The 144,179-nt window shown below is 43.8% G+C and overlaps 4 protein-coding genes and 4 non-coding genes across 8 annotated transcripts in view; 1 reads left to right on the top strand and 7 right to left on the bottom strand.

Annotated features, from left to right (window-relative positions):
* Positions 1-8,928, bottom strand: part of LOC110524403 (glypican-1) — a 54,550-nt gene extending 45,622 nt beyond the window's left edge. Inside the window, exon 1 of the mRNA XM_021604003.3 lies at positions 8,155-8,928. Coding sequence (XP_021459678.1) covers positions 8,155-8,311 — 157 coding nt within the window. The 5' untranslated portion in view covers positions 8,312-8,928. The remainder of the gene's footprint in view (positions 1-8,154) is intronic.
* Positions 8,929-25,023: 16,095 nt separating this feature from the next.
* On the bottom strand, positions 25,024-120,902 carry gpc5b (glypican 5b). The gene is made up of 9 exons (XM_036978156.2): positions 120,363-120,902; positions 113,167-113,328; positions 101,847-102,550; positions 94,495-94,652; positions 94,140-94,199; positions 93,812-93,934; positions 73,666-73,786; positions 42,269-42,404; positions 25,024-26,905 (listed from the first exon to the last, which is right to left on the bottom strand). The coding sequence occupies exons 1-9, from the start codon at positions 120,526-120,528 to the stop codon at positions 26,706-26,708; spliced, it is 1,830 nt and encodes a 609-aa protein (XP_036834051.1). The 5' UTR covers positions 120,529-120,902; the 3' UTR covers positions 25,024-26,705.
* A 4,242-nt stretch (positions 120,903-125,144) lies between these two features.
* trnam-cau (transfer RNA methionine (anticodon CAU)) lies at positions 125,145-125,217 on the bottom strand. Its single transcript has one exon. It is a non-coding gene; the product is annotated as a tRNA-Met (tRNA).
* A 1,074-nt stretch (positions 125,218-126,291) lies between these two features.
* On the top strand, positions 126,292-128,135 carry aqp12 (aquaporin 12). The gene is made up of 3 exons (XM_021603999.3): positions 126,292-127,308; positions 127,493-127,609; positions 127,723-128,135. The coding sequence occupies exons 1-3, from the start codon at positions 126,714-126,716 to the stop codon at positions 127,842-127,844; spliced, it is 834 nt and encodes a 277-aa protein (XP_021459674.3). The 5' UTR covers positions 126,292-126,713; the 3' UTR covers positions 127,845-128,135.
* On the bottom strand, positions 127,373-130,096 carry rpp21 (ribonuclease P subunit p21). The gene is made up of 5 exons (XM_021604000.3): positions 129,719-130,096; positions 129,533-129,633; positions 129,264-129,346; positions 128,906-129,040; positions 127,373-128,554 (listed from the first exon to the last, which is right to left on the bottom strand). Exons 1-5 carry the CDS (start codon positions 129,773-129,775, stop codon positions 128,439-128,441), a joined length of 492 nt encoding a protein of 163 aa, XP_021459675.2. The 5' UTR covers positions 129,776-130,096; the 3' UTR covers positions 127,373-128,438.
* Positions 130,097-138,065: 7,969 nt separating this feature from the next.
* Positions 138,066-138,138, bottom strand: trnav-aac (transfer RNA valine (anticodon AAC)). The gene has a single exon. It is a non-coding gene; the product is annotated as a tRNA-Val (tRNA).
* A 4,237-nt stretch (positions 138,139-142,375) lies between these two features.
* On the bottom strand, positions 142,376-142,448 carry trnav-aac (transfer RNA valine (anticodon AAC)). Its single transcript has one exon. It is a non-coding gene; the product is annotated as a tRNA-Val (tRNA).
* Positions 142,449-143,158: 710 nt separating this feature from the next.
* Positions 143,159-143,230, bottom strand: trnad-guc (transfer RNA aspartic acid (anticodon GUC)). Its single transcript has one exon. It is a non-coding gene; the product is annotated as a tRNA-Asp (tRNA).
* Positions 143,231-144,179: the final 949 nt, after the last annotated feature.

Here is a 144,179-nt window from a genome sequence, read left to right as displayed (position 1 = left end):
ACAACATACAATATGCCCCGACGCAGGTGAAGCATGGGAAAAAAATCAGGTCATGGAGTCATTAACCTGCTTCTGTCATATGAGTGCATCCACAGTAAATGAGACAGGGAACCCATGTTCATGAATAAAATGTCCTCCCTGGAAGAGGTGTTACCATTCAGTATGTGTTAAAGAGCGACTGAAAGCACAAATTCCGCATGTGTTTCTCTGTTGCTTATTAATAAAAATTGGATTTCAGTCTTGGGAGTGTGGTTCGATGTGACAGTTACTGATATTTGTCCCCCATGAGACGCCATAGGAACAGGTCAGTATTACTTCCTCAAAAGTCAGTATTACTTCCTCAAAATAGTCAGAATTATTCTATTATATACATACATTGCATTTGGATTACTGATAAAGTGTTATTTGGATTTTTAACTGGATTCGTTCTGACATTTGTGATTTTTTGTTTCTAGTTTTTGATTATTATTTGTGTACTTGTTTGACATTTTTGCTGCACTGTTAGGAGCTAATAACACAGGCACTTCGCTGCACCAGCTATAACATATGCTAAACTGTGTAAGTGCCTAATATACTTTGATTTGAGATAACTCAAGAAATCTGTAATTCATTTTTTTGTTTTTGCAGATGAGGTTTCAGTCACACAATTGTACATCTAGCTAAGGTGTTTGGTCCAGTATTTCTCAAGTTTAAAAATGCGCAACGTGTTGTCTTATGTAAACAAAGTCTGATCTGCTCAGCTACTGGACCGCAATCTCTGTTTATACCCTGTTGGTGGGCAAGTGGGCACTGTCTAAATCAAAACCCAAACCTCAAGTAAGTCATGATGGACTCTTGTACACAAATCTCACAAACCTCTGTTTTTTTTGCATTATGATCCAAATTAACCTACTTGCATTTCTTAGTCAATTCTGGCACTGGAATAAATGTTTCTGATTAATACTGATGTCACATATGTCGTTTTCAACGAGAGAAGTTAGTTCTCAAGTTCAAGTTCAGTTCTGCTTTAAACTCACACAAGCACATAGGGCTGTGATGGTCATAGAATTTTGGATGACGGTAATTTGCCAGCCAAGTGACCGTAATGACCGTTCAAATAGCAAAAAAATATAAAGTAGTCTATATATATATATATATATATATATATATATATATATATATATATATATATATATATATATATATATATATATATATATATAAATATATGTTGTTTTTTTACTCACATTTCCTCCTCTCCTGCATGTGCTGGAATTGAAATAATGAATAAGACGGGCATCCCCATTCAAGTCAACGATGGCATAATGGGTGATCTGGTGGCCATTGCGAGTGTACCCATAGGAGCCAATCAGCAAGTAAAATATGTGCTAAAATATGGGTCAGTACCCTAAACCCTAACCTTTCCCTAACAATAACCCTTACCGATTTAAAATGACAACTTAAATGGGGTACGGATGTCCCAAGGATCCCTGATAGCATGGACATTAAAATACTGTATGTGCTGGGATTTATTGAATCAACTCAACTGACATTACAAAAAAAGATATGCCATTGCATGAGCCACATCAGTTAACATCATTTGAATGAACATTCTACATTAATATGGAAATTATTATATCACAATACCAGGCAGCCATTGTGAGTGTACCCATAAGTATACCAGTGAAATTGCCTGAGTTAGAGGCTCCATACCCGTTCTAATAATTATATTTCTATGTGTGCTGCTTCTCCATGGTGGGGGGTGTTGCCTAGGCAACCAAAGACTGGTTTGCTCGTTTCAGCAATGAGCAACAAAAGCCCTGTTTCGACTGCCACTTAACATTAGGACCAAATTCGAGCTAGGTTGAGGGAAACCTAGGCCAGCGCAGCCCAGCCACATGCTGACCAGACCGGACACGTCGGGTGCGCGAGCGTCGCAAAATAAATTTAGAAATCCATGTTATTCAATTATTGCACCCACACTGCTCGCTCGCACGCGCCAACGAGCGTCTGCGACGCCTAGGGCTAAAATAGAACTCATTCCTATTTCTGACGCAGATCGCGCTGAAAGTCCTGCCTCTCCCATCTCCTCATTGGTTTATAGAAGCTGGTACCCACGTGCCATCTCCTCATTGGTTATACCCACGTGGGTGACTGAAAGACGAACTGTTTTGCCAGTAGTCGTGGTAATACAATGAAAGTTTAGATGCGATCACCATATGAGTTAAACGATTAAAAAGCCTGGAAGGAGGAGAGATGACTAGAAATGATTCGGTTGGCCGTTTTAAATAGGACAAATTAACGTTAGCTAGCAAGTGCAAGCTAGCAAGTGCAAGCTAACTAGCTAAATTGCCATACATGTTTAATGCTTTTTGACCTGTTCCCAAATTAATGTCACTGGTTCAGAGTTTGTTTTGATATTTTAACCTGCGTGTCGTGATCGCATTTGGTGGGGGGGACAAAATAAATGTATGCACGATCGCGCACACGCGCAGCCGGTTTGGGTTCCGTGTTAAACAGCAGGTGCCAGCTTGATTACAATTCGAGCTGGTGACGCCATTACTATATCACTGCAGACAACGATTAGCTCATTTTTAAATAATATTTGTTATAAATAAAACGTTTATCTGGGCTTGTTGCTGTTAGCGTGCATAGTCCGACATGACACGAATTACCACTATAGCTGAATCCTTCATAAATATTTGCACTACATAATCAACTTTTATGAAAACAGTCAGCCCTCAAATGATAACTACCTAGTTTAGCTAGCAAATCGGAGATGAAACAAGCTAGCTAGCGGGAATTTTAGCTGGCCAGGTAGTATTTAAAGCTAGCTAGCTACATAATATTCAACCTGTCGTCTGGTTTGCTTGGTTAGCTAGCTAGCTACTGTAGCAAGCAAGGTAGGGATTCAGCTAGCTAGTCTGTTATGCTAACCCTTTAGCTGGCTAGCCAACGTCAGCAAGCTACATATATGGCTCTGAGTCTGGCTGGAACTTACAGGAGTATGGGTAACGTTAGTTACAGTGTGGTGAGGATGAAATACATTATTCAATATCTTGCTAGTTAGCAACATTAGCGAAGCCAGTTTCAGTCACATATTGGCCACCTAGCAACATGATATCGTGTCTAATTTCTGGAGGCAGTGGAAACTCAATTTGAGCCAGCCTAACCTGTGTTGACTTAGTAAGACTAAATACATAGATAAGGCAAAAGTACACACAGCAAACTTAATTTACATTTTTCAAAACATAGATCAGTATCTACAGAACATATTTGCTTTTTGTCTAGCCCACTGTCACATACAGGGAAGGTGTAAAACGATTTCATGTTTCAATCTGGGCCTCAACTGAATGATATTGAAGCCCCAGGGCATGATGCTGATGTGGTGTTAAAGGGAGAATGGGAGCATTTAATGGCAGATATAACGAATCACATCTCCTGGACGTCATGAAAAACGACAATCTATATCCATTCCTGAGCTGCGGTCGCTACTTTGTTTTGCAGATAAATAAAAGATGACAGACCCTGAATGATTCACACTGGGCATATTCAATGTTTTCCCCTTGCTTTCAAAATGTCATTGAGACTGAATGAAGTGACCTTCAAATTCCCTGCAGAGCCCATTGGCAATTTCCCCTCTACTACCCTCTTAGCTCTGTGTACATAATACACAGCCAACAGGAGACTCAGAAACCTATTGCAACTCTGCAATAATTGCAAAGGTGCGTGTGTGTGTACGTGCGCGAGTGTGTGCTACATGTATGTGTACGTGCGTGGTTATGCATGTGCGTGTATGAGTTATTAGTTATGGAGGATGGCACAACAAAGCGTCTAATATAAAGGGTGACTGCTTCAGAGGCTGACATTGCCTACTAATTACTGTGATAAAACATGTTGCTTTGCGTGATGCTGGATGTGAAGACTGGCAGCCCACCTCCTACACTGTTCTGTTAATGCCTCTTCATCTGCATGGCTGTTTTGATCATTCATCCTGGAATATTAACTGTCTACTCACAGTAATTTTTAATATTGCTGTGTGTGTATGCGTGTGTGTCTGTATTTCTCAGTTATCCATATAAATCACTATATATTTTAAAGGAAAGTTTGGTTATGCTCATCAAGCCATGACATCACACCAGAACACAGTCAATATGATTATGTGATGACACCATTTTTGCTGATGGACTATCGTTCAGATAAGGCAGTTTAGAGGGAGGCCTTGTCTAATGGAGAGTAGCATTAGGGAGAGAAGTCCAAAGGTTAAACATGAAACACATTGAATCTCAGCCGATAGACTGCCGAAAGGTACTTATCACAGTGGGAGGCCGTTCTTTCTTTTGTTAGAACAAAAGCTGTACCTGCTGCATGCCGACCCGGTAGCGACGAGCCTATCGTTTCTACTAGTAGAATCACAATGCTTGTAGCTGACAACTTGACTTTGAGCCAATCAGAGAGCACGAAACCTCACGTGAGGAGCCAACCAAAATAAGGAAAAAAAATGGGGTATTTTCTACATACATCCACAGATGAGCCAGTCCCGATTCATATTTTATTTAACTAGGCAAGTCAGTTAAGAACTAATTCTTATTTACAATGACGGCCTACCGGGGAACAGTGGGTTAACTGCCTTGTTCAGGGGCAGAACGACAGATTTTGACCTTGACAGCTCGGGGATTCCATCCAGCAACCTTTTGGTTATTGACCCAACGCTCTAACCACTAGGCTACCTGACACCCCTCATATGGAATGTGGTTTATTGGATGGTAGTTAGCTAGTGCACAGACGCAATGCACACAACACTAAATACTTCCTCCAAACTAGCTAACCACTGTAGCTAGTATTGACATAATTACATCATAATGGATTAGTTAGGGCGCGTTCGTAAATTCACTCTGGCTATCTACTCCGATTTCAGAGCACTCTCGTCTGAGTGTGGCAGAGCTCAGAATAACTGACGAATTTACGAACACTCAACACCCGTTGAATATGGCCGGTGTCAGTAAATGTCTGCAAATTAATTTTTATCTAAATTTAATTGTTGCCAACAGCAAGTCACCAATGCTCTGGATAACAAAAAAACAGCCTAACCAGCTCTGCTAGAGCGAGTAAAATGGTCAGAGTGAGGTGTTCTCACATTTGTGTCTGGAAGTAGCTAGTAAGCTAGCCAACGTTCGCTAGTTAGCATGGGTGCTTGACTGCCGTTGTGAAGCCAGAACACTCGGATCAACCCTTATTCTGGCCAGAGTGTCCAGTGTGCGCTCTGAGCGCTTCGAGAGAGAAACGCTCTGAATTTACGAATGGACAATTTGACAACGCTCTGAATTTAAGAACACCCAGAGGGCACACTGAGCGCACTCTGGCACTCCAGATTGAATTTACGAACGCACCCCTAGTTCCAATTAAACATCTGCCTATGGGCGGCAGGGTAGCCTAGTAGTTAGAGCGTTGGACTAGTAACCGAAAGGTTGCAAGTTTGAATCCCCGAGCTGACAAGGTACAAATCTGTCGTTCTGCCCCTGAACAGGCAGTTAACCCACTGTTCCTAGGCCGTCATTGAAAATAAGAATTTGTTCTTAACTGACTTGCCTAGTTAAATAAAGGTAAAATAAAAAAATAAAATATGTTAGCTGCTGAGTTAGTGCAGTGCTTAGCTAGCTATGTTGTGCTAGCTAGTGAATATGCTAACGTTAGCTAGCTAAACATTTGGCTATGGGCTGGCACTGGCAGTGTGGGTTTATGGAGAGTGAATTAAATTGTTTATTTGTAATCTTGCTAGGTAGTTATCTAGCTGGGGTCATCTGGCTAGTATCATCGAGGACTTTCTTCACTCTTAGAGAACAAAACAAGGATTCTACTTCATATATGGCACCCCTTAAGGCCCCCTTAAGGTACAGTCAAAAGTTTGGACAAACCTACTGATTCAAGAAGGGGTTTTCTTTATTTTGTTACTATTTTCTACATTGTATAATAATAGTGAAGACATCAAAACTATGAAATAACACATATGGAATCATGTAATAACCAAAAAAGTGTTAAACAAATCAAATTATGAGTCCAACTTTGAGATTTTTGGATCCAACCGCCGTGTCTTTGCGAGACGCTGAGTAGGTGAACGGATGATCTCTGCATGTGTGGTTCCCACCATGAAGCATGGAGGAGGAGTTGTGATGGTGTGGAGATGCTTTGCTGGTGACACTGTCAGTGATTTATTTAGAATTCAAGGCACACTTAACCAGCATGGCTACCACAGCATTCTGCAAGCGATACACCACCCCATCTGGTTTGCGCTTAGTGGGACTATCATTTGTTTTCCAACAGGACAATGACCCAAAACACACCTCCAGGCAGTGTAAAGGCTATTTGAGCAAGAAGGAGAGTGATGGAGTGCTGCATCAGATGACCTGGCCTCATCAATCACCCAACCCAATTGAGATGGTTTGGGATGAGTTGGACACGCCAGAGTCTCCCGCCCGTCCGGCGCCGCCAGAGTCTCCTGCCTGTCTAGAGTCTCCCGCCTGTCCAGAGTCTCCCGCCTGTCCAAAGTCTCCCGCCTGTCAAGCGCCTGTCCAGAGTCTCCCGCCTGTCCGGCGCCTGTCCAGAGTCTCCCGCCTGTCCGGCGCCGCCAGAGTCTCCCGCCTGTCCAGAGTCTCCCGCCTGTCCGGCGCCTGTCCAGAGTCTCCCGCCTGTCCGGCGCCTGTCCAGAGTCTCTCGCCTGTCCGGCGCCGCCAGAGTCTCCCGCTTGTCCGGCGCCGCCAGAGTCTCCCGCCTGTCCAGAGGCACCACTCACTCCAGACTTGACCATCAGTCCAGTGGCATCCTCTAGTCCGGGGTAGGTGGTGAGGGTTCCCGCTCCAGAGACATTACGTAAGTGGGCCGAGTCAGAACTGGTCCATGTCCCTCACCAGAACCACCACCTCGGAGTTATGCCCACCCAGACCCTCCCATATAGGCTTAGGTGTGCGGCCGGGAGTCCACACCTTTGGGGGGGTGGTACTGTCACGCCCTGACCTTAGTATTCTTTGTTTTCTTCATTATTTTGGTTAGGTCAGGGTGTGACAAGGGGGTGGTTTGTTGTGTTTTGTCCTGTCTAGAGTTTTTGTATGTTAATGGGGTTGTCTACTAGTCTAGGTGTTTTGTTTGTATATGGTTGCCTAGATTGGTTCTCAATTAGAGGCAGCTGTTTATCGTTGTCTCTGATTGGGAACCATATTTAGGCAGCCATATTCCTTGGGTAATTCATGGGTGATTGTCTATGTGTTAGTTGCCTATGTCTGCACTTTTCATATATAGCTTCACGTTCGTTTTGTTGTTTTGTAAGTTTGTTTGAGTGTTCTTCGTTTCATTAAATAAGAAGATTTATTCATCTCAGGCTGCGCCTTGGTCTCTTCCATACAACGAACGTGACAGCTAGCTTGGAATCTAGACCTTCAGCAACACACATGGACATGCGCTGTCAAACAACGCTACTGCCACCTTCTGGTTTGGAGTATTTTAAGTGTGCCAAGACTGTCATGGTCTTTGCTGTGTGAACATAAAAAATATTGACTGCTGACACTGTTCAGAGTTACTAAGTAGGACCTACTGTCAGCAGACAAATGTTTGACAATCCTACTGGTGTGTCTGAGCTATTAAACTGAACAGGCAGGACATTTGAGTGGCAGTTAAATCTAATTACCATACAAAAGGTTATTGTTCAAAAATACTGTACTGAATGTTGAGCCTGAAATAGAATGTAAGTTCTACCACACTTTGCCTCTTGGTTATACCATGCTTTATTTTATCCACGTGACTTAAAACAAGTGATGCACTCTCAGGTAGGCCTACAAAATTATAATGGATGATGATAATGATGTTTTTTTTGGTTGAATTATTTTTGTGTACCACATCTAAAAGTATTATATTGATGCCAGGCCCAATCCTATGTGAAGACAGCAGAGCACTTTGAGAAGCTCTGTTCAGCTGAAGTGTGCAACTTCGGGGCTATAGCTGCACATGGAGAGTGTACTTGTAGAGGTAGATACAGTAGCCTATATTAGCTGACCGCTCACTACCTTATTGCCCTCAATCGTGCCTTGTGCTCCTTATTTAACGTATACAATTGTATACAATTATTTAATGAACTAGTTGCGTGAAAAAGGTAACAGTATGGCTACAAAATGCACCGTTACTTACCAGATATCTCTGTCTGTGGCACCCCGTTGAGGGTGAAGCCTTTCCCGCTGTAGAACTGTCGGACATCCAAACAGCTCCGGGCTTTACTGTTCGCATTGTCCGCCGACAACGGGACAGCGGATAGAAAAAAGAATAGAAGAGCCTGTAGGAAATCCATACTGACAACCAAACAGCAAGGTGTAGATCCAAGAGAACGAGTCGAGGCAATTAAAAGAAGACCTACAAAGCCTCGTATGGCATCCAACCGGTAGATAAAGCCTTCCTTGGCAGTGTATCTCGCTTTGGCGCCGAGGATACAGCTGCAAACACCAGCTGAGCAATCTGTCAGCTCTCCCCGGAGTCCTGTGACGACGTGCGATTCTGGTGCACGCTGTGACTGTCAAGATCAGCCTGTCCTCGCAGTGGTGAGTCTACTAGACAGAACCGCTCACAAATAAATATCAAATTAATTACTGTAACACGTGTAATCCAAATCCACCAATAAAACGTAGAAAATAAAGGCTCTGCTTTTGTCTGTGAATATTCACAATAATCTTGGATTAAAGTGAATTACATGGATCAGGTGAAATCCTTTACAAATAACGGAGATGTGTTAGAGAGAAAAGCCGAGTGTTGTGAGCTGAGCACGTAGCACACAGCCTGTAGGATTGGAGCGGATTGGAGACGCGCTGGGATACCCGGGCTGGTTTTACTGCGGAGCAGCTGTTTAGGTCCTGCCCCGCAGAGAACAGAGGATGACACAACCTGCAGGCCAGTGCGCCTCTACCTGCAAGTGCAGCCTTTTTATATTAGACATCGCAATCTTTATACAATAGCCAATACCATCCTACTTATTTTTGGTGAAAGACGTGTATCATTCTAGAAAAAAATCTGGAGATTTCGCGTTATGGAGATAAGCTCAAATGCCTTTACTATTGGCTCTTGAAATCCACATTAGGACAATACTCTGTGTTCACCTGTATGAGTGCTGTTCGTAATCAATATTTTATGCACAGATGCCTACAAGACACAATGACAAGACCATAGGATCTCTATGGAAAAGACCACAGGAGAATGATGGCACCTTAATTGGGGAGGACAGGCTCGTGGTAATGGCTGGAGTGGTAATAAGTGATAAATCAAACACATTGTTTCCATGTGTTTGATGCCATTCCATTTGCTGTCTTATTTTGAGCCTTCCTCCCCTAAGTTGCCTCCACTGGACAAGACTCATAAGCCTTGAACAAAGCATCTTCATTCATTCTCTACACATATTCCTACTGACATAGGCCTACTGTACTGTATACACTAATTTCCAATCTGATTCTTTGCAGGGCACAAATGTAGCCTACAGAAGCCTGAGAGAGGGGAGTTTTACCCATCACAGTGGATGGGAGGTCTGACCAGCCACTAAGCTGTAGAAAGGCCACTGGCATGTGTGAGGTGACAGTGTAATTACATGTACAGGGGACAAATGTAGTCTCTCACTAACCACACTGTAATCCCTGTTAATAGCAGTAACAGTGTAGCCTCCCAGGATCTGTACTGGATTAACATGGTGTTGTGGGTTGACAAAGGCCTACAAAGCGAGACAGTTAGAAGATAGAAAGGTCAAGGCACTGATTTCTGTCTGTTTAGGCTCTTGGAATAGTTCTCTCTCTCTCACTTCATTTTTTTCAATTCAATGGGCTTTATTGGCATGGGAAACATGTGTTAACATTGCCAAAGCAAGTGAGGTAGATAATATACAAAAGTTAAATAAACAATCAAAATTAACAGTAAACATTACACATACAGAAGTTTCAAAACAATAGACATTACAAATGTGATATTATATATATATACAGTGTTGCAACAATGTACAAATGGTTAAGGGTACACAAGGGAAAATAAATAAGCATAAATATGGGTTGTATTTACAATGGTGTTTGTTCTTCACTGGTTGCCCTTTTCTTGTGGCAACAGGTCACACATCTTGCTGCTGTGATGGCACACTGTGGAATTTCACCCAGTAGATATGGGAGTTTATCAAAATTGGATTTGTTTTCGAATTCTTTGTGGATCTGTGTAATCTGAGGGAAATATGTCTCTCTAATATGGTCATACATTGGGCAGGAGGTTAGGAAGTGCAGCTCAGTTTCCACCTCATTTTTGTGGGCAGTGAGCACATAGCCTGTCTTCTCTTGAGAACCATGTCTGCCTACGGCGGCCTTTCTCAATAGCAAGGCTATGCTCACTGAGTCTGTACATAGTCAAAGCTTTCCTTAAGTTTGGGTCAGTCACAGTGGTCAGGTATTCTGCCACTGTGTACTCTCTGTTTAGGGCCAAATAGAATTCTAGTTTTCTCTGTTTTTTTTGTTAATTCTTTCCAATGTGTCAAGTAATTATCTTTATGTTTTTTCATGATTTGGTTGGGTCTAATTGTTCTGCTGTCCTGGGGCTCTGTGGGGTTTGTTTGTCTCTCTCTCTCTCTCTCTCTCTCTGACTGAGACGCATCAGTGGCTGATCAGCCCTATAGTCAAATTTTCTTGCTTAATGGAGCAGAAGAGTCCATTCACAGAGCATATTTCACATGCATGGAAGTATTATTTTATGCTAAATAACACCTAAAGTTGCCTTTAAAGGGACTTGCTGCTGTGGTTTTGATGTGCGTAGGAGTGTTTTTCTCTTTTCTCAGCTTTTATTTAAAAAAATGTCTCATGAGAAAACAGATCCTTCGCCACAAGATGATAGTACTACTCATACTGAAAGTCGTAGTGGTTAAGTGCATTGCCACATTTAACAAGCACCTTTTGAGCCAAAAGCAAACTAAGACTCATTTCCCACATTCTGCTGTACATGGTGTTCTATTCCATCAAGCTGGTTCTGTGGTTGACCAATATTCTAATCTAACTCATGCACATCTCATGTTCAATAAACAGTTTGTTGCCAAGGACTGTTTGCATGTCAATGCAGAAACAAAACAATTATAGACTATTCACAATATATTACAGATGATAATCCAGAGCTATCCATAATAAATAGTCTGCTACCCCATTTGATTGCATTTATTTGTCAAGACAAGATCATGACGTGCTAGGGAGGACTGTTGAGGTAGGCTAATGACAGGAGTCATGACTGATTGGTTTGAAGCTGAATGGTGAGAATGTAAGAATCTACTACTCTAACCTGAAAGCAATACAGTCCCAACACCTTACCACTGCTACACCTGGTTATCACCGGAGCCTTGTCTGTCAGCGAAACAGTTCATTCAGCCTCATTTACTGACTTTATAAACAAATGTGGTTTCTAATGACAATTGAGATGCATAAACTATGGCATAAGGGAACGACAAGTGGATAAAAGACAATCTGTCATTTTGATTAAGACATTAATGAGCGAGCTAGGACAGACGTAGTCAATATAACTATTTGTTTAGCACTTTTGAAATGTACAGCGACACAATTCAGAACATGAGTCATTCTTACACTGTTCTCCCTGTACACCAAGTCAGAACCGTAGGATAAATAAAGGGGGAATATGAGCAGACAATGAAAGCTCTTACAATATTTTATGATTACATTTCTCTAAAACAGGTTATAGGCTATATGTGCACCACCAAGTCAGAACAGGAGGCAAAATTAAGAGGGGTAAATAGACCAAATTATTAGGGTGAGGCACATGGGCTTACTACACAACATACTTAGTATTACTTTCTTAGCTACAGTATACATATCTCCCTGGCATATTACATAATTTATGCAGCAGCATACAATACATTTTTTGGACTCACTTTGTTGTGCTGTGCTCATTTGAACAGGAAGGTGGCACGGCGGTCCTTTGTGGGAAAATGTTGTCATTAAAGTCTGGCATTCTTTGGATCTATGGTGCTTTCAAAACAACTGGGAACACTGAAAAGGTTGAATCATGATGACGTCATTGATCTTCAGCTTGTAGCTCTAGAAAGAGGCTGGATTTACAATTGGATGACCGTTCAAAACGTATTTTCCCAGTCGGAGCTCGTTTATTTCCGACTTCCCAGTTGTCTTGAACTCACTGAATCAAGTTTTCACAGTTCCGAGTTAACAGTTATTTTGAGTGTGGCACAAATCATGCTTCATTGACAGCATTGCCAATGTTGAATGTTTATCATTTTAAACTTGGAAAAGAGTGTGGTCAGGGCCTCCCGGGTGGCGCAGTGGTTAAGGGCGCTGTACTGCAGCGCCAGCTGTGCCATCAGAATCCCTGGGTTCGCGCCCAGGCTCTGTCGTAACCGGCCACGACCGGGAGGTCCGTGGGGCGACGCACAATTGGCTTAGCGTCGTCCGGGTTAGGGAGGGCTTGGTCGGTAGGGATGTCCTTGTCTCATCGCGCACCAGCGACTCCTGTGTAACCAAGGTTGCCAGGTGCACGACTCCTGTGTAACCAAGGTTGCCAGGTGCACGGTGTAGCCTCCGACACATTGGTGCGGCTGGCTTCCGGGTTGGATGCACGCTGTGTTAAGAAGCAGTGCGGCTGGTTGGGTTGTGTATCGGAGGACGCATGACTTTCAACCTTCATCTCTCCCGAGCCCGTACGGGAGTTGTAGCGATGAGACAAGATAGTAGCTACTACAACAATTGGATACCACGAAATTGGGGAGAAAAAGGGGTAAAAAAAAAAAGAGTGTGGTCAGATTTGGAACCACATAGCCACTCCACTGAATTGCAGGCTAGTGATTTGTTTGCCATGCTTGCAGTTATTCACTGTCACTGATTCCTTCCAAACCACTCATTGTTGAAATTGCGATTTCCTACTTATTGTGTAGTGTTTATGTCCAATGGCCGATGAGCACCGATTGTAATGGCCAGGGTGTAGCAGGTGCAGAGGAGTCAGGCGCAGGACAGCAGAGATGAGTAATAAAAGTAACTTTACTCAAAATTACCAAATGTATTACATGTAGTAATACCAAGCCCACACAAATAGGACTGAAATATATAAAACAAACACACACAAAAACCATGGGGAAAACAAAGGGTTAAATAATGAACATGTAATTGGGGAATTGAAACCAGGTGCGTAAAACAAATGGAAAATGAAAAGTGGATCGGCGATGCCTAGAAGGCCGGTCACGTCAACCGCCGAATGCCGCCCGAACAAGGAGAGGGACCGACTTCGGCGGAAGTCGTGACAGTACCAGCGCGTTGACATCGACCTCTGGAACAACCCGGAGGATGAGGCTCAGGGCGATCCGGATGGAGACAGTGGAACTCCCGCAGCAACGAAGGGTCCAAAACGTCCTCCACCGGCACCCAGCATCTCTCCTCCGGACCGTACCCCTCCCACTCCACGAGGTACTGAAGGCCCCACGCCCGACGCCTCGAGTCCAGTATGGCTCGAAGAGCATACACCGGGGCCCCCTCGATGACCAGAGGGGGCGGAGGAACCTCCCGCACCTCAGACTCCTGGAGTGGACCAGTCACCACTGGCCTGAGGAGAGACACATGGAACGAGGGGTTAATACAGTAATCTGGGGGAAGCTGTAACCTGTAGCAAACCTCGTTCAGTCTCCTCAGGACTTTGAATGGCCCCACAAACCGCGGGCCCAGCTTCCGGCAGGGCAGGCAGAGGGGCAGGCAGAGGGTCGAGAGCCAGACCTGGTCTGAACACCGGGGCCTCACTGCGGTAGCGATCGGTGCTCGCCTTCTGATGCCTCACGGCCGTTGCAGGTGCACATGAGCGGCATCCCAGGTCTCCTCCGAGTGCTTAAACCATTCGTCCACCGCAGGAGCCTCGATCTGGCTCTGATGCCTAGGTGCCAGAACCGGCTGATACCCCAGTACGCACTGGAAGGGAGAAAGGTTAATGGAGAAGTGACAGAGCGAGTTTTGGGCCATGTCTTCCCAGGGGATGAACACCGCCCACTCCCCCGGCCGGTCCTGGCAATAAGACCGCAGAAACCTACCCACATCCTGGTTTACTCTCTCCACCTGCCCGTTACTCTCGGGGTGAAAACCCGAGGTAAGGCTGACCGAGACCCCCAGACATTCCATGAATGCCCTCCAGAGCCTTGACGTGAACTGAGGACCTCCATCAGACACTATATCCTCAGGCACCCTGTAGTGCCGGAAGATGTGCGTAAACATGGCCTTCGAAGTCTGTAGGGCCGTAGGGAGACCGGGCAAAGGAAGGCGGCAGGACTTAGAGAACCGATCCACAACAACCAGGATCGTGGTGTTACCCAGTGATGGATGAAGATCCGTGAGGAAATCCACCGATAGGTGCAACCACGGCCGTTGTGGAACGGGTAAGGGTTGTAACTTCCCTCTGGGCAGGTGTCTAGGGGCCTTGCACTGGGCGCACACCGAGCAGGAGGAAACATAAACCCTCACGTCCTTGGCCAAGGTGGACCACCAGTACTACCCACTAAGACAACGCCCAATAGATCAAATGGTTGCGGACAGCAGACAGAACGTACAGACGCCCAGCTGGACACTGGGGAGGAGTGGGCTCTGTACTTAATGCCCGCTCGATGTCCGCGTCCAGCTCCCACACCACCGGTGCCACCAGGCAAGAGGCCAGAAGTATGTGAGTTTGATCCATGGACCGCTCCGCTGTGTCGTACATCCGGGACAGTGCATCTGCCTTAGTGTTCTGGGAACCTGGTCTGTAGGACAGGGTGAAAACAAAACGGGTAAAGAACACGGCCCACCTTGCCTGGCGAGGGTTCAGTCTCCTCGCCGCCCGGATGTACTCCAGATTGCGGTGGTCAGTCCAGATGAGAAAAGGGTGTTTATCCCCCTCAAGCCAATGTCTCCACGCCTTCAGAGCCTTGACGACAGCCAATAGCTCCCGGTCCCCCACATCGGGCTGAGCTTCTTTGAAAAGAAAGCACAGGGGCGGAGCATTGGTGGCATACCCGAGCGCTGAGAGAGAGCACTCGGACGTGTCCACCTCCACTATGAACGCCAAAGATGAGATGAGCCAGCACGGAAGCCAAGGTAAACAGAGCCTTCAGGTGACCAAAAGCCCTGTCCACCTCAGCCGACCACTGCAGTCGCACTGGTCCCCCCTTCAGCAGTGAGGTATGGGAGCCGCTACCTGGCAAAAGCCCTGGATAAACCTCCGGTAGTAGTTTGCAAACCCTAGAAACCGCTGCACTTCCTTTACCGTGGTGGGAGTCGGCCAATTACGCACGGCTGAAATGCGGTCACTCTCCATCTCCACCCCTGAAGTGGAAATGTGGTACCCTAGGAAGGAGACGGACTGTTGGAAGAACAGACATTTTTCAGCCTTGATGTACAGGTCATGCTCCAAAAGTCGATCAAGCACCCTGCGCACCAGGGACACATGCTTGGCGCGTGTAGCGGAGTATATCAGAATGTCGTTGATATACACCACTACACCCTGCCCGTGCAGGTCCCGGAAAATCTCTTCTACAAATGCCTGGAAGACTGATGGAGCATTCATCAACCCGTACGGCATGACGAGCTACTCATAGTGCCCACAGGTGGTACTAAATGCCGCCTTCCACTCGTCCCTGTCCCGGATACGCACCAGGTTGAAAGCACTCCTGAGATCCAATTTTGTGAAGAAGCGCGCCCCGTGCATTGACTATCGCACTGGCTATGAGAGGCAGCGGGTAGCTGTACCTCAGTGATTTGGTTGATACCTCGATAGTCAATGCACGGGCGCAGACCTCCATCCTTCTTCTTCACAAAAAATTAACTCGACGAGGCAGGTGAAGTGGCGGGCCGAATGTACCCCTGCCCCAGGGATTCGACGAGCACTTTCGTGACCATCCCTTGAGAGCCCTCTGTTGCCACAAAATAGTGGGGTCATGACAGGCCAACCAGGGTATGCCCAGCACCACGGGAAACGCAGGAGAATCAATAAGGAAAAGACATTCTCTCCTCATGACTCTCCTGCGTAACCATGCCCAGTGGAGCGGTGGCCTCCCTAATTAGCCCTGACCCTAATGGTCGACTCTCTAGAGCGTGCACAGGGAAAGAGCACATCCACAGGAACAATGGGGATCCCTAAACTATGAGCAAATTCTCAGTCAATAACATTCCCAGCTGCACCTGAATCTATGAGCGCCTTATGCTGGGAATGCAGGGAAAACTCAGGAAAATGTATCAAGATAAACATGTGAGCAACAGGGGGCTCTGCGTGAGCCTGGTGCCAACTCACCTGGGGTGACACGAGATTTCCGTGCCTGCTGCCTCGACTTCCAGAGGAACCTCCCCAGCACCGACCAGCAGTGTGCCCTCTGCGGCCACAGATGGTACAGGGAACGGCCCCTCCTCCGGTTGCCCTAAGCGCAGCACCTCCCAGCTCCATGGGCGTCGGAGTGGTGGTGCTGGGGGATGGAACTGACAGGCCCCAATCCAGACGTCCACGGGTGATCAGCAGGTTATCCAGCCGGATGGACAGGTCCACCAGCTGGTCAAACGTCAGAGTGGTATCCCTGCAGGCCAAATCCCGACGGACGTCCTCGCGCAGACTGCACCGGTAGTGCTCGATCAGAGCCCTGTCGTTCCATCCCGTGCTGGCGGCCAGGGTCCAGAAGTCCAAGGTGAACTCCTGTGCGCTCCTCGTCCCCTACCTCAAGTGGAACAGACGTTCACCCGCCGCACTACCTCAGGCGGTGGTCTCAGAGCATTTTGTATTATTCTGTACGTAAATCCAATACACTCCATTTACTGTGTGAGAACCGGGACGAAAGTAATACTTTTAGTTTTTTTCCTAATTACTCAGATATTTTTTATTTTACCTTTATTTATACAGGTTTTTCTCATTGAGATAACATCTCTTTTCCAAGAGAGACTTGGTCCAATAGCAGCAGAGGGACAACATTTCAGACAAAACAACTTACATACACTAACACAACATTAAGCAAACTCTAAACACACATACAGAACAACACAAACATTTTACATAAAAAACACTAAAGTCTTGACTAAAAACAGCTGTCCTAAAGACAATTACACTCTTCTATGATATATACAGTGCCTTGCGAAAGTATTCGGCCCCCTTGAACTTTGCGACCTTTTGCCACATTTCAGGCTTCTAACATAAAGATATAAAACTGTATTTTTTTGTGAAGAAACAACAACAAGTGGGACACAATCATGAAGTGGAACGACATTTATTGGATATTTCAAACTTTTTTAACAAATCAAAAACTGAAAAATTGGGCGTGCAAAATTATTCAGCCCCTTTACTTTCAGTGCAGCAAACTCTCTCCAGAAGTTCAGTGAGGATCTCTGAATGATCCAATGTTGACCTAAATGACTAATGATGATAAATACAATCCACCTGTTTGTAATCAAGTCTCCGTATGAATGCACCTGCACTGTGATAGTCTCAGAGGTCCATTAAAAGCGCAGAGAGCACCATGAAGAACAAGGAACACACCAGGCAGGTCCGAGATACTGTTGTGAAGAAGTTTAAAGCCGGATTTGGATACAAAAAGATTTCCCAAGCTTTAAACATCCCAAGGAGCACTGTGCAAGCGATAATATTGAAATGGAAGGAGTATCAGACCACTGCAAATCTACCAAGACCTGGCCGTCCCTCTAAACTTTCAGCTCATACAAGGAGAAGACTGATCAGAGATGCAGCCAAGAGGCCCATGATCACTCTGGATGAACTGCAGAGATCTACAGCTGAGGTGGGAGACTCTGTCCATAGGACAATAATCAGTCGTATATTGCACAAATCTGGCCTTTATGGAAGAGTGGCAAGAAGAAAACCATTTCTTAAAGATATCCATAAAAAGTGTTGTTTAAAGTTTGCCACAAGCCACCTGGGAGACACACCAAACATGTGGAAGAAGGTGCTCTGGTCAGATGAAACCAAAATTGAACTTTTTGGCAACAATGCAAAACGTTATGTTTGGCGTAAAAGCAACACAGCTGAACACACCATCCCCACTGTCAAACATGGTGGTGGCAGCATCATGGTTTGGGCCTGCTTTTCTTCAGCAGGGACAGGGAAGATGGTTAAAATTGATGGGAAGATGGATGGAGCCAAATACAGGACCATTCTAGAAGAAAACCTGATGGAATCTGCAAAAGACCTGAGACTGGGACGGAGATTTGTCTTCCAACAAGACAATGATCCAAAACATAAAGCAAAATCTACAATGGAATGGTTCAAAAATAAACATATCCAGGTGTTAGAATGGCCAAGTCAAAGTCCAGACCTGAATCCAATCGAGAATCTGTGGAAAGAACTGAAAACTGCTGTTCACAAATGCTCTCCATCCAACCTCACTGAGCTCGAGCTGTTTTGCAAGGAGGAATGGGAAAAAATGTCAGTCTCTCGATGTGCAAAACTGATAGAGACATACCCCAAGCGACTTACAGCTGTAATCGCAGCAAAAGGTGGCGCTACAAAGTATTAACTTAAGGGGGCTGAATAATTTTGCACGCCCAATTTTTCAGTTTTTGATTTGTTAAAAAAGTTTGAAATATCCAATAAATGTCGTTCCACTTCATGATTGTGTCCCACTTGTTGTTGATTCTTCACAAAAAAAATACAGTTTTATATCTTTATGTTTGAAGCCTGAAATGTGGCAAAAGGTCGCAAAGTTAAAGGGGGCCGAATACTTTTGCAAGGCACTGTACATCGATCAAGTGTTTAAACTCCACCAATGAAACTAGATCATCAAATTTGTAAATGTTTTCAGGAGAGAATTCCAGGACCACGGAGCTAAGTAACAAACTATTTCTACCATGACCTGTTCTAATTTTTGGTACTTTTAGAAGCAAATGAGAATGGGACCGTAATTGATATTTATTTACCGACCTGACTAAAAAATAACAGAGATAAAATTGCATTTTACCCAATATTGTCACGACTGTCGTAAGAACGGGACAGAGCGGATGTTGAGTTCCACATATTTAATTCAAAGAGAAACTTAAACAAAACAAAATCTATCAATAAACGAACGACTAAACGTGACTACACAAAACAATATTCCACAAATGCAGGTGGGGAAAAAGCCTACCTAAATATGATCCCCAATTAGAGGCAACAATTACCAGCTGCCTCTCATTGGGAACCACACAAACCACCAACCTAGAAATCTATAAACTAGATATCCCCCCCAGTCATGCTCTGACCTAAACACCATAGAGAACCGAGGGCTCTCTATGGTCAGGGCGTGACAAATATGGCCTTAGAAATCAGTGTATACCAGTGTTTAAGCCTACGCAAGGTCAATGACGACCAGCCAACGGCGCTGTAGAGACCACAATGATGTGTTAGACGTTTTTGATTTGTAACTAACCTGAGGGCTGCATGATACACTGAATCAAGTGCTCTCAAGGTAGTGGTTAAGGGCTGCATATGTATAACATCACTAAAATCTAAAACCACCAGTAATGTACATCGTACCAGCTCCTTCCTGGCCTCAAAAGAAAAACAAGCCTTATGCCGGTAATAAAAACCTATTCTCAGCTTGAGCTTCCTTATCAAGTTTTCTACATGCACAGTGAAGCTCAGCTTTTCTACAACCCACACACCCAAATATTTGTACACTTTAACTTGCTCTATAGTATGTCCAGCCAATGTAGCAATGACATGATTAGTAACATGCCTGGCATTTGAAAATACCATGCATTTAGTTTTACCGAATTTAGAACCAGCTTTAAATCATACAGATTATGTTGTATGATGTTAAATGCTCTTTGGGCATTTTCAAAAGCTAAAGATAAACTACTACCACTTGATTAAAGAACAGTATCATCTGCAAAAAATGAACATCCGCTGTTTCAATAAGATCCCTAATGTTGTTGATATACAAAATGAACAACAGTGGGCCCCAAATAGAACCTTGCAGAACACCTGAGCACACCTCTAAGGACTCAGATGTACAACCATCCGCCATTACACGATTTGATAGGTAATTTATAAACCAATCTAGAGCATGACCAGTAATTCCACAACATTTTAACCTTTGCACTAACACAGCATGGTCCACGGTGGCAAAAGCCTTCGACAAATCAATAAAGACAGACACACAATGTAACTTCTTATCAAGAGCACAGTGGATGTCATTTAAAACCTTAAATGTTGCTGAAACAGAGCTAGAGACACCATATTTTATGACAAAGAACTTACAGTTTATATGTCCTCCATCATTAGCAACTGTAATTCAATTTCATTAGGGTAAATTTGTTTAAATTAAATAGGCTTGAGAACAGAATTATGGCAGGGCGGGAGTAACAGCTGGCGAGAAGTGCACAACATCGCTCTTATCTCCATGTTTCTGGTTTCTAATGCTTTGCTTGTACTATCAGCCATAATTTCATGTTTGTGTTGATTTGAATAATTAATGCTATAGGTTCAACATTTATGAAAATAAACCATGTGTCAACATCACAATGGTGTGCAACCACAATATTTTGTCTTACGACAGTTTACATTGTGTTGCTCTCATCCCACCCGTCTCTTCTGTAATTTCTCCCAGGCTAACACTCAAGACTAGCTAGCATGATAGTTGAAACCTACATCGCTACACCACATTAGGAACTTCACTGCCTCATTCTAGCTTCTGAATTATCTGAGAAAAGGGCTTGTTACTTTCGCCCCAGCTCTCCCCTATTATATGTTATGTTTCATATGGTTTGTATTCATTTGTGGATGTCCATCATCCATTTTGCATGATATGTTACGAATTACATTTCGTATGATATTTACAAAGCGTACAATATGTTACGAATTTGCAAAACGTATATGTTACAAATTTGCAAAACATAAAAAATTCTAGCTAGACGAGTCTTGTGGGGCCTGTGGGAGTCGTAGAGCAACACATGTACGTGTTCCTGAGTCTCACCTTTCCACATAGGTGTTATATTATTGTGTAGCCCAAACTGTTTGGATGCTGGACAGAAGTTGGCAGATCGGCTGTACTAACTTCAGACGAGTCCCAAGACGCATGTGGGGGGTCGTAGAGCAAATGAAAACACTATAGGGTTCGCAGGAGTCTCATCTTTCGGATGCAAACCATTCGGACGCTACAGACGATTTTGTGAGAAGGCTGATTTTCAGGATGTGTCATGGTCTGACAAACACAACTCTAGGTCGGTCACATCGGTGGATTCAGTGATTTGAGATGCATCCAATGCACACAAAAAAAACTGATATCTCCAGCTTAGTGGTTAGAGCGTTGGGCCAGTAACCGAAAGGTTGCTGGATCGACTTTCTGAGCTGACAAGGTAAAAATCTGTCATTCTGCCCCTGAGCAAGGCAGTTAACCCACTGTTCCCCGGGCGCTGTGGATGTTGGGCAGCCCCCCGCACCTCTCTGATTCAGAGGGTTGGGTTGAATACAGAAGACACATTTCAGTTGAATGCATTCAGTTGTACAACTGACTAGGTTTCCCCCTTTCCTTAAACCGCCAGATTTTTTATTTTATTCTAATTCGATTTCAGCAAGGGCACGGACATCAACTCTAGTTGGGTATCCCTTTGGAGCCCAACATTACGTTGCTGAAAAATATGCCTACATTGGGCATGCCTATACATTTGGCAATTGAAGGCATCTAGGGCTTATGCTAACTTTGATTGTGTTCGATGAAAACGATAGGCCTTTGTATACGTTGTATGCAACATTATCGGCAAGTGACTTGATTGATACCTACTGTGCCAAAGCGATTTAGAGTTGATAATCTGAATATACATTGAAATCACCTGATGTAGGTAATTAAATAATGGAAAGAAAAACATGTTTATTTATTAGCCTAGTGGTTATAAGTATTTAGCCATGTCATGTGAAATAAGCCTCGTGAAATGTTTGTAAAAAGTGCAAGAGATAAAGCCTACTGTTGCATGTAGGTTTAGATTATTTATGGATTGATCCTATCAAACAGAAATATCAAAACATTATTTTAACAACTCCAAAGCAATTGCATGTGGCGCAGGAACAACTGACTCGCTGCATTTTAAAAAATTAGCAACACCTGTTGGTGGCAGGTGGCAGGCAGGTAGCCAACGGATAAGAGAATTGGGCCAGAAACTGAAAGATCGCTAGTTCGAATTCCCGAGCAGACTACGTAAAATAAAATATATATAATTCTGTTGATGTGCCCTTGACCAAGGTGCTTAACCCTAATTGCTCCAGTAAGTCACTCTGGATAAGAGTGTCTGCTAAATGAAAAAAAATACTGGTAACTCTCAACTGGTTAGGACAGCTGATGAGGTGTCCATTTTGTGTGATTCTGTGTGTAAATCCGAGACACTCCATTTAGTAGGAAGTGTTAGTTTTGAATGAATTAATTTGTGGATGTCCATCACCCATTTTGTTTGATATGCTAGGAATTAAAATTCGTATTAGATTTATGTTACAAATTGGCAAAACGTTGTCACGCCCTGGTCGAGGTATTTTGTGTTTATCTTCATTTATTTGGTCAGGCCAGAGTGTGGCATGGGTTTTTGTATGTGGTGTGTTTTGTCCTGGGGTTTTGTTAGGTATTGGTTTTGTGGCTTAGTAGGGTTATCTAGTTAAGTCTATGGCTGTCTGAAGTGGTTCTCAATCAGAGGCAGGTGTTTATCGTTGTCTCTGATTGGGAACCATATTTAGGCAGCCATATTCTTTGGGTGTTTTGTGGGTGATTGTCCTTAGTGTCCGTGTTTATGAGCACGAGAATGAGGCTGTTTCGGTTTTCGTTACGTTAATTGTTTTGTAGTTTTTGTATTGATTCGTGTTTACGTTGTGTTATTAAACATGGATCGAAATCTACACGCTGCATTTTGGTCCGACTCTCCTTCACATACAGAAAACCGTGACAAACGTATGATATGTTAAACATTTTCTAAACGTGTGATACAGTATGTTACAAATTTTAGCTAGGTGGCTAACGTTAGCTAGCTCGCTAATTTTAGCTAGGCTAAGGGTTAAGGTCAAGGTTAGGGGAAGGGTTAGCTAACATGCTAAGTAGTTGCAAAGTATCAAAAAAAATAGTAAGTAGTTGAAATGTTGCTAATTAGCTCAAATAGTCTGTGGTAATATTCGAACTCTCAGCCTTTAGGTTGCTAGCCGTTCACGTTATACGTCAACCCATACACCCCGATCAAGCACTCTACTTTCGTTTTTGCCTTAAGTAACCATCTGTCTTACGTAACATATCACACAAAATGCTCCGAGACCAGATTGGAATCCCAGAAGTCTAGGAGATCTCCACCAAAGCCCTATGCCCTCCTTACCATTTCTCTGTGACAGATGACCTCTCATGCTCTACTGTCCCCCAGGGCAGGCTGCTAATCTCAGTCCATCCCCCTCAGCCCGTCATTGCTAAAACACGGAATTAACAACACATTTGATGGATGAACACCAATTGAACTGAATGAACAGGTTAACTGTGAGGCTTAACCCACTATGTACACATGCACAACCCACACACTTATCCCAGGTTTAAGACTCCACAGGGATGAAAGAGTGGGAAATAGAACGATGGTCAAAAATAGACATGGGTTCAACACATCTACATGTGCTGTATTGGCTATGTGTTTATGTGTGTGTCTGTGGCTCTGTGTGTGTGGTGCATTCCTGCAGCGCGGTGATGACAGTCTTGGGGCTGGAGGACAGGGCTTAGGTCAGAGGGGGCTGGGCTCAGCTGAGGAGTAGAGGGGACTGGGTGGTAGAGGGGGCTGCAGCTCTCTGGGTCTGGCTCCTTGGATGGTGCTCTGCTCTGCCTCTGTCTGGATTGTGAGAGGTCCTGGAATAGCTCTGTGCTCTGCTGTGTGCTGCTGGCCTGGCAGAGAGAAGCAGCTGGTCCTCTAGCTCCGCTGACCCCTGCCTCTCCCTGACTGGAGGAATCCCTGCTATTAATGGAACATTATTACAAAGCACTATGTGACTATAGCAGCATTACAAAGGGTAACCCCGTCATCGGCCAAGCTAAATCCTATTCAATATTTGTGATAGAAAACTGAATTCAATAGACTAATGGAGTTGAGCCAAAATTATGTGGCCTGGCCTGGCCAAGCTCCACCCACAGTGTCACAGACGCTCTGGCACTTTGTTCATCTACTGTATGTAGAAATCTGATGTTAGGTTAACCTCTTGAGATGAAGCGTTGGAATAAATCAATTCACTATTTTTCTGCTTTTGTGTGTTTTTTATTAAACCGTTTGTACGTCTGATTGGATTCCACCTTTAACCTTTGTAGCGTTTGGTGAATTTGATCAACTCGGGTACCTTGTAGACTTGTCAGAACACGTTCAGTTGCACTTAGACATAGTGGAAGTTTGTGAAACCAGCATTCTGTCTCTCTCTCCTTGTGGTTGTGGGCTCTGCCTCACAGGTTACTTGATATTCAGTTAGAGATGTATTTATTATCCAGCAGGGCCTGTAGGGCACTGGTAGTGATTGGCACCAGTTAGTGGGGTTTGGCCGCAGCCCTTGCCAATCCAATCACTGTAATCCAGTGAAGGGCCAGAGGGCAATGAGCAGCGGCAGCCAGCACAGTCTAGCCCTGCGTAGCCTAGCCTGGCTTAGCTCAAGAGGCACAGAGTGGCAGAAACAACATGGGCATGCACTGTTTGGCAAAGCCATGCAGAATCCCCAGCACAGATCTGGAAATATACTGTAGAAAATCCTTGTTTGAGAAGCAAATCTAACCCAATACAATATTCAACTTCCTTTATTAGTATTCATATCAACACTGCAAGCACACTGTCTCATAGCAGATGAGAAAAGAATGTTCACAGCTTGACGGTTTGGCTATGCATGACTGGACCTGAAATAAAACATGTCCTTACCACACTAACAGTTTTCTCAGGAACAGCTTGGCTAAGTGCCTCGACAAACACTTTGAACAGTTGAGGAAAACAAATCAGACTTTCATGCAAACTCACACAATCTCAGTCAGAGAATGCAAAGAGACAAATGAGGAAAGACAGTGTGGCAGGCACATCATGGTCAGGTTGACTGTTATATGTTTATTAAAATGCCAATGTCTACAAAGTCTCCATCCGTTTCAGATAAAGGGCCAGTCTAATATGTCAGTCCTGTCATCACTCACCTGGCTCTGAACATTTCTGGCCTTTTAAAGGGGTTGCAAAGAAAGATTAGCCTCACAAGCCGCCTGGCTTGCGAGTTTACATGAATGGTTCACTACCACGGAATCAGCGCATAGGTAATCAGTCTGGTACTGTAATTACGAGGCTAAAGCAAGATCTCATTTCAAAAGGTCTGATTGGCCAATTAACATTGACATTCAAAAGAGTGGAGCGGCAATGATGAGGTACATTACTGGACCTGGCATTCAGAACTAACAGGTGAGGCATAGGGTGCATTGCTATCCAGTATAGCAGAATATTGGACCTGTCACTCACTCTGTCTCCTGACAACAGCTCAAAGCCACCTGGATAGACATGGAGTTCATGGGGGGGGGGGGGGGGGGGGGGGTACTAATCCAGTACTATTCTGCTGCATTGATGTCTGAGGGAAAAAACTGTGTTGGTTGTTTGCGATATTACAACAACAAAGAAGTTACTGCAAACAGACGTGCCAGTGTCACTATTCAGGATTCCAGCTTTAAAAAGTTAGCCATTTCTGTACTAAGAAAATGTAAAACATTTAAAACCAAAGATGAACATAGTGTGTGACTTCAAATATATACATTTATACACTTGCCATTATAATAGGAGGTGATCTTTGTGCAATGGATGCATGTTAACTAGGATGTCAGTGTGTGGGAACATATGTTGAGGGTCGGGCTTGGTGCCCATCAAAACATACGGGCAAAATAATTTGGTGAAGTTTATATAAAAGGCATCCAAAAACCTATTATTCCTCTATTTCCACAGCAACAACTCCAATCAAGCCCTTGTTATCCTATCCTTATACAGTACAAACTGTATATTTACATAAATGTGTATTTACATTTGTCCAATAGATCAGTTCTAGTACTGTACAAGCCATTATATGTTGTTACAGTCAATGATATGGTAAAGAAACCCCCATGTAGACATAAGTATAGGTAAATAAAGGCACACAAACAAACAAATACACAATCAAAGTCCCACATGGGACCATATAAAACATGTACAATGTGCTCGATGACTATTGACAGAAGGCATAATCAAACGCAAACTAAGTAACAAATAGAGAGAGCCCAGAGAACATGGCAGTTGGCTTTGGGTGTGAACAGGTGAGGAGAGATGTCTGTGTTGGGCCTGATTACATTCTTAAGTTCAGCACTGTTTCTGAACTTTACTGTTCATGACCTAAACCTAGGGACCACAGGAGAACCAAGCGAGTAGTGGGACATATAGCTGACCACATCTGACGGTCAACTGACCAGGCAGTTCAGTGAACCAGAGAGGAGGAGGCAGTGAGGACAAAGCAGAGGTAAAGGCAGCAAGGGAGAGAGAGAGAAATGCAGACATCCTACATCGCACAAACACAGCCATGCAGTCCAGCTCCCGCCAACTAACAGAGAGCAGCTGGGGAAAAGCCGCAGGTTGGCTGGCGAGCACCTCTTCTTGTCCTCCTTCTCATCCTCCTCTTCTGGCTTTTCCCTCTTGTGAATGCTCACCACCTCTCTCCAGTGCTCAGTGGCATCATCAGTGGAGGGGAAGGGGGTCTCAGAGTTGGTGTCATGGTAACCCCAAGGCAAACAGAAGGGTGATGAGGGTGATGGTGATAGCTGGGTGGTGTGTTGGGGTGTGGCCCACAGCTTTCACAGCTACCTGTGGAGGGGGTTGAATGGTAGGGACCTGGTGTGGGGGCTCCCTGGCTCCTGGGCTCTTCCCCAGTGGAACCCCAGCAGTGGCCACGTCCACTCTCTCATTCTCATCTGGGGAGGGAAACAGAGAGAGATACCAGATAGAGCTATTACTGTCACATCAAAGAGGTAGAAGGGGAAAGACAGAGAGGACAGAACGATTAAGACAGAGGGAGTGAGGTATCCTAACACAGACACACACAAACCTGTTACAGGAGATCTACAAAACCTTAGATCAGTTGAAACTCGCTACTGACAGATAATACACTCACAAAACAAGGAGACAAAAATGAATGTTTACAGTAAATTTGTGAGAACAACTGTCAAAGATGAACCCTACTTGGTTTCATGAGTTTCGCAGGGTTTTCACCCTCCGCAGCTTTAAATCAAGGGTGAGCTGTGGTGAGTAAATCACTGAGACAGTAACGGGACTGATAGTGGTATATAGTGAATGTAATGACAGTTAACATGAACCTGACAGCAGTTACAGCTAAAGCCAGTTAATGATCCACAGACATACAAGCTCCTGTGTGTATGTATAGTATGCAAGAACACACACAAAGTATTTAGATATTCATTTGCATAGGCCTATTGCTTTTAGTCAGATGGCCGTCCACAAATACACATAATGTACCAGTCAAAGGTTTGGACATGCCAACTCATGCAAGTGTTTTTCTTTATTTGTATTATTTTCTACATTGTGTAATAATAGTGAAGACACAAACTATGAATTGACACATATGGAATCATGTAGTAACCAAAGTGTTAAATCAAAATATATTTTATATTTGAGATTCTTCAAAGTAGTCACCCGTTTCCTTGAAGACAGCTTTGCACACTCACCAGCAAAGCACCCCCACACCATCACACCTCCTCCATGCTTCACGGGGGGAACCACAACATATGCATATCATGTGTACACCTACTCTGCGTCTCTCAAAGACACGGCGGTTGGAAACAAAAATCTCAAAGTTGGACTCATCAGACCAAGAGACAGATTTCCACCTAAATGTCCATTGCTTGTGTTTCTTGGCCCAAGCAAGTCTCTTCTTATTGTTGTCCTTTAGTAGTGGTTTCTTTGCAGCAATCCGACCATGAAGGCCTGATTCATGCAGTCTCCTCTGAACAGTTGATGTTGAGATGTGTCTGTTACTTGAACTCTGTGAAACATTTACTTGGGCTGCAATTTCTGAGGCTGGTAACTAATGAACTTATCCTCTGCAGCAGAAGTAACTCCGGGTCTTTCTTTCCTGTGGCGGTCCTCATGAGAGCCAGTTTCATCATAGCGCTTGATGTTTTTTTGCGACTGCACTTGAAAATTCCGCATTGACTCACCTTCCTGTCTTAAAGTAATGGTGGACTGTCATTTCTCTTTGCTTACTTGAGCTGTTCTTGTCATAATATGGACTTGGTATTTTACCGAATAGCCCTATCTTCTGTATACCACCCCTACCTTGTCACAAAACAACTGATTGGCTCAAACGCATCAAGGAGGAAATAAATTCCACAAATTAACAAGGCACACCTGTTAATTGAAATGCATTCCAGGTGACTACCTCATGAAGCTGGTTGAGAGAATGCCAAGAGTGTGCAAAGCTGTCATCAAGGCAAAGAGTGGCTATTTGAAGAATCCCAAATATAAAATATATTTTGATTTATTTTGCACTTTTTTGGTTACTATATGATTCCATGTGTTATTTCATAGTTTTGATGTCTTCACTATTATTTTACAATGTAGAAAATAGTAAAAATAAAGAAAAACCCTTGAATAAGTAGGCGTGTCCAAACTTTTGACTGGTACTGTACATATACACAGGTGTGCGCGAGTGTGAGGTAAGTTTTAATCAATCAGTGTGTCTCCCTGCCCAGGCAGGCTGGAGGCTTGGTTTGTCCTCAGAGAGTCGTTGTTCCAGCAGATACACAACACATGTCTCCAGGTGCCCCTCTTCTGCTCAACGGCACTATGTGTGTGTGTGTATACAGTGCCTTGCGAAAGTATTCGGCCCCCTTGAACTTTGCAACCTTTTGCCACATTTCAGGCTTCAAACATAAAGATATAAAACTGTATTTTTTTGTGAAGAATCAACAACAAGTGGGACACAATCATGAAGTGGAACGACATTTATTGGATATTTCAAACTTTTTTAACAAATCAAAAACTGAAAAATTGGGCTTGCAAAATTATTCAGCCCCCTTAAGTTAATACTTTGTAGCGCAACCTTTTGCTGCGATTACAGCTGGAAGTCGCTTGGGGTATGTCTCTATCAGTTTTGCACATCGAGAGACTGACATTTTTTCCCATTCCTCCTTGCAAAACAGCTCGAGCTCAGTGAGGTTGGATGGAGAGCATTTGTGAACAGCAGTTTTCAGTTCTTTCCACAGATTCTCGATTGGATTCAGGTCTGGACTTTGACTTGGCCATTCTAACACCTGGATATGTTAATTTTTGAACCATTCCATTGTAGATTTTGCTTTATGTTTTGGATCATTGTCTTGTTGGAAGACAAATCTCCGTCCCAGTCTCAGGTCTTTTGCAGACTCCATCAGGTTTTCTTCCAGAATGGTCCTGTATTTGGCTCCATCCATCTTCCCATCAATTTTAACCATCTTCCCTGTCCCTGCTGAAGAAAAGCAGGCCCAAACCATGATGCTGCCACCACCATGTTTGACAGTGGGGATGGTGTGTTCAGCTGTGTTGCCTTTACGCCAAACATAACGTTTTGCATTGTTGCCAAAAAGTTCAATTTTTGTTTCATCTGACCAGAGCACCTTCTTCCACATGTTTGGTGTGTCTCCCAGGTGGCTTGTGGCAAACTTTAAACAACACTTTTTATGGATATCTTTAAGAAATGGCTTTCTTCTTGCCACTCTTCCATAAAGGCCAGATTTGTGCAATATACGACTGATTGTTGTGCTATGGACAGAGTCTCCCACCTCAGCTGTAGATCTCTGCAGTTCATCCAGAGTGATCATGGGCCTCTTGGCTGCATCTCTGATCAGTCTTCTCCTTGTATGAGCTGAAAGTTTAGAGGGACGGCCAGGTCTTGGTAGATTTGCAGTGGTCTGATACTCCTTCCATTTCAATTTTATTGCTTGCACAGTGCTCCTTGGGATGTTTAAAGCTTGGGAAATCTTTTTGTATCCAAATCCGGCTTTAAACTTCTTCACAGCAGTATCTCGGACCTGCCTGGTGTGTTCCTTGTTCTTCATGATGCTCTCTGCGCTTTTGACAGACCTCTGAGACTATCACAGTGTAGGTGCATTTATACGGAGACTTGATTACACACAGGTGGATTGTATTTATCATCATTAGTCATTTAGGTCAACATTGGATCATTCAGAGATCCTCACTGAACTTCTGGAGAGAGTTTGCTGCACTGAAAGTAAAGGGGCTGAATAATTTTGCACGCCCAATTTTTCAGTTTTTGATTTGTTAAAAAAGTTTGAAATATCCAATAAATGTCGTTCCACTTCATGATTGTGTCCCACTTGTTGTTGATTCTTCACAAAAAAATACAATATATCTTTATGTTTGAAGCCTGAAATGTGGCAAAAGGTCGCAAAGTTCAAGGGGGCCGAATACTTTCGCAAGGCACTGTACGTGTGGTGACGTACTGGTGTTGGCTGGCATGCATTTCACTCCCTGACAAAACCTCTTCCTGCTCCCAGGAGTGTTGGCTGAGCTAAATGAGTGGATTAAGACAGTAAAGGCATCACGGACAGCCGAGGGGAGAAACAGAGCACAACAGACACGTCCTATCACAATGGCCATTGTACTCTTGCTACAATAGACAAAGGAGCTCTTTATCTCCCATTGCAATGAGGTGAGCTGTATATGATCATTACAAAATCATTATCGGAGATGAACAAACAGCCCCCATAGGCCTATTGACTTTAGCAATTGTATTGGCAGGATGTGCACATCCCAATGTGTTTGCCTGAATGTTTACAGACGTCTTGGTGAATGTAAATCTGTGCATGAGAAAATCAGTGTGGGTCCTCAACAGATGATTTAATAGCGCCAGAATGTTTAGTCACTCTGCTTCCTGGATTTCATGCCATCTCAGTCACTGGCTGTGAGGAAACTTATATTCTCTGGAGAGTCAGGCTCATTCTCATTCAATCTGCACTGGGACAAGCAGCACAAACATACAACTCTGTATGTGTGTTTGTGTGTCCACATGCATATGTAGAGGTGTGAGGGTGTATGCTTGCATGTGTGTGTGTGTGTTTAGAGGTCAGGGGTAATTGAGACAGTTTAGGGAGGAGGACATGACAGTGGATAGTGGTAGAGCAGTAGAGCTGGTGGTAATGGGGCACTAAGGCTCGTGTCTACCCGTCTACATGCCCTACAGCACTGCTGTCTCCTAGCAACGCAGGTTGACGTTTATTGTCATGAGTCTTGCCCTGGAGGCAGAACTGAGTGGTTTCCGCTAGATGGGCCAGCTACAAAGTACAAAATTGTCTGTATCGTAAAATTTTATGAAAACAAAAATTAGCTTTAGGTTTAAGGTTAGCGTTAGGCATTACAGTTAGCAGTGTGGTTAAGGTTAGGGTTAAATCGGATTGTATGACTTTGTGGCTGTGCCAGCTAGTGACCACTCTGCAGAGCCGCCTCCAGCACATGAGTCATCTTAATAAATGCCAAACTGCCCTAGCAGCCCCAGAACATGTCACTGGGGATAGAGTGGAGACACACAGCCAGTTGGTGAGTGATGAGCAATGCCCAGAGTCCCCATGCTAATAAGCCCATTTAACCTTTCCAAAGAAGAGGTTAATGTGTGCGTGTGTGTGTTTGTGTGTGTGTGTATGACGTTGACATTTCCAGAAATCTTCAGTGACGAGGTCCATAGGGATAATATCAGGAATTGCTCTAAAAAAAAGTCTGCATACAGTATGTGCCCACGCCTGTGTCTATGTCCATGTATACAGTGAATATGAGATGTGAACGTAACGGAGTTGACGATTTCATCTTAAATCTTCCCATAAATCCCATTGTGACAGGGGAAATGGAAGCTTTTAGTGTGCAACAGGGAGTGGCAATTGAATGCAAGCTTCACAAATGTTGCATTATTGTTAAAACATTCCAGACTGTTTATCTATGGGTAACAGGGTTGACGCGTTATATACTCGACCCGCTCAGTTGTCCACCGCAAAACCAGAAAATGATGTCAAAATGCTGAATCTTGGCACTTTAGCAAGTCTTTATTAATGTAAAAAAAAATCTGGATTTATTGAATTCTCAATGTGATCTATATTAAAAGGGCACTTCATTGAATATAACATTCAATATTGGCCCACAATTTCTACTTAAAATATTAAAGGAAAACAAAAAGCTATGAATATGAATTTTTTATGGTAATGTGTGTAATTTGAGGGTGTACTGTATAGGAATGAATATGTCCCAGTTACTATGAAAAGGCTGTTACACAGTGTGATGGGTTAGTAGTGAGACACTGCCAGGTTTGATGTATGCATCCTGAATTGTGGCCAGACTACGTGTCTGATAGAGACGTCAGGTCCTACAGATCTGGGCTGGGGAAAGAGTCCCTCAGCTCTGCCTGCTTTCAGCTTGGGCGTCGTGGGGGTTGGCATATGCAAGGGGTTTGCAATGGGCAACAGCAGGGGCTCTCGAGCATGATGAGGGGAAATAAATCACCCAGCCGGGAGACATCGCCGTGACAACCCAGAGGAATTCGCCCAGCGAGCGGAGCCAGACAGGGTGAAATATGGAGGAGATCTCAGACCCAGCTGCAGATGCTTGCCTCCCTGCCTCTGCCTGGCTTCCTCTCTCACACTGACATGTTCATGAGAGGAGGAACACCATGCTCCATCAGGATTTCTGTTTGTCACAATCTTCTCATGACTGATGAGCTCATTTTATCCCTACAGGCCATTGCTCGTGGTCTTTGGCTGAATGGAAATATGTACTCTAATCAGCCAGTTTCACCTGGACTGCCCTTGTTTTGGATACAGTAACAGTTGTGTAACACTCAGCTTTTTGACAAAGCAGGAATCATAAATATGTCAAATGGCCAAAAAACAAGAGATTTGGCAGGGCAGGAATGTCATTAAAACAAAGTACGGACGTGTGGTGTGTGTGCCACTCCTAACCATCTGAGCGAGAGCGTGGCGCTTCAGTGTCACACTATTACAAGGCAACAGTCACCATGGCGGTTGGAACATGTGACAACGTCCCGTCGGTAGGTGGGTCGGGACGTTGTGAGATCAGACATGGGGAATTGAGACACACACACACTCCCCCAAGGCCAGAGGCATCAGGCCAGTCAGTCATTAGCCTGCTCCAACCCAGGGGAGGAGCAGCAGTCAAGCCCCACTGTCAACACCCACACAGGAGGAGAGGGGTGGACGCCCCATTTTCTCACCTTCAGTGACAGCTAGTGGGGGAATTCACCCAGTACTGTGCTGTGTGACTGTATGCTGGACAGGTGTGTCTTGGAGATGGCCCGTGACAACAAACAGGAGATGCAGCATGTCAGGGCTAGAACACAGGCAGGATTCAGATTGGCTGAGGTGAGGTCACCTTAATTATAGTTTACCATGCTGATGCAGTCTGGCGGCCCTTTATGTGGAAACCACCAGTCTTATAATTATCCATACGCACATACACATACCAGGACATAAGATACGGGCTGGGGTTTCACTGTGTGACACATGCAAACAGTGGTATGAGCTCCTGCCAGAGACATATGTGGTACCGGTAAGGGAGCATCCTTTGTGCCATGTCTGTGACAGCTGATGGATATGAGGGAGGATTGAGGTGTGGACTGTGAAGGGATGAAAGACAGTGTGAGAGAAGCAAGGCGTTTTCCATAGACTTGTTAGACATAGACAGACATAACTCAACCACTCAACACATGGAATATTCAGATATGGCATTCCTGAGATTCTTAGAAGCGGTACTAACACTCAGATTGCACATAGTGTACAGTCCTAGAGATTCTCTCATTACATCAAATATTACCATCTACATAGTTGAGGCTGTACCAGATATACAGACAATAGAAGAGAACAGACACACACACATTTACCCATTGATGTGATGTGACCTTGAGTGGGGTTGGAGGGGGGCAGGGGGGTAAAGGTATCCCTGTATTTCCAGCTGAATCAGTAATGAGCCTTTCATTACCTTGGCCAATATCCCTTAGAGAGGACTGGCTGCACACAAAAAGACCTGAGGCAGAGACTATACTGATTGTACACAATTGGACTAGACTGGCAGACACTACAGAACTGCTTCTCTCTCAGCCTTTCAGTACAGTATCTTTCTCTCTCTATCTGAAACAGTATATCTCTCTAGTGATCACACGACTGTCTCACCAGGAAAACTACCTTGGAGGAGTTTGGGAGGCTATTTAAGATGGAAAAAGATTATGCTAAAGCGTACATTTGTATGATAGCACATTAACTTGTTTGAGTGCTCATGTATACTGTAGATGACATAGGCTAAGTATGGGTTGCTGCTGGGAAAGTAGTCTGTGGCTGAGAGGCATCTCCACTGGCCAATCTTAAAACCTACAGTACTACAGCAGTGCTTTTCCTGGTAATGATGATGATGATGATCCACAGACAGAGACAGAGAAACTCAGGGAACAGGAAATCCATATTAGCCCACGGCACTGGATAAACCTAGCAATTTAACTGTAACTAACACACATTCCTCTTCACAGTCCAGGTGTAAACACACACACAATGCTGATGTAAAAACGATGTGGCAGAATTAAATAATGTTTAACATTTTGTAGAGGTACATGCAAATACAAAAAAAGAGTGGGCATGTTCATCACTGTCACTGTGTTAAACGTAGAGGCAGACAGTACATTACCCATCTTCCCTGACTGTCCTGTCAGTAGGGTTATAAATATTGTCAGCAACAATGTGATGGAGCTTTGGCACAGAGTCCGACCTCTAGTACATCAATCAATATCAATTACAATCTCTATCACACCTTTACTTCAACACCGATAACCAGACAAACGTATATCAAAACAAGGCTGCCAGGTGAGGTGAGGTGTGTATATCCTCCCTCCCCACTAGGTGAACACAGGTGTTTGACCTTAAAATGAGCCAATTTCCCTTCCCATGTCTGCCTGTGCTTAGGTTTAATTGGCTGTAAAACAATATACATTCATTCACACAGCCCAGCAATGAAATAGAGCCACACAAACAGACAAAGGAAAATTGAAGCCACGTAGCCTACAACCACACTCATCCATACATACATACTGTATGGACCCAAACGTACATTGCATGGTCAGGATCAACCTGTTTCGCTCTCCATCTTTCTCTCACACCACATCTGACACATGCACAGACACGCACACACACACACACTGGCAGTGTAGGGAAGGGTTGTGTTACACCGAGCTGCAGATTTCACCCTCAGCAACTATTTATCAGGCTCCAGAGCTGAACAATCGCATAGAGTTACAGATTGAGTATGGAGTCAGAGAAAGGAGCCAGTCTCATTATAGGCCTTATTATTCTAGCCTCTAACCACAGCATATCTTTATCAAACAAATTATATTAATTTCTCTCCTGATGATTCACCTTCATCAAGGTGAAACACTGGCCACTGGCTTAATTTATATAATCCTCACTAGCTGTTGTATAAACACATTCAGTGCTCTATTCACCATACCATAATGGGAAAACTGAACTACAACAGTATACAATTATCAGAAGAGGCTGGTGGGAGGAGCTTTAGGAGGACGGTCTCATTGTAATGACTGGAATGGAATTAATGGAACGGAGTGAAACATGCTGTTTCCGCCTCCCGAGAGGCGCAGCGGTCTAGGCACTGCATCGCAGCACTTGAGACGTCACTACAGACCCGGGTTCGATCCCAGGCTGTCGCAGCTGGCCATGACTGGGAGACCCATGAGGCGGCGCACAATTGGCCCAGCGTCATTCGGGTTAGGGGAGGATTTGGCCGGGTGGGATTTCCTTGTCCCATCGCACCCTAGCAACTCCTTGTGGCATGCCGGGTGCCTGCAAGCTGACGTCGGTAGCCACATTGGTGCGGCTGGCCTCCGGGTTAAGCAATCAGTGTGTCAAAAAGCAGTGCGGCTTGGCGGGGTCGTATTTCGGAGACTGCATGGCTCTCGACCTTCACCTCTCCCGAGTCCGTATGGGAGTTGCAGCGATGGGACAAGACTAACTACCAATTGGATATCATGAAATTGGGGAGAAAAAGGTAAGTATGTTGTTTCCATATACTGTATGTTTGATACCGTTCCATGGTTTACAATGAGCATCATTCCCAATTAAGAAAGGCCATATTGACCCACTCTTGCATCACTAAAAACTTCAACATGAATCTCAGCTAAAATCCTCACCACCAACCCATCTTCCACTCATATGTTGCACAAACAAATTTGTACAATTGATAGAAATCCTTTTGAAATGTCTGTGTCAGTATATCTTAAATATGGTTTGGATCATATGCATCTATCCAGTGTGTGGGCAGAAGGATCCATTCTAGATGAGTAGTAACAGTGAGAGAGCACAGTGAATCTCTCATTCTTTAATGAGGGTTATTTCCCACCCCTGGGGTGCCATAGACAATGCATTACTGACTCTGCACTCAATTAGACACTACACCCGGCACATTCAACCCAGCGACAAGCTGTTTACCACCACACACACACACACCATTACTTTTAATTACAAACGTATTACTATCCAAAGACTTGTGAAAAAGCATCATATTGTCAGTCATCCATCAGAAAGAGATACTGTATATGGTATATTGCCATACTGTAGCATAATTACTTCGGTACAAGTCATATTGTAATCTGTCACTTGTACATGACATGTGGAACATTTTCATGATCAACTTCAAATAACTGCAAACCGGGTTGTTTTGTTGGAACAAGGTTTGAGGTTTAGGCCGCATTTCGCTCCAGGCATGAATGTCAAAGCCTCACCCAGGGATGAAGAAAAGCTCCTAGCTCATCTACTGTAGCCTACGTCCTATGCATGTCAGGAGCCCAATGCCATAGTTACTGAGAGATAAACGTATACCAGGCGGTGCCAAAAGAAGACCCTCAAAATTATCAAAGACCCCATTGCCACCCAAGTCATAGATTGTTCTCTCTACTACCGCATGGCAAGTGGTACAAATACACCAAGTTTGGAACAAACAGGACCCTGAACATCTTCTACCCCCCCCCCCCCCCCCCCCCCCCCCAAGCTATAAGACTGTTAAATAGGTAGTTAAATAGTTCACCAATAGCTACCCGGAATATCTGCATTGACCCTTCTTGCGCTAACAGTTCACTGCTGTTACTATTAATCCTGTTGCCTAGTCACTTTATCCCTACCTATATGTACACATCTACCTCAATTACCTCGTACCCCTGCACATCGACTCAGTACTGGTACACCTGTATATAGACAAGTTATCATTACTCATTGTGGATTTATTTTTCTATTTATTCCTTGTGTTATTTTTAAAATATACAATGTTTTCCACTATTTCCCTTTTTTTTCTCTGCATTGTTGGGAAGGACCCCGTAAGTAAACATTTCACTGTTAGTCTACACCTGTTGTTTACGAATCATGTGACAAATAAACATTTGATTTGATTTGTAATGAGATCGTGTAGTCATGGCATAGGGAGCAATCTAATACAAGGAAATGCCCTGTTCTGTCACCGTGCCACATAAACAATGATCAGCCCATAGGGAATAGAGGGAGAGAGTAACTGGTTTAAGGAAGGACTGATTGAATTATACAACAAGCTTGTTCACAATACATACATATCATTAAATCCAATCACAGCGAAGTTTTAGGGGCGCTTAGATCACAGTAACAATCATATTATAAGTACTCTCATAAAAACTGAAATCCAATGCAGATTTCACTGGAAGGCAACAGAACCAGAGCTGCAGCCACTGTCCAGCCAGTACATTTACACTGTGTTAAAACAGGACTAAAAGAGCCAGAGGAACACTGGTGTTGGCAGTGACAAACAGACCCAGCCCCACTGACCCTGAATGTGAACAGTGTGCACACAGCACTGGGCCAGGGGTCTGCTATGTTCTACTCTGCCTAGCTCAGCTGCTCTCCATCTCTCCCCTGGGGCCAACGCCGCCACGGATATTATCAGCTAAGCACTTTAATTTCCCCTGGCCTTCCCCTTTATCCATGGGATCTGCCTGGAAGACCAGAGGGAGCACAAAATGGCTGCTGCTGCACTCCGTAGCAGATGTATGCATGGCAACACACAGAGAAAGAGAAACTGTCTTTCTAAACTACGATTGATCTGCTTTGCCAAATGTGCAGACAGTGCGCTGCTCACCAGAAAATTGATTGTGCACAAGGGGCGTTGTTACTGGGAACCTCAGCTCTATGTACTGTATTTATGAGGAAGGGGTTCAAATATGTCAACGACCATGCTTTGCGAACAAGGTGAGGCTTATGTCTGACTGCTCTGATGTGTTTAGTCAAGCAGAGTTCCTATGTTCCTCCTCCCATTGTAATAACCAGGGTTACAGTATGTGTATTTTATTCCATGCATAGTAAATCCTCAAACTTTCTGTGAATGGTGGCAAATAACGGCCAATCAAAACGGGGATACACATCAGCATCTTTTGCGTGGCGAAGAATCTCATTTGTCAGGAATTGTACATTTGCCTGGGCGTGTTATTTTAATTTTACGGCCGCCACAACGCAACGGACCAGCCTCAGCCTCACGTCACCGTGGAAGACTAATAGGCCATGCAATGCGTTCATTTCCTCAGCTGCCTTCATAAGCAGACATTTCCATCTCAATTTAAACTTTGAGAGAGGGAGTTGCATGAAAGGGATCCGAGACAACAACATTAGAAACACACTCACATTAAATATGAAAGACCAGACCGAAAGCGCTCGTCTAGAGTGTGGTATCCTAACCTTGCATTATTCTATCAAGGAGAGAGAGTGACAGTAGAGGATAGACTAAGGTAATGTAAAATATATCGACATATTTTTTAGACTAAAATAAACATTTTGCCTGCTAATCAATAGGACATCAATCATTTCTCAATCAATCAAAACTCTAATTAAATGAAATGTACACATCAATATTTTACCATTAAGTTTAAAATAACTGTTCAATTGCTAGATGAAAAACAAAAAAAGTATATGTTCCCACAACTCCCCCATAGTGAGGTCTTGTTCCTCACAGTGTCACTGAGGTAAGCCATGTAAGTGAAAGATGTTTTCTGAAACAAGGCTAGTGAAGACATTGGGTCAGATATTGTAGGTTATGAGAGTTGTGACTGTTTAAGAATGGTTGACTATTTGCTTCCGTTTGTGTTCTCTTTGTTGTGTTGTCCTTGAACGAGACCCTGGAGACCACGGACCACCTTGTATCCATAGCAACAGAGATTGTCCCAGGAAAATCCCAGATCATTCCTCTCCCGGAGCAGTGCATTTTGGGAATTCTGGAGGGGAGGATATGTTCCATTTCTCTGGGATGGTCAAAATCATAGAAGGTGGATAAATTAACACGTCCTACTCAGCCTGTTTACCATTGAAAAAAAATAGTAAGTTCCGGTCTGCTTAACAGAGGCACCAAAGCATTAGCAGCTGGGTCTGGTCTGTTTAGTTCATTGACTGTATATGAACCCCAAAAAATTAGGGAGTGGGAAGTTTCGCTTTCTCTTCCGTCTCTGGTCCTAATTACATTACCATTATTGACATTGCAAAAGGGCGGACCTGTCTCAGCAAAGGAACTCTTGTTTATTTGAGATGAGAAAATCAATTTAGAATCCTAAAAGATTCCAGAAGAAAAAGAGAAAGATTTGATCCCAGCCTCGGAGTGAAAACCTCATCCAAACAGACCAGGGGCTGGCTATCCGTCTTGACTCCAATCATTTTCTAAGTAAAGAAAATATTCCTTTGATATTGAGAAACACATTATTAAAGCAGAGTGGAATCCAACAGCAGAGTGGAACCACATTGTCATCAAACAACAGCCAAACACCACTGCAGATTCACCACGACCAAGCAATAACTCATCATAGCACAACTACCATGACATCATGGGAGGACCAGGCCAATCTGACCAGGGTATCATTGTAGGATTAGGAGAAAACTTAATCTAGCTCAGAAAACAAAGATAGATACACTGTAGTGAGAGGAGAGAGAGAGAGATAAATAAAGAGAAAGATCTGTGATTCAATATTATCTAACATCCTGACACAGTAGAGCGTAGCTTTTCTGAATATCTCTCTTTGGGGATCATAGAAAGTAACTCCGTGACATAGGCATAGTGCACTATGGAAGCTTTACTGTGGAATAATCAACATATCCCCTTTTCCATTCTGTTACTGAGTTATGATGTAGCTTCACGTATACATACATACATACATACAATCATACATACAATCATACATACAGTACATACCTATGCTGGGGTAGAATTAGCTCAAAACAGGATGGATGCAAACCTCAGTCGAAACCTCTCCTCTCATTCTACCCTTTGTATCCCCCACACCACCATATTGGACTACTATTCTAGTCATACCTGTACATCTGCTCTACTACCATGTTCTCTCTGTCCAACTATTAGTCTCTACTCTAGCTGACCTGTATAGCCTCCCATCCTCAGCCACCCCCAGTGTTATCTCACAGTGCCTCTCCCCTGTTCAGCTTCCATGTGATCCCACCGCACAATCTGCTTCCCTCAGCAGACGGAGAGATGGAGAGAGAGAGAGAGAGAGAGAGAGAGGAGAGGCAAATGGGTAAATCCTCCTCAGCTCTCTCAGGATGCCCCTTCTGGCTCCATTTTGTGTGTGTGTATGTGTGTGTGTGAAATGAGAGCACAGAGAGGATGGCCTGCATTACGCTTCTGTATGTGAACTTTAGGAGTGCTGACAGTATGGGGAAGAATGGACCCATTCTATCAATGTAAGTCCCAGTCCCAGTCTCACACAAGTACAGAAATACACACACCTTTACATGCTCACACACACATTCAGTGTGACAACAATTTATGAGAATCTGTCAACAGACCGTACCAGCTGTATCCAAATCTAACCTTTGGCTTTGACGGAGTGCAGAAGAGTAAAGTAGTGAAACAAGGCTCTTGCTTTCCAGCAGTCACACTTCACTGAGCTACAACTCATTCTGAAATTCAGCTTCTAGGGACTTCGCTATGGGAAATGAGCGGGATCAGTGCTCGCTGTGTGTTGTACGAGTTACATTAAGCCACAAACCATACTCATGAATACTCACGAATACTCATTTAATTGTCATCGTCACAGCTAATCTCATTTAAAGGTGCAACCTTTACCCTGCTTGTTCACTGCTTTCCCTATTGAAGGGATTTGTAACCACTTGCAAAGATAACCATGTCCAGTCATCATTACTCCCACTAGGTGTGTAGCATGCTGCAAACTCCCTTGTCCTTCAAATGACTTTGAACAGATGTCTTCACCAGAAGGTAACAGTCACTATAATAGAAGATTATACTTCATATAGAAATATTCAAGCTTCTCTCTCCCATCTTTCCTGCGCTGTCGCTCTTCTTGCACTTTAAATGCACCCTGGTTGAGCTGTGTTGTGGAGGACTTGAGAAAAAGCTTTTACCATCCTCTTCTGAAGAGCTCAGGCAGACTGCTGGAGCACAGCAATTACTAGCAGACAGACAAGTGTCATTTACCTGCTCCACAGATCTTAGAGCCACTGACTGAACCAGGGATCAGTGCTTATCTCTCCTCTCTCACCTCTCGCTCTCCCCTTGTTCTCTCGCGCACTGTTTCTAATGATCTGAGTAGAAGAGACTGGATGAACGAACAATCTGCAATCAGCTTCAAACCTTTTCACCTTTTGACACCTCTATTTTGGTGAAGTTGCTTTCACAAAGCCAGCTCTTACAAAGAGAAAGTGAGTGTTTATGAGTCTGTGTACACAATAATTCATCCTTTGTATTGCAGTAGTGCTGGTATACAGCCATGAGCCAGTTCTACCACAAAGAATAGAATAACAATTCAACTTGAAGTAATTAAAAAAAATGCTGTCCACAAATCAATCAGTATCCTACACTGAGGATAAACCCACACAAGACACTGGTACTTGTTTTATTGATGTGTTATTTCACTGACAGCTGTTGTCAGCCTGTTCTGCTGACCATTTGCATATAGCAGAAGATAACATCATAAGGGGAAAGTATAGATATGGATTAGTCAGAGAGGAAAAGGCAGCTAACGCAACCGCAACATACTGTATTGTAGTAGACTTGAGACACAGACAGGTTTCAATATTAGTCTCTGACATCTGACACAAGCAGCAGTCTCATCTACAGGGAGTCTAGTTGGCTGAGGTAGGAGAGAGTATGGGGAGGGAGAGGAGGATCAATAGGCAGATGAGGAAAAGGAGGGGTGAGGGAATAAAAATGAATTAAAGAGGGGGGTTCTGACTCACCAGTAAAGTCTTCCTCTCCAGATCCCTGACATCCGTCCTCATCGTCACACTCTCCGCTGGCCTCTCCTCTCGTCCCACTGCCCGTCTCCACCCACGCCCCCCATTCTGTCGCCCAGCCCATCTGACCCTGCATCTCCTGTAACACACACACAAACATATATCAGAGGTCAATTGGGGTAATCCTGTCTGAAAATAAGCCACATCAAATTCTGTACTGTTCCACTGTTCAAAACAAAACATGATTTAAATGGACAGACGAATGCTAGAGCACACAATACATACTGATCTGCTTACAAATCAAATGTTATTTGTCACATGTGCCGAATACAACAGTGACAGTTAATATGGACATAACCCATGTGCATATACATCAGTAATAAAACTGCCCCTCCCCCAAAAAATGTGAAATCAAAAACGGCAATTATAAAATTTCAGCAAACTGGTAGACAGAGCTATGAGTTCAGCTTAGATGTTCTTCCCTTTCCAGCATTATTACATCTGACTGCAGGCAATGTTGATGAGCCAGTCTTCTGCAACAGAACATTGTGCTCGTCTGCATAATGTGATCTTGCGAACAATGCATGTGACACAAATTAATAAAGTATGAAAAATAATCTTGCCATTCAGAGGACAAGTGTAACTTTTGCAGACAGCACAGATCAACGTTACGAAAACAAAATTAGGGGTTTCGTGTTGAACAAAATGTGATGATATCCAACTAGAGCCTAGTATGCTCTGTTCCAAATGTTGGTTCATCTGACAGGTGGGTAACATTTTACTTGACACCCAGTGTCATAACATGTCATGACACAGTCATAACCCTGTCATAACCAATATATTTATACCTGTTGTGACATATTGCATTTTTTTATGGCTGGTTATGACGCCTAGATTAGTGTCAAAACCCACATTTATTCAAATGAGTTTTCCCTGTCAAGAACTCTCCTTTCATTTAAAAGTTTGTTTCTTAAATCCTTTACAGTCATTTTTTATATCATATTTTAAATAACTTGTAGAAAACACACTTTATGACACTGCCAAGAAGCATTCTGACCATTCTGTGTCACTTTACTTGGACTAAGGAAATATACTTTGACACTGTCAAGAAGCATGATCATCGTAATCATATCAGTCAGATAGGCCTATCACAGCAATGTTTTGGGTTAGGGTGTGTCAAGTGTCAGCTGTGCAGAGGTGAGGACAGAGTCAGGCGCAGGACACAGAACTGAGTAAAATAACATACTTTACTCTGAAAAATAATCAGCCAATAAATCAATAAATAACACAAAACCAATTATGGATGAATTTTGGATGAAAAGCGCGCCCAAATTAAACTTCCTGCTACTCAGGCCCAGAAGATAGGATATGCATATATTTGGTAGATTTGGATAGAAAACACTAAGGTTTCCAAAACTGTTAAAATAGTGTCTGTGAGTATAACAGAACTGATTTGGCAGTCGAAAACCTGAGAAAAATCCATCCAGGAAGTAGGATTTTTTTTTTTTTGTAGTTTTCTATTCAATGCTATGGCGGTATCCATTGACTTAGGACTCAAATTGCAGTTTCTACGCCTTCCACTAGATGTCAACAGTCTTTAGAAATTGTTTCAGGCTTGTATTCTGAAAAATGAGGGAGTAAGAGCAGTCTGAATGAGTGGACCCTTTTCATGTGCGCGTCCAAGAGAGTGCCTTTCTTGTTTACCTTTAATATTGACAACGTTATTGTCCGGATTAAATATTATTGATTATTTAGGCTAAAAACAAGGATTTAATATAAACATCGTTTGACATGTTTCTATGAACTTTACGGATACAATTAGGATTTTTTGTCTGCTTGTTGTGACTGCGTTTGAGCCTGTGGATTACTGAAGAAAACTGAGGTTTTTGGATATAAAGAGAGACTTTATCGAACAAAACAAACATTTATTGAGTAAATGAATGTCTTTTGAGTGAAACCAAAGGTAAGTGATTCATTTTATCTCTATTTCTGACTTGTGTAACTCTTCTACTTGGCTGGTTACTGTTTGTAATGATTTGTCTGCTGGGCGATGTTCTCAAATAATCGTAAGGTATGCTTTCGCCATAACGAATTTTTGAAATCTGACACAGTGGTTGGATTCACAAGAAGTTCATCTTTAAACCTATGTAAAATACTTATGTTTTCTGAATTTTTATAATTAATATTTCTGTATTTGAATTTGGCGCTCTGCAATTTCACTGGATGGTGGCCAGGTGGGACGCTAGCGTCGCCCAAACAAGGAGAGGGACGCTAGCGCTGCCCGAACAAGGAGAGGGACGCTAGCGCTGCCCGAACAAGGAGAGGGACGCTAGCACCGCCCGAACAAGGAGAGGCACCAACTTCGGCGGAAGTCGTGACAGTACCCCCCCACCCCCGGACCAGCCACCACCGGACTGAGGAGAGACACATGGAACGAGGGGTTAATACGATAATCAGGAGGAAGCTGTAACCTATAACATAACTTGTTCAGTCTCTTCAGGACTTTAAGTGGCCCCACAGACCGCGGACCCAGCTTCCGGCAGGGCAGGCGAAGGGCCAGGTTTCGGGTCGAGAGCCCGACCCGGTCTCCCGGTGCATACACCGGGGCCTCACTGCGTTGGCGGACGGCGCTCGCCTTCTGTCGCCTGATGGCCAGTTGCAGGCGTACAAGGGCAGCGTCCCAGGTTTCCTCCGAGCGCCAAAACCATTCATCCACCGCAGGTGCCTCAATCTGGCTCTGATGCCACGGTGCCAGAACCGGCTGATAACCTACTACACACTGAAACGGAGACAGGTTAGTGGAGGAGTGGCGGAGGGAGTTTTGGGCCATCTCTGCCCAGGGGATGAAAGACGACCACTCCCCCAGCCGGTCCTGGCAATAAGACCGCAGAAACCTACCCACATCCTGGTTCTCTCTCTCCACCTGCCCATTACTTTCTGGGTGAAACCCTGAGGTCAGGCTGACCGAGACCCCCAGACGTTCCATGAATGCCCTCCAGACCCTTGATGTGAACTGGGAACCCCGATCAGACACTATATCCTCAGGTACCCCGTAGTGCCGGAAGACGTGTGTAAACAGGGTCTCCGCAGTCTGTAGGGCCGTAGGGAGATCGGGCAAAGGAATGAGATGGCAGGTCTTAGAAAACCGATCCACATCAACCAGAATCGTGGTGTATCCTTGTGACGGAGGGAGATCCGTCACGAAATCCACTGATAGGTGTGACCACGGCCGTTGTGGAACGGGTAGGGTTTGTAATTTTCCTCTGGTGTCTAGGTGACTTGCACTGGGCGCACACCGAGCAGGAGGAAACATACACCCTCACTTCCTTAGCTAAAGTGGGCCACCAGCACTTCCCACTAAGACAGCGCACTGTCCAACCGATGCCAGGATAACCAGAGGAAGGTGATGTATGAGCCCAACAGATCAATTGATCACGAACATCAAACGGGACGTACTTACGTCCAACTGGACACTGGGTGGGAGTGAACTCCGCACGTAACGCCCGCTCGATGTCCGCGTCAACCTCCCATACCACCGGTGCCACCAGGCAAGAAGCCGGAAGTATGGGAGTGGGATCCATGGGCCGCTCCTCTGTGTCATACATCCGAGACAGTGTGTCTGCCTTAGTGTTCTGGGAACCTGGTCTGTAGGATAGAGTGAACACAAAATGGGTGAAAAACATGGCCGACCTTGCCTGGCAAGGATTCATTCTCCTCCCCGCCCGGATGTACTCCAGATTGCGGTCGTCAGTCCAAAAGCTTCTTTTCAGAAGGCGAGAGCCAAATCGGCATATTCAGGGGGGATGTGCATGGTGGAGACCTGGTTTGGACTCTCCGTAGTTGCACCTATGGAAACACCTATACACCTCCCTGAACACTGACGTGACCATCCCTTGAGAGCCCTCTATTGCCACAAAATAGTGGGGTCATGATGGGCCAACCAGGGAAACCCCAACACCACAGGAAATGCAGGAGAATCGATCAGGAAGAGACTAATTCTCTCCTCATGACCCTCCTGCGTTATCATACATAGTGGAGCTGTGACCTACCTAATCAGACCCGACCCTAAAGGACAACTATCTAAGGAATGTACAGGGAAGGGTACATCAACAGGAACCATCTACGAGCAAACGAACGGTCAATAAAGTTCCCAGCTGCGCCTGAATCTACTAGCGCCTTATGCTGAGAATGCGGGGAAATTCTATAGATATATACATGTGCGCAACAGGAAGCTCTGGGTGAGTTGGATGCATACTCACCTGTGATGATCCACCAGTGCTCTGCCTGCTGCCTCGACTTCCCGGGGAACCTCTCCAGCACCGACCAGCAGTGTGTCCTCTGCGGCCACAGGTAGTGCAGGAAACAGCCCCCCCCTCCGGTCACCCACCCTCCGGTGGCCAACAGGTTATCCAGCCGGATGGATAAATCCACCAGCTGGTCGAGGGTAAGGGCGGTGTCCCTGCAGGCCAGCTCCCGACGAACGTCCTCACGTAGACTACATCGGTAATGGTTGATCAGGGCACTCTCATTGCATCCCAAGCTGGCAGCCAGGGTCCTGATGTCCAGTGTGAATTCCTATGCGCTCCTCATCCCCTGTCTGATATGGAACAAGCGGACCGACGCTGCGTCTATACTTCCCCTTTCAGCGTTGGCCCACTCAAGCTCCTTCCCAAACAGACAGGAGATGAGGGCGGACATGCTCTCGTATCTCGAGGGAGCCGGGTGGACGGTCGCCAGGTAGAGCTCCAACTGGAGCAGGAACCCCTGGCACCCGGAAGCCGTCCCATCATATGCGCTCGGGAGCGAGAGCCAAATCCCACTAGGTCCAGGTGACAGAAGGGTGGACAGTGGTGTAGGTTGTGGTGTTGGTGGTGGTGTTGGTTGGAGTGAAGTTGATGGGGTTGTGGGAAAACCCCCTCTTTCCCATCGCTCCATGGTGAGCAGCACGCGATCCATGGCTGTGCCAAGATGTTGGAGCATCATGGCTGTGCCAAGATGTTGGAGCATCATGGCTGTGCCAAGATGTTGGAGCATCGCGTCCATCGTGCTGCTGGACGTGTTCCTCCACTGGTACCGGAGAACTGGGTGCACCTGCTGACTCCATTAACCTCTAGTGACTCCCCATCCCGCATGAGGGAGCGTAATCATTGACTGACACTAATTAGCATAACGCAACGGACATAAATATTCCTAGAAAATATTCCTATTCATGAAAATCACAAGTGAAATATATTGAGACACAGCTTAGCCTTTTGTTAATCACCCTGTCATCTCAGATTTTCAAAATATGCTTTACAGCCAAAGCTAGACAAGCATTTGTGTAAGTTTATCGATAGCCTAGCATAGCATTTTGTCCAGCTAGCAGCAGGTAACTTGGTCAGGGAAATCAGAAAAGCAATCAAATTAAATTGTTTACCTTTGATGAGCTTCGGATGTTTTCACTCACGAGACTCCCAGTTAGATAGCCAATGTCCTTTTTTCCAAAAATATTATTTTTGTAGGCGAAATAGCTCCGTTTGTTCTTCACGTTTGCCTGAGAAATCGACGACCACCGCCGAACACCGCCCGAACAAGGAGAGGCACCAACTTCGGCGAAAGTCGTGACAGGGTGAAAACACAATGATTATTGGATCTTCCATACCAACATGCAATAATGTATTGATTGAAGAAGCATCAATAGTACTATACTGAACAAAAATATAAAATGAAACATGTAAAGTTTTGGTCCCATGTTTCATCTCATAAATGTTCCATATGCACAAAAAGCTTATTTCTCTCAAATTTTGGGCACAAATTTATTTACATCCCTGTTAGTGAGCCTTTCTCCTTTGCCAAGATAATCCATCCGCCTGACAGGTGTGGCATAGCAAGAAACAGCATGATCATTACACAGGTTCACCTTGTGCTGGGGACAATAAAAGGCCACTTTAAAATGTGCTTTGTTGTCACACAACACAACGCCACAGATGTCTCATGTTTTGAGCGAGCGTGCAATTGGCATGCTGACTGCAGGAATGTTCACCAGAGCTGTTGCCAGGGAATGTAATGTGTATGCCTCTACCATAAGCTGCCTTATGGTAGATAAATTGTTTTAGAGAATTTAGCAGTATGTCCAACCAGCCTCACATGTAACCAAGCCAGCCCAGGACCTCCACAACAGGCTTCTTCACCTGCAGGATCGTCTGAGGGGGGTGGGGGTACTGAGGAGTATTTCTGTCTTTGGGTAAAACCTCATTCTAAATTGTTGAGCCTGGCTCCCCAGTGGGTGCACCCCTATCAAGTCATGTGAAATCCATAGACTTAATTTATATAGACCATAGACTTAATTTATTTTAAATTACTGATTTCCTTTTATGAACTGTAACTCAGTTAAAATCTTTGAAAATGTTGCATGTTGCATTTATATTTTTGTTCACTATATATCCTATAGTAAAAAGGGCTCACTATTGATGTGGCTGCCCTTGGGGCTGTTACTATAGCAGAAGAGCAGATGATATTGTTGCCCTTGGGGCTGTTACTATAGCAGAAGAGCAGATGATTTTCTTGCCCTTGGGGCTGTTACTATAGCAGAAGAGCAGATGATTTTCTTGCCCTTGGGGCTGTTACTATAGCAGAAGAGCAGATTATATTGTTGCCCTTGGGGCTGTTACTATAGCAGAAGAGCAGATGATATTGCTGCCCTTGGGGCTGTTACTATAGCAGAAGAGCAGATGATTTTCTTGCCCTTGGGGCTGTTACTATAGCAGAAGAGCAGATTATATTGTTGCCCTTGGGGCTGTTACTATCGCAGAAGAGCAGATGATATTGTTGCCCTTGGGGATGTTACTATAGCAGAAGAGCAGATGATTTTGATGCCCTTGGGGCTGTTACTATAGCAGAAGAGCAGATGATATTGTTGCTCTTGGGGCTGTTACTATAGCAGAAGAGCAGATGATATTGTTGCTCTTGGGGCTGTTACTATAGCAGAAGAGCAGATGATATTGTTGCCCTTGGGGCTGTTACAATAGCAGAAGAGCAGATGATTTTGCTGCCCTTGGGGCTGTTACTATAGCAGAAGAGCAGATGATTTTGTTGCCCTTGGGGATGTTACTATAGCAGAAGAGCAGATGATTTTGTTGCCCTTGGGGCTGTTACTATAGCAGAAGAGCAGATGATTTTGCTGCCCTTAGGGCTGTTACTATAGCAGAAGAGCAGATGATTTTGCTGCCCTTGGGGCTGTTACTATAGCAGAAGAGCAGATGATATTGCTGCCCTTGGGGCTGTTACTATAGCAGAAGAGCAGATGATATTGCTGCCCTTGGGGATGTTACTATAGCAGAAGAGCAGATGATTTTGCTGCCCTTGGGGCTGTTACTATAGCAGAAGAGCAGATGATTTTGTTGCCTGCCCTTGGGGCTGTTACTATAGCAGAAGAGCAGATGATATTGTTGCCCTTGGGGCTGTTACTATAGCAGAAGAGCAGATGATATTGTTGCCTGCCCTTGGGGCTGTTACTATAGCAGAAGAGCAGATGATATTGTTGCCCTTGGGGCTGTTACTATAGCAGAAGAGCAGATGATTTTGCTGCCCTTGGGGCTGTTACTATAGCAGAAGAGCAGATGATTTTGCTGCCCTTGGGGCTGTTACTATAGCAGAAGAGCAGATGATTTTGTTGCCTGCCCTTGGGGCTGTTACTATAGCAGAAGAGCAGATGATATTGTTGCCTGCCCTTGGGGCTGTTACTATAGCAGAAGAGCAGATGATATTGTTGCTCTTGGGGATGTTACTATAGCAGAAGAGCAGATGATTTTGCTGCCCTTGGGGCTGTTACTATAGCAGAAGAGCAGATGATATTGTTGCTCTTGGGGCTGTTACTATAGCAGAAGAGCAGATGATATTGCTGCCCTTGGAGCTGTTACTATAGCAGAAGAGCAGATGATTTTCTTGCCCTTGGGGCTGTTACTATAGCAGAGGAGCAGATGATATTGTTGCCCTTGGGGCTGTTACTATAGCAGAAGAGCAGATGATATTGTTGCCTGCCCTTGGAGCTGTTACTATAGCAGAAGAGCAGATGATATTGTTGCTCTTGGGGCTGTTACTATAGCAGAAGAGCAGATGATATTGTTGCCTGCCCTTGGGGCTGTTACTATAGCAGAAGAGCAGATGATATTGTTGCCCTTGGGGCTGTTACTATAGCAGAAGAGCAGATGATATTGTTGCTCTTGGGGCTGTTACTATAGCAGAAGAGCAGATGATATTGTTGCCCTTGGGGCTGTTACTATAGCAGAAGAGCAGATGATATTGTTGCTCTTGGGGCTGTTACTATAGCAGAAGAGCAGATGATATTGTTGCCCTTGGGGCTGTTACTATAGCAGAAGAGCAGATGATATTGTTGCTCTTGGGGCTGTTACTATAGCAGAAGAGCAGATGATATTGTTGCCTGCCCTTGGGGCTGTTACTATAGCAGAAGAGCAGATGATATTGTTGCCTGCCCTTGGGGCTGTTACTATAGCAGAAGAGCAGATTATATTGTTGCCCTTGGGGCTGTTACTATAGCAGAAGAGCAGATGATATTGTTGCTCTTGGGGCTGTTACTATAGCAGAAGAGCAGATGATTTTGTTGCTCTTGGGGCTGTTACTATAGCAGAAGAGCAGATGATTTTGTTGCCCTTGGAGCTGTTACTATAGCAGAAGAGCAGATGATTTTGCTGCCCTTGGGGCTGTTACTATAGCAGAAGAGCAGATGATATTGTTGCCTGCCCTTGGGGCTGTTACTATAGCAGAAGAGCAGATTATATTGTTGCCCTTGGGGCTGTTACTATAGCAGAAGAGCAGATAATTTTGTTGCCCTTGGGGCTGTTACTATAGCAGAAGAGCAGATGATTTTGCTGCCCTTGGGGCTGTTACTATAGCAGAAGAGCAGATGATTTTGCTGCCCTTGGGGCTGTTACTATAGCAGAAGAGCAGATGATTTTGCTGCCCTTGGGGCTGTTACTATAGCAGAAGAGCAGATGATTTTGTTGCCCTTGGGGCTGTTACTATAGCAGAAGAGCAGATGATTTTGCTGCCCTTAGGGCTGTTACTATAGCAGAAGAGCAGATGATTTTGCTGCCCTTGGGGCTGTTACTATAGCAGAAGAGCAGATGATATTGCTGCCCTTGGGGCTGTTACTATAGCAGAAGAGCAGATGATATTGCTGCCCTTGGGGATGTTACTATAGCAGAAGAGCAGATGATTTTGCTGCCCTTGGGGCTGTTACTATAGCAGAAGAGCAGATGATTTTGTTGCCTGCCCTTGGGGCTGTTACTATAGCAGAAGAGCAGATGATATTGTTGCCCTTGGGGCTGTTACTATAGCAGAAGAGCAGATGATATTGTTGCCTGCCCTTGGAGCTGTTACTATAGCAGAAGAGCAGATGATATTGTTGCCCTTGGGGCTGTTACTATAGCAGAAGAGCAGATGATATTGTTGCTCTTGGGGCTGTTACTATAGCAGAAGAGCAGATGATATTGTTGCCCTTGGGGCTGTTACTATAGCAGAAGAGCAGATGATATTGTTGCTCTTGGGGCTGTTACTATAGCAGAAGAGCAGATGATATTGTTGCCCTTGGGGCTGTTACTATAGCAGAAGAGCAGATGATATTGTTGCTCTTGGGGCTGTTACTATAGCAGAAGAGCAGATGATATTGTTGCCTGCCCTTGGGGCTGTTACTATAGCAGAAGAGCAGATTATATTGCTGCCCTTGGGGCTGTTACTATAGCAGAAGAGCAGATGATATTGCTGCCCTTGGGGATGTTACTATAGCAGAAGAGCAGATGATTTTGCTGCCCTTGGGGCTGTTACTATAGCAGAAGAGCAGATGATTTTGTTGCCTGCCCTTGGGGCTGTTACTATAGCAGAAGAGCAGATGATATTGTTGCCCTTGGGGCTGTTACTATAGCAGAAGAGCAGATGATATTGTTGCCTGCCCTTGGGGCTGTTACTATAGCAGAAGAGCAGATGATATTGTTGCCCTTGGGGCTGTTACTATAGCAGAAGAGCAGATGATTTTGCTGCCCTTGGGGCTGTTACTATAGCAGAAGAGCAGATGATTTTGCTGCCCTTGGGGCTGTTACTATAGCAGAAGAGCAGATGATTTTGTTGCCTGCCCTTGGGGCTGTTACTATAGCAGAAGAGCAGATGATATTGTTGCCTGCCCTTGGGGCTGTTACTATAGCAGAAGAGCAGATGATATTGTTGCTCTTGGGGATGTTACTATAGCAGAAGAGCAGATGATTTTGCTGCCCTTGGGGCTGTTACTATAGCAGAAGAGCAGATGATATTGTTGCTCTTGGGGCTGTTACTATAGCAGAAGAGCAGATGATATTGCTGCCCTTGGAGCTGTTACTATAGCAGAAGAGCAGATGATTTTCTTGCCCTTGGGGCTGTTACTATAGCAGAGGAGCAGATGATATTGTTGCCCTTGGGGCTGTTACTATAGCAGAAGAGCAGATGATATTGTTGCCTGCCCTTGGAGCTGTTACTATAGCAGAAGAGCAGATGATATTGTTGCTCTTGGGGCTGTTACTATAGCAGAAGAGCAGATGATATTGTTGCCTGCCCTTGGGGCTGTTACTATAGCAGAAGAGCAGATGATATTGTTGCCCTTGGGGCTGTTACTATAGCAGAAGAGCAGATGATATTGTTGCTCTTGGGGCTGTTACTATAGCAGAAGAGCAGATGATATTGTTGCCCTTGGGGCTGTTACTATAGCAGAAGAGCAGATGATATTGTTGCTCTTGGGGCTGTTACTATAGCAGAAGAGCAGATGATATTGTTGCCCTTGGGGCTGTTACTATAGCAGAAGAGCAGATGATATTGTTGCTCTTGGGGCTGTTACTATAGCAGAAGAGCAGATGATATTGTTGCCTGCCCTTGGGGCTGTTACTATAGCAGAAGAGCAGATGATATTGTTGCCTGCCCTTGGGGCTGTTACTATAGCAGAAGAGCAGATTATATTGTTGCCCTTGGGGCTGTTACTATAGCAGAAGAGCAGATGATATTGTTGCTCTTGGGGCTGTTACTATAGCAGAAGAGCAGATGATTTTGTTGCTCTTGGGGCTGTTACTATAGCAGAAGAGCAGATGATTTTGTTGCCCTTGGAGCTGTTACTATAGCAGAAGAGCAGATGATTTTGCTGCCCTTGGGGCTGTTACTATAGCAGAAGAGCAGATGATATTGTTGCCTGCCCTTGGGGCTGTTACTATAGCAGAAGAGCAGATTATATTGTTGCCCTTGGGGCTGTTACTATAGCAGAAGAGCAGATAATTTTGTTGCCCTTGGGGCTGTTACTATAGCAGAAGAGCAGATGATTTTGCTGCCCTTGGGGCTGTTACTATAGCAGAAGAGCAGATGATTTTGCTGCCCTTGGGGCTGTTACTATAGCAGAAGAGCAGATGATTTTGCTGCCCTTGGGGCTGTTACTATAGCAGAAGAGCAGATGATTTTGTTGCCCTTGGGGCTGTTACTATAGCAGAAGAGCAGATGATTTTGCTGCCCTTAGGGCTGTTACTATAGCAGAAGAGCAGATGATTTTGCTGCCCTTGGGGCTGTTACTATAGCAGAAGAGCAGATGATATTGCTGCCCTTGGGGCTGTTACTATAGCAGAAGAGCAGATGATATTGCTGCCCTTGGGGATGTTACTATAGCAGAAGAGCAGATGATTTTGCTGCCCTTGGGGCTGTTACTATAGCAGAAGAGCAGATGATTTTGTTGCCTGCCCTTGGGGCTGTTACTATAGCAGAAGAGCAGATGATATTGTTGCCCTTGGGGCTGTTACTATAGCAGAAGAGCAGATGATATTGTTGCCTGCCCTTGGAGCTGTTACTATAGCAGAAGAGCAGATGATATTGTTGCCCTTGGGGCTGTTACTATAGCAGAAGAGCAGATGATATTGTTGCTCTTGGGGCTGTTACTATAGCAGAAGAGCAGATGATATTGTTGCCCTTGGGGCTGTTACTATAGCAGAAGAGCAGATGATATTGTTGCTCTTGGGGCTGTTACTATAGCAGAAGAGCAGATGATATTGTTGCCCTTGGGGCTGTTACTATAGCAGAAGAGCAGATGATATTGTTGCTCTTGGGGCTGTTACTATAGCAGAAGAGCAGATGATATTGTTGCCTGCCCTTGGGGCTGTTACTATAGCAGAAGAGCAGATTATATTGTTGCCCTTGGGGCTGTTACTATAGCAGAAGAGCAGATGATATTGTTGCTCTTGGGGCTGTTACTATAGCAGAAGAGCAGATGATTTTGTTGCTCTTGGGGCTGTTACTATAGCAGAAGAGCAGATGATTTTGTTGCCCTTGGAGCTGTTACTATAGCAGAAGAGCAGATGATTTTGCTGCCCTTGGGGCTGTTACTATAGCAGAAGAGCAGATGATATTGTTGCCTGCCCTTGGGGCTGTTACTATAGCAGAAGAGCAGATTATATTGTTGCCCTTGGGGCTGTTACTATAGCAGAAGAGCAGATAATTTTGTTGCCCTTGGGGCTGTTACTATAGCAGAAGAGCAGATGATTTTGTTGCCTGCCCTTGGGGCTGTTACTATAGCAGAAGAGCAGATGATATTGTTGCCTGCCCTTGGGGCTGTTACTATAGCAGAAGAGCAGATGATATTGTTGCTCTTGGGGCTGTTACTATAGCAGAAGAGCAGATGATATTGTTGCCCTTGGGGCTGTTACTATAGCAGAGGAGCAGATGATATTGTTGCTCTTGGGGCTGTTACTATAGCAGAAGAGCAGATGATATTGTTGCCCTTGGGGCTGTTACTATAGCAGAAGAGCAGATGATATTGTTGCTCTTGGGGCTGTTACTATAGCAGAAGAGCAGATGATATTGTTGCCTGCCCTTGGGGCTGTTACTATAGCAGAAGAGCAGATGATATTGTTGCCTGCCCTTGGGGCTGTTACTATAGCAGAAGAGCAGATTATATTGTTGCCCTTGGGGCTGTTACTATAGCAGAAGAGCAGATGATATTGTTGCTCTTGGGGCTGTTACTATAGCAGAAGAGCAGATGATTTTGTTGCTCTTGGGGCTGTTACTATAGCAGAAGAGCAGATGATTTTGTTGCCCTTGGAGCTGTTACTATAGCAGAAGAGCAGATGATTTTGCTGCCCTTGGGGCTGTTACTATAGCAGAAGAGCAGATGATATTGTTGCCTGCCCTTGGGGCTGTTACTATAGCAGAAGAGCAGATTATATTGTTGCCCTTGGGGCTGTTACTATAGCAGAAGAGCAGATAATTTTGTTGCCTGCCCTTGGGGCTGTTACTATAGCAGAAGAGCAGATGATATTGTTGCCCTTGGGGCTGTTACTATAGCAGAAGAGCAGATGATATTGTTGCCTGCCCTTGGAGCTGTTACTATAGCAGAAGAGCAGATGATATTGTTGCTCTTGGGGCTGTTACTATAGCAGAAGAGCAGATGATATTGTTGCCTGCCCTTGGGGCTGTTACTATAGCAGAAGAGCAGATGATATTGTTGCCCTTGGGGCTGTTACTATAGCAGAAGAGCAGATGATATTGTTGCTCTTGGGGCTGTTACTATAGCAGAAGAGCAGATGATATTGTTGCCCTTGGGGCTGTTACTATAGCAGAAGAGCAGATGATATTGTTGCCTGCCCTTGGAGCTGTTACTATAGCAGAAGAGCAGATGATATTGTTGCTCTTGGGGCTGTTACTATAGCAGAAGAGAAGATGATATTGTTGCCTGCCCTTGGGGCTGTTACTATAGCAGAAGAGCAGATGATATTGTTGCCCTTGGGGCTGTTACTATAGCAGAAGAGCAGATGATATTGTTGCTCTTGGGGCTGTTACTATAGCAGAAGAGCAGATGATATTGTTGCCCTTGGGGCTGTTACTATAGCAGAAGAGCAGATGATATTGTTGCTCTTGGGGCTGTTACTATAGCAGAAGAGCAGATGATATTGTTGCCCTTGGGGCTGTTACTATAGCAGAAGAGCAGATGATATTGTTGCTCTTGGGGCTGTTACTATAGCAGAAGAGCAGATGATATTGTTGCCTGCCCTTGGGGCTGTTACTATAGCAGAAGAGCAGATGATATTGTTGCCTGCCCTTGGGGCTGTTACTATAGCAGAAGAGCAGATTATATTGTTGCCCTTGGGGCTGTTACTATAGCAGAAGAGCAGATGATATTGTTGCTCTTGGGGCTGTTACTATAGCAGAAGAGCAGATGATTTTGTTGCTCTTGGGGCTGTTACTATAGCAGAAGAGCAGATGATTTTGTTGCCCTTGGAGCTGTTACTATAGCAGAAGAGCAGATGATTTTGCTGCCCTTGGGGCTGTTACTATAGCAGAAGAGCAGATGATATTGTTGCCTGCCCTTGGGGCTGTTACTATAGCAGAAGAGCAGATTATATTGTTGCCCTTGGGGCTGTTACTATAGCAGAAGAGCAGATAATTTTGTTGTCCTTGGGGCTGTTACTATAGCAGAAGAGCAGATGATTTTGCTGCCCTTGGGGCTGTTACTATAGCAGAAGAGCAGATGATTTTGCTGCCCTTGGGGCTGTTACTATAGCAGAAGAGCAGATGATTTTGCTGCCCTTGGGGCTGTTACTATAGCAGAAGAGCAGATGATTTTGTTGCCCTTGGGGCTGTTACTATAGCAGAAGAGCAGATGATTTTGCTGCCCTTAGGGCTGTTACTATAGCAGAAGAGCAGATGATTTTGCTGCCCTTGGGGCTGTTACTATAGCAGAAGAGCAGATGATATTGCTGCCCTTGGGGCTGTTACTATAGCAGAAGAGCAGATGATATTGCTGCCCTTGGGGATGTTACTATAGCAGAAGAGCAGATGATTTTGCTGCCCTTGGGGCTGTTACTATAGCAGAAGAGCAGATGATTTTGTTGCCTGCCCTTGGGGCTGTTACTATAGCAGAAGAGCAGATGATATTGTTGCCCTTGGGGCTGTTACTATAGCAGAAGAGCAGATGATATTGTTGCCTGCCCTTGGAGCTGTTACTATAGCAGAAGAGCAGATGATATTGTTGCCCTTGGGGCTGTTACTATAGCAGAAGAGCAGATGATATTGTTGCTCTTGGGGCTGTTACTATAGCAGAAGAGCAGATGATATTGTTGCCCTTGGGGCTGTTACTATAGCAGAAGAGCAGATGATATTGTTGCTCTTGGGGCTGTTACTATAGCAGAAGAGCAGATGATATTGTTGCCCTTGGGGCTGTTACTATAGCAGAAGAGCAGATGATATTGTTGCTCTTGGGGCTGTTACTATAGCAGAAGAGCAGATGATATTGTTGCCTGCCCTTGGGGCTGTTACTATAGCAGAAGAGCAGATGATATTGTTGCCTGCCCTTGGGGCTGTTACTATAGCAGAAGAGCAGATTATATTGTTGCCCTTGGGGCTGTTACTATAGCAGAAGAGCAGATGATATTGTTGCTCTTGGGGCTGTTACTATAGCAGAAGAGCAGATGATTTTGTTGCTCTTGGGGCTGTTACTATAGCAGAAGAGCAGATGATTTTGTTGCCCTTGGAGCTGTTACTATAGCAGAAGAGCAGATGATTTTGCTGCCCTTGGGGCTGTTACTATAGCAGAAGAGCAGATGATATTGTTGCCTGCCCTTGGGGCTGTTACTATAGCAGAAGAGCAGATTATATTGTTGCCCTTGGGGCTGTTACTATAGCAGAAGAGCAGATAATTTTGTTGCCCTTGGGGCTGTTACTATAGCAGAAGAGCAGATGATTTTGCTGCCCTTGGGGCTGTTACTATAGCAGAAGAGCAGATGATTTTGCTGCCCTTGGGGCTGTTACTATAGCAGAAGAGCAGATGATTTTGCTGCCCTTGGGGCTGTTACTATAGCAGAAGAGCAGATGATTTTGTTGCCCTTGGGGCTGTTACTATAGCAGAAGAGCAGATGATTTTGCTGCCCTTAGGGCTGTTACTATAGCAGAAGAGCAGATGATTTTGCTGCCCTTGGGGCTGTTACTATAGCAGAAGAGCAGATGATATTGCTGCCCTTGGGGCTGTTACTATAGCAGAAGAGCAGATGATATTGCTGCCCTTGGGGATGTTACTATAGCAGAAGAGCAGATGATTTTGCTGCCCTTGGGGCTGTTACTATAGCAGAAGAGCAGATGATTTTGTTGCCTGCCCTTGGGGCTGTTACTATAGCAGAAGAGCAGATGATATTGTTGCCCTTGGGGCTGTTACTATAGCAGAAGAGCAGATGATATTGTTGCCTGCCCTTGGAGCTGTTACTATAGCAGAAGAGCAGATGATATTGTTGCTCTTGGGGCTGTTACTATAGCAGAAGAGCAGATGATATTGTTGCCTGCCCTTGGGGCTGTTACTATAGCAGAAGAGCAGATGATATTGTTGCCCTTGGGGCTGTTACTATAGCAGAAGAGCAGATGATATTGTTGCTCTTGGGGCTGTTACTATAGCAGAAGAGCAGATGATATTGTTGCCCTTGGGGCTGTTACTATAGCAGAAGAGCAGATTATATTGTTGCTCTTGGGGCTGTTACTATAGCAGAAGAGCAGATGATATTGTTGCCCTTGGGGCTGTTACTATAGCAGAAGAGCAGATGATATTGTTGCTCTTGGGGCTGTTACTATAGCAGAAGAGCAGATGATATTGTTGCCTGCCCTTGGGGCTGTTACTATAGCAGAAGAGCAGATGATATTGTTGCCTGCCCTTGGGGCTGTTACTATAGCAGAAGAGCAGATGATTTTGTTGCTCTTGGGGCTGTTACTATAGCAGAAGAGCAGATGATTTTGTTGCCCTTGGAGCTGTTACTATAGCAGAAGAGCAGATGATTTTGCTGCCCTTGGGGCTGTTACTATAGCAGAAGAGCAGATGATATTGTTGCCTGCCCTTGGGGCTGTTACTATAGCAGAAGAGCAGATTATATTGTTGCCCTTGGGGCTGTTACTATAGCAGAAGAGCAGATAATTTTGTTGCCCTTGGGGCTGTTACTATAGCAGAAGAGCAGATGATTTTGCTGCCCTTGGGGCTGTTACTATAGCAGAAGAGCAGATGATTTTGCTGCCCTTGGGGCTGTTACTATAGCAGAAGAGCAGATGATTTTGCTGCCCTTGGGGCTGTTACTATAGCAGAAGAGCAGATGATTTTGTTGCCCTTGGGGCTGTTACTATAGCAGAAGAGCAGATGATTTTGCTGCCCTTAGGGCTGTTACTATAGCAGAAGAGCAGATGATTTTGCTGCCCTTGGGGCTGTTACTATAGCAGAAGAGCAGATGATATTGCTGCCCTTGGGGCTGTTACTATAGCAGAAGAGCAGATGATATTGCTGCCCTTGGGGATGTTACTATAGCAGAAGAGCAGATGATTTTGCTGCCCTTGGGGCTGTTACTATAGCAGAAGAGCAGATGATTTTGTTGCCTGCCCTTGGGGCTGTTACTATAGCAGAAGAGCAGATGATATTGTTGCCCTTGGGGCTGTTACTATAGCAGAAGAGCAGATGATATTGTTGCCTGCCCTTGGAGCTGTTACTATAGCAGAAGAGCAGATGATATTGTTGCTCTTGGGGCTGTTACTATAGCAGAAGAGCAGATGATATTGTTGCCTGCCCTTGGGGCTGTTACTATAGCAGAAGAGCAGATGATATTGTTGCCCTTGGGGCTGTTACTATAGCAGAAGAGCAGATGATATTGTTGCTCTTGGGGCTGTTACTATAGCAGAAGAGCAGATGATATTGTTGCCCTTGGGGCTGTTACTATAGCAGAAGAGCAGATTATATTGTTGCTCTTGGGGCTGTTACTATAGCAGAAGAGCAGATGATATTGTTGCCCTTGGGGCTGTTACTATAGCAGAAGAGCAGATGATATTGTTGCTCTTGGGGCTGTTACTATAGCAGAAGAGCAGATGATATTGTTGCCTGCCCTTGGGGCTGTTACTATAGCAGAAGAGCAGATGATATTGTTGCCTGCCCTTGGGGCTGTTACTATAGCAGAAGAGCAGATTATATTGTTGCCCTTGGGGCTGTTACTATAGCAGAAGAGCAGATGATATTGTTGCTCTTGGGGCTGTTACTATAGCAGAAGAGCAGATGATTTTGTTGCTCTTGGGGCTGTTACTATAGCAGAAGAGCAAATGATTTTGTTGCCCTTGGAGCTGTTACTATAGCAGAAGAGCAGATGATTTTGCTGCCCTTGGGGCTGTTACTATAGCAGAAGAGCAGATGATATTGTTGCCTGCCCTTGGGGCTGTTACTATAGCAGAAGAGCAGATTATATTGTTGCCCTTGGGGCTGTTACTATAGCAGAAGAGCAGATAATTTTGTTGCCCTTGGGGCTGTTACTATAGCAGAAGAGCAGATGATTTTGCTGCCCTTGGGGCTGTTACTATAGCAGAAGAGCAGATGATTTTGCTGCCCTTGGGGCTGTTACTATAGCAGAAGAGCAGATGATTTTGCTGCCCTTGGGGCTGTTACTATAGCAGAAGAGCAGATGATTTTGTTGCCCTTGGGGCTGTTACTATAGCAGAAGAGCAGATGATTTTGCAGCCCTTAGGGCTGTTACTATAGCAGAAGAGCAGATGATTTTGCTGCCCTTGGGGCTGTTACTATAGCAGAAGAGCAGATGATATTGCTGCCCTTGGGGCTGTTACTATAGCAGAAGAGCAGATGATATTGCTGCCCTTGGGGATGTTACTATAGCAGAAGAGCAGATGATTTTGCTGCCCTTGGGGCTGTTAATATAGCAGAAGAGCAGATGATTTTGTTGCCTGCCCTTGGGGCTGTTACTATAGCAGAAGAGCAGATGATATTGTTGCCCTTGGGGCTGTTACTATAGCAGAAGAGCAGATGATATTGCTGCCCTTGGGGATGTTACTATAGCAGAAGAGCAGATGATTTTGCTGCCCTTGGGGCTGTTACTATAGCAGAAGAGCAGATGATATTGTTGCCTGCCCTTGGGGCTGTTACTATAGCAGAAGAGCAGATGATATTGTTGCCCTTGGGGCTGTTACTATAGCAGAAGAGCAGATGATATTGCTGCCCTTGGGGCTGTTACTATAGCAGAAGAGCAGATGATATTGTTGCCCTTGGGGCTGTTACTATAGCAGAGGAGCAGATGATTTTGCTGCCCTTGGGGATGTTACTATAGCAGAAGAGCAGATGATATTGTTGCTCTTGGGGCTGTTACTATAGCAGAAGAGCAGATGATTTTGCTGCCATTGGGGCTGTTACTATAGCAGAAGAGCAGATGAAATTGTTGCCTGCCCTTGGGGCTGTTACTATAGCAGAAGAGCAGATGATATTGTTGCCTGCCCTTGGGGCTGTTACTATAGCAGAAGAGCAGATGATTTTGTTGCCCTTGGAGCTGTTACTATAGCAGAAGAGCAGATGATTGTGCTGCCCTTGGGGCTGTTACTATAGCAGAAGAGCAGATGATTTTGCTGCCCTTGGGGCCGTTACTATAGCAGAAGAGCAGATGATATTGCTGCCCTTGGGGCTGTTACTATAGCAGAAGAGCAGATGATTTTCTTGCCCTTGGGGCTGTTACTATAGCAGAAGAGCAGATGATTTTACTGCCCTTGGAGCTGTTACTATAGCAGAAGAGCAGATGATTTTGCTGCCCTTGGGGCTGTTACTATAGCAGAAGAGCAGATGATTTTGCTGCCCTTGGGGCTGTTACTATAGCAGAAGAGCAGATGATTTTCTTGCCCTTGGGGCTGTTACTATAGCAGAAGAGCAGATTATATTGTTGCCCTTGTGGCTGTTACTATAGCAGAGGAGCAGATGATTTTGCTGCCCTTGGGGATGTTACTATAGCAGAAGAGCAGATGATATTGTTGCTCTTGGGGCTGTTACTATAGCAGAAGAGCAGATGATATTGCTGCCCTTGGGGCTGTTACTATAGCAGAAGAGCAGATGATATTGTTGCCTGCCCTTGGGGCTGTTACTATAGCAGAAGAGCAGATGATATTGTTGCTCTTGGGGCTGTTACTATAGCAGAAGAGCAGATGATATTGTTGCCCTTGGGGCTGTTACTATAGCAGAAGAGCAGATGATATTGTTGCTCTTGGGGCTGTTACTATAGCAGAAGAGCAGATGATATTGTTGCCCTTGGGGCTGTTACTATAGCAGAAGAGCAGATGATATTGTTGCTCTTGGGGCTGTTACTATAGCAGAAGAGCAGATGATTTTGCTGCCCTTGGGGATGTTACTATAGCAGAAGAGCAGATGATTTTGTTGCCCTTGGAGCTGTTACTATAGCAGAAGAGCAGATGATATTGTTGCCCTTGGGGCTGTTACTATAGCAGAAGAGCAGATGATTTTGCTGCCCTTGGGGATGTTACTATAGCAGAAGAGCAGATGATTTTGCTGCCCTTGGGGCTGTTACTATAGCAGAAGAGCAGATGATTTTGTTGCCCTTGGGGCTGTTACTATAGCAGAAGAGCAGATGATATTGTTGCCTGCCCTTGGGGCTGTTACTATAGCAGAAGAGCAGATGATATTGTTGCTCTTGGGGCTGTTACTATAGCAGAAGAGCAGATGATATTGTTGCCCTTGGGGCTGTTACTATAGCAGAAGAGCAGATGATATTGTTGCCTGCCCTTGGGGCTGTTACTATAGCAGAAGAGCAGATGATATTGTTGCTCTTGGGGCTGTTACTATAGCAGAAGAGCAGATGATATTGTTGCCCTTGGGGCTGTTACAATAGCCGAAGAGCAGATGATTTTGCTGCCCTTGGGGCTGTTACTATAGCAGAAGAGCAGATGATATTGTTGCCTGCCCTTGGAGCTGTTACTATAGCAGAAGAGCAGATGATTTTGCTGCCCTTGGGGCTGTTACTATAGCAGAGGAGCAGATGATTTTGCTGCCCTTGGGGATGTTACTATAGCAGAAGAGCAGATGATATTGTTGCTCTTGGAGCTGTTACTATAGCAGAAGAGCAGATGATTTTGCTGCCCTTGGGGCTGTTACTATAGCAGAAGAGCAGATGATTTTGCTGCCCTTGGAGCTGTTACTATAGCAGAAGAGCAGATGATTTTGCTGCCCTTGGGGCTGTTACTATAGCAGAAGAGCAGATGATTTTGCTGCCCTTGGGGCTGTTACTATAGCAGTAGAGCATATGATTTTCTTGCCCTTGGGGCTGTTACTATAGCAGAAGAGCAGATGATTTTGCTGCCCTTGGGGCTGTTACTATAGCAGAAGAGCAGATGATTTTCTTGCCCTTGGGGCTGTTACTATAGCAGAAGAGCAGATGATATTGTTGCCCTTGGGGCTGTTACTATAGCAGAGGAGCAGATGATTTTGCTGCCCTTGGGGATGTTACTATAGCAGAAGAGCGGATGATATTGTTGCTCTTGGGGCTGTTACTATAGCAGAAGAGCAGATGATATTGTTGCTCTTGGGGCTGTTACTATAGCAGAAGAGCAGATGATATTGTTGCCCTTGGGGCTGTTACTATAGCAGAAGAGCAGATGATTTTGCTGCCCTTTGGGCTGTTACTATAGCAGAAGAGCAGATGATATTGCTGCCCTTGGGGCTGTTACTATAGCAGAAGAGCAGATGATATTGTTGCCCTTGGGGCTGTTACTATAGCAGAAGAGCAGATGATATTGCTGCCCTTGGGGCTGTTACTATAGCAGAAGAGCAGATGATATTGTTGCCTGCCCTTGGGGCTGTTACTATAGCAGAAGAGCAGATGATATTGTTGCTCTTGGGGCTGTTACTATAGCAGAAGAGCAGATGATTTTGCTCTTGGGGCTGTTACTATAGCAGAAGAGCAGATGATTTTCTTGCCCTTGGGGCTGTTACTATAGCAGAAGAGCAGATGATTTTCTTGCCCTTGGGGCTGTTACTATAGCAGAAGAGCAGATGATTTTGCTGCCCTTGGGGCTGTTACTATAGCAGAAGAGCAGATGATATTGTTGCCTGCCCTTGGGGATGTTACTATAGCAGAAGAGCAGATGATATTGCTGCCCTTGGGGCTGTTACTATAGCAGAAGAGCAGATGATTTTGCTGCCCTTGGGGCTGTTACTATAGCGGAAGAGCAGATGATATTGCTGCCCTTGGGGCTGTTACTATAGCAGAAGAGCAGATGATATTGCTGCCCTTGGGGCTGTTACTATAGCAGAAGAGCAGATGATATTGCTGCCCTTGGGGCTGTTACTATAGCAGAAGAGCAGATTATATTGCTGCCCTTGGGGATGTTACTATAGCAGAAGAGCAGATGATATTGTTGCTCTTGGGGCTGTTACTATAGCAGAAGAGCAGATGATATTGTTGCCTGCCCTTGGGGCTGTTACTATAGCAGAAGAGCAGATGATATTGTTGCCCTTGGAGCTGTTACTATAGCAGAAGAGCAGATGATATTGCTGCCCTTGGGGCTGTTACTATAGCAGAAGAGCAGATGATTTTGTTGCTCTTGGGGCTGTTACTATAGCAGAAGAGCAGATGATTTTCTTGCCCTTGGGGCTGTTACTATAGCAGAAGAGCAGATGATTTTGTTGCTCTTGGGGCTGTTACTATAGCAGAAGAGCAGATGATTTTCTTGCCCTTGGGGATGTTACTATAGCAGAAGAGCAGATGATTTTCTTGCCCTTGGGGCTGTTACTATAGCAGAAGAGCAGATGATTTTGCTGCCCTTGGGGCTGTTACTATAGCAGAAGAGCAGATGATATTGTTGCCTGCCCTTGGAGCTGTTACTATAGCAGAAGAGCAGATGATTTTGCTGCCCTTGGGGCTGTTACTATAGCAGAGGAGCAGATGATTTTGCTGCCCTTGGGGATGTTACTATAGCAGAAGAGCAGATGATATTGTTGCTCTTGGGGCTGTTACTATAGCAGAAGAGCAGATGATTTTGCTGCCCTTGGGGATGTTACTATAGCAGAAGAGCAGATGATATTGTTGCTCTTGGGGCTGTTACTATAGCAGAAGAGCAGATGATTTTGCTGCCCTTGGGGCTGTTACTATAGCAGAAGAGCAGATGATTTTGCTGCCCTTGGAGCTGTTACTATAGCAGAAGAGCAGATGATTTTGCTGCCCTTGGGGCTGTTACTATAGCAGAAGAGCAGATGATTTTGCTGCCCTTGGGGCTGTTACTATAGCAGTAGAGCATATGATTTTCTTGCCCTTGGGGCTGTTACTATAGCAGAAGAGCAGATGATTTTGCTGCCCTTGGGGCTGTTACTATAGCAGAAGAGCAGATGATTTTCTTGCCTTGGGGCTGTTACTATAGCAGAAGAGCAGATGATATTGTTGCCCTTGGGGCTGTTACTATAGCAGAGGAGCAGATGATTTTGCTGCCCTTGGGGATGTTACTATAGCAGAAGAGCAGATGATATTGTTGCTCTTGGGGCTGTTACTATAGCAGAAGAGCAGATGATATTGTTGCTCTTGGGGCTGTTACTATAGCAGAAGAGCAGATGATATTGTTGCCCTTGGGGCTGTTACTATAGCAGAAGAGCAGATGATTTTGCTGCCCTTGGGGCTGTTACTATAGCAGAAGAGCAGATGATATTGCTGCCCTTGGGGCTGTTACTATAGCAGAAGAGCAGATGATATTGTTGCCCTTGGGGCTGTTACTATAGCAGAAGAGCAGATGATATTGCTGCCCTTGGGGCTGTTACTATAGCAGAAGAGCAGATGATATTGCTGCCCTTGGGGCTGTTACTATAGCAGAAGAGCAGATGATATTGTTGCTCTTGGGGCTGTTACTATAGCAGAAGAGCAGATGATATTGTTGCCCTTGGGGCTGTTACTATAGCAGAAGAGCAGATGATTTTGCTGCCCTTGGGGCTGTTACTATAGCAGAAGAGCAGATGATATTGCTGCCCTTGGGGCTGTTACTATAGCAGAAGAGCAGATGATATTGTTGCCCTTGGGGCTGTTACTATAGCAGAAGAGCAGATGATATTGCTGCCCTTGGGGCTGTTACTATAGCAGAAGAGCAGATGATATTGTTGCCTGCCCTTGGGGCTGTTACTATAGCAGAAGAGCAGATGATTTTCTTGCCCTTGGGGCTGTTACTATAGCAGAAGAGCAGATGATTTTCTTGCCCTTGGGGCTGTTACTATAGCAGAAGAGCAGATGATTTTGCTGCCCTTGGGGCTGTTACTATAGCAGAAGAGCAGATGATATTGTTGCCTGCCCTTGGGGATGTTACTATAGCAGAAGAGCAGATGATATTGCTGCCCTTGGGGCTGTTACTATAGCAGAAGAGCATATGATTTTGCTGCCCTTGGGGCTGTTACTATAGCGGAAGAGCAGATGATATTGCTGCCCTTGGGGCTGTTACTATAGCAGAAGAGCAGATGATATTGCTGCCCTTGGGGCTGTTACTATAGCAGAAGAGCAGATGATATTGCTGCCCTTGGGGCTGTTACTATAGCAGAAGAGCAGATGATATTGCTGCCCTTGGGGATGTTACTATAGCAGAAGAGCAGATTATATTGTTGCTCTTGGGGCTGTTACTATAGCAGAAGAGCAGATGATATTGTTGCCTGCCCTTGGGGCTGTTACTATAGCAGAAGAGCAGATGATATTGTTGCCCTTGGAGCTGTTACTATAGCAGAAGAGCAGATGATATTGCTGCCCTTGGGGCTGTTACTATAGCAGAAGAGCAGATGATTTTGTTGCTCTTGGGGCTGTTACTATAGCAGAAGAGCAGATGATTTTCTTGCCCTTGGGGCTGTTACTATAGCAGAAGAGCAGATGATTTTGTTGCTCTTGGGGCTGTTACTATAGCAGAAGAGCAGATGATTTTCTTGCCCTTGGGGATGTTACTATAGCAGAAGAGCAGATGATTTTCTTGCCCTTGGGGCTGTTACTATAGCAGAAGAGCAGATGATTTTGCTGCCCTTGGGGCTGTTACTATAGCAGAAGAGCAGATGATATTGTTGCCTGCCCTTGGAGCTGTTACTATAGCAGAAGAGCAGATGATTTTGCTGCCCTTGGGGCTGTTACTATAGCAGAGGAGCAGATGATTTTGCTGCCCTTGGGGATGTTACTATAGCAGAAGAGCAGATGATATTGTTGCTCTTGGGGCTGTTACTATAGCAGAAGAGCAGATGATTTTGCTGCCCTTGGGGCTGTTACTATAGCAGAAGAGCAGATGATTTTGCTGCCCTTGGGGCTGTTACTATAGCAGAAGAGCAGATGATATTGCTGCCCTTGGGGCTGTTACTATAGCAGAAGAGCAGATGATATTGTTGCCCTTGGGGCTGTTACTATAGCAGAAGAGCAGATGATATTGCTGCCCTTGGGGATGTTACTATAGCAGAAGAGCAGATGATATTGTTGCTCTTGGGGCTGTTACTATAGCAGAAGAGCAGATGATATTGTTGCCTGCCCTTGGGGCTGTTACTATAGCAGAAGAGCAGATGATATTGTTGCCCTTGGGGCTGTTACTATAGCAGAAGAGCAGATGATATTGTTGCTCTTGGGGCTGTTACTATAGCAGAAGAGCAGATGATATTGTTGCCTGCCCTTGGGGCTGTTACTATAGCAGAAGAGCAGATGATATTGTTGCCCTTGGGGCTGTTACAATAGCAGAAGAGCAGATGATATTGTTGCTCTTGGGGCTGTTACTATAGCAGAAGAGCAGATGATATTGCTGCCCTTGGGGCTGTTACTATAGCAGAAGAGCAGATGATATTGTTGCCCTTGGGGCTGTTACTATAGCAGAAGAGCAGATGATATTGCTGCCCTTGGGGCTGTTACTATAGCAGAAGAGCAGATGATATTGTTGCCCTTGGGGCTGTTACTATAGCAGAAGAGCAGATGATATTGCTGCCCTTGGGGCTGTTACTATAGCAGAAGAGCAGATGATATTGTTGCCCTTGGGGCTGTTACTATAGCAGAAGAGCAGATGATTTTGTTGCCCTTGGGGAGACGACAACACTTTTTTGCACTGGCCAAATGTCACCAACAGACTAGGGTGACATGCTTTAAAACTAAAAACTAATGCTGTTGGTTCAATATAAATAATAGTTTGGAATCACATACTGTACAGAAGGCTGATTTCATAAGAGTGCTTTGCATTTCCCATTTCCCATGGTCTACATTCCACTAACTCAGGGTTTCCCAAACTCGATCCTGGGGCCCCTCCTGGGTGCTTTTCTTTCTTTCTAGCACTACACAGCTGATTCAAATAATCAAAGCTTGATGATGCGGTGTAGTTATTTGGTAAAAATGGTGCACCCAGGGGTGGCCCCAGGACAGGGTTTGGGAAACCCTGTACTAACTCAAGGTCCAATCCTACTGATTGATGATTACATCACACGTGTAAGTGATTAGGGGCCTATTCATGTATCTCAAAGTATTCAAGTAGATGTAATTATTTGTTCTTCATTGTGTACCAAATTAAACCCTGGTCCTCCCTGCCCCCCCAGAGGTCCACTACATTGAGACCCTGTGAGGTGTTATAAGCACATTAACCTTGCGTAACATAATTACATTTCCACAAATTAAAAGTCTAATTTAATAGCCTTATTCATGAGTTCACGGAGAAAAGCAATTGGCTGCAGTTAACGTTGTATGGAGAGTTAACGTTGTAGTTAACGTTGTATGGAGAGTTAACGTTGTAGTTAACGTTGTATGGAGAGTTAACGTTGTATGGAGAGAGCTAGTTTGCGGATTATAAGGGCAAGAAGTGAAGAGTTGAAAAAATAAAATAAATAAAAAATAATTAAAATTAAAATGTCCCCGGCTGTGACGTTGGCCTAATCAACTCCTATTATCAATGGCATTAAACCAATTAAATGTTTAGAGGAACCATGGCAACGTAGCTGCGACTGATTGGCTTCTACCTATGTGGCTACATGCATTTTTTTCCACTGACTGACATGTTCCAGGTGATTGTCTTTTTTGAACAGTACATTTAATTGCACTGCTCTGTTAGAAATCACACAGAAAATCTCAAATGCGAGCATATTGTACTTTCTTATAGAGTCCTTGAAAGGGTCTGGGAAACACAAAAGACTTGGATTAAAAGCAAAATGGAAAGAAAACACTGGATCTCTTCAGGCAGTCTGAACATCTATTCAACGAGCCACACAGTAACCCAGAGACAATGAAAAATATATACCAGCATGGCAACAGCTCAGCTCAACCCCTTTTCAAATCAGATACTTGATTTGTTCTATACTATTGTGCCACCACCTCCCACTGACTGACAAACACTTGTGTCATTGCAATGATTTAGGCCTTAATTCCTTATCCAATCACACCTAGCTTTACCTATTTATTCTTCACTTTTCAATTACATGTATATTTCTCTTTGTCCCTTAATTTGTGCTCTCTTCTCCAAATCTACCTCTCTCCAGATCCTCCTCTTCTGGTTGTATTCTAATGTTACATTTTTTTTGTTTATTATTTTACCCCGTTTTCTCCCCAATTGGTAATTACAGTCTTGTCCCATCGCTGCAACTCCCGTACGGACTCGAGAGAGGCGAAGGTCGAGAGCCGTGCGTCCTCCGAAACACGACCCAACCAAGCCGCACTGCTTCTTGACACAATGCCCGCTTAACCCGGTAGCCAGCCACACCAATGTGTCGGAGGAAACACCGTACACCTGGTGACCGTGTCAGCGTGCATGTGCCCAGCCCACCACAGGAGTCACTAGAGCGCGATGGGACAAGGACATCCCTGTCGGCCAGACCCTCCCCTAACCAGGACGACGCTGGGCCAATTGTGCGCCGCCCCATGGGTCTCCTGGTCGCGGCCGGCTGTGACAGAGCCTGGACTCAAACCAGGATCTCTAGGGGCACAGCTAACACTGTGATGCAGTGCCTTAGACCACTGTGCCACTTGGGGGGCCCACATTGTATTCTAATGTTTCATGTTTAATTGCATGATAGCATCCCAATCCCACTCTCCTCGCCCTTAATTGCCCTCGTTGTGTATGTGTGGTCTGTGTGTGTGTGCGTGTGCGTGTGTCTATCCTCGTAGGTACCGGAAACCCCTGAAAGTGTGTGTGTGTGTGTGTGTGTGGAGTGAGAGAGCCTGCATGTGTGATCATTCACATCTGTGTATGTGTGTCAGGAGAACATTAAGCCTTTACAGTGCCATGAATTGACTTCCTGTGTCTGTGATTGCTTCTTAATGAGCTTTTTTGCAGGATTGATGCTATTCATAAAAAACTGTGTTAGCTCATAGCTCACCTCTGTTAGTCTTTTTTCTTTTGTTAGTCATGAAGAATGACAGAAAAAGCTCTTTTTACAACCATCCTAGAGGGACTCAACAAACCTAGCGGTGGGGGATTTTCTTATACCTTAATGTACTTGTGAGCGTGTGTGGTGGCCGGTTCTCCTATGGTGCTAGTCAAGGCTCATGGGTATTGAAGTAACATTTAAAACAGGCAAAACATGACATATTGTCATGCACAGAAATAAATCCCCAATAAATCTTAACATTACTAAAATCTGATTTATAAATAATTTATTATGGGAAAACCTACAGGGCACTGGCAGCATGCACACTACTCAATCGTAGAAGATAAATCTTGTGCATAAATTATCATAGAAAAAAATAGTATTGAGCCTCAACCTCATTTTTCCATTATGCTAATTTCACATGATTAAATGACCGAACAACTGGGATAAACAGTCAAGAACAGATTACAACTACATCATTTTTTTCTGCTCTGATTTGCCTTCTCTCTCTCTCTCTCTCTCTCTCTCTCTCTCTCTCTCTCTCTCTCTCTCTCTCTCTCTCTCTCTCTCTCTCTCTCTCTCTCTCTCTCTCTCTCTCTCTCTCTCTCTCTCTCTCTCTCTCTCTCTCTCTCTCTCTCTCTCTCTCTCTCTCTCTCTCTCTCTCTCTCTCTCTCTCTCTCTCTCTCTCTCTCTCTCTCTCTCTCTCTCTCTCTCTCTCTCTCTCTCTCTCTCTCTCTCTCTCTCTCTCTCTCTCTCTCTCTCTCTCTCTCTCTCTCTCTCTCTCTCTCTCTCTCTCTCTCTCTCTCTCTCGTGATAGACACATTGCTAGGCCAACATAATATTTTAAGACTGATGTTGCGAAAACCTATAGTGTATTTCCTGTAATAGTCAGAACGTTCTGGTTCAGACTGGGTCAAAAGGAAACCAAAGCAATGTCAGCCAGATAGGGCCTCAGTCTCAACCTCACCAGAACAGCTATCACAGCAAATAAAGCCAGGCTTTCTGAAATCCAGTGAGGATTTTCTATTATTTCACAGTGGAGGAAATTTGAAATAGATTCCAGAAATCAAATGAAATTATTCTTTGTGGTTGAAGATTCCTCCCTTTCAAATGAACATTGGTACAAAAATCACACACGGGGATAAATCTAACAACCTAAATCTTATCCCTTACGTGTGAGATGTTCGTTATAGAGGTGAGCAGGGTCCCAGTCAGGGTTAGAAAAACAAGCACACTGACAATATGGCTGTGAACGTTGTGAACATTCTTTCTCCCCTTAGGTAGAGTGGCCATAAAACACATGTAATCCTGTAAATCCCTGTTCTTTCTCACATTGAGCTCTTAGCCACCCCAACGTGCTTACAGTGACTCCTCAGGTTTCTACTCCCCTCCCCACCTCTCTGATAGACTTTCCCAGCCTCTGGCTGCTTTGAACCGACAGGCTGCTCTGTTCGGGCCAGGCCCACAGAAACTAACTCAGCCACGTCTGCTTTTAATGGAGTAATAAGAGACAGAAGTGAAATGGCTCCCAGAGGGCCAGATGAGCTGTGTGCCTCTCCTCGATCCCCTACCAGAAACAGCTGAAACAATGGGTTGGCCACCAAGAATACCTTTTTTAGCACCCCGGCTATCATCCCGCTAACAGCCGATATGAGCACTTATTGCATTAGGCTGGGGTGATAACAGGGAAAATTCTCACTCTCACTCCAAGCACGGAAGACAGTCTGATCTGATGGCTTTACAGGCCATACTCCGCTTCAAACTGGCTCCAGATAACATATATAAACAATGGTCTCAACCAGAAAATTGTAATTATAAGACTAAATAAAGTTGGCTAAAAATTAAAATATGAATCTGTATAACACTGACCCATTTTAGATTAAGATAAGTTATTTTGGGCACACACACTGTTAGGACACTTCTAGCAAAGCAAGAAAACACCAGAACTCTGTGTGAAAGACCAGACAACAGCTAAAGAGAGAAAGAAAAACTGACAGAGTAGACAGAGAACTAAGGTAGCAGAGAGTGAGAGTGACAGAGAGAGAGAGTGGGTGGAGTGTGGGGGTGAGACCACCACAGCACAACAGGACTCAGCGGGCCTAGTAGCCTTTCAGCTCCACAAAGGTCAGAACAGAGCTCCTAGCAGCCCAGCCAGGCAGGGAGGGACTGTTCCCTGAGCGTCTCTGCAGTCTGCACAAAGCCTCTCAGGAGAGTCTGAGGGAAAAATTAGCTTTGGCTTCTTGTTGAAGGAACGTTCAGGTTAAACAACATTTACATGACAAAAGTCTGACTTCAATGCGTCTCCTCTGAATCTGCTGACCTGTTGAATGGCTCCACCATTCCTGAGGTTGAAGACCTCAAAAAAGACTCACTGTTAGTCTGTAATTGTGTCTACCGGATATGTGTGGAATGAGGCAGCAGATTGAAGGACCCACCTCCAGTTCTAAGCACACACCTAGCATCTTATCTAGGCCTAAAGTGCCAGTAGCTAACAAACATTATTTGAGCTCTTAGACTTGGAGGTGTAGGGAGTGACAGAAGGGCGACTGCCTGAAAACTAATTATGGAACCGACATACTGCAACTCCTAGGCAATGTCTGTCCTCCCATTGCCGGGGGCCAGATTTCCCCAGCTGTGAAATCGCTGGCACTTCCGTGGGCACCCAGCCATTAAGAGCACTGGGTTCGCATCTATCAGAGGGACAGGGCTGTTTGCTCAAATCCTCCAAGACACCACCAATTACCACACACACATACATCAGGGGAGGAGGGGAGGAGGCTGGGACCAGACAGTACACTGTGTGACCCATCCTTCCTGCCTCGCTGACCCCGCAGGCTCCTCCTCCATGATGATTTACATTGAGCTCCTTTATCTATGATGCATCAGTGGGTTATTGTATTCCATTCTCATAGTGAATGTCCCAGTGAATGCCTGAGCAGTAGAGGAGCTGATTTACTATCTAAGTATCTGTGATGGGTCCACCAGGACAATTTAGTCAGATTTGTCTGGCATATCCATATGTCTGTGAGCTAGCTGGCTGGCTGATCCTAGCTCTCAGGCCTCCAGAGACCGATGTCTGAATCCACTCCAATGGCATGGTTTGTACCGAACACCGAACACCAAGCAACAAAACACACAAATCTAGGCCATTTACCACAACTGGTGGGAACAGCAACTAAGTGGAAAGGATGTGTCAGAATAGTATGTGACTGACATGTTGGTGTCATCAGTGGTCATGTTTACAGTCAGATTTAAGTGAAGAAGGAACAGTGGTAATGAGACGTACCTGTTTGAACTGTTCTAGTTTGTCTCTAGCTGCCACTAGGATGGGGTCAATGCTGCGGACCTTAATCTCTTGGTTGTTTTTCTGGGCCTGAAGGCCATTTCCCACAACACGGCCCACATAACTGAGGAGGGGAGAGAGAGGAGAGAGAATGGAGAGTTTAATACAAACAGTTTCTGTAGCACAATGACTTGTGAATATTGATATATTGTCTATGAAAGTAACACATGAAAGTATTTGTGTAAGGAGTGCAAATGTAAGGACAGAGTAAACCTTTTCAATTTCGTGTCTGAATAGCCTAGTTCCTTAGCCATTCATAACAATGGCAAATATTTATTCTCAGCACCATGGTCTGCATGTCGTGAGATCAGTTCACCTCACCTCTGAACCTGCCTACACAGACAGACATTCCCCTAGCCCAGGGCTCTCCAACCCTGGTCCTGGAGAGCTACAGTCTTGTAGGTTTTCACTCCAACCCTAATTTAGCACACCTGATTCTAATAATCAGCTGGTTGATAAAGTGAATCAGGATAGTTACAACTGGGGTTGGTAGTGCTCCAGGAACAGAGTTGGAGAGCCCTGCCCTAGCCTGATATAAGGTGATTAACTATGCCCTTTTTAACATCAATTTTTCTTTCATCATGAGAATTGCGGGGCATTTGAGCTGTGTGATTCTGCCTCAGAGCCCAGCTCTTCCTTGAAGCTGGCCTGGAGTGGTGAGTTGTGCTGTCTGACCCAGCCAGGCCGCCACTGGGATCAATGGAGTTTAGACGGCCTTCCTCACTGACATAAATGATTCATTAGGAAGTCAAACAGCTGGAGCGGATTGGTGAAAATAGGAGGCATGACTGCAAATCCAGGTATTGAGCGACCTCACAGCCAGAGATGGGAGAGGAGAGGAAAGGGCAGATGGCTGTTTATCAGGAATAATGAGAGGAGAGGAGGATAGGAGGAGACCAGTATCCTCCTCATTACAGCCCAGTGTCAGGGTAAACACGTCAGATGCAGACACACCGCAGGACTCAGTAATGATGCATTTGCATTTTTGTGATTCCACTAATTACGAGGAGGAGGGCGTGAGATGAGACACAACAAAGGACACAGTGTCAACCATAGTGATCGAAGAATCTGGGATGCATCTCACTCTCGCTCCCTCTCTCTCTCTCCATCTCTCTTATCCATTTCTCTCTTTCATGTATATTTTCTGTGCCACCTCTTCATCTCTGTAGAGGGACAATGGTTGAGTTGATCAGGTTTTGTGAGCAGTAGTTAGAGTAAAATACTTTATCTGCTTGTCTCAGCAATTCAGTTGATCAATAGGTGAAGTTAAAGATGAAATGTTAAATTGGTTAAGACACTGAATTAGATTGACCCTAGATGACCTATTGGAGTCCTATTGAAGGCCATCTGGGGTCAATCTCAAATCTATTGAAAAGCTTAAACATAGCTTTCAAAACCACAAGATAGAAAGACTGACTGAGAGAGAGACTGACTAAGGTCCGGGGCAGACTGTGAAGGTCTAATGCACCACAGAACAGGCTTTTTCCACAGAACAGATTAGAGCCTCTGTAGAGGGAGAGGTGGATGGATGGGTGGATAAGTAGGGCGTAGCAGCCCTGACAGAGCAGACCCTTGTCCCTAACTCCCTGAGCTACCCCAGGAAGTTTGGGGGAGAACACAGTCATCACCACAATCTCAAATCCCAAAATATAGAACACATAATACACACACAAAATACACTCATGCACAATCATGTGGGTACACACCCACCCACGCATGCATGCACTCACACACATTGGCGAGAGAGCGAGCCTGGAGCCACACATGGGATTTCCTTACTGGAGAGAACTCTGGGGCTAGGAGGTAACAGAGATTCCTCCTGCAGCACTCCTGTAGATGTCAAAGCGCAGGTGTTTCACGGCTAACGAATCCAGCCAAGAGCATCATGGAGCTCCAGAGGCCACACCTACATGCCCTCTGCTGCAGCTGCAGCCCCCAGACTACAACAATGATGTATAACATAAACCCTGAACCTGACATGATACAGACACATGGACATTCCAGAGAGATGATCCATTGGATTGTTGATCATCTAATGTGAGTGTGTTCCATGAGAACCACTATTGTGAGGTCAATTCACCTCAACCACTGTAGAAAACAAATCGATTGCAGGGTTAACATTACAAGTGTGTTGCCAGGAAAGTTAAGGCATATTTTTCATTTTGATGTTCAGTATATAAAATACTGCTGTCACAACAGTGTTATCAGTGGATGGTCTGAAGATATGTGTATATACATCTGCTATCCCTCAGGGCATCCAGCCTAGCCTCAGAGAATGACAATGAGAGAAACACAGGCAAAGCACTCCAACATCGTAATAACATCAGCAGTTCCGCATTAACACTGTCACAGTTTAATGGTGCATGTTTGTGTGAGGTAGATCAAACTGTGGGTAATCAGAAAGCGCCACAGGAGTGACGTGCTGCATATGACTGTAAATAAATGAATCCAATCTGAGCGAGCCTCCACGCAGTGTCGAGGATGAACTCTGACCCCTGGCTCACTGGGTCTATCTGCCTAGCTACTGCTGGAGAATTCATTATAGTAGGCCTATCTGCTGCTTCAATAACAAGCTAGTACAGGCAGCCACAGATAGCAGGTAGAACCAGTGGTGCGTATTCATGGGGGCCAAGGGAAGCCAGGCTTCTCCAAAAATGTACAAAAAAATACATATATAATATAAATTTTCTCTTTTGTCTATCCTTGTTTCATAATGTTCCTTCAATTTGCAAGAGGCTGAATGTAACTCACTGGAGAAAGCATCCAAGCGAGGGAAACAGCGCCCCTCTGTCTCTGTATGTGTAGGCCATCTATCTGATGCTCTCTGGTCAAAGAGAGTTTGACATTGTTGCCGACCCTATCGTTGAATACAAGGGAAGCCAGTGAGCATTTGGCCTCCCTTGATAAAAAAAAATATTAAATAATAGCCAATCAGCGTTGCGCTACACTGAGTGAGCTCAACTGTGAATGGTCCTGGCGCACCCAAAAAAAAGTGGCAAGGGAAGCCAGTTTGGATTTGGCTTCACTCCAATCACATCACATCGAGAGCAATACGTCATTGACAGAAAGAACTTGAATTGTTGCATCTCGTTACGTTGTTGTCCTCCGGTGCCTAGCTAGCTAGCAAAAATTGTCCCTTTCCTAAATTAGCCATGGATGGAGATAGGGATTTGGACTTGTGGTTTTACTTAATTCTCTGTACTGGCAAATGATTATAACAGCGATGCTGATTCAATAATACATTCATACATTGTGCCCCTGGACTGAGAGGGTGGAAGTTCAATATGTAGCTAGCCAGGCCTAATCGCCCAACGTCAGTGCCCAACCTCACTAATGCTCTTGCGGCTGAAAAGCCTTCCCAGAAGCATGGAGGCTGTTATAATAGCAAAGGGGAGACCAGCTCCATATTGATTTTGGAATTAGATGATCAACGGGCAGTTGTCCACATACTTTTATGTGCCATATAGTGTAGGTTGTAATATGGCATTTTGGGAGGCTTGGCTTCCCCAGTGATTTTACCCATGCACCGCTACTTGGTAGGACTACCACTGTTCATTTTCTTTGGGGACATAATGAATTCTATATCCAAGGCAGTATGACGACACACACACACACACACACACACACACACACACACACATAGCAGCTAAACCATGCATCATAGCCTGACCCAGAACCCAGTTAATGAGGATTTATTCCCGTCACTGCTCAACATGGCCACAATACTTAACATAAAGTTGAACCATTACACTGTATTTTTCTCTGGTCTCTATTTATCTTTAGGGGGCTGTGAATATTCATAGTCATTATGGGGGATTCATCAAACGCTCAATCAACTACAAAGACGACCACAACGGGCCTCCATTAACTAGTTTCCAAAGCCAGGGGAGGTTGATGGGAAGATGTTCTCTGTTGTGGTTGCTGTGGGTGGTTGAGTGCTGACGACGGACCCATAGGTCTGTGGATGGGTGCCAACTACACTGGGAGTCCATTAGGGGCACATGTGACTTTAATCAGGCTATCTGATTGGTTCAACTCTATTCTAACACATCCTGCCAATTTTTCTCGTGCACACCATAGTAATTTATAGGATCTCTGTGTGATGCACACTCACTGAATCACATTGGGAGAATCCTGAATATTATGCATGTATCTGGACATGTACTCAATAAAAAACAACCACACATTGAGAGTAAATATGATCATGATATCGACTATACTGAAGTATTGACCCACTGCACTAAAATCCAATACCATACACAGAGTACAATGACTATGACTATGCACAATGACTATGCTATATACTATGCACAATGACTAACACATATACAGTGCCTTGCGAAAGTATTCGGCCCCCTTGAACTTTGCGACCTTTTGCCACATTTCAGGCTTCAAACATAAAGATATAAAACTGTATTTTTTTGTGAAGAATCAACAACAAGTGGGACACAATCATGAAGTGGAACAACATTTATTGGATATTTCAAACTTTTTTAACAAATCAAAAACTGAAAAATTGGGCGTGCAAAATTATTCAGCCCCCTTAAGTTAATACTTTGTAGCGCCACCTTTTGCTGCGATTACAGCTGTAAGTCGCTTGGGGTATGTTTTGCACATCGAGAGACTGAAATTCTTTCCCATTCCTCCTTGCAAAACAGCTCGAGCTCAGTGAGGTTGGATGGAGAGCATTTGTGAACAGCAGTTTTCAGTTCTTTCCACAGATTCTCGATTGGATTCAGGTCTGGACTTTGACTTGGCCATTCTAACACCTGGATATGTTTATTTTTGAACCATTCCATTGTAGATTTTGCTTTATGTTTTGGATCATTGTCTTGTTGGAAGACAAATCTCCGTCCCAGTCTCAGGTCTTTTGCAGACTGCATCAGGTTTTCTTCCAGAATGGTCCTGTATTTGGCTCCATCCATCTTCCCATCAATTTTAACCATCTTCCCTGTCCCTGCTGAAGAAAAGCAGGCCCAAACCATGATGCTGCCACCACCATGTTTGACAGTGGGGATGGTGTGTTCAGCTGTGTTGCTTTTACGCCAAACATAACGTTTTGCATTGTTGCCAAAAAGTTCAATTTTGGTTTCATCTGACCAGAGCACCTTCTTCCACATGTTTGGTGTGTCTCCCAGGTGGCTTGTGGCAAACTTTAAACGACACTTTTTATGGATATCTTTAAGAAATGGCTTTCTTTTTGCCACTCTTCCATAAAGGCCAGATTTGTGCAATATACGACTTGATTGTTGTCCTATGGACAGAGTCTCCCACCTCAGCTGTAGATCTCTGCAGTTCATCCAGAGTGATCATGGGCCTCTTGGCTGCATCTCTGATCAGTCTTCTCCTTGTATGAGCTGAAAGTTTAGAGGGACGGCCAGGTCTTGGTAGATTTGCAGTGGTCTGATACTCCTTCCATTTCAATATTATCGCTTGCACAGTGCTCCTTGGGATGTTTAAAGCTTGGGAAATCTTTTTGTATCCAAATCCGGCTTTAAACTTCTTCACAACAGTATCTCGGACCTGCCTGGTGTGTTCCTTGTTCTTCATGATGCTCTCTGCGCTTTTAACGGACCTCTGAGACTATCACAGTGCAGGTGCTTTTATACGGAGACTTGATTACACACAGGTGGATTGTATTTATCATCATTAGTCATTTAGGTCAACATTGGATCATTCAGAGATCCTCACTGAACTTCTGGAGAGAGTTTGCTGCACTGAAAGTAAAGGGGCTGAATAATTTTGCACGCCCAATTTTTCAGTTTTTGATTTGTTAAAAAAGTTTGAAATATCCAATAAATGTCATTCCACTTCATGATTGTGTCCCACTTGTTGTTGATTCTTCACAAAAAAATACAGTTTTATATCTTTATGTTTGAAGCCTGAAATGTGGCAAAAGGTCACAAAGTTCAAGGGGGCCGAATACTTTCGCAAGGCACTGTAGTATACTGTAGTGAAAATGAGAATACTGAACAAAGCTTAGAGACAGAGAGAGGCTGTTTTCTCACAGTAATTAGTGACCAAGTCAATTAGCCAGGATCTGTTTGCATCTGGGTTGTTAACCATTCAAATGAATAATCCCATAAAGAGACACAGAGACAAATGTTTACCCTAAAAAGCCAATGGCTCCCCAAGACCAGCTGATGTTCCCACACATCTCTTCTCTCTCCTCTGAAAACTACACACACACATTATGGTATAGGTCCAGCTGAAATGTATAATATATATTATATTCCTAGATTACACACTAGGCACACTGCTTTCACTCACTAGGCAAACCTGGCTTTTACTCAAGGTCCAAACAACTTGATTCAACTGATTATGCCAACTCCTGAACTGGAGACAGAGAACAAATCAGTTCAGTCCAGATCAGAGAGATTATCAGCTGATGCCTCCCTGTATGGGATGGATATGAAAAGAGAGTGACACTGTGACCACTTGGCTATGTGTTGCATAGAGTCTTACTCCAGCCTCTCTCCTGTTGGGCAAGGCCTTAAACTCAGTGACCCTCCAGTTCATCTGAACCTCCAGGCTATGAAGTAGAACAGAGTGCTTGCTCAGTGAGTCAGCCTGGGCGACAGAGAGAGAGAGAGAGAGCTGTATGTCTGCTCAGCTGAGGAAACACATAACCTAATAGAGCCATAATGGAGGACTGGGCAGACACAGACCACAAAAAACGGAGGCTGTCATACCGTGGCAGTTCAAAACGACTCATGCCCTAAAAAACAAGACATTATTGTTCAAAGCTATGCGGAGCAAAACCGTACGGCTAAGAGGGACTGGGTGGAAATGATTAGCCTATACACCACATAGCATGTCAAATTATACCGTTGCACATTCTGGGGTGTATGTGACTCAGCACTCAGTGCTGGCCACACAGTTCTGCTCCAGCTCCACAGCCTGGAGCCTCCACTCTGGTCTGGTCTTGTAGCCCAGCTGATGTGGCCTGGCCCTGGTCTGGCACAGAGTTGTGGTCAGAAGCGGGCTGACAGATAGAGACTTAGCTCGTGCTCTTTAGGTACATTCCTCTGATGTGAAACGCATTTGAAATGCAAACCAGCAACCCCAAAACCACAGTGTGCCCAGCACTATGGAAGTCCACTGTGTGCTCGCCCAAAACACAAACAAATAGACTGTGGCCACGGTAACGGGACACATCCCAAAAGCCCCTCCACCGCCGAGGATCATGGGAGCCAAAGAGGGAGGCTTGGCTGAGTGCACTGCTGTGATGTGTGACGGTCCACACCACTCTCCACTCTCCTATGACGACTACCAGTAGTAATGTATGCCTTCTATCTTGATTTAGGACAGTCCAATTTGCAATAACATAAACAGTCACAGACAGAAACATTGGGTCCTAATTCAGAGATAATCTGAGATGCAAAATATAATATATTTGAAAGGTCTACGGACAGCTGTGTCTGAGAACACACTTATATTGTTGCTTCCTAAGTGGATTTTTTATGCTTTCCCCTGAAGGCCACCAATCCACAGACCTTATTACTTTTATCCTGTTTCATTATCTGCTCCAGGCTCTTAGTGATGACACACAAATACATTGTACTGAATCTCTCTCAACCCAACAGACGATAATTATCTCCCATTAAAAACTCTATTATTACAGACAGCAATCAGATTTTTTTTAAATGCCTGCCAATGTGCAATTATGAACCATGCCGCTCACAGTCCTAAATCCAGCTGGAATCCAGCAGTGTAATTAACATACTTTTCTGTCTCACTCAGGAGGATTCTTTTCCCAAACATATGAGAGAACAACAAGAGTCCATAACAGGGGTGCAGCCGGTCTGCTACATTGAGCAGTAAAACCAAGCCAAAGATGGATAGCTTAGGAGCATTTAACCTTTCAGAGGTTATTTTTTTTCTGTCAAAACATTAAACATTTTATTTTAGAGCATCGCCCTCTTGGGGTGTTTGTGACAAGGAGTTTGTGGCAACGCTGGGATGATGCAGCATGGGGAAAAAATGAGATTGATTAACTAGCACAGCTATGAGCTCTGTGTTGTCTGTGTTGGCTCTGGCCTGTGAGGCTTTCTGTGTTGCTGTTGTTGCTGTGTTCATGAAGTGCTTTGATTCAGTGTTTAGTCTTGTTTTTCAATAGCTTGCATCTCATAGCGATAGTGTCTGTAACCTCTAGTGCTAAGAGACAAATCAGCTCTGTTCTGCTGAACTCCAGGATCCAGTTTCCCTGCCAAGAATGAGCAGCAGAGACAGGGCATGGGGCCTCCTGAGTGGCGCATGCACGCTGACTTCGGTCGCCAGCTGTACGGTATTTCCTCCGACACATTGGTGCGACTGCCTTCCGGGTTAAGTGAGCTTTGTGTCAAGAAGCAGTGTGGCTTGGCAGGGTTGTGTTTCGGAGGACGCATGGCTCTCGACCTTCGCCTCTCCCTAGTCCGTACGGGAGTTGCAGCGATGGGACAAGACTGTAACTACCAATTGGATACCACAAAATTGGGGAGAAAAAGGGGTAAAAGGACAAAAAAAAAGTTTTATCATTGATTTAAAAAAGACACAGGGGATGGCGTGGTGCTACATTGCATACCCACTGGCTTCACCTGGCTAGTGTTCTAGTCGACGGAAATGATCTGTTCTGAGAAACATCACTCAGGACACCAGTGGTTTTTCCTTCCATAGCGCTGGACTGGACAGCATCACAATAATTGTAACCGCCAACCAACGACTTCCCACTTAAAACCAGGGCCACGATGAATCTGACAATAACCTGGGTCTAGACCTCAGTCCAGTGAGGCAACCAAGCACATGGCACATGTGGCAAGCTGCAGCTTCTGATTGGCCATGTGACCAGCAGCTGCCTTGTGGGAGGTCATTGGAGACCACTTTTAAGAGGAGGGAATCACCAGGAAGTGTCATGCCCCTTAACAAGATATCCATCAGTGGAATACACAGCATAGCACAGACACATTATATGCTGCTAAGTACCTGATTGGAGGTGACAGATCCCGCCATGTAATCACTAGCTATCTTAAAACACTAAACTCCAAGAGCCCCTGAGGTTCCCCCGTTTTAATGCTACTCCTACTCTTTATGGTCAAAGAGGAGAGTTAGATGAAAAAGCCACCGCTGAATTACTCCTGTGATTCCTGTTTTATGAGGTTGTTAGGTAACAGAAGACACTGCGTGCCAGGGGTGCCTGGGGCCATGGGGGGACCTGGAGGGTCAGAGTTCACCCCTGTACCTGACATCCCTGATGCAGGAAACCTGCATGTGCAGCGGGGAGGCCCTGGCATTTACCATGTTCAAAATGCACCAACTTGACTCTGTCCATCAATCAGGAAAACTGCTTGTTCCTGAGGGGGTGAATGTGTATGTGGGTGGTATGTATGTACAGTGCCTTGCGAAAGTATTCGGCCCCCTTGAACTTTGCGACCTTTTGCCACATTTCAGGCTTCAAACATAAAGATATAAAACTGTATTTTTTTGTGAAGAATCAACAACAAGTGGGACACAATCATGAAGTGGAACGACATTTATTGGATATTTCAAACTTTTTTAACAAATCAAAAACTGAAAAATTGGGCGTGCAAAATTATTCAGCCCCCTTAAGTTAATACTTTGTAGCGCCACCTTTTGCTGCGATTACAGCTGTAAGTCGCTTGGGGTATGTCTCTATCAGTTTTGCACATCGAGAGACTGACATTTTTTCCCATTCCTCCTTGCAAAACAGCTCGAGCTCAGTGAGGTTGGATGGAGAGCATTTGTGAACAGCAGTTTTCAGTTCTTTCCACAGATTCTCGATTGGATTCAGGTCTGGACTTTGACTTGGCCATTCTAACACCTGGATATGTTTATTTTTGAACCATTCCATTGTAGATTTTGCTTTATGTTTTGGATCATTGTCTTGTTGGACGACAAATCTCCGTCCCAGTCTCAGGTCTTTTCTAGACTCCATCAGATTTTCTTCCAGAATGGTCCTGTATTTGGCTCCATCCATCTTCCCATCAATTTTAACCATCTTCCCTGTCCCTGCTGAAGAAAAGCAGGCCCAAACCATGATGCTGCCACCACCATGTTTGACAGTGGGGATGGTGTGTTCAGCTGTGTTGCTTTTACGCCAAACATAACGTCTTGCATTGTTGCCAAAAAGTTCAACTTTGGTTTCATCTGACCAGAGCACCTTCTTCCACATGTTTGGTGTGTCTCCCAGGTGGCTTGTGGCAAACTTTAAACAACACTTTTTATGGATATCTTTAAGAAATGGCTTTCTTCTTGCCACTCTTCCATAAAGGCCAGATTTGTGCAATATACGACTGATTGTTGTCCTATGGACAGAGTCTCCCACCTCAGCTGTAGATCTCTGCAGTTCATCCAGAGTGATCATGGGCCTCTTGGCTGCATCTCTGATCAGTCTTCTCCTTGTATGAGCTGAAAGTTTAGAGGGACGGCAAGGTCTTGGTAGATTTGCAGTGGTCTGATACTCCTTCCATTTCAATATTATCGCTTGCACAGTGCTCCTTGGGATGTTTAAAGCTTGGGAAATCTTTTTGTATCCAAATCCGGCTTTAAACTTCTTCACAACAGTATCTCGGACCTGCCTGGTGTGTTCCTTGTTCTTCATGATGCTCTCTGCGCTTTTAACGGACCTCTGAGACTATCACAGTGCAGGTGCATTTATACGGAGACTTGATTACACACAGGTGGATTGTATTTATCATCATTAGTCATTTAGGTCAACATTGGATCATTCAGAGATCCTCACTGAACTTCTGGAGAGAGTTTGCTGCACTGAAAGTAAAGGGGCTGAATAATTTAGCACGCCGAATTTTTCAGTTTTTGATTTGTTAAAACATTTTGAAATATCCAATAAATGTTGTTCCACTTTATGATTGTGTCCCACTTGTTGTTGATTCTTCACAAAAAAATACAGTTTTATATCTTTATGTTTGAAGTCTGAAATGTGGCAAATGGTCGCAAAGTTCAAGGGGGCCGAATACTTTCGCAAGGCACTGTATGTGAGTGGGAAGAAAGGGGGGTTAACACTTTCACTTTAGCTTCTCTGACTAACGGTGTCCTCTTTAACATCACTCATGGCTACCACCACCATGCTTCACCGTAGGGATGGAGCCAGGTTTCCTCAAGTTCAATCTTGGTTTCATCAGACCAGAGAATCTTGTTTCTCAGGGTCTGAGAGTCCTTTAGGTGCCTTTTGGCAAACTCTAAGCGGGTTGTCATGTACTGAGGATTGGCTTCCGTCTGGCCACTCTACCATAAAGACCTGATTGGTGGAGTGCTACAGAGATGATTGTCCTTCTGGTTGGTTTTTGCTCTGACATGCACTATCAACTGAGGGACCTTATATAGACAGGTGTGTGCCTTTCCAAATCATGTCCAATCAATTGAATTTACCACAGGTGGACTCCAATCAAGTTGTAGAAACAGATCAATGATGATCAATGAAACAGGATGCACCTGAGCTCAATTTTGAGTCTCATAGCAAAGGTTCTAAATACTTATGTAAATAAGGTATTTCTGTTTTTGTTTTTTTTATATATACATTTGCAAAAATGTCTAAAAATCTGTTTTCACTTCGTCATTATGGAGTTTTGTGTGTAGATTGATGAGGATGTTTGATATTTAATCAATTTTAGAATAAGGCTGTAACATAACAAAATGTGGAAAACGTCAAGGGGTCTGAATACTTTCCGAATGCACTGTAATAAAGTGGGTTAGGTCTACTCTATATTAATTAGCATACCACTTGAGTTTCTTCCCTGTTTCACACCTGGTAGTTTGATGGACGGGACTACCAGCTCTCTGGGGCAACCAGTGGGTCCATCTCCTCTATACCATGTTTCTTGTAGGATGACAATGTCTGTAATTCAAATTTCTTTGATGAAGTCCTGGTTCCTGCTCTTTAGGCCAAATCAGATGACCTTAGGCCTTGTACTGTATATTCCAGGATGAGATAGTAAAAGCTTGTTTTCTCTCTCTCTCTCTCACTCTCTCTCTCTCTCTCTCTTCAATTTAAGAACTTTATTGGCATGGGAAACATAGTGGGGAGAACAAGTATTTCATACACTGCCGATTTTGCAGGTTTCCCTACTTACAAAGAATGTAGAGGTCTGTAATTTTTATCATAGGTACACTTCAACTGTGAGAGACGGAATCTAAAACAAAAATCCAGAAAATCACATTGTATGATTTTTAAGTAATTAATTTGCATTTTATTGCATGACATAAGTATTTGATACATCAGAAAAGCAGAACTTAATATTTGGTACAGAAACCTTCGTTTGCAATTACAGAGATCATACGTTTCCTGTAGTTCTTGACCAGGTTTGCACACACTGCAGCAGGGATTTTGGCCTACTCCTCCATACAGACCTTCTCCAGATCCTTCAGGTTTCGGGGCTGTCGCTGGGCAATACGGACTTTCAGCTCCCTCCAAAGATTTTCTATTGGGTTCAGGTCTGGAGACTGGCTAGGCCATTCCAGGACCTTGAGATGCTTCTTACGGAGCCACTCCTTAGATGCCCTGGCTGTGTGTTCGGATCGTTGTCATGCTGGAAGACCCAGCCACGACCCATATTCAATGCTCTTACTGATGCTATATAACAAAGTATTGAGATAAACTTTTGTTATTGACCAAATACTTATTTTCTACCATAATTTGCAAATAAATTAATAAAAAATCCTACAATGTGATTTTCTGGATTTTTTTCCCCTCATTTTGTCTGTCATAGTTGAAGTATACCTATGATGAAAATTACAGACATCTCTCATCTTTTTAATTGGGAGAACTTGCACAATTGGTGGCTGACTAAATACTTTTTTGCCCCACTGTATCTATCTATATATATATTTGGGGTGGCAGGTAGCCTAGTGGTTAGAGCGTTGGACTAATAATCAAAAGGTTGCAAGATTGAAAAAAAAATCTGTCGTTCTGCCCCTGAACAAGGCAGTTAACCCACTGTTCCCCGGTAGGCCGTCCTTGAAAATAAGAACTTGTTCTTAACTGACTTGCCTAGTTAAATAAAGGTAAAATATAAATAAATATATAATATATATATATATATATATATATATATATATATATATATATATATATATATATATATATATATATATATATATATATATATATATATATCTGGACCTGCTGTCTTGACCTCGGAATGCTCGGTTATGAAAATGAACATTTGTACATCTTGAATAACGATCTGGCCTTAATGACCAAGTACACTTAAAATATTCACCCGGCTTAGCCAGGAGAGGACACTCCTTGGAGCCTGGTTCCCCTCCAGGTTTCTTCCTAGGTTCTTGCCTTCCAAAGGAGTTTTTCCTAGCCACTTTGCTTCAGCATCTACATTGCTTGTTCTTTGGGGTTTTAGCCTGGGTATCTGTAAAGCACTTTGTGACAACTACTGATGTATAAATGGATTTATAAAATAAATGTGATTGATTGATTGATTACTACTTACAGGTGCTAGCAAAAGTCTACACACCCCATGCACAGTCTTCACATTTTGCTGCCTTAAAATTTAATCTCAAAACTGAATAAAATTAGATTTCTTTCCCTACCAATCTACATAACCTACTCCACATCTATAAACTGAAAGAAAAATTATAGAGCATTTTCCACTATTTTTTTTGTCTCGATTGCCAATGTCCAGTGGCAAGCATACCCATAACATGATTCTGCCACCACAATACTTACAAATACAGAGGGTTTCACACTACAGTATGTTGTGTTGTATTGGATTTGACCCAAGCCTGTAGTATTTAATTTAGGCCAAAAAGTTAATTTGCCATGTTGTCTTGCACTATTACTTAATGGTCTTGTTGCAAACATAATTGTTGATTTGGAGTGGATTTTTAAACACAGGCTTCATTCTTCTCACTTTGTCATACAGGCCAGTAATGTGGAGTGAATGCAATGTTGTTGATCCTCTGTATTTTAATGTATTGTGGTGGAAGCATCATGTTATGGGTATGCTTGTCACCGGCAGGGACTGGGGAGTATGTCAGGATCAAAAGAAATATGAATGAAGCAAAGCCGGGATAAAAAGTTAGAGGAAACCCTGCCTCAGTCTTCTGAATACTGAACCCTGGGATAGAAATGTATTTTTCAGAGGGACAATTACACACATTTTTATGCCAAAGACATACCAGAATGGCTTTGCAATAGGTGTTGAGTATTCCTGAATGGTCCAGCCTCTTTCCTGACTTAAATTTGCTTGAAAATCAGACACAAGGTTTGAATATTGTTGTCCATCAATGAATCCCAACCAAATTTACAGAGCTTGAGCAATTTTGACAAAAACAATGGATAAATGTTGCCGTAAGAGTTGTGCAAAGTTGGTAGATTCTTATTCAAAATTATTCACAGCTGAAATGGCTGCCACAGTCATTTCCACCAAGTCTTAACTGTGGGGTGTGAAGACATATGTAATCAAGACATCTTTGATTTTCATTTTTTAATCATTTAGAAAATGTTCTATAATTTTTCTTTCACCTTGGACATGTGGAGTAGGTTGTGTACATTGTCAGAAAACAAAATTTCATCCATTTTTAGATTTATTTTTAATTAACATCAGCAAAATGTGAAGACTGTGTAAGGGGTGTGTAGACTTTCACTTGGCACTGTAAGAGCATACTCAACATTTATGTCAGTTAAGACCAGTGTTGAACTGCAGACTAATTAATGCATGTGAGATGACTCTAACACTACAGAGCATCATATGTCAAGAGGGTACAGAGAGGGGAAACGACTCTGAAACCTGAGACAGCACAGAGAGGGGAAACGACTCTGAAACCTGAGACAGTACAGAGAGGGGAAACGACTCTGAAACCTGAGACAGTACAGAGAGGGGAAACGACTCTGAAACCTGAGACAGAAAAGAGAGGGGAAACGACTCTGAAACCTGAGACAGCACAGAGAGGGGAAACGACTCTGAAACCTGAGACAGTACAGAGAGGGGAAACGACTCTGAAACCTGAGACAGAACAGAGAGGGGAAACGACTCTGAAACCTGAGACACTACAGAGAGGGGAAACGACTCTGAAACCTGAGACAGAACAGAGAGGGGAAACGACTCTGAAACCTGAGACAGTACAGAGAGGGGAAACGACTCTGAAACCTGAGACAGCACAGAGAGGGGAAACAACTCTGAAACCTGAGACAGTACAGAGAGGGGAAACGACTCTGAAACCTGAGACAGTACAGAGAGGGGAAACGACTCTGAAACCTGAGACAGTACAGAGAGGGGAAACGACTCTGAAACCTGAGACAGTACAGAGAGGGGAAACGACTCTGAAACCTGAGACAGCACAGAGAGGGGAAACAACTCTGAAACCTGAGACAGTACAGAGAGGGGAAACGACTCTGAAACCTGAGACAGTACAGAGAGGGGAAACGACTCTGAAACCTGAGACAGTACAGAGAGGGGAAACGACTCTGAAACCTGAGACAGTACAGAGAGGGGAAACGACTCTAAAACCTGAGACAGTATAGAGAGGAGAAAAGACTCTGAAACCTGAGACAGTACAGAGAGGGGAAACAACTCTGAAACCTGAGACAGTACAGAGAGGGGAAACGACTCTGAAACCTGAGACAGTACAGAGAGGGGAAACGACTCTGAAACCTGAGACAGTACAGAGAGGGGAAAAGACTCTGAAACCTGAGACAGTACAGAGAGGGGAAACGACTCTGAAACCAGACAGTACAGAGAGGGGAAACAACTCTGAAACCTGAGACAGTACAGAGAGGGGAAACGACTCTGAAACCTGAGACAGAACAGAGAGGGGAAACAACTTTGAAACCTGAGACACTACAGAGAGGGGAAACGACTCTGAAACCTGAGACAGTACAGAGAGGGGAAACGACTCTGAAACCTGAGACAGCACAGAGAGGGGAAACGACTCTGAAACCTGAGACAGCACAGAGAGGGGAAACGACTCTGAAACCTGAGACAGCACAGAGAGGGGAAACGACTCTGAAACCTGAGACAGCACAGAGAGGGGAAACGACTCTGAAACCTGAGACAGCACAGAGAGGGGAAACGACTCTGAAACCTGAGACAGTACAGAGAGGGGAAACGACTCTGAAACCTGAGACAGTACAGAGAGGGGAAACGACTCTGAAACCTGAGTCAGTACAGAAAGGGGAAACGACTGAAACCTGAGACAGTACAGAGAGGGGAAATGACTCTGAAACCTGAGACAGTACAGAGAGGGGAAACGACTCTGAAACCTGAGACAGTACATAGAGGGGAAACGACTCAGAAACCTGAGACAGTACAGAGAGGGGAAACGACTCTGAAACCTAAGACAGTACAGAGAGGGGAAACGACTCTGAAACCTGAGACAGTACAGAGAGGGGAAACGACTCTGAAACCTGAGACAATACAGAGAGGCGAAACGACTCTGAAACCTGAGACAGTACAGAGAGGGGAAACAACTCTGAAACCTGAGACAGTACAGAGAGGGGAAACAACTCTGAAACCTGAGACAAATACCTGTCTTTTGTCAGACTTTGGTGACTGGGAGAACTTCGCTTCCATGGTGGCGTCACTAGGTTACTACTGTTTACCCTCTTTGTGCTCCCCAAGCCTCTGTTATTCCAGCTTTTATGCTAGGGTTCTGCTCTGTAGGCTGAATAAGGGAGAAGGAAACAGACAGGAAACTGATCCTAACATCCACATTTCATCCCCATGATCAAGGTCAAAGGTGACAGCCATGAACCTGATGAGAGTAAATACAGAAGGTGAGGAGGTGAGGGACAGGGTTTCAGTGGAAGTATGAGCATGTGGGCACGCAAACTATTTCACAATTACCATTAACTTGGAATTTGACCAATGACCTGTGTGGTCTAGAATTATGCACGTATGTAAGATGTACAGAGCTATAAAGCTCTCAGTTGATTACGGTTATGCCCCTCTGTGTGCTTTCATCCCCCCCCAAACCAAACACACTAATACAGACACACAATGCAAGAGGACTCAGCCATGAGGACCATGTGAAGACCATTTGATTACAGTCAGCTGCCAGTAATGCAGCAAGGATGGCATCATCAACAACAAAAACAACAACCACAGAGGCAGTGAGCAGTAAGTCACCTCAGCCCTGACTCTGTCAGGACCCACCCTGGCCCCAGCCTCCCTGTGGGAACACAACCAGTGGTGATTGAGGACTCAATTACTGTGGAATGTCTGCCACAGCACACAATATGACAACGGAGAGCCGGGAAGCAAATCATTCAATACATCGTCACAACAGCAACCTCATTCACTGGCCAAACCTCGCTATTTCCTTTTGGGTTCATCAGACAAAAAACAGTTCCCTGTTAAACCCATATGGAGACACTTGACCCCATTGGACATTCTTAAACCATTTTGCTGGTGTCATCCTATCTGCCTGGCTGGCTGGGACAATAAAACAGTGGTGGAAAAAGTATCCAACCGTCATACTTGAGAAAAAGTAAATGACTCGAGTAAAAGTGAAAGTCACCCAGTAAAATATTACTTGAGTAGAAGTCTAAAAGTATTTGGTTTTAAATATACTTAAGTATCAAAAGTAAATGTCATTGCTAAACATACTTAAGTATGAAAAGTAAAAGTACATCATTTTACATTCCTTATATTAAGCAACCCATTTTGTTGTTATTTTAATTCATGGATAGCCAGGGGCACACTCCTTTTGTGTCCGCCAGATCAGGCAGTAGGGATGACTATGGATGTTCTCTTGACAAGTGCGTGAATTGGACCATTTTCCTGTCCCGCTAAGCATTCAAAATGGAAATAGTACTTTTAGGTGTCAGGGAAAATGTATGGAGTAAAAAGTACAATATTTTCTTTAGGAACGTAGAAAAAGTCCAGATACCAGGAAAGAAAAGTCCAGATACCCCCAAAAAACGACTTAAGTAGTACTTTCAAGTATTTTTACTTAATTGCTTTACACCACTGCAATAACATAGGACCCGTTCAGCCTTGGCTGCTACAACACTGCTCTCCAGTGGTCCCTAAAGGAGTATGGATAATGGTAGATACAGACTACTAGTCAGCTAAGTTCATTGCTGTTGAATGTAGAGTGGATCTAAATGCAGTATTAACAAACATTATTACTAACACTGTTTATAATTTCACCCTATTCCATAGCAATGCAAATATAAATTATTTAGACACCACATGTCAAAATAAAGCAGGGAAGCGATGCCTCATCCTCAGGTAATATGTGAGGAAGACCTCTGTAAAGCAGATACCTGTGGATGCTTACAATGTTGCTGTGGTATTACAATGTTGCTATTGTTTTATAATGTTGCTATGGTTTTATAATGTCACTATGGTTTTACAGTGTTGCTATGGTTTTATAATGTTGCTATCGTTTCATCCATACTGCAAAGTGCAACTGTGTAAAAATATGGGAAACTATTTTTTGGGAGTAATGGGTGTTGTCACCTTTGGTGAACTGAAGGAATGTTTGGATACAAGACACTTCCTCTAGGTGGCAGTGGTTCTCCATAATGTGAGATGGGTAGCAGAGATAGCACTAGTACAGTATGAGGAGAGGTTCTTCACATGTGCAAACTCACTTATACCCTCTGTGTGAGGTGATATGGGATGCCTGTGTACCAAGAGAGGGTTAGACCAACCTATAAGAACAGCTAATACAGAGACAAAAGCCTTCACACAAGCTAAGGCATTTGTCAGTAAGTGAATTGGGTCAAATGGCGGAGGGGGGTGGCACGCGGAGGGGGTGGGAGTGGGGGGTGTCAGTGAATTGAAACTGTAACGAGGTCAGCAGAGTGGCTGTGCCCCAGTGTCTCGGTGCCCTCCTCTCCCCAGTGCTTGGCTGGGCTCCAGGCTGCAGCCCCAGAGGGCCAGAGAACAGACCCTTCTCTCAGTGGCCCCCGGGAGGGGGGGGGGGGCAGAAGGTACAGTAGGAGGAAGGAGGAGGCCGCCTCAGCTCTTCTGTACGGTTCACAGAGCCTGAATGGCCACCAGGCCTGGGGCTTTTGATAGTGCCACACAGAGGGCCCACAGGAGCCACAATGAACCCCCTCCGTCTCTCCCTAGCCCACAACAAAACAAGCACAGCAGCACTCAGATGGACACACATCTATAATGATGGACGTTGGGGCTTGGTTCAGATAAGATCTAGTGCTTAAATTCAACCATTCTATCAAAATACATCCCCCATTCTATTCCACTATGAGCAAGAGCAAATTCCATGTACATCAAATTAAACATACATCCATGTACATCCATGTACATCCAATCAACATGTCTCTTGATACAGTATTAGTTATAGACAACCACTAAACAAACTAATAAGCACACAAAATATTGGAGAGGATTGAATGCTTCTGTCGTACAAAACATGGTTTCCACGGTTCCTATTTAGGGGAGCTCCCACCAACCCCCACCAGCACCCCCAGCCCAAAGTGATTCAAGCACACTCTCCACTGGGTCCAACACTCTTTCACAGCCAGTGAATTCAACTGGGATAGAACAAATCCCAGTTGAATTGTCTGAAAAAGGGGACAAAACAGAGGCATAAATGGGATAGTGGGGGAGCCCCAGCCCAGGAGTCCTAGGTGAATGGGGTCTCTCTGCCTACTGCACAGCAGAGGGGGGAACGCTGTTCTGCACCAGGGCCAGAGGGGGGGGGACCAGGGCCAGAACACTCAGGAGCCACTGGAGATAGAGCTGGTTAGAATGGGAGGTCAGATAAGTACACTTAACACCAAGCTGTTTACACAGAGGTCCATGCTGTATGGGGTTCTATCTCGCACAACAGTAACCAGGATGACCAACATTATTATAGGATAAAGCGGCAGGTTACGGGAGAGAGAGCGGCAAATATATGAAAGTGTTTCTCTGAAGTTTCCAATGTCATTTGCATGAGAATGGCCTCTAGAACTTCCTAACGAACCCGCTATACTCTAAAGGTCCATGGCCATGCTCCCAAAATCCATGGCAACCAAATGTCTACAGGAATGTCCCCTGGTTTGAAAACCTCTGCCTTTTAATGGGCAACAAGTCCTGGAAAGAGAATGTAACAAAAGTGTGATGGACACAGATATAGAACAATAGAAAGAGTTCATTTCTACCTCTCCACCACGTCCTCCCCACTCCAGCAGGTGAAGTCCTCCCCCACCATCTCACTCTCACACAGTGTCTCCGGCAGGGCAGAGAAGAAGGACCTGTAGCGCTGAATATAGCCCATAAACTCTCTGAGGGAGAGTAGAGAGAGGGAGAGAGAGAGAACGCGAGAGAGAGAGGAGAAAGAGAGAGGGTGTTGATCATAACCACAATATCATACGTATATTTATACATGTTGATGTGATTAAATAAAGTGTTGCTGGTGGTCTACCCCTGTACTCCGTCCCAGATGGACACAATAATGTGAGAGGGGGAGATGCTGGACTCCATGCTTACCTAGAGATCTTTTTCAGACTTCGAGGCTTATCAATCTTGGATGGTTTCAGAGGTAAGGACCTGGGACGACGTGATCACGGTCAAGGAGAGAGGAAGGAGAGAGAAGGAGGTGGTGTGGGAATAGCAGGGGTCCAATGCAAATCAAACACAAGTCAGAGCGAAGGAGAGGGAAGAGAGAGCAAACTTCAAAAGGTAAATAAATAATAATGATAAAGAGAGCTTGCTTGACAACAAAATATATATGGCAAAAGTGTGCTTGTAAATATATTGCAACTTGTAAAGACATGCCAACCAGCTACAACACCAACCACTCTAAGGCAGTGGACCAGACACTATGGTCGCCTCTCTCGCTCACCTCCTGGTATGCGACAAGCGGCCCAGTGTGACCTCGGCTGGAGAGGGCGTTGAGGCCACCGAGGTCGGAGAGGTGGTCACGGAGGTCATGACCTCCAGGGTGGGACGTATACTTGTCACTGACGGAGTGTCTGTGAGAGGCCCACATACTTTATCAACCTAAGAGAGAGGGATGCGAGAGAAGGGTCAGAGAGACAGAGAGAATAGAGAGGGGAGAGGGGGGGGGGGAGTACAGAAAGAGGTAGAGAGAGGTGGAGAGAGGGGTGGGTGGGTAGAGAAGCCCATGAGTCCGTGTGAAAAAAGAGGGCGCTCATTACATCCCTAACAGCGAATGCTCTACAGTTTGTGAGAACACATTGATACGTCGCTTTTGCAGATGTGTTGTAGATGTGTTGCAGGGATTATCCTGTGGAAATCATCAATCGCCAGTGGATATGATATCAACAGAGGACCAATGGATATGATAACAACAGAGGACCAATGGATATGATATCAACAGAGGACCAATGGATATGATAACAACAGAGGACCAATGGATATGATATCAACAGAGGACCAATGGATATGATAACAACAGAGGACCAATGGATATGATATCAACAGAGGACCAATGGATATGATATCAACAGAGGACCAATGGATATGATAACAACAGAGGACCAATGGATATGATATCAACAGAGGACCAATGGATATGATATCAACAGAGGACCAATGGATATGATATCAACAGAGGACCAATAGATATGATATCAACAGAGGACCAATGGATATGATATCAACAGAGGACCAATGGATATGATATCAACAGAGGACCAATGGATATGATATCAACAGAGGACCAATGGATATGATATCAACAGAGGACCAATGGATATGATATCAACAGAGGACCAATGGATATGATATCAACAGAGGACCAATGGATATGATATCAACAGAGGACCAATGGATATGATATCAACAGAGGACCAATGGATATGATATCAACAGAGGACCAATGGATATGATAACAACAGAGTTCCAGTGGATATGATAACAACAGAGTTCCAGTGGATATGATATCAGCAGAGGACCAATGGATATGATAACAACAGAGATCCAGTGGATATGATATCAGCAGAGGACCAGTGGATATGATATCAACAGAGGACCAATGGATATGATATCAACAGAGGACCAATGGATATGATATCAACAGAGGACCAATGGATATGATATCAACAGAGGACCAATGGATATGATAACAACAGAGGACCAATGGATATGATAACAACAGAGGACCAATGGATATGATATCAACAGAGGACCAATGGATATGATAACAACAGAGGACCAATGGATATGATAACAACAGAGGACCAATGGATATGATATCAACAGAGGACCAATGGATATGATAACAACAGAGGACCAATGGATATGATAACAACAGAGGACCAATGGATATGATAACAACAGAGGACCAGTGGATATGATAACAACAGAGGACCAATGGATATGATATCAACAGAGGACCAATGGATATGATAACAACAGAGGACCAATGGATATGATAACAACAGAGGACCAATGGATATGATAACAACAGAGGACCAGTGGATATGATAACAACAGAGGACCAATGGATATGATAACAACAGAGGACCAATGGATATGATAACAACAGAGTTCCAGTGGATATGATAACAACAGAGTTCCAGTGGATATGATATCAGCAGAGGACCAATGGATATGATAACAACAGAGATCCAGTGGATATGATATCAGCAGAGGACCAGTGGATATGATAACAACAGAGTTCCAGTGGATATGATAACAACAGAGTTCCAGTGGATATGATATCAGCAGAGGACCAGTGGATATGATAACAACAGAGGGCCAATGGATATGATAACAACAGAGGGCCAATGGATATGATAACAACAGAGGACCAGTGGAAATGTGGATGCTGCTATGGTGTTGCACTTCTCTTTTCTATCCTTTTATGACTAATTGGACGGATGCTGGCGGGGGCAATGGAGAGAGAGAGAGAGAGAGAGAGTACAAACCAAGGTTAAATACATCAGCAACCGGTGGCCTGCCCAAAACAAAAAGCTTAGATGGTGTATTCTCTCTCTTCCTCCCTCCCTCTCTCTCTCCTCCTGCTTTCGGTGGAGAGTAGCTGAGAGTGAGTTATAGAGTGGTGTGACAGGGATCCCATTTACCATTCCCACCCACACAGCAGTGGGCAGGCTTTAAAGGCTCTCTAATGGAATTAGCACAGTTGGTTCCTGGACAGTAAGTAGGGTGCTGTGAAACAGTGAAATGTGGAAGTTTCAGACACAAACTGCATTCCCCAGAGATTAGACAGCATTCCAGCTCACTGACATTAAGTGTGGGTGTGTATTCATCTGTATCTCTTGTTTGCACATATTGAGAATGGGTTTGTATACATCTGGGAACCTCCTCTTTTTTATAATAGGGCTGCCAAAGAGCGAGGGAATCTGCTTGCAACTGTCACCCCTATTAGCAACTGTTATGTGTTATGTGTATGTGTGTGTGTGCGTGCGTGTGTGAATGTGTTTATGTGTGTGTGTGCGCGTGTGTGTGCGTGTGTGTGTGTTCCTATAGTAGAGTTTTTTTGTCCAGAGATTAGCCACAGAAACTTTCTCATCACTCTGTCCCAGGCCCTGCACTGCAAAGCATTGTGGGAAGGGGTTGCCCAGCCAGCGCGAGGAGTCTTTGTCCAGAGTTGGATTTGCATTCAGGAGGGCAGGCCGCGGTCTCCCTACAGACACTCTCTGAGGGGATTCACTGGGGCCATAGATGACTGGAGAGGACCAGAGGAAACCTACTGAATGGCTGGCAGATCCTTTAGGAAGCCTCAAAACAGCTCAATGCCAGACCAGAACACAAATACACAGTTTAAAACCCACAAGTCTACAGGACAAAGAGTATGCTCATGCTAATAAAGTAGACTTTAACTCATCAAAAGACTGGTGGAGCTGGAGTGACATCACCAAAGTGCCCCTGCGTCCCGTCAATCAAGATCTCATCAGAGACTCTGCCACCCCGTGGCTTAGCTAAATTCTGTCTTAGCTCCTCCAAAGCTTTCAGTCTGGATCCTTAAGGATTGATAAATCCTTTATAACTCGATGATATAATTAGCAGATGCAAATAAGCGTTGCTGAGCATTTTCACTTAAATTCTTTCTAGATGTATTCATTAGGATTCTAGGATTCTTAATTACCACTGTATCTCCCACGCTACAGCAATACCTGGTACAAGAGTTCAATATAATGCTGAAATGTAAGAGAATATTAGGCACCGTCTGTGTCGGGTGGGTTTTTCTGAAGTCTATCGTCATTCTAGTCTCTCTCACTATCACTGACTGTTCTGGACACCTCCTCTCCTCTCTACCTTGTTGTGTTCTGGCAGATAGGGAGTGATTGGCAGGCGGGGGGGGGGGGGGGGGGGGGGGGAGGAAAGGTTGGTGTGTCTGTCTGCTCTGGCCTGCTGCTGCTGCTTCTGCTGCTGCTTCTGCTGCGTCAGGCATCTGTGTCACATCTGCTCCTGCAATGCCCTCTACTGCTCATCCTGTGTCTCCTTGACCTGCCGCTCCCCCAGTACTCTCTCCCTCTCTCTGTGTGTGTGTGTGTGTGATTGTGTGGGCGGAGACAGGTGTGCTGGAGTCAGAGCAGATCCCCACCAGCTGCAACCTGTTCCATAATAAAGACCTAAAGACCTCTAGCATGGAAGCCCTGCCACTTCCATGCTGCCAGATGGTAATCTCTGCTCAGTCAGTCTACGGTTCTAGCCGTTTGTTATTATTCAGATCCTGTTGTGGCTGTTTTCCTTGCCTGACGTTGTTTTCCTCTCCGCTACAGTTCTGCCAGCTCTGACTCTGGTCCCTGTCTCCAGTCCCACGTCTCGTCATCTTGCTACTCTGTCCTGGATTCCCCACTCTACTACTCCCTTGGATTCCTTTCCGGACCTGCTTACCCTGTCTCAACCCCTCTCGCTCCAGCCTCAGCCTCCGCACATGGGTTCCAGCAACCCTTCCGAGCTTCCCCTGACCTTCACTCCATCTCCCCCTGTGTGTCAATAAATACCTTGGTTACTTCGTCCCAGTCTCCTTGTCGGGGTCTGCTCTTGGGTTCCCCTGTTCCACTCCGCATAACAATCTGCCTACACTTAACTACAGTAGATAGGCTAATGGACCGTTTGTATGGATGTGCTGAGCAGGCAACTCTCCCCATGCCCCTGGCCAACTGGAAACCTGGCCCAACAAACCACGTTACAGGAGTAAGACAAGGAAAGGAGAGAGGGAAAAAAATAGGTAGTGAAGGGAATATGGAGGGGGGGAAGAGAGAGGTAGTGAAGGGAATATGGAGGGGAATAGAGAGAGGTAGTGAAGGGAATATGGGGGGGTAAAAAGAGAGGTAGTGAAGGGAATATGGGGGGGTAAAGAGAGAGGTAGTCAAGGGAATATGGGGGGGTCAAAAGAGAGGTAGTCAAGGGAATATGGGGGGGGAGAGAGAGGTAGTGAAGGGAATATGGGGGGGGGGAAAGAGAGAGGTAGTCAAGGGAATATGGGGGGAAAAGAGAGAGGTAGTGAAGGGAATATGGGGGGGTCAAAAGAGAGGTAGTCAAGGGAATATGGGGGGTAAAAAGAGAGGTAGTGAAGGGAATATGGGGGGGTAAAGAGAGAGGTAGTCAAGGGAATATGGGGGGGGTAAAGAGAGAGGTAGTCAAGGGAATATGGGGGGAAAAGAGAGAGGTAGTCAAGGGAATATGGGGGGTAAAAAGAGAGGTAGTGAAGGGAATATGGGGGGGTAAAGAGAGAGGTAGTCAAGGGAATATGGGGGGAAAGAGAGAGGTAGTCAAGGGAATATGGGGGGGGGGGAAGAGAGAGGTAGTCAAGGGAATATGGGGGGAAAAGAGAGAGGTAGTGAAGGGAATATGGGGGGGTCAAAAGAGAGGTAGTCAAGGGAATATGGGGGGTAAAAAGAGAGGTAGTGAAGGGAATATGGGGGGGTAAAGAGAGAGGTAGTCAAGGGAATATGGGGGGAAAAGAGAGAGGTAGTGAAGGGAATATGGGGGGGTCAAAAGAGAGGTAGTCAAGGGAATATGGGGGGGGAAGAGAGAGGTAGTCAAGGGAATATGGGGGGGTAAAAAGAGAGGTAGTCAAGGGAATATGGGGGGGAAAGAGAGAGGTAGTCAAGGGAATATGGGGGGAAAGAGAGAGGTAGTGAAGGGAATATGGGGGGGAAAGAGAGAGGTAGTCAAGGGAATATGGGGGGGAAAGAGAGGTAGTGAAGAGAATATGGGGGGAAAGAGAGAGGTAGTCAAGGGAATATGGGGGGGAAAGAGAGAGGTAGTGAAGGGAATATGGGGGGGTAAAAAGAGAGGTAGTCAAAGGAATATGGGGGGGAAGAGATAGGTAGTGAAGGGAATATGGGGGGGTAAAAAGAGAGGTAGTCAAGGGAATATGGGGGGAAAGAGAGAGGTAGTCAAGGGAATATGGGGGGAAAGAGAGAGGTAGTGAAGGGAATATGGGGGGAAAGAGAGAGGTAGTCAAGGGAATATGGGGGGAAAGAGAGAGGTAGTCAAGGGAATATGGGGGGGTAAAAAGAGAGGTAGTCAAGGGAATATGGGGGGGGGGAAGAGAGAGGTAGTGAAGGGAATATGGGGGGGTAAAAAGAGAGGTAGTCAAGGGAATATGGGGGGGAACGAGAGAGGTAGTCAAGGGAATATGGGGGGGAAAGAGAGAGGTAGTGAAGGGAATATGGGGGGGGGGGTAAAAAGAGAAGTAGTCAAGGGAATATTGGGGGGGAAAGAGAGAGGTAGTGAAGGGAATATGGGGGGGAAAGGGAGAGGTCGTGGAGGGGGAAAGAGAGAGGTCGTGGAGGGGGAAAGAGAGAGGTCGTGGAGGGGGAAAGAGAGAGGTCGTGGAGGGGAAAAGAGAGAGGTCGTGGAGGGGAAAAGAGAGAGGTCGTGGAGGGGAAAAGAGAGAGGTCGTGGAGGGAATGAGGAGGGGAAAAGAGAGAGGAAGGGAAGGGAATGTGGAGGGGAAAAGAGAGGGGCTATGTAGCAGGGTTCAGAAAGGCAGAAGAGGGGATGTTATTGTCAACGAACACATGATTTACTGTAGCTACATAGGCCCACATCGCCTCTATCTCTGGTAGTTTGGTATATGTTACTGTAGGGGGAGGTTTATCTCCACAGAAAAGACATGCAGCAGGACATCTAGAATGATAATCCCCCTACATTATAAAGGATTATAAACACGCATAAAAAATGCGCACACACATCTGTGTGGAGAGGGAAATAAATGTAAAACAGTGGAAAAGGAGCAGGAGGAAGAGGAGGTGAAAAGCAAAAGGTGTGAAAGAGTGAACGTGCAGATTTGTGAAAGGTGCATGAGTCATAAGAAGGGGGGACGGGGGGGGGGGGGACGGGGGGGGACGAGATGGGAGTTCCCTTCCCATCTCTGGGTCCAGACCTCAAATGCCGGCCCAGAGGGTAACCAGCCATCCTAGCCCTGCTGAACCAGTGAGTGAGCAACACTTGATCCTGGGGGTGGCAGGGAAACCGTAAAAACACTACTACAAATACTGTGCCAGTAACAGAGAGGGGTGCTGATGGGATGGGGAGGGGTGCTGATGGCCCCCACGGACCCCCACTCCTGTCGCCCAAACACCTCTGTACAACATAAACAGGTATGTGTTATATAGTGTAATCGTTCATGTCTCATTACCATAAATACAATTATAATCATATTCATAATCACAATCTAAATCAGGCCCACAGGTGCAATCATTATCATTACAGCTTAATATTCAAGCTTGTCTTTCTACACAACAGGTTCTCTTTAGTGTGAGCAAAGAGATCATGTCCTGTCTGTCTTTCTCTGTAAACAGTCTCTTGTTTGACTCACTGGGATACATTCAGCTTTGGTGGAATTAGACATTCTCCCTTCTCTCTTATCTTGTCCCCTGCTTTACAAGTACCAAGAAATCTGCCAGCCTGTTGAGTCCAAAGCCAAAAGAGAGGGTCCATGCCGCCTCATGCCCCCCACTCCTAACAGGCAGCCAAGGATCTCCTTGCCACATCACTCCTTGCCCACCACGGTGTTACACAGAAGAGTCTTGAGAGGTTTTTTTGTGGGTGTCGTTAATAGAGAACACAAAGACTTAAGAGAACAAGTTTTATATGACGGATGAGTCCTACCATGATTTTCAATGACATGTGTCCTGTGAGGGGTGGTAATGTGCTCAACATGTGTCCTCATGGGCCTTGGGAGGTGTGTCATATCAGTACAGTCCTAAGACAGGTGAAGTGTGAGTGATGGGTGAGGCGCTGACTCACGATGGCGCTGATGCGTGGCCCATGCAGCTGTGCGTGCAGGATGGCGTCGTTGATGTGGTTCCTGATGCCCAGCAGGGCCAGCTCCAGATCGTGGCCCCCAGCCAGGGCCCCCGTCAGCTCCTGCAGCAGGGCCACATAGTGCCTCCAGGGCCCGTCTAGCTCCGAGAGCCCCACCAGGCAACCCCGCATTACGTTAAGACATAGTCCTCCACACGGCCGGATCAGGGTCAGGCCCCTGCAGTGGGGGCAGTACTGCATCCTCACCAGAGCCCGCCCACACTCCCTGGTCAGCCCTGCCCGCTCTGTGGCGTTCAGTACCTCTGCCCCCATCATCAGCGCCCGGCTCAGTGCCCGCCCTGTGCTCAGAGCCCGGGTCAGCCCCTCGGCCAGGGCACGAGGGTGGGGCCCAAACGGGTTGACATCCTGGCGCGTCTTGCGCAGACACTCACTGTGCTCAGAGGAGGGCGGGGCCGAGGCCAGGCCAGGGTTGACAAGGCGCCGGTACACCAGTGGGAAGAGGTCGTCATAGAAGCGGTGCACGGAGTGCTCCATGGAGGTGTTGCCGTCTCCTCCCAGGAAGAGAGAGAGGACGGAGAAGAGGTCTGCCACCAGGGGGCGAGCGTCCTGGGAGAGGGGCTCATAGGCACTGTCAAACAGAGCACTGGTCAGGTTCAGAGTGAACGACAGAAGAGACTGGAACGTGTCTGCACAGCCAGAGAAAGAGAGAGGGGGAGAGAAAAAAAGACAGAAGAAGACGGAATGGTGAAAACACATTGTGTGGGGAGGTTCTGGGTCCAGTGGGAACACCCCCCCCCCCCCCCGTTCTGATGTCAGTCTGATGGCATTCTGACAGATGGAAGAGAGACAGCAACTGTGACACTTCTACAGGACTAGACACACACACAAAACCCCTCTCATACAAGTCAAAAAAATGTCATTATATACTTATATACCCCCAACTCCCTCCCAACACAGTCACACAGAGTTCTCCCTAATATCCCACGGGAGTAATATTACTCATCACAGCTGTTGTGTTTGAGATGCCTGCTATTGTTCCTGACTTATTGTCGGGAAGACATTCTGTGTGTTGGATGATGTGTCTGTCTGTCTGTCTGTCTGTCTGTCTGTCTGTCTGTCTGTCTGTCTGTCTGTCTGTCTGTCTGTCTGTCTGTCTGTGTTAGTCCCTCTATATGTCTGGCTATCTACAGATGGAGAGGTGAACACAGCAGTGAATGAGGACTTATAGCCAGCCCCCTGCTGTACATACCGAACCATTAACCAGGGATCAAGCCTTTGCTTTGTGATTATGGAAATTCAGTACAGTACACTGTCTAGCACAGGCTCTCCTGTCAATACAGACTGAGCTGTTTTAACTGGAGCATACTTTAATACTGCAATTAGTACCTAGGCTTATTCAGTAGATACATGCTTGAAGAAAAATACATAGCCTACACATATACATTTGATTTTAAACATGGAGAAACAAATCAAGCTAGGATATCGTAAAAACACTTGATCTCTCAAACAACATTATTTTACTACAGAAGGTGAGTCAGTAGAAGGCCAGCCCACTCCTTCAATCACTGCAATCTAGCAGACTTTCCGGCTTTAATCCAAAACAGGTACAGAAATGAGATAATTTCACAATTAACTCAATTAATGGAATCATTATTAGGGCTGTATAAGGAGATATGTGCTTAGGCAAACACCATATACTTCCACAGCTTAGAAGGAACCATCCCGGTTCAACGACAGGCAGGCAGCCCACAGCTGAAACAGAAACCTACTGACTGACAGGCAGGCAGCCCACAGCTGAAACAGAAACCTACTGACTGACTGACTGACTGACTGACTGACTGACTGGGTATTCTTGGCTGGAGGATCTGTCAGGGTTAAATTGAGAAAGCCTGGTACTATTCCTGCACCCTATGCTGAGCAATTGGTGTCCGTAATAACGCTCTGAAAATACCTTACCGTAAGTGTGTGATTTATTTTGTTTATTTTTTATTTAACCTTCATTCAACATAATGCATTTAAAAAGATGGCACAACCCAGCTTTGAAAAATGTGGTTACGGTCATGGTGATTCATGACAAGTGACTAATGTCCTTGGTCTCTCTCTCTCTCTCTCTCTCTCTCTCTCTCTCTCTCTCTCTCTCTCTCTCTCTCTCTCTCTCTCTCTCTCTCTCTCTCTCTCTCTCTCTCTCTCTCTCTCTCTCTCTCTCTCTCTCTCTCTCTCTCTCTCTCTCTCTCTCTCTCTCTCTCTCTCTCTCTCTCTCTCTCCCTCCCTCCCTCCCTCCCTCCCTCCATGGGGAACCAGAGCTCTTACAGTTTTCCTCAATTGCTAAAACACCATTTCTGAAACCTTGCTCCATTTTCTGAAAACATTCAACACAAAACCTCATCTTCAAGCATAACCTCTGACTCCTCATGCAAAATGAAACATTCGCCTCAAAACAGTTTTACCTGTGTTCAAAATCAAATACTGCTCTCAAATCATAAAGTGATCAAAATCATATACACTCTCAAGCAGTCAGTAAACAATACACCGAAAAATAGAAAACACATTGTTCAAAACATCCAATTTTCAGGGAGAAGTACATTTTTTATCTAAAAAAATATTCATATTTTTCCGTAATTGTCTTTTGATGAACAAATACATGTTCTATCATAGTAGCTCAAAATTGATCAGAAATTACTACTCTGCTTTGCTCTTTGCAATTTAGTTTTTTGTTCTTCCTCCTCCTTGTACCCCTATTTTTACAGTACTGTACCCTGCATCTCACAAACTTGTCCTTTGTCTCTGTGATACTGTAATTCTTGTTCTTTGTTGATATGAACCTGCAACCAGTGAAAATCTATTGAGCAGTCAGTACTGTTAATAAATGGAAAGCACAATGTTCAGGGCCATACAATTTGTCCATTGTACAGTATACAGCCTACAATGCACTGTACTACAGTATCCATTCTCAGACTTTCTCCTTCCCACCTTCAACAACCTGTTTGCTCTCTGAACTGGCTTATATTGGTTGTGTCACATCATTTGAAACAGGTTAAATCAATTTTGAGTGGTTGTGTTCAATCAATGACATGTGTTCTCTATTTGTATTTGATTGTCGCCACTTGTGTTTACCAGTATGGATGACATGTGCATTAGAGTGCAGAATGTGTTTTGAGAATGAGAATGTGTTTAGAGTTTTGCTGAAAAGTCTAAGTGAGATCTGCAAATTGTGTTTTACCATGTGAAATAGTTTAAGGTATTGACAACAGACTGCATAATTAGCTAAATGAGTCGAGGCAACTGAGAAATTTGTTCAGCCAATGGGTTTTAGTGTTTTAGCAATTGAGAAAAACTGTAATCCCTGTGTTTATCAGTGAAGCGTGAGGTTCCCAGGCCAGGTATGTCGTTAAAGAGACATGATCACAGATTATACAACCTTTTTTATGACCAGAGAGGACATACCATCTCCACCCCTAAGCCCCTCAGCACCCCACTACCTCTAATCAGGCCATCGGTCATTACAGTTTCATAACCTTTTTTGACAACACTGATCAAAATGTAAAACGTCTGGCTGCATGTGTTCTTATCAGTCATACTGAAGCCCATTTGATATTTCCTACATTTCACCAAGTCACATTCTCACTTTTACTGGCTTGACTGCAAACCATTCTAGCACTGTGAAAAGGGTAACCTTCTCCTGTAAAGCATTTGACCCCAAACCTCTAATCCAGCTTCCCAGGATTTGGGGTTTAGAAAAGGGAGGGTGGAGGGGATGAGGGGGTGGAGGAGGGAGACCAACAGGTGGAACTACAAGAAGTGGGGAGGGGGGAGGGGCCTTACGGAGAATGAATACTTGTCTGAATTAACAGATTGTACTGGCATGATGCCTAGGGCATTTAGATTTACACACAGAGAAATGTTTGTTTGGTGTCATCATCAGCACTGTTATTTAACTACTTAGAATGCACAAGTATGTACTCAAAGTACTCAAGTTCAACAAATACAATTAAATAGATGAAGTACGCTTAAAAGCAAACATTGTCAATGCAAAACATTACTACTAATGGAGTTAGTAAAACTGTCTTGTCAGGAATGGGACGACCACTTCGACAGCTGCTATAATGCTGCGTTTGCCAGAAATGTCCCATTGAGTAACAAGCAATTGGAATGCAGGTGGGAAGCCAGGGGAGATGGTTTCTAATGTTCAAAAACTCCACAGAGAATTACATTCACTGATGGACTTTCACCCTCCCACACACATACTCATAGGAGAGAATGACACATTATACCTACTCAGACATTAGGCACCTACACATCTCACACACTTATAGATATTTACAGTATGTGTCCCATCTATTAAACAAAGACACATCCACGCACGCTCACACACACGTTGGTTTTTCCAACCTTGTGGGGACCAAACAATTGAACCTAACCCTTTACCCCAGGGGCACAACATTCACTGGGGACGGTGGGACATGACCCTTCCACATTCTGAAATTGCCTTTGTTTGGTCCCATATCAACATAAGGAAATTAACTTGGCTCGTTTTTTTGCCAGTTGATGTACCATTAAAGCAAGCCAAAAGTTGGCTAACATCAGATATTATTTTGCCCCAATCACAGTCAGTATAGCAACGTAACATTATTGATCTGTCAGTTTCCCGAGCAAATTCTCTACTTTTCACACTGACACGGTATAAACATATCTGCAGGCTTCACTGTCATGGTGCACAGTCAGTATACAACACTATGCTCATCATGTCTTAGCAGGATCAGATGGTGACACATTTTGTAGTATATTATAACAATCAGTGAATGGATACAAAGTTCCATCTTGATTTGATAGGTAGGCCACAGTCTGGGATCTGGGAATAAAGGTCATTTCAATTATTGAACCATTTATTCTATTCTTGGATAATTTAATGTATAAATGTACAGCAAGGTATTTCTTTGTCATGTCTTATCTGAGCAGGTTTCCACTGCTCCAGAGACCAATGGCTGCGAGCTTTACACCACTCCAGCCGACGCTTGGCATTGCGCATGGTGAACTTAGGCTTGTGTGCGGAAACCCATTTCATGAAGCTTCCGACGAACAGTTATTGTGCTGACGTTCGTTCCAGAGGCAGTTTGGAATTCGGTAGTGAGTGTTGCAACCCGAGGACAGACCCACTTCAGCACTCAGCAGTTCCGTTCTGTGTGCTTGTGTGGCCTACCACTTCGCGGCTGAGCCGTTGTTGGTCCTAGACGTTTCCACTTCACAATAACAACACTTACAGTTGACAGGGGCAGCTCTAGCAGGGCAGAAATTTGACGCACTGATTAGTTGGAAAGGTGGCATCCTATGACGGTGCCACGTTGAAAGTCATTAAGCTCTTCAGTAAGGCCATTCTACTGGCAATGTTTGTCTATGGAGATTGCATGGCTGTGTGCTCGGTTTTATACACCTGTCAGCAATGGGTGTGGCTGAAATAGCCAAATCCACTCATTTGAAGGGGTGTCCACATACTTTTGTATTTATAGTGTATGTTTGAATGCCCAGTCATGTTCATATGATCTCAGGCATAAATTACTGCAGTTTAAGACTATCCACAGAATGTGCTATATGCCAGTGAAACTGAATATCATGCATATGTTATTCTCTTGTGAAGGCCGGCTGAATTCTGGAAAAGTGTATGTTGTTTTTTCTCTGCATGTCTACAGATTCCCCCTTCTCTCTGTTTATGTTTGCTTGGAAATGTGGATACTCAAGACTGTTTTCAGAAGAAACTGTGTAACCTAGCATTCATAGCGGCTAACAAATGCATTTCCATTCATTGGAAGGTTTATTTATTTATTTCACCTTTATTTAACCAGGTAGGCCAGTTGAGAACATTCTCATTTACAACTGCGACCTGGCCAATATAAAGCTAAGCAGTGCGACACAAACAACAACACAGAGTTACACATGGAATAAACAAACATACAGTCAATAACACAATAGAAAAAAAAATCTATATACAGTGTGTGCAAATGAGGTAAGACCTGGCCAATATAAAGCAAAGCAGTGCGACACAAACAACAACACAGAGTTCCACATGGATTAAACAAACATACAGTCAATAACACAGGCCTTTCGTAAGGCAATAAATAGGCCATAGTGGCGAAGTAATTACAATTCAGCAATTAAACACTGGAGTGATAGATGTGCAGAAGATGAATGTGCAAGTAGAGATACTGGGGTGCAAAGGAGCAAAGAAATACATAATAATAACAATATGGGGACGAGGTAGTTGAATGGGCTATTTACAGATTGGCTATGTACAGGTGCAATGATCATCAGTGAGCTGCTCTGACAGCTGATGCTTAAAGTTAGTGAGGGAGATATGAGTGTCCAGCTTCAGTAATTGTTGCAATTCATTCCAGTCATTGGCAGCAGAGAACTGGACCAGTGAAATATACCTGCTGGAGCACGTGCTACGGGTGGGTGCTGCTATGGAGACCAGTGAGCTGAGATAAGCGGGGCTTTACCTAGCAAAGACTTATAGACAACCTGGAGCCAGTGGGCTGGCGACGAATATGAAGCGCCGGCCAGCCAACGAGTACATACAGGTCGCAGTGGTGGGTAGTATATGGAGCTTTGGTGACAAAACGGATTGCGCTGTGATAGACTGCATCCAATTTGCTGAGTTGAGTGTTGGAGGCTATTTTATAAATGACATCGCCGAAGTCAAGGATCGGTAGGATAGTCAGTTTTACGAGGGTATGTTTAGCAGCATGAGTGAAGGATGCTTTGTTGGAAATAGGAAGCCGGTTCTAGATTTAATTTTGGAATGATTAATTAGGTTTTTTATCCTTCCACAATATCACAATGAATGGCAGAAATGTCAAGTCATGTATCACTAGATTTGATATATTACAAGATTACAGGTATACTGTGCAATTTTCATAAGGTCTAGATGGCTTATATGGAATACTGTGTGACAAAAGGAGTCTATATTGAAAACATGCCCACGTCAGGGGAGATACCTATTGTGGGCAATCCCTAGCTGCTGGGCTGCTCAGTCCTGGCCCTGGGGGTCTGCTGTAATGTTGGCTGACACTCTGGCCTTGGCCTATCACACCTGAAACCAATGATGAATGTTTCACTAAGATCGTAAAGCTGAGTGGGGTGTGTTGGGTTGGGCGCTGCAGTGGTGTGGACCCCTAGGGACCGGATGGGGTGGTCCAGCTATATTGTGTGCAAGTAAAAAGAGCTCTACAGTACTAGTAGACCTATGATATGAATTACAGTGCCCTCTGTAATTATTGGGACAGTGAACCCTTTTTTACTTTTTGGGGCTTGGATTTGAAATCAAACAATGACTATGAAGTTCAAGTGCAGACTGTCAGCATTTTCCCCCTGGGTATTTTCATCCATATCAAGGGAACCGTTCAGCTGCATCTGAGTCTTCAATGACAGAACAGTGCCAATACCTCCTTCCTTAATGACACACACAAGACAGTTGAGTGAGCAACACTAAGGAGTACCATGTCATGGGTTGGAAAAGATACAACTATTGCAGTTCAGTGGAATCTAATTTTCTACTGTCAATAAAACCAACTTGAGAAGACTTGCACCACCCTCCTACAATGTATAGGCAAATCCTCCATGCACAAAGCCAGCCACTGTCAGAGAATGTCCCACTCATGACCAGAATAGTCACAGTCTATGAGCATAGCCCAGGTTTAGTGGGCTGTGGTGTTTCCCAGGTTGATAGGAAGTATTTACTCAAACTGTGGGAAAAGGAAGATCTGGAGAGCAGCTGCAGGCTGAGGACTAAGAGGAGACCCTAATGAAAACATCCTGTACATACAGAGGGAGACCAGTAGGGACACTAATTAGCCCTTTACAGCTCATACGCATACCCTGACTGACTACTGTACTATTCTATTGTACAATTGGCCATACTAAACCCAAACCCTGTTTTTGAAATTGATGTTGTTTTGTTTTTTTCATTTCCAACATCTCAACAACCCAGCTTTGGATAATTTGGTAAAATGGGATGAGTACACAGCCTAAAACTGAAATGGAGGTTCTGGAACATGGTTCCAGGGTGTAGCAGGGGCACTGTCCTGTCCCTGGCAAGCCAGTCAAGCTGCTCTGGAGGGCCTCTCTCTCTAATATGTCTACTGCTGGCTCATATAACCTAGGAGCTGACTGGAATCAAAGGGACCCGGTAAGACACAGATGACTGGCATGCAGTCTACAGTTTCCAGGGCCAAATGTATCCCTGTGTGACCAGCTTGGACTCACGGCCACGGGTATACCCCATACTCTGACACCAGGGCACCTGGATATGTAGCAGACTGGAGACTGAGATGGAGACAGAGGTAGGATCACAGGTGCTACTCATATCATCCTAACGTCAATAAACAATTCACTGATCATCACAGACATATGAACGTTTAAAGGTTGTGAAATTGTGGGGTTTTTTTCTTCCTGATTTACAGACACACAAAAACAGTATTTGAAATGTACTATGATAAATTATTTGACCATGCTATATCTGCATTCTTGAGTGTTTCCAACAAGAGGGCTGGTTCAGACATTCCCGTGTGTGGGACACAAACCATTTCCATGGGGTGCCTCTGGGTGCCCTTTACACAGACAGACGACAACCTACAACTGTAGTCTCATGTCAGGACGGACTCCTCCTCAGTCTTCTCAGTTTCACCCACATGCGTTTCCAATTATGTGTGCAAATCAGTTCCACAAGAGCCTGTCATGAAGGTTAAGCCACGCTGCAACTACCAATATAGAGTTACAGAGAGAGTGACAGGCTTCCAATGACACACCAATGCAGGAACATATGTATACTGTATATTCACACATACACACAGCGCAGCAAATCGGGTGTGGGAACGACTGAGCAGTAAATGTGATACTGGTTCGCACCTCCAGGTTCCTGGACGGAAGCTGGAGATCTTAACCCTATGTGGGCCACAGACAGAGGGCGGGGGGAGGGGCAGAGGTGAGCGTTAACGAGAAGGTGTGCGATCCATAAGTCTCACTTTTCAAAACCAGGTGCACTGAATCAGGGATCTCCAACTCTTTTCCCTATGTGGACGTACCCTATCCTAGCAACGGCGTCCAAAACACAGGGGCATCGAGTGACAGGGCAGGGATTACTTAGGGATCATGTGATGAGCCCATGCTCATCTGTGATAGGGTCAGACCTGCAGCCTGGACAGGAGGGCATGCAGGTCATCAAGCACCATAACTGACTACTGAGTCCCAAGACTGCTATCCTGACTCCTGTCCTGGCCATGTCGTCCATTCATGCTATAGGCTCCTTAATGGGACAGATTGAAGGGGATATCCTAGGTCTCTGCAGTGCTGACCCCATATGCCCTGCCTGGACCCCATTCCCACCCCCAACACCCACATTGGGCCAAGACACACCCTGATCATAAGTTTGAGCTTGGCAGGTTCTAAATGGCAAGATCAGTGTCATGTCTCTGCACCGCCTGGCAGGGTTGTGTCAGTCGGTCTGTCCAATCTACTCTAACCTCTGAGGGTTTCAGCAAGTAGTGCTTAGGTACTTATGTAAATGTGCAGTCTTTGGTGGTGGGCATGGAGTTTAGGGATACAGACCGGTATAGGCCCTGCAACAGCCTAAAGCCTAAATTAACTCAAGCTTATTTAGGCTGCTGAATGGTCATTGGGTGTTATGGCGCATTCTGAGCCTGGTCAAAATGAGGTTCAGATGTAACTCATGAATCACATTTGTAACCATTAGTGTCCATCACCTATTTCTCACAAGTAGATGGCAGGACCTTAGATCTTTTCCCAGAGACCAATTTGTAAGAGGCTTCAGAGGAGAGATGAAATGAAGCAGATGTCAGGGGGACCAGAGGGTAGCGTTTACAGAAGTACTCAGTAGAGAGGGAATACAGCAGTAAACAAAATGCTGCGAACATTATATACACATTAAGAAGTACAGCAAAAGGCTAATGATCACATCTGAAAGTGATACAGAATGACAGCAAAATATGCAAATATTAACATTTTCGAGTGTACTTCCTCTGAACTCACACTGCATAAGGTTTGAGGCACTTAAACACATTGTACACACAGCATACATCCACAGAAACAGACACAAAACAAAAATACATGTAAGCACATATAAACACAAACATGTAAACTGCTATGATAATGCTTTGAGTGAAATGTTTGTTGTAATGAGATGCCTTATTCTAGAAGCCAATTAGATCAGGTTACCTCAGCAAACCCACTGCTGAAAGCCCAGTGAGCAGTGACCCGGCAGGCATCCTCAGAGGACACTGTTCACATCACTCACTGACATCATCTGTCTTTCAGCAGAGATAAAAGGCCCAGAAAGCCTCCCTTTCTGAGAAGCCAGGGACCAGCCACCCAGCTTGCCTGACGACTCAAACTGAATTATTCCGCTGCTCTATCATTCGCTACATACTTCAGTCTGAGACTGCAATCATTGAAGTCGTTTGTGTTGACATCAAAATGAGGGATATTGTAAAAAACAAAGTAATCAGCGATTGGAAATCTAACCAATCACAGTATTAATTTTATAAACGCCCAACCCATCGGTTTCTGGGAGCAATCAAACGATCTAGAATGTATTGCCATTCTAGAAATAGTAGGGAAGGTACTCAGATCCAGACTCATTGCGGAGAAGAAACTAACGTCCATGGGCGGGCTTAGAGCTTGGCAGGAGCAAGGAGTTTGGGTAGCCAGGCAACCGCCCAGCAGCCCTCTCTGTGAAAATCAGAGCAGGATAACCCCACTATTCTTCCTTCCCATTCAGGACAGCTCGTTAGAGAGACAGATTGATTCAAATGTTAACACATCTCCAGGGATACTCAGTGAATGTAAACATTTTTCCCTCCCTGTCTTTCATTGGTTCAGAACAAGACATGCTGTGTATTCTCTACTCTACATGGCTGAATAGAGAGAGAGAGAGAGAGAGAGAGAGAGAGAGAGAGAGAGAGCGTGACAGAGGCAGAGACAGACTCAGACATCTAGAAAGACAGAAAGCTATAGACAGATAGAGATACAGAGCGCAGTAGTCAAGTTATAATTTCTCAATGTGAGGCCTGGCTAAATATTTGCTTTAAAAGCCAATATTGAACAGTACAAAACCAATATCAAATGCCACTGAAGTGGTTCTCAGTGAATCATGGCTCTCTCGGGATATCAGTGAATTCGTAACAACCTAACCATTAAGAGACTTCAATAGCAATTACATTTTTTGTTGAATATATTCTAACATCATCCCACGCCCCTCTCCTCGCCCTGTCCCACAGGCCCCCCATATCCTTACCCTGGAAGGCAGAGGAATGGCCCACAATGAGGTACTTGAGCTCAAAGCTGTAGGAACGGATGTTCTGGAGAGTCTCTCTGCGCACTGCTGCCTGGTAACTCTCCTCCATCTTGCGTGTGCAACATGACGGTCCTGGGTGCTTGCAGATCTGCAGCTCACCATCTGGGAAAGAAGAGGAAACATATTATAACAACAAACCTGACTAGAGAGGAAGAAGCGAAGCGAGAGGTTTTACTCCGCCCAAAATCTGTCCATAAAAACAAGCCCACATAGTGAGGAATTTCTGTATAGAGGTCAATGAGACAGTGTTGAATTTGTTCAACAAAAAATGTCATTGCAATAGAAGTTTCTTAATGGTTAGGTTGTTACGAATTCACTGATATAAGTGGACGCAGGTGGCATTTGAAAGAACTGGCAACTTTGAAAGAAATGTACTATATATCGGAGTTGTGATGTTGTCATAGAGATAGCATGGACATTGCCATTGAGGTCTTTCACCATTTTAAAGTAGTCAACTGGGTGGGGATTCCTATGAGTTGGGAACAATCAGCCAATGAAGAAGAAGAAAATGGACTACCTTAAAATGGAGATAACCTTAATTGCACTGCCCATGCTGTCACAGACGCTATAATGGCACAGATACAGAGATGAGTCCTCTATCTATCTCTATGGTCTGTTGGTCACACGGGTCTGTTGGTCACATGAGTATCTGCCCTCTCATTGGCTAGAATGGTCCCACCTGATCTCGTCTCCTCTCGTCTGCCTCTCATCTATGAGGCAATGTATTTCCATTGTTAGAGTTGTCACTTGACTATCTTGTCAATATAACAGACAATCTTTAACATGACACACCTCAACTGAGGTGTCAATATGAAATACATAGCTCAAGTGTGCTAGAAGCTTTGACCAAATGTGGTTAATAATACTTACTCAAATAGTTTAATAAATAAATAGTGAATAAATGGTTCCAACACATTATTTCTCTACATTTATTTCTGATGGGCATCTACACTGAGTGTACAAAACATTAAGAACACCTACTCTTTCCATGACATAGACTGACCAGGTGAATCCTAAGACCAGGTGAAAGCTATGATCGCTTATTGATGTCACTTGTTAAATCTGCTTCAATCAGTGTAGATGAAGGGGAGGAGAAAGTTTAAAGAAGGATTTTTAACCCTTGAGACAATTGAGACATGGATTGTGTATGTGTGCCATTCAGGGGGTGACTGGGCAAGACAAAAGGTTTAAGTGTCTTTGAATGGGGTATGGTAGTAGGTGCCTGGTGCACCGGTTTGAGTCTGTCATGAACTGCAACGCTGCTGGGTTTTTCACGCTCAACAGTTTCCCATGTGTATCAAGAATGGTCCCTCACCCAAAGGACACCCAACCAACTTGACACAACTGTGGGAAGCATTGGAGTCAACATGGGCCAGCATCCCTGTGGAATGCTTTCAACACCTTGTAGAGTCCCTGCCCCAACGATTTGAGTCTCTTTGAAGGCAAAAAGGGATGCAACTCAATGTTAGGAAGGTGTTCCTAATGTTTTGTACACTCAGTGTATACTGTTTTCAAGTTCCCTTTCAGTTAACAAAGAGTCCCCTAATACAATCTCATTTGGATGAGGTCCAGGGTGACCCTGGCACCCCTTAGCCACTCTAGCCGATGTCCTCGCTCACCTCCCCACTCCCCTCTACTCCCCTCCACCACCCCCCCAAACCCCCCCCCCCCCCCCCCCCCCCCCCCAAGCTGGCTCACCATCAGCTTGATCTCCCATATGAAACTAATACACCAGCATGTGAAAGTGGAGCCAGGAACGAGAGAGAGAGAGAAAGAGCTTCAGAAATAGACTTTGGCTATCTGGCCAGAACTGGCTGAATCAAAGTCCAGATACAAGAGCTCCAACAGGGCAGAGAGAGGAAGATGCAGAAGGAAACGGAGCGATGCAGCTGAGTTTAAGCTCACCAGAGTTAACATGCTTAAAAACTCAACCAGGCCTAAATCATTGGACGTGTCAAACATGACAGCATTGTGTGAACAAATCAATCATGTGACTGATGACAGCTAATGTAGACTTACATGCACTGGATGTTCTGTTGTTCAAGTATCAAAATGTTATCACAGTTGTGTGAAATAGCAATGTCTGTCTGGTCCTCGGAAGTATGGCTTTTCTCAGGCTCAGAAGCCCCCAATACAACCGCTGAATGTTCATATCACTTAAAAGTAAGTCTTAAACAGTAAACAGTAAATCTCACATGTCTTTCAATCCCACGTATGAGGACAGAATTGGAGGTGAGCTGAGCGATGAGGAGGACAGGACACAGTGTCATACACATTCACAGCAAGCTCCTGAGAGGGGGTTGAGAGGCAGTGAAAGCGTGAGGATTCATGATTACCGTACTCGTCTCCTGTGTGAGGAATCTGACATTGACAAGCTACTATAAACCAAGCTGAAGAACAGCTGATTGGGATCACGAGATGGGAAAAAGCAGGCCCCTTCCCAATCCCCACTACCACCACAACATGCCCTACACTACTGGGCATCGCAGCACAGTGGTGAAAAACATCTTCCACAACCCACCCGTACATCCACTCCTCGATGTGATCACCCTCTAAATGAATACGAGCATCTCACTCTATTTTCTGTGCTTCCTCTACCTGCTAAACTTTCTACCCAACTTATGCAAACAATGTGTGTGACAGTTAATAAGGATGAGGGCAAACAGCAGTGAAGGGAAAGGGGCTCAGTGTGCTAATAGACAAAGTCCAGTGTCTCCTCAGCTGTTGGAGTCAGCCCCCATTTGCCCCAGAATGCATTGCTGTGGCTGGATTCAGTGTCTGTGACACTTTCCCCCAAGGACAAGATGTTATGCATGCACTGTACATTAAAATACCACAGTGCAAGTGATAGACACTGCAGAGGGACACAAGAACAGGGGGCTTATTAAGACTGAAATAAATCAGTTAAACACTGGGGTACTTTCCAAAAGGCACAGTGATCATACAATACCACACATGAATATACAGTGCATATACAGTGGGGCAAAAAAGTATTTAGTCAGCCACCAATTGTGCAAGTTCTCCCACTTAAAAAGATGAGAGAGGTCTGTAATTTTCATCATAGGTACACTTCAACTATGACAGACAAAATTAGAAAAAAAATCCAGAAAATCACATTGTAGGATTTGTAATGAATTTATTTGCAAATTATGGTGGAAAATAAGTATTTGGTCACCTACAAACAAGCAAGATTTCTGGCTCTCACAGACCTGTAACTTCTTCTTTGAGAGGCTCCTCTGTCCTCCACTCGTTCCCTGTATTAATGGCACCTGTTTGAACTTGTTATCAGTATAAAAGATACCTGTCCACAACCTCAAACAGTCACACTCCAAACTCCACTATGGCCAAGACCAAAGAGCTGTCAAAGGACACCAGAAACAAAATTGTAGACCTGCACCAGGCTGGGAAGACTTAATCTGCAATAGGTAAGCAGCTTGGTTTGAAGAAATCAACTGTGGGAGCAATTATTAGGAAATGGAAGACATGCAAGACCACTGATAATCTCCCTCAATCTGGGGCTCCACGCAAGATCTCACCCCGTGGGGTCAAAATGAGCACAAGAACGGTGAGCAAAAATCCCAGAACCACACGGTGGGACCTAGTGAATGACCTGCAGAGAGCTGGGACCAAAGTAACAAAGCCTACCATCAGTAACACACTACGCCGCCAGGGACTCAAATCCTGCAGTGCCAGGCGTGTCCCCCTGCTTAAGCCAGTACATGTCCAGGCCCGTCTGAAGTTTGCTAGAGAGCATTTGGATGATCCAGAAGAATATTGGGAGAATGTCATATGGTCAGATGAAACCAAAATATAACTTTTTTGGTAAAAACTCAACTCGTCGTGTTTGGAGGACAAAGAATTCTGAGTTGCATCCAAAGAACACCATACCTACTATGAAGCATGGGGGTGGAAACATCATGCTTTGGGGCTGTTTTTCTGCAAAGGGACCAGGACGACTGATCCGAGGAAAGGAAAGAATGAATGGGGCCATGTATCGTGAGATTTTGAGTGAAAACCTCCTTCCATCAGCAAGGGCATTGAAGATGAAACGTGGCTGGGTCTTTCAGCATGACAATGATACCAAACACACCAGCCGGGCAGCGAAGGAGTGGCTTCGTAAGAAGCATTTCAAGGTCCTGGAGTGGCCTAGCCAGTCTCCAGATCTCAACCCCATAGAAAATCTTTGGAGGGAGTTGAAAGTCCGTGTTGCCCAGCAACAGCCCCAAAACATCACTGCTCTAGAGGAGATCTGCATGGAGGAATGGACCAAAATACCAGCAACAGTGTGAGAAAACCTTGTGAAGCCTTACAGAAAACGTTTGACCTCTGTCATTGCCAACAAAGGGTATATAACAAAGTATTGAGATAAACTTTTGTTATTGACCAAATACTTATTTTCCACCATAATTTGCAAATAAATTCATAAAAAATCCTACAATAAGATTTTCTGGATTTTTTTTCTCATTTTGTCTGTCATAGTTGAAGTGTACCTATGATGAAAATTACAGGCCTCTCTCATCTTTTTAAGTGGGAGAACTTGTACAATTGGTGGCTGACTAAATACTTTTTTGCCCCACTGTATAAAGTCTACAACCCCCCGAGGATTTCTTTTACATTTTATTTTGTTAATTGTATGTCAATGATCTACACAAAATACTATGTAAGTAGAAGAAAAATACATGAAAAATAAAACACAAATATACCTTGATGTGTTACATGTTAGAAACCCATTTGGGAGCAATTATACAGCTGTATTACTTTAGTGCCTTGCACTTATTCTGTATATGTGTATTCTTCTTTTCACTCTGTCATTAAGGCCATTGAACTCTGTAGCTGTTTAAAATTACCAATGGCCTCATGATGACATCTCTAATTAGTTTCCTTCCTGTCCTCAAGCTCAGTTCAGAAGGACGACTGCATCATTTTTGTGTCTGAGTGGTTTAATACATCATCCACAGTATAATTATTAACTTGACCATGCTTAAAGATACATTTTTATTTTTTAATTAGGCAAGTCAGATAAGAACAAATTATTATTATCAATGACAGCCTGGTCAAACCCTACCCCAGACAACACTGGGCCAATTGTGCGTTGCCCTATGGGACTCCCGAACACAGCCGGATGTAATACAGGATTGAACCAGGGTCTGTAGGGCCTCTAGCACTGAGATGCAGTGCCTTAGACCGTTGCACCACTCGGGAGCCCTAATATTCAATGTCTGATTTGCTTTTGTTACCCATCTACCAATCACTGAGGCTTTTCGAAAAGCTCCCAGGTTTTTTGTATTTGAATCTGTGCTTGAAATTCAATATTTCTGAAGGACCTTACAGATGTTGCATGTACGGGGGGGACAGAGGAAGGGTCAGTCATTAAAAAAATATTACTTCACACAGACTGAATCCATATAACTTATTGTTAAGCCAAATTTTACTTCTGAACTAATTTAGGCTTGCCTAAACAAAGGTGAATATTTGCGCAATTACTATATTTTTGTTATTCAATTTTTATTACTTCATAAAAATGTGTAGAATTTTCTTTTCACTTTGACATTATGGAATATTTTGTGTATTTTGAATATTTATTTTGAATATTTTTTTGACATTATGGAATAAATCAATGACAAAATATTTCAATGAAATCTATTTAAATCCCACTTTGTAACACAACAAAATATTTTAAAAGTTCAAGGAGGTGTAGACTTTCTATTAGTGGTAGAAAAAGTACCCAATTGTCATACTTCAGTAAAAGTAAAGATACCTTAATAGAAAAGGACTCAAGTAAAAGTGAAAGTCACCCAGTAAAATACTAAAAGTAAAAGTCTAAAAGTATTTGGTTTTAAATTTACTTAAGTATCAAAATTATTTCAAATTCCTTATATTAAGCAAACCAGAGGGCCCAATTTTCTTTCTTACATGTTTATCTACGTGTGCCATTGAGACAACATGAAATTGATATGCAAAACAACAAGTTTGTACCCCATAAAAGGCGAAGTATAAAGTATAGCCATGATGTTCGAGCAGGACAAGCAGTCTATTAAACCTAATGACCTGTATATGTACTGTAGATGATCACACACAACACGCAGCTCAGTTATTGTGGCCCCTGGGGCTCGGGTCACTTGATCTGACCAATATAGATGAGGAGAGAGAGACAGAGAGAATATTTGTGTGCATGTTTGTATTTATTTGGTTTTAATGGGATATTTGATTATGATACTATCTCCAAACTAAATTGCAAAATGGTTTTGACTCACACTTCATATTAAGGTATCCTTAAAAATATTTATGAAGGGGCTTCTAACTTTCAAGTTGTTTATAATCTGTTCAGTAGGTGTTTAGTTTATACACCTTTAATAAACAATTATTGAACATTGGTTGAAATTGTGTGAATGCTTTTTTGGTGTTTGCTGAATTATGAGCTGATATAACTGCAATGTTATTGATTATGACAGTTATGGCCATTGCATCCATATAATAAGCTCAGTATTTGAAAAGCAAAAAAATAAAAGATTGGGACCCTTGGGACTCACATCCAGTTCTTGGAATTATGATTTATACACAAAGTTAAAGCATTAACTATTAGGCCTACTTGCTAGGCAGTTTTGCTTGAATCTTTCTCTTGAATCTTTGTCACAGTTTTTGCTCATTTTGCCATCCATCACCTAACCTATAACATTTTCATTCGCATATCTCTTTCTGATATAGCCGAAAAAGATATTCGGATCAGGAGGATGACATGCATTAATGTGGAAAGGAAATATCATTTCAGTATCTGACAGAAAACTTGAGTAAACTTGCAATGTATTTGTGCGAGTTTTGACAATGTGAACGATCCTATGAGCGCATTACTGCTGTCACTGCCAATGAAGTAGCCTATACGTCATTGTTCACTATGTGTATTTGTCCTATTCACAGCACAGGGAACCATGTGTAAGCTTTTACATGAGTAAGAACTCTTTAAAATGAACAGGCTAAATGACACTTAACATTAATGTCAACTATTTGTACATTTCTATGATTTTGAGGTATCAATGCCTTAAGGAAAATAATGGAAAAGAAACGGGTGCACAAGCGGCGAGAATCTGGCTCCTGGACACAACATGTGTTAGGACCTGCTAGATCAAGTGCGCACTAACCTGTTCCAGGTGCCTCGGGGACCCATTTCAACGAGCCGATCTGGCGCAATTGGAAAGCTGTTTTCACCTCATGGCAACTGTGCGCTCCTGCACCAGAAGCTCCACATAGTACAACTGTTACCCAAATCAACCAAAAGTCAACGCGTTGGAGTATCCTTCGGAACATTGCACCATTTCAATCAGATAGACTATGAAGGTATCCTGGCAGTGGTATGGCCGTTTGTAAAAGTAGCCTAATAGGCTATTAAAGTAGCCAAATACAATCCCAAAACAAATTCGCTGTCCTTATCAACTGCATCGGTCTGTTCAAATGTCACATTCTTGGGTCTGTTCAATAGAGCGCACGACGTTTACACTCTAAGTAGGCTATCACCTTAAAATCCATGTGCTTCAGAAAGTGCAACACCGTTCTTTGGTAGGTTACAGCTGCGCACTCTCTCGCTCGCTCTCTCTCTCTGAATATCACACACGTACACGTACACACCGTGCAAACCAACATACACTATTGAAATGCTCGGTCTGAAACATCACACACAAGACAGCAAAAAAAACATATTCGTTTCTTCAGAAAGTATTCACACCCCTTGACTTTTCACACTTTTTGTTGTGTTCCAGTCTGAATTTAAAATTGATTAGATTTTGATTTTGTGTCACTGATCAACACCCATAATGTCAAAGTGAATTGTTTTCAGAAATTGTTACAAATGAAAAACAAATAAAAAGCTGAAATCTCGAGTCAATAAGAATTCAACTCCTTTGTTATGGCAAGCCTAAATAGAGTTAGGAGTAAAAATGTGTTTAGCAAGTCATTTTTTGAATGATTTTTGAATGACTACCTCATCTCTGTACCCCATACATACAATTAAATAAAGTTAAATACATATATATATATATTTTTTTATTAAACAAAATATCTGTAAGGTCCCTCAGTTGAGCAGTGAATTTCAAGCACAGATTCAACGACAAAGACGAGAGAGGTTTTCCAATGCCTCGAAAGAAGTGCACCTATTGGTAGATGGGTTAAAATAAAAAAGCAGACATTGAATATCCCTTTGAGTATGGGGAAGTTATTAATTACACTTTGGGTGGTGTATCAATAATCCCAGTCACTACAAAGATACACGAGTTCTTCCTAACCCAGTTAACGGAGAAGAAGGAACCCGCTCAGGGATTTCACCATGAAGCCAAAGGTGATTTTAAAACAGTTACGTAGTTAAATGTCTGTGATAGGAGAAAACTGAGGATGCATCAATAACATTGTAGTTACTCCACAATACTAACCTAAATGACAGACTGAAAAGAAGGAAGCCTGTACAGAATAAAAATATTAAAAACATGCATCCTGTTTGTAATAAGGCACTAAAGTAATAATGCAAAACAATTATCAAATAAATGTACTTTTTGTCCTAAATACAAATAATTATGTCTGGGACAAATCCAATACAACTCATCACTGAGTACAACTCTTTGTCACGAGTTCCGCCGAAGTCGGCCCCTCTCCTTGTTCGGGACGTTCGGCGGTCGACGTCACCGGCTTTCTAGCCATCGCCGCTCCATTCTTCAATTATCCATTGGTTTTGTCTTGTTCCATTCACATCTGGTTTGCATTCCCCAATCACACTAATTGTATTTATTCCTCTGTTCCCCCTCATGTCTTTGTGTGAAATTATGTGTGTGTTAGGTGTTGTACGCACTAGGCTAAGCGTTTGTTATGTTCTGTGTGTTTTCACGAAGCGTATTTGTATTGCTAAACATTTATGTGTGACATTTGTGTGCTCTATACACTTTGCCTTGTTGGCTGGAGGAGGTTTTTGACGCAGCTGTGTCCATCTGTATATCTCTCCTACCGTAATAAAGTGTGTGCGCCTGTTCACAATTCTCTGCTCTCCTGCACCTGAGTTCACCACCGCCTGACACTCTTCATATTTTCAAGAATTGGTAGTGGCTGCATCATGTTATGGGTATGCTTGTCATCAGCAAGGACTATGCTTTTTTTTAATAAAAATAAAAGGAATAAAACTACGCACAGGCAAAGTTCTAGAGAAAAACCTGGTTCAGTCTGCTTTCCAACAGACACTGGGAGACAAGTCCACCTTTCAGCAGGACAGTAACCTAAAACGTGATGCCAAATACACACTGGAGTTACTTACCAAGACCACATTGAATGTTCCTGAGGGGGCTAGTTACAGTTTAGACTTAAATAGGCTTGGCAATCTATGGCAAGACTTGAAAATGGCTGTCTAGCAATGATCAACAATCAACTTGATAGAGCTTGAAGAATTTTGAAAATATTGTACAATCCAGGTTTGAAAAACTCTTAGAGATTTACCCAGAAAGACTCACAGCTGTAATCACTGCCAAAAGTGATTCTAACATGTAGTGACTAAGGGGGTTGAATAACCTAATAAAAATATATTAGGTTTTTATTTTCCATTAATGTAAAAAAGATTGTTGACAAAAAATGACAATTCATTTGATTTTAATCCCACTTTGTAACACAACAAAATGTGGAAAAAGTCAAGGAGTGTGAATACTTTCTGAAGGTACTGTAGGCCTTTTGGGTTCTCTGTTCTTAGGTTTTGGCAAATCATTGTGCGATCATTTAAAACAATAACATGACATTTGGAGTTATCTATGGACTCATATGACTGGGCAGGGGCGCAGCCATGGGAGGTGCTGAGAGGGCATAGGCCCACCCAATTGGGGGTCAGGCCCACCCACTGGGGAGCCAGGTCCAGCTAATCAGAATGAGTTTTTCCCCCACAAAAGGGCTTCATTACAGACAGAAATACTCAGTTTCATCAGCTGTCTGAGTGGCTGGTCTCAAACAATCCCACAGGTGAAGAAGCCAGATGTGGAGGTCCTGGGCTGGCGTTTACACGTGGTCTGCGATTGTGAGGCCAGCTAGATGTACTGCCAAATTTTCTAAAATGACGTTGGAGGCGGCTTATGGTAGAGAAATTAACATTAAATTATCTGGCTACCTGCTACCTCAAAACTTGAGAATTCGGTGGCATTGTGTGGCATTTTAAAGCAACCTTTTGTTGTCCCAAGCACAAGGTGCGCCTGTGTAATGATCATGCTGTTTAATCAGCTTCTTGATATTCCACACCTGTCAGGTATCTTGGCAAAGGAGATGCTCAATAACAGGGATGTAAACAAACGTGTGCTTTGAGAGAAATACTTTTTTAGAATTTTGGAAAATATATGTCATCTTTTATTTCAGCTCATGAAACATGGTACCAACACTTTACATGTTTCATTTATATTTTATTCAGTATACATTGCATTTGGAAAGTATTCAGACCCCTGGACATTAACACATTTTTGTTACATTACAGCCTTATTCTAATATATATTAAATTGTTTTTTCCCCCTCGTCAATCTACACAATACCACATAGCACCACATAGCACCAGGTTTTTAGAAATTTGCGCAAGTTTATTACAAATGAAAAATGGAAATATTACATTTACATAAGTATTTCAGACCCATGACTTAGTACTTTGTTGAAGCACCTTTTGCAGCAATTACAGCCTTGAGTCTTCTTGGGTATGACGCTACAAGCTTGGCACACCTGTATTTGGGGAGTTTCTCCCATTCTTCTCTGCAGATCCTCTCAAGCTCTGTCAGGTTGAATGGGGAGAGTCGCTGCACAGGTAATTTTCAGGTCTCTCCAGAGATGTTTGATCAAGTTCAAGTCCGGGTTCTGGCTGGGCCACTCAAGGACATTCAGACACTTGTCCCGAAGCCTCCCCTGCATTGTCTTGGCTGTGTGCTTAGGGTCCATGTCTTGTTGGAAGGTGAACCTTCGTCCCAGTCTGAGGTCCTGAGTGTACTGGAGCAGGTTTGCATCAAGGATCTCTCTGTACTTTGCTCCGTTCATCTTTACCTCGATCCTGACTAGTCTCCCAGTCCCTGCCGCTGAAAAACATCCCCACAGCATGATGCTGCCACCACCATGCTTCACCATAGGGATGGTGCCAGGTTTCCTCCAGACGTGAAGCTTGGCATTCAGGCCAAAGAGTTCAATCTTGGTTTCATCAGACCAGATAATCTTTTTTTCTCATGTTCTGAGAGACTTTAGGTTTTGGCAAACTCCAAACGGACTATCGTGTGTCTTTTACTGGGGAGTGGCTTCCATCAAGGCCCTTCTCCCCCGATTGCTCATTTTGGCTGGGTGGCCAGCTCTAGGAAGTCTTGGTGGTTCTAAACTTCTTCCATTTAAGAATGATGGAGGCCACTGTGTACTTTGGCCCTTTCAATGCTGCAGAAATTTGTTGGTACCCTTCCCCACATCTGTGCCACAAAATAAACCTGTCTCAGAGCTCTAAGGACAATTTCTGGCTTGGTTTTTGCTCTGACTTGCACTGTCAACTGTGGGACCTTATATAGAGAGGTGTGTGCCTTTCCAAATCATGTCCATCAATTGAATTTACCACAGGTAGACTCCAATGAAGTTGTAGAAACATCTCAAGGATGATTAATGGAAACAGGATGCACCTGTTATTTTATTTTATTTTTTGCCAAAAAATCTAAAAACCTGTTCTTGCTTTGTCAATATGGGGTATGTAGAGTGATGAAGGGAAAAAATATTTAATCCATTTTAAAACACGTCTGAATAGTTTCCGAATGCACCATTCATGTCCAGCCTGCAGGGGTTTATCTAATATAGATTCCGTAACTTCAAGGACTGATATCTTCATCATCGACGTATTAACTGTGTTTGCATTCATAGGTAAATTGACATCTTAGCCAATATCAAGGGCTATGCAAAACAGCTGCCCCGTGTGAGGCTCGAACTCACGACCTTCAGATTATGAGACTGACGCGCTGCCTACTGCGCCAACGAGGCTCAAACACTCCAACGTACCTCCCCATTATAAAGTGGGAATGGGCCGAATTTCCAACACTTCCAAATATTTCGGATAGTTTTATTTTCCAAGGTGGGCAAATCAGTCATTTTGAGTTACAAGCCTTAACATTGCTGTCCGGGGTCATTGAGAGGTTCCTAACCTTAACCATAACACTGACCGTAACCATTTTAAATGTAAACTTTAATGGGTACTGTAGGGTCCCGGCAGTGGTGTACTTAAGTAAAACTACCTTAAAGTACTACTTAAGCAGTTTTTGGGGGGTATCTCTACTTTTCTATTCTTGTTTTTGCCAACTTTGACTTTTACTTCACCACATTCTTAAAGAAAATAATGTACTTTTTACTCCATACATTTTCCCTGGCACCCAAAAGTACTGGTTACATTTTGACAGGAAAATGGTCAAATTCACACACTTATCAAGAGAACATCACTGGTCTTCCTTACTGCCTCTGATCTGGAGGACTCACTAAACACAAATGTTTCGTTTGTAAATGGTGTCTGAGTGTTGCAGTGTGCCCCTGGCTATCCGTAAATTTAAAAAACAAGAAAACCTGTGCCTTCTGGTTTGCTTAATATAAGGAATTTGAAATGGTTTATACTTATACTTTTACTGTTGATACTTAAGTACATTTTAGCAATTCCATTTACTTTTAATACTTAAGTACATTTAAAACCAAATACTTTTAGACCTTAACTCAAGTAGTAATTTACTGGGTGGCTATCATTTTTACTTGAGTCATTTTCTATTACAGTATCTTTAGTTTTACTGTGACAATTAGGCACTTATTCCACCCCTGGTTCCCGGATAGCACGGACCTTAACGGTGCCCTTATATTACAATGCAATTATTCCTGTAAGTACAGGGTTAGACCAGGGTTAAGGAGGATTAGACTGAACAGTACGAAATAGTATGAAAATGTATGCACTCACTATATTGTAAGTCGCTCTGGATAGGAGTGTCTACATTGGTCTGCTAACTTACTAAAATGTTAAATGAACATAGATTGACACATAGCAGAATAAATAGCTAAATAAATAAGATTCAATAAATATACTTCTTTATGGAATAGCTAAGCCAATTTCATGTGAGAATGCCGTTTCAGTGGTCCAAGAATACAAAGTAAGCTTACTGATACTGTACATTCATCAGTCAACCAATACAGTCTCTACTAAATATTCCATGTTCCTATTTAGTTGCCTAGAGTCTGGGCCTGGTGTCAATAAACTATATATTTGGTTTAAGTTACAGTAGTCCTTTGCCCTTATCAATTGGGCAAAGCCACTTCCCTGACCTTGAGAAGGGAAGTGTGTATTTTGGCAGGTGGTGTGGGATGAAAAGCTGGTGTTTCTGTGATAAGAAAAACGCTTCTCCATGTGCCACGTTGTCACAATCACACAGACAGCAAACTGAGCAACAAGTCATACATTGTGTGAGCAGAACCAGCAAGGTGTAGTATCATCAGTGAACCTAACTATGTCTGGACTCAATGTCTCCCTTGCTTACTTTCTCGCTGTTGTGGTGTTTGGTGCAGCCTTTAGAAGCCTTTTCAGAAAATGGCCTCGTTTGAGTGTTGCAGCAGAGTTTCCGGCCTCGTATGTGCTGGTGGCATGCTGGCTGGAGGTGCAGACCATTAAAGAGGTGGGCGAGTGGGCAGGAGGACTGGGTCCGGACGTGACTCTAACCATACTGTTTTTAGTGCTGCTTACCCATGGTGTGATCTGTGCCGGAGCCACCGGAAACCCTTCCCTGACTCTGATGAATTTCCTGCTGCTGGAGACCCCTACTCTGCACACTCTGCTGGCTCTGGTTGCTCAGTTCCTGGGGGCACACCTGGCTCTGCTTGGGGCTGGCTACTACTGGGCCCTGGAGCTTAACGACATGCACATGATCAAGAACCTGATGTCAAGGGAGTGCAGCACAGCCCTGCGTGTCTCCCTGGTGCAGGGGGTCTTTTCTGAGTGTGTGTGTGCATTCATCTTTTATCTGATATACCTCAGCCTGAAACGTCGCTCTGCGCTGATTCGGGTTCCTCTTGTTGCAGCTGTGCTCACCTTCTTCTCCCATTCAGGTAAGTAGCCCATCATAACAATCATGCCTCTAACTTAGATTTCAGTAAAGACAACAAAGTTGCATAGGCCTATATGCTGTTTTCTTTATGTTATATCTGTGCGTCAGAAAAAAAATCTGTTTTTGCAGATGATCGCTGCATTAATAAATTAATGATCGGAGAACTCATCTTCTTTGTATTTCAGCCAGTGATTATACCATGGCTTTCCTGAACCCCTCCCTGGCCTATGGCCTTACCTTCTACTGTCCCGGGTTCACCTTTACGGAGTACTCAGTGGTCTACTGGCTTGGGCCCATTTTTGGTAAGTCAAACAACATTTTTGTTACATACAAACACCTGATAAAAAAAGGCTTTATCCTTGACAATGAGGCATAATTGCTTATCAAGCTGGTAATACAGATATCCTATTTTCAGGAATGACCCTTGCCCTTCTCCTGTACATGGGCCACATTCCCAGGATTTTTACCAAGAACCTGCTGTATTCCCAGAAAACCCACTTCCGGGTGCCAAAGGGGGAGGGAGATAAAAAAAAGTGAAAGAATATAAAAATCATCCACCTCAGCCTAGGCAATAACAGACCTAGAATGCATTAGGAATGCAATGCTCAATTTTGTTCTTATTGGGATGTTTCATTATGCACTGAGCACTATATTCAACAGCTGATTCTCTCCTTAGGTTAAACTGACAAAAAGGGGTGGGCTATAGAATAATAAGATCTGTACATGTATGATACAATTTTATATCTCATGTAAAACCTGTGTTCTTTCAGAAGTAATACATCAATTGAAAATAACTATTTTAAATAAACATGTGTATTAAACATTTAACATTGGTTGTCGTTCCTGAACTTACTGTACATTGTGAACAAGTTGAGGTATACACAACTCAATCCATACATTTTTGGGGGGCATTTTTACCAACCTCAACCAATTACAACTATAATCCATTACCGAAATACCACTGATGTAATGCTAATAGGTTGTCACCAGCAAAAAAAACACAGCAAAAAAAAAGAAAATATGCTCATATAAAAAAATTTTAAAAATGAAATTGTTGAAAATATGTGTCAATACCACACAAATAGGCTATGTCCAGTTGTGACTAGGCTACTGAGGCCACAGGGCTCAGGTTTAGGGCTTTGATGGAGACACCTGGTGCTGGGTAGAGGAAGGCCCTGTAGAGGATTTCTGAGATACGGGTCCATCAGCTTTCTCCTTCTGCATCTCTTTAGTGGAGTGACCTTGTTCTGCAAAACAGAAAGGACAAACGTTAAACAGCATGGCCTTCCTCTGAGATGGATGAAAAGTGGCATAAAGAAAAAGCTAACTTTTGAGATGAAAATGTAACAAATGTGAAGCTGAATTTTAATACACCTGCGTTGGAAACAATAAATATATTATCTTTCCCCACATAGCCAACATGCAATTTATACCGGTGCCATGCGTACAAGACTATCTGCGGAAATCAAAGAAGGCATCTGACACGCAGTCCGACTACTCAAAACTCTTAATTTACCTATGCATGACGGTCCTTAGATGTCCCGCGCCTCACTAATATGAACCATAACTGTAATGTAGCGGAGTCAGGGTAACCTCACCTGGCTGTGATTGGTTCTCCAGCTGGGCCTCATACTGGTCCACCCACAGGCGATGCTTCGGATTGTTAAGGAACCTCTTGCTCTGTCCACAGCTGAGACACTGCAGCACAGTCATGCGGTTTCTGTACTTAATCCCTGAAGAGAATAAAGCATGGGTTACATGTAATGACATTGGACTCTCACTCAGAACTTTAAAAATCTCATCATGAGATATAAATGTCTCCAACTGCTAGATACAACCATAACTCTGTTTTCATCTGTGTTTGTATTGAGAAGGACTAGAACGACAAATAGCTTGCAACAATGTGTTGGCTTTGATTAGGTGGCTGATGAGCCATCTATTTAGTTATATACTTACTTCTCTGTCTGGCTGTGGCAGTTACTCCTGGGACCAGCAAAGAGCAGCACTTCTTACATAATGTTCTTTTCACAGAGGGGTCTCTATAAAGATGGCAATAACATTCTAGTCATGCCCTAGTTGTCATCATTTTAGCAGACATGTTTCAAACTGACAATTTCTGTTATGTATTCTTAACGTGACATGAAAGTTCCAACCTTTATTGATGGAAATGTAAGCACATATTTTTTCTTACAAGAGTTTTTACGATATTGTTATAGTCTACTCACTGTCTCAGCACCAAACGTTTTGCAATGGTCTTCTGAGTGAAGCAGTAAAAACGAGCCAATTCCACATTCTCAGGGGTTTGAGACAAAACACAGTGTGCAGCCTTCAAGAAATTAATATCACATGAAACCACGATCTGTGCAAATCAGTTAGCAAAATATAAAGTACTAGAAATCAATAAAACGTACCTGATATAGAAAGTTCAGTCTTTGATAGGCTTCCTTGTCTTTCAAGTTTGCTGCCATTACATAGATGTGGATTGCTATGCTAAATGAGCCTGCTAACTTCTAACTATGTAGGCTAGCTAGGTAGCTATGCTAGCTAGCTAGTTATATGTATCCCCAGAATGGTAAGTAGCTACCTAACAGGCAACAGGAAAATATGTAGCCTCAAATTCAGCTAGCTTCACAAGCTTCTAGTTAGTTAGCTAGATAGCTAGATAAACCCTCTGGTAACTGATCTACCTCTGGAGCCAGGGTGCTTTTACTGTCTTGTGGATTTTATATGGCAGTTGACAACCAACTTTATGGTGCATTACCGCCACCAACTGGACTGGAGTGTGCACAAGAAACAGGGAAGGACTAAATCCTACCTAATATTATCGCCTCCCTAAGGAAACAAAATACATAATTAAATACTACATCTCCTGAAGATTTCCCCAGCAGTTCACTTAACATTGGCTCTTCAACCCCATTACACCTTAAATATAATAGCATTCTCTCCCTTTCCCTCCCATATTGCTGCCACTGAAATATAACATGTTCCACTGTCTCCATCTCCTCTTGAAAATGATCACACCTCCCAGTATGATGTTTTCCTACCAATTTCAATGTACTATGGAGTCTTGTGACCCAGTCTCAGCCTTGTGATTATACTTTCGCCCCTTCTACCTCGATCTGAGGACCTCCCTGCCCACCACCTTTCCTGAGTCTTATACAGGTGTCTTCCCTTTCCCACTCTTTTTCCACAACTCTTGCCCTTATTTTTTAAACACTGTTTTTATTAACCACTTGGCTTCTGCTTTACTGATTGACAATTCCATCTCAACATCAGGATGTTTAAAATCCTGCTTGGCAAGAACATCAATTTCTTCATTGCCCTCTACTCCCACATGAGCTGGTACGTAGAAGAACATGACAAATACCCTCATGTCTCACCCTATAAAACCTCATACAATAGATACTGTTTTCTCTGAGACACACATTCATTTAAGCTCATCAGTGCTGCACAAGAGTCAGAGCAGATAACTACCCTGTCTGGCCTCACCTCCTCCACCCACTCTGCAGTCAAGAGTATGGCCAGCAACACCCTTGTGTGAACCGATAAATTATCCGTTGCTCTTTTTGTCACTGCCACCTTAAACTAAGGAACGCTAAAAGCTGCACTTGTCCTCTCTGTTTAAGGGTCCTTAGATCCATCAGTGAATATATTCAAGAAAGCATAGTACTGTGTTCTTAAATGTTCACTTACAACTGAATATACTTCTTCCTCAATAGTTCTTACCCTTTCAAGCATCCCTAAAACTATACTAAATATATTACGTGACCAATTAATTGATTAAAACACACAGTTTTGCAGTGAAGGTATATAATAGCTTCAAGAGTGCTCTGGTGCGGCACCGGAGGACAACTGGTTTCCTTCCTCCTCTGGGCATATTGACTTCAATACAAAACCGAGGAGGCTTCCAGAGGACGTCCTCCAACCTATCAGACCTTTCAGAGCTCTTGCAGCATGAACTGATTCCACCCAATCAAAAGATCAGAGAAAGAATCTAGTACTGAAAGCATAAGCTACAGCTAGCTAGCACAGCAGTGCATAAAATGTGGTGAGTAGTTGACTCAAAGAGAGAGAATGACAATAGTTGAACTTTTTTTAAAAAAGTTCAGGAGAAGCAAGAAAGAGCTAGCTATATTTAGTTTTTTTTCCACTTTCACTTAGCGAATGCAACTAGCTAGTTTAACCTACTCAAACACCCGGCGCAAATAGAGGAATGCTATGTTAGCTAGTGTAAAGGCCATTGGTGGAAGAAGGTGAGGACCAAGATGCGCCGTGGTAAGTGTTCATCATTATTTTTAATAAACTGACCACTAAAGAAACAACTCCATCAGTCGCAAACCACACTAAACAGAAAATAACTACCCACACCACACAGGTGGGAAAAGGCTACCTAAGTATGGTTCTCAATCAGAGACAATGATAGACAGCAAACAACACAGAAATCAAAAACACAGAAAGTGAACATAGAATGCCCACCCTAGTCACACCCTGGCCTAACCAAAATAGAGAATAAAAACCTCTCTATGGCCAGGGCGTGACAGCTAGCTGCTTATGGCTATCCAACACTGGAACTCTTCCAAGTTAAGGTAAGCTTTTGGTTAAATTAATTTATTGCCACCTGTCTATTTATGGAAAAATTGCCCTGATTAACTCCTTAGTCATATCTCAGTTTACTCACTTTTTATGGTGCTTCCTACTCCTGAGGATTTGTTTTTCAAATCATATGAGCCAAAAATATTTTGCTTTATCTGGGACACTAAACCAGACAAAATAAAATGAGCCTATCTATATAAGGAATATGAATTGGGTGGGTTGAGATTATTAAATATAAAAGCACTAAACCTCTCTCTAAAAGCGAAACTCATTCAAAATTTTTACTTGAACCCTAAATGGTTCTCAAGTAGATTAATAAGAAAAGCTCATTCATTGTTTAAAAATGGCAATCTGCACAAAGGCAAAAAGGCCATGTCTCATTTTCGATTAAATGAAGATGAGTACAACTAATCGATTACAGCATTGCCCCAAAAAATAGAGGAGGCGGGTGGCAACGGGAGGAGGTAGGGAAATGGTCTATCTGCCCAATATAAAGGTTCAAAACTGGAGGAGGCAGGTGGCAGCGAAAGGAGGTAGGGAAATGGTCTGTCTGCCCAATATAAAGGTTAAAAAACTGGCGGAGGCAGGTGGCAGCGGGAGGAGGTAGGGAAATGGTCTGTCTGCCCAATATAAAGGTTCAAAACTGGAGGAGGCAGGTGGCAGCGGGAGGAGGTAGGGAAATGGTCTGTCCAATTTAAAGGTTCAAAACTGGCGGAGGAATAAAATCGCATAATTAGGAAAGTATACCAGTTTCATTTAAGGACCAGGATGTTGACAACTGTGCCATACAGATTGCAAAATAGTTGGGAAGAGATTTTTGATGTACCGATTCAATGATGAGTTGAGTTGATATATAAAACACAAGATTCAAGACTTAATGCTTGAAAAGCATTTCTTGCCACCAACAAATTGCCACCAACAAATGTTTAATATTTGGGGCATAAAATCATCGAAGCTCTGCAGATTTTGTTGTGAGGATACAGAATCAATAGACCATTTATTTTGGTATTGCCCTCAGGTAGCCTGTTTCTGGTCTCACGTTCAGGAATGGCTGAAAATGCATTGCATTGATCTAAAATTTACCCTAGTACTGTTAGGAGATCTGGAGAGACAATTACTAATATACTAATACTCTTAGTAAAAGTATTTATCTTCAACACGCAATCTGTAGATTCTATTCGATTAGATAGATTGAAATTGTACGTTAAACAACATAGCATAGTTGAAAGATATGTGTTGCGTAGAAACACGAAGTGGGTGGCCAGCAGAGATAGATGGGACGAGCTGAGGGTGACCAGCAGAGATAGATGGGGCGGGCTGAGGTAAGCTGTGGGTTGGTCTGTGGAATCGGAGACAAGTGGAGACAAAAACATAATAAAAGTACATTTGAATGACACTAAGTGGCAGTGTTTTTACAACTAATGCCAGTTTGCATGAGGCTGATGCTGTGTGGGTGTTTGTACACATGCATATACACACACTTATTCAAATGAACACCTACAAGAACACACACATACATGTAATAGTGCCAGACATGCACACAAACATATACAGTTGGCATTGCTGTTATGATTTCAGTTGTCCTTGATGTCCTTTGTTTAAAATGTATTATTATTTCACATTTTTTTGCATTGTTGTTTGCTGTTTTCTTCTGTCTTTTCCTTTTTTCTCTTTAGTTCATTCTCTTGGTTGTTGGTGCTTGGGGGGTTCTTGGGGGTGGGGAATGGAATTAATTGTATTTAAAAAAAAAAAAATCCCGGTGGGGGGACTGTGGGAGGGGTCTCAAATGGTTGAGGGACAGCTATTGGGGAACCGTGGGGGGATCTTGGAGGGTTCGGATTTCACAAGATTGTGATCATGAAAAAGGAAACTATGACATACAATATATTTTATATAACTATCATGCACATGCACCCTCACACATAAGGATGGCTCTGTTGCGGAAAGTCTGATACATGTATGATAGTGTCTTGATGCTGTGTTTGTCCTTCATGTCCTAATAATTTTATGTTACCCCTTCCTTATGGTTTTTGTAATAAATAAAAAAATGTATTGCCACCGGAGCCCGCTGGTATAAATAAAGGAGAAATAAAAAATCAGTAATATGGAAGGCACAGGCAAATAAAGAGGTGGTGGTAGCTGTTTTTTGTAGCGAAGTGTAGTGAAGGCCTAGTTGTCAATGGGAAGAAAATATTGAATGTGATGTGTTGCCTGTCAGGAATGGAGTGGGGGGCAGATAGAAGGGTGTTAAAAATGCTATATATAGAGCTGTCAATGTCATCACTGGATTATGGAAGTGTAGCGTCTCTACCAGCAGCTCAAACATCTTTAAAAAAAGTTAGATGTAATCCAGTCTCAGGCCCTAAGAATGTGTTGTGGAGCACTTAGGACATCCCCGGTGGCAGTGAGGCATGTAGAGTTGGGAAAGATGCCGTTGAAGTTAAGATGACAACAGCTAACCATGACATACATATTGGGTAAATCGACAAGGACATAAGGTTACACATCCTACAAAAAATGTACCCCTAAAGCAGTCTGTGACCTTATTTTTTTTAATTTTTTTTTTTAGGAGCATTAATATCACATGCACAAGTACAGTGAAATGCCTTTCTTGCAAACTACAAAACCAACAATGCAATAATCAATAACAATGTATTACTATATAAAAACATGAGGCACGACACTTCCAGGTCCTCCCTGTAGGCTGACTCATCGTCACCGGTCATCAGGCCTACCACCGTCCTGTCCTCAGCAGACTTGATGATGGTGTTGGAGTCGTACGTGGCCACGCAGTCGTGGGTAAACAGGGAGAATAGGATGAGACTAAGCACACACCCCTGTGGGTCAGCGTGGCGGAGGTGATGCTGTCTATCCTCACCACCAGGGGTCGGCCCTTCAGGAAGTCCAGGATCCAGTTGCAGAGGGAGGTGTTCAGCCCCAGAGTCCTAAGCGTGGTGATGTTTAAGAAACATTTTTCAACCGAATTGGCAGAATGAATACACCCCTGATCACACTCAAACACAGTTCACTTCCATAGCAGCCATATACAAACATGATCATTTTGCTCATTGTAGAATTCCTTCTTGCATCTACGTGCTCTCCTCCTCTCCGCCTTTCCCTTTAGTGCACAACACATCAGCTGTATGTGACCAGGCAAAAAAAACATTCCAAGCCAAACCTTCACATCATAATCTCTAACTACTACACACAGCCTACCTACATCGTCGTAGCTAGACGAAGTAACACGTTAGTAAACCCGCTACAATCATGGCAGCTAAGCCAACTGCTTAGGAATCCTTGTGAATGCTTGTGAATAAGTATTAGCAAGGTTGCCACTTGTTGTTTGCCTACTGAAATTGAACTTCAGTTCATGAAAATAAATAGCTAGCCAGCAGATGATAAATCGCAGATGGCGTAGCAGTCAGGCGTCTTTGTCTTCGTCTTGTCGTGTCCCGTGTATATTTATTTTTTCTTCGCATATATTTTTGTATATTTTTCTTAACCTCAACTTCAACATACTCTCTTACAACCCGCCTCACCCAATGTGAAAGTAAAGAAAATAGCAGATCCATACCACGCCGATACCGATACCGATTATTGGAGGACGATTATTTGAAACGCTATTAGCGCGCACCCTGCTAACTAGCTAGCCATTTCTCATCGGTTACACCAGCCTAATCTCATGAGTTGATGGGCTTGAAGTCATAAACAGCTAAATGCCTGAAGCACAGCAAAGAGCTGCTGGTAAAATGCCCGAAAGTGCTGTTTGAATGAATGCTTACGAGCGTGCTGGTGCCTACCATCGCTCAGTCAGACTGCTCTAGCAAATCATAGACTTAATTATAACATAATAACACACAGAAATACGAGCCTTAGGTCATTAATATGGTCGAATCCGGAAACTATCATCTTGAAAACAAGACGTTTATTCTTTCAGTGAAATACGGAACCGTTCCGGGTGGCATCCATAAATCTAAATATTCCTGTTACATTGCACAACCTTCAATGTTATGTCATAATTTCATAAAATTCTGGCAAATTAGGCGGCCCAAACTGTTGCATATACCCTGACTCTGCGGCAATGAACGCAAGAGAAGTGACACAATTTCACCTGGTTAATATTGCCTGCTAACCTGGATTTATTTTAACTAAATATGCAGGTTTAAAAATATATACTTCTGTGTATTGATTTTAAGAAAGGCATTGATGTTTATGGTTAGATACACATTGGAGCAAGGACAGTTCTTTTTCGCGAATACGCACCGCAGAGATTATATGCAACGCAGGACACGCTAGATAAACTAGTAATATCATCAACCATGTGTCGTTAACTAGTGATTATGATTGATTGATTGTTTTTTATAAGATAGGTTTAATGCTAGCTATCTCTAGCTTACCTTGGCTTACTGCATTCGCGTAACAGGCAGGCTCCTCGTGGAGTGCAATGAGAGGCAGGTGGTTAGAGCCTTGAACTAGTTAACTGTAAGGTTGCAAGATTGGATCCCAGAGCTGACAAGTTAAAGAGCTAACAAGGTAAAAATCTGTCGTTCTGCCCCCGTTCCACCGTTCCTAGGCTGTCATTGAAAATAAGAACGTGTTCTTAACTGACTTGCCTAGTTAAATAAAGATTAAATAAAGGTGTAAAAATATATATATATATATATATATATATATATATATATATATATATATATATATATATATATATATATATATATCGATTTCCGATTGTTATGAAAACTTGAAATAGGCCCTAATTAATCGGCCATTCCGATTAATTGGTCGATCTCTAGCTTCTACTGGTCATTGTTTTCAGGCTGGTTGTATTGATGCTAGCTATATCTGTTTATATCCCTCTAGTGGTGTGGGGGCTGTGATCTGGCAAAGTGGTTGGGGTTACATCCTGCCTGTTTGGCCCTGTCTGGGGGTATTGTCGGACAGGGCCACAGTGTCTCTCGACCCCCGTCTCAGCCTCCAGTATATATGCTGCAATAGTCTATGTGCCGTGGGGGCTGTCCTATCTGGTGAAATTCACCTGTCTTATCTGGTGTCCTGTGTGAACTTAAGTATGCCCCCTCTAATTCTACCATCATTCTCTCTCTCTTGGCCTCCACAATCACCTGACTTCAACCCAATTGAGATGGTTTGGGATAAGTTGGACTGCAGAGTGAAGAAAAAGGAGCCAACAGGTGCTCAGCATATGTGGGAACTTCTTCAAGACTGTTGGAAAAGCATTCCAGGTGAAGCTGGTTGAGAGAATGCCAAGAGTGTGCAAAGCTGTCATCAAGGCAAAGGGTGGCTACTTTGAAGAATCTCAAATACAAACTATATTTTCATTTGTTTAACACTTTTTGGGTGATTACATATGTGTTATTTCATAGTTTTGATGTGTTCACTTATTCTACATTGTAGAAAATAGTAAAAATAAAGAAAAACCCTTGAATGAGTAGGTGTGTCCAAACTTTTGACTGGTACTGTGTATCTTAATTGACCGTGTTTTCATGAATTTGATGATATAATCTTGAAAGCCATTCAAAAGACCATGGACATGAACATGGAAGTATGACGTAGGAAATCATCATCTGCACAGGGTATTCATATTCAAAACCCGAGACAACATCCGGGTAATTTGCCAGCTAGGAAAGATAGAAGAGAACGCATAGAAACAAACGCTCTTTGTGGTTAACAGAAGCTATCGGTACGAACGGAGTGGTTTCTGAAGCCAATGTGGCATGTTGAATTAATTTTCTTAATAGATTTGGCTTTAGCGTTTGAACTGTTTTGGCTATATGCTTTTATGACCCCATTCCAAAAGTTAAGACTCCGGAGCATGTACGTGCCTTCTGTACATGGTAGCATTAACCATTATTAGCTAGCAAAGTTCGTAAAAATACCTAGCAAAACTAACGTTAGCTAGCTAAAATATGGTGATCTCCCTCAATTTTAGCTAGATGGCTAACGTTATACGTAGGGTTTTCCAACCAATTTTTTTTTTCTCCCTCTAGCCACTATAATTCACTTTTGACTAAATCTTCATCAGCGCCAATTGACAATGCAAAATAATGTTATAAAATGTACAACCCATTACGACTGTAACATATTAATTTTGACGGTTTTTGTCAAATATTGGTCATAGCCTACGCAACTATTTACTTTTTGAAAATGTGTTTCCGCCCGGTCTCGAACCGGGGACCTTTCGCGTGTTAGGCGAACGTGATAACCACTACACTACGGAAACTGAAGGCAAAATACTGCCTTTGGGTGTCATGTTGCCTGAAATTCTGTTAGTGGGGCGATGTTCTGTCTACATTCGAATGTTCGCCTTTGATATCTCGGTGGCTCTTTGAGTGCAGGTGTCAATTTAGGTCTCTTCTAGAGACCCAGGATGTAGTTAAGGAGAGATTGTGGGATGGGATGAAAAGAGAGAAAGCAAATGTACCTATGGTAGGTGAAAATAAAGAGAAAAATGAAATAAATACAATACATCCGAGTTTTACAACAAGTTAACAAAAATATCTACATACAAGGGACAGATTGGTGCACCCAGGCATCAGTAATTGTCCAACTCAAGGTGTAGAATAAAAATGCAACCCCCTCCCACACTACACTACGGAAACTGAAGGCAAAATACTGCCTTTGGGTGTCATGTTGCCTGAAATTCTGTTAGTGGGGCGATGTTCTGTCTACATTCGAATGTTCGCCTTTGATATCTCGGTGGCTCTCTGAGTGCAGGTGTCAATTTAGGTCTCTTCTAGAGACCCAGGATGTAGTTAAGGAGAGATTGTGGGATGGGATGAAAAGAGAGAAAGCAAATGTACCTATGGTAGGTGAAAATAAAGAGAAAAATGAAATAAATACAATACATCTGAGTTTTACAACAAGTTAACAAAAATATCTACATACAAGGGACAGATTGGTGCACCCAGGCATCAGTAATTGTCCAACTCAAGGTGTAGAATAAAAATGCAACCCCCTCCCAACGTAAAAAAAACTTTCACATGGCCCTCCCCTTGTACTGTAAAATAAATGGAACACCCTCATAGAATTAACTCAGAATCATGTTTATTGCTGCCATTTGACTGGAACGAACTACAAAAATCTCTGAAACTTGAAACACTTATCTCCCTCACTAGCTTTAAGCACCAGCTGTCAGAGCAGATTACTGCACCTGTACATAGCCCATCTATAATTTAGCCCAAACAACTACCTCTTCTCCTACTGTATTTATTTATTTTGCCCCTTTGCACCCCATTATTTTTATTTCTACTTTGCACATTCTTCCACTGCAAATCTACCATTCCAGTGTTTTACTTGCTATATTGTATTTACTTCGCCACCATGGCCTTTTTTTTGCCTTTACCTCCCTCATATGGTACCCTTCCTGCAGGCTCATCCTGACATGACCCTCCAACATGACAATGCCACCAGCCATACTGTGCGTGATTTCCTGCAAGACAGGAATGTCAGTGTTCTGCCATGGCCAGCGAAGAGCCCGGATCTCAATCCCATTTAGCACGTCTGGGACCTGTTTGATCGGAGGGTGAGGGCTAGGGCCATTCCTCCCAGAAATGTCTGGGAACTTGCAGATGCCTTGGTGAAAGAGTGGGGTAACATCTCACAGCAAGAACTGGTAAATCTGGTGCAGTCCATGAGGAGGAGATGCACTGCAGTACTTAATGCAGCAGGCGGCCACACAAGATATGGACTTACTTTTGATTTTGACCCCCCCCCCCCCCCCCCTTTGTTCAGGGACACATTATTCCATTTGTTTGTCACACTGAATAAAAATATAAACGCAACATGTAAAGTGTAAGTCCCATGTATCATGAGCTGATATAAAGGATCCTCACAATTCTCACAAAAAGCTTATTTCTCTCAAATGTTGTGCAAAAAAAATGTGTTTACATCCCTGTTAGTGAGCATTTCTCCTTTACCAAGATAATCCATCCACCTGACAGGTGTGGCACAACAAGAAGCTGATTAAACAACATGATCATTACAGAACATCTTGTGCTGGGGACAATAAAAGGCTACTAAAATGTGACGTTTGTCGCACAACAAAATGCCACAGATGTCTCAAGTTTTGAGCGAGCATACAATTGGCATTCTGACTGTAGGAATGTCCACCAGAGATGTTGCCAGATAATTTAATGTTAATTTCTCTATCATAACCTGCCTCCAACAATGTTTTAGAGAATTTGGCAGTAGATCTGTGTGTTTTGGACATTGAAACTTAACAATAGCAATTGCTAGTCTTCTCCATTTGTTCAGCTCCAATGCCATGTTGATCATGTTCGATCCGCTGTCGGTTGTCCTACATACTTGACACGACTCTTTCAAGCCCCAGGATGAAAGTGCCACCCTCAGCCCAGCTGCAATTATTTATCCGGTGTGATCATCTGAGAAATAAGAGGTCTGAAAGCCTTTGCTTTGCAGATACCAGTTGTTGTCAATGTAATGAATCGTGAGGCTAATGTATGGCCCTGTGGTCCGACTTGACGGCAGTGGTAGAGAAGAATGCAGCGTTACGGATTTCATTGACAACTCTGTCCCGACATTCTGTGTAGAGTTCTGGCTGACATATTTTGCGGAATTTACGGCTCGGGATCTCGTATCTTGAGTCTAGAGTTCGAATCAACTTTCTGAAACCATATTTCTCCACGGTTTGAATTGGTTCCATGTCTTTTGCAATGTTATATGTAATTGCACTCGTTATCTCATTCCATGTCCTGCTCTTCTTGTTATATGGAGTACCACTAACGAATGATGCCTTGAGTGATAGCTGAGTGCTGGTCTGGCTTGAAGATGTCTTGGGACGTGCTCCACTGCTCCGGGGGTTTGTTGCACACATTCTGGTAGATTCTTCATATTCACATGCAGGGTTTCCACCTTAGGCTAGCACAATGTGTCGACACAACCTACACAGTACTGTTTGTTGGTCGAGGTCGGATATCTTAAAGCCCAACCAGTCCCAAAGGACAGAGGAAGCACCTTTTTTTCGAACCAGGCCTTCGTCGTCCTGCAAATCAACCTCAATAGCGTTATTTCCTTGTCTTCAGTAATCCTCAGCGCAGAAGAGTAAGCAAGCATTATGTTTTTAGTAAAATAAACTATTTGAACTAGCCCACTAGGCTGTATCATTCGACAGATTTTTTTACGAAGCAAAAGCGCCTTATACGCTTCATACCTTTATTAATTTACCATGATATGCATGATATGGCACCACATCATACCGGTATTCACGTTCGTACCGGTATTCCGCCCACCCCTACTTCTTCAATAGAAATAGGTCCTGCCTCTCGCTAAATAGTATAAAGCAGATTATTCAATTGGCGTTACTATCGGTCCAATATCATCTCTGTAAACACTTCATTATTGCCGTAAGATGCAGTTTATCATTGCGCACTGCGCTTTATTATGAGTGACAATTTTTCTACTTCACTGTAACTCTCTACCAGAAAGTTGATTGGCCCACTTTGATGTCACGTAGGTTGATACATTGCTATGTTTTCGTTGATAAAGCCCTTATACAAAAAGTCCCACTGTACCTAACATGATTACTACACTTTAGACATACGAGTTACCACACAGTCTCGGGGATGGCTAGCTCTGGAAATTATTTTGGTGTCTACGGAGTTAGGTAAGTCAGGTTTTAGTTTCTTTGCAACTTATTTGTGGAACAATCTTGAAATAGTTCCTACATTTGATGTTTTGGTGCCTCGAAGCCACTTCAGAAGCTGATTGATGAACTTTTTACTGATGAATGTGTTTGTTTTTTATGACCGTGTTTTTATTTCTGTTTGCAGTTAGTATTTATTTTTTGATGTGTGCATTTTCTGTAATTGTTTTTAAACCCAAGGGCCAAATGGGCCAATACTTCCAGGAACGCCTATTTGAAAAGCAGTTTCTAGGCATCTTCATACTAAACAATCTTCGGTAGAACTTTCAGTCAAGCACCAGACCTCAAGAGAAACTTCATAACAATATTGTGACACAACGTGCAACACATGAACACTGGCCTGGAAATACAATGACATTGCTAAAGTATGCAAAAAGATTAGTAGGAAACAACTTTGCCATCATTACGATGTTGTCAACTTTACTGTGGACAGATGGCAATGTTAACATTCCCTAGCAAAGTTTGGAAAAAAAAAAAACCTAGCAAAAAGATCAGGTGCTCTCCCCTCACTCTTAGCTAGCTGGCTAACGTTATAATGCATCTTCAAGTCAATCTGACGACATCACAATGAAGACAAAATGTTTTCCTCGCAATTGTTTGCCTCCTTTAGAAATGTAATTGTATTTCCAAGCTACTATAAAATCTTTATCAACGCCAGTTGACAATGCATTGAGTATAGTGTTCAGTCGGGAGTCAGTGACCTAAAGAATGTGCAACACATGAATACTGTATTTATTTGTTTATTTTTAGACAAAAGCTTTGGCCAAACACTTCGTTTTTTTAGTTTAAAAAAAAGTGTTTCCGCCCGGTCTCGAACCGGGGACCTTTCGCGTGTTAGGCGAACGTGATAACCACTACACTACGGAAACTGAGCATGAAGAACAGAAGTACTCAAAATACACCTACTGCACATTAAGTTAACGTATGGACTACAGTAGCTTCTATAAAGCAGGGTCTCATTTCCATATAACTGTAGGTTGTTTTAAGAAATGCTGAAGACCGTTTTATATATATATATATATAAAATATATACATTTTATATTTTATTTGTTTACCTTTTTTAAAAACAGGGATTCACTGTTAAGACCAGGGTCTTTTTCGCAATGGAGCCCTGCACATACAATTCATACACAAAATCAAATACAAACAAAAATAAAGCACAACAATCAAGAAAAACAGAAACATTCCTCAGCACAGTTCCCCAATCAATATTTTAAACGTTCCCGAGCGACATCAGAGCGTCCACTTGCAGTGTCTTGTGCAGTTTGTTCCAGCAATGAGGTGCATTAAAACTAAACGCGGATTTAACTAATTCAGCGGAGACCCAACCCTGTAAGTGGTTTTGGTACCTCATGTTTTTTTTATACTTTAACAACAAAGTTAAGTAAATTGTAAGCTTGTGTAGTATATAATGCATGTATACGGTTCTTCTCATGATGTTTAAAGATCATATTCTACATTATGTCTTGCCAATTACTGAAGCGCTAAACGAACACAAATGTCCATCCACGTAATGGTGACGTTTCAGGTATATCGATTACAAAATAACATTGAAAAAGCCTTAAACTAAAAAGCTTCCCTCCCCGTCGGGGAATTGAACCCCGGTCTCCCGCGTGACAGGCGGGGATACTGACCACTATACTAACGAGGAATACACATACAACTCACAATGGTTTTTATAATATTGATCACCTATTTATCATTTTTGCTTTTTATTTTTTCATTACCTTTATTTAACCAGGTAGGCTAGTTGAGAACAAGTTCTCATTTGCAACTGTGACCTGGACAAGATTAAGCATAGCAGTGTGAACAGACAACACAGAGTTACACATGGAGTAAACGATTAACAAGTCAATAACACAGTAGAAAAAAAAGAGATTCTATATACATTGTGTGCAAAAGGCATGAGGAGGTAGGCGAATAATTACATTTTTGCAGATTAACACTGGAGTGATAAATTATCAGATGGTCATGTACAGGTAGATATATTGGTGTGCAAAAGAGCAGAAAAGTAAATAAATATAAACAGTATGGGGAAGAGGTAGGTAAAATTGGGTGGGCTATTTACCGATAGACTATGTACAGCTGCAGCGATCGGTTAGCTGCTCAGATAGCAGATGTTTGAAGTTGGTGAGGGAGATAAAAGTCTCCAACTTCAGCGATTGTTGCAATTCGTTCCAGTCACAGGCAGCAGAGAACTGTAACGAAAGGCAGCCAAATGAGGTGTTGGCTTTAGGGATGATCAGTGAGATACACCTGCTGGAGCGCTTGCTAAGGGTGGGTGTTGCCATCGTGACCAGTGAACTGATACAATGATTAAGAAGCTAAACAAGACAAACAAAACGATCATAGATAACACACAAAAATACAGCAGCAGAATACATTCACACACAGGTTATTCCCCTAACAGCACAAACAGTTGCATTACCTGAAACAGTTACAAGAAATACAAAAATAAACATCCTCCAATAAATGTTTAAAATGGGCAAGGGGGACAAGTCTCAAGTTTAAGTTTAGTCTGCAGGCTATTCCATAAGCAAGGAGAGTAACAGGAAAAGGCAGCCATATCCAACTCTGTGGAAATAGCATGGGCCTCAAGT

Source organism: Oncorhynchus mykiss, chromosome 5 (assembly GCF_057628025.1).
Source record: "Oncorhynchus mykiss isolate SJ-2025 chromosome 5, ASM5762802v1, whole genome shotgun sequence".
NCBI lineage: Eukaryota > Metazoa > Chordata > Actinopteri > Salmoniformes > Salmonidae > Oncorhynchus > Oncorhynchus mykiss.
The sequence above is the reverse complement of the archived record's forward strand: the minus strand, read 5'-3'. Positions and strand labels throughout refer to the sequence as shown.

Bases quoted from the DNA above. Each gene is read 5' to 3' on its own strand.
- gpc5b (XM_036978156.2), bottom strand. From the start codon at position 120,528: ATGTTCCGAAGGATACTCCAACGCGTTGACTTTTGGTTGATTTGGGTA. The intron at 113,329-120,362 runs GTTAGTGCGCAC...CTTCTTTCCCAG, and splicing joins CCCCGAGGCACCTGGAACAG to ATGGTGAGCTGCAGATCTGC. The intron at 94,653-101,846 runs GTGAGTCAGCGC...CCTCTCTCTTAG, and splicing joins GGCCACGCATCAGCGCCATC to GTTGATAAAGTATGTGGGCC.
- rpp21 (XM_021604000.3), bottom strand. From the start codon at position 129,775: ATGGCAGCAAACTTGAAAGACAAGGAAGCCTATCAAAGACTGAACTTT. The intron at 129,634-129,718 runs GTACGTTTTATT...AATTTCTTGAAG, and splicing joins GACTGAACTTTCTATATCAG to GCTGCACACTGTGTTTTGTC. The intron at 129,041-129,263 runs GTAAGTATATAA...TATTCTCTTCAG, and splicing joins TGCCACAGCCAGACAGAGAA to GGATTAAGTACAGAAACCGC.
- aqp12 (XM_021603999.3), top strand. From the start codon at position 126,714: ATGTCTGGACTCAATGTCTCCCTTGCTTACTTTCTCGCTGTTGTGGTG. The intron at 127,309-127,492 runs GTAAGTAGCCCA...TTTGTATTTCAG, and splicing joins CACCTTCTTCTCCCATTCAG to CCAGTGATTATACCATGGCT. The intron at 127,610-127,722 runs GTAAGTCAAACA...TCCTATTTTCAG, and splicing joins CTGGCTTGGGCCCATTTTTG to GAATGACCCTTGCCCTTCTC.